The sequence below is a fragment of the Glycine soja genome, chromosome 14 (genome assembly GCF_004193775.1).
Source record: "Glycine soja cultivar W05 chromosome 14, ASM419377v2, whole genome shotgun sequence".
Classification (NCBI taxonomy): domain Eukaryota; kingdom Viridiplantae; phylum Streptophyta; class Magnoliopsida; order Fabales; family Fabaceae; genus Glycine; species Glycine soja.
This window is the reverse complement of record NC_041015.1, coordinates 294,254-432,011: the sequence shown is the minus strand read 5'-3', so window position 1 is coordinate 432,011 and position 137,758 is coordinate 294,254. Positions and strand designations below refer to the sequence as shown.

The 137,758-nt window shown below is 32.9% G+C and overlaps 23 protein-coding genes, 3 long non-coding RNA genes and 2 pseudogenes across 37 annotated transcripts; 12 read left to right on the top strand and 16 right to left on the bottom strand.

The window, feature by feature from the left end:
- LOC114383747 overlaps positions 1–309 on the top strand; it is a 3,412-nt pseudogene extending 3,103 nt beyond the window's left edge.
- A 1,068-nt stretch (positions 310–1,377) lies between these two features.
- On the top strand, positions 1,378–4,137 carry LOC114382962 (transmembrane emp24 domain-containing protein p24beta2-like). The gene is made up of 5 exons (XM_028342513.1): positions 1,378–1,535; positions 1,611–1,820; positions 2,938–3,124; positions 3,260–3,367; positions 3,800–4,137. The coding sequence occupies exons 2-5, from the start codon at positions 1,611–1,613 to the stop codon at positions 3,931–3,933; spliced, it is 639 nt and encodes a 212-aa protein (XP_028198314.1). The 5' UTR covers positions 1,378–1,535; the 3' UTR covers positions 3,934–4,137.
- A 1,029-nt stretch (positions 4,138–5,166) lies between these two features.
- LOC114383520 lies at positions 5,167–5,855 on the bottom strand. Its single transcript, XR_003660527.1, has 3 exons — positions 5,664–5,855; positions 5,470–5,595; positions 5,167–5,392 (listed from the first exon to the last, which is right to left on the bottom strand). It is a non-coding gene; the product is annotated as an uncharacterized LOC114383520 (long non-coding RNA).
- A 2,868-nt stretch (positions 5,856–8,723) lies between these two features.
- LOC114384521 lies at positions 8,724–9,189 on the bottom strand. Its single transcript, XM_028344215.1, has one exon. The coding sequence runs from the start codon at positions 9,138–9,140 to the stop codon at positions 8,943–8,945; it is 198 nt and encodes a 65-aa protein (XP_028200016.1). The 5' UTR covers positions 9,141–9,189; the 3' UTR covers positions 8,724–8,942.
- Positions 9,190–10,693: 1,504 nt separating this feature from the next.
- On the bottom strand, positions 10,694–14,859 carry LOC114383279 (mitochondrial import inner membrane translocase subunit TIM10-like). 4 transcript variants are annotated; one of them, XM_028342909.1, is made up of 7 exons: positions 14,737–14,859; positions 14,606–14,657; positions 13,579–13,637; positions 13,360–13,453; positions 13,178–13,216; positions 11,438–11,507; positions 10,694–11,075 (listed from the first exon to the last, which is right to left on the bottom strand). In XM_028342909.1, exons 4-7 carry the CDS (start codon positions 13,419–13,421, stop codon positions 11,025–11,027), a joined length of 222 nt encoding a protein of 73 aa, XP_028198710.1. In that variant the 5' UTR covers positions 13,422–13,453; positions 13,579–13,637; positions 14,606–14,657; positions 14,737–14,859; the 3' UTR covers positions 10,694–11,024. The 4 variants fall into 4 exon arrangements, with proteins under 4 accessions (XP_028198710.1, XP_028198708.1, XP_028198707.1 ...); XM_028342907.1 differs by having other exon boundaries at positions 13,360–13,412; positions 14,610–14,657; positions 14,737–14,857; XM_028342906.1 differs by having other exon boundaries at positions 13,360–13,412; positions 14,737–14,856.
- Positions 14,860–16,223: 1,364 nt separating this feature from the next.
- LOC114385080 (acetyl-CoA acetyltransferase, cytosolic 1-like) lies at positions 16,224–20,451 on the bottom strand. The gene is made up of 13 exons (XM_028345048.1): positions 20,325–20,451; positions 19,859–19,923; positions 19,622–19,720; positions 19,366–19,539; positions 19,167–19,272; positions 18,947–19,085; positions 18,717–18,860; positions 18,334–18,419; positions 17,864–17,963; positions 17,607–17,717; positions 17,479–17,520; positions 17,161–17,247; positions 16,224–16,705 (listed from the first exon to the last, which is right to left on the bottom strand). The coding sequence occupies exons 2-13, from the start codon at positions 19,902–19,904 to the stop codon at positions 16,616–16,618; spliced, it is 1,224 nt and encodes a 407-aa protein (XP_028200849.1). The 5' UTR covers positions 19,905–19,923; positions 20,325–20,451; the 3' UTR covers positions 16,224–16,615.
- Positions 20,452–27,044: 6,593 nt separating this feature from the next.
- On the bottom strand, positions 27,045–34,442 carry LOC114383446 (protein ACTIVITY OF BC1 COMPLEX KINASE 7, chloroplastic-like). 2 transcript variants are annotated; one of them, XM_028343124.1, is made up of 18 exons: positions 34,244–34,442; positions 32,936–33,510; positions 32,673–32,816; positions 32,204–32,329; positions 31,125–31,212; positions 30,769–30,862; positions 30,529–30,622; positions 30,370–30,424; positions 30,084–30,175; positions 29,695–29,865; positions 29,296–29,352; positions 29,128–29,211; positions 28,862–28,946; positions 28,416–28,477; positions 28,252–28,326; positions 27,997–28,101; positions 27,423–27,564; positions 27,045–27,328 (listed from the first exon to the last, which is right to left on the bottom strand). In XM_028343124.1, exons 2-18 carry the CDS (start codon positions 33,476–33,478, stop codon positions 27,255–27,257), a joined length of 2,091 nt encoding a protein of 696 aa, XP_028198925.1. In that variant the 5' UTR covers positions 33,479–33,510; positions 34,244–34,442; the 3' UTR covers positions 27,045–27,254. The 2 variants fall into 2 exon arrangements, with proteins under 2 accessions (XP_028198925.1, XP_028198926.1); XM_028343125.1 differs by lacking the exon at positions 34,244–34,442 and having other exon boundaries at positions 32,928–33,092.
- Positions 34,443–36,351: 1,909 nt separating this feature from the next.
- LOC114385052 lies at positions 36,352–39,291 on the top strand (annotated as a pseudogene).
- Positions 39,244–43,896, top strand: LOC114385051 (nudix hydrolase 2-like). 2 transcript variants are annotated; one of them, XM_028344990.1, is made up of 9 exons: positions 39,244–39,347; positions 40,875–41,005; positions 41,075–41,140; positions 41,231–41,368; positions 41,470–41,547; positions 41,668–41,718; positions 42,472–42,506; positions 42,651–42,759; positions 43,100–43,882. In XM_028344990.1, exons 2-9 carry the CDS (start codon positions 40,946–40,948, stop codon positions 43,310–43,312), a joined length of 750 nt encoding a protein of 249 aa, XP_028200791.1. In that variant the 5' UTR covers positions 39,244–39,347; positions 40,875–40,945; the 3' UTR covers positions 43,313–43,882. The 2 variants fall into 2 exon arrangements, with proteins under 2 accessions (XP_028200791.1, XP_028200790.1); XM_028344989.1 differs by lacking the exon at positions 39,244–39,347 and having other exon boundaries at positions 40,534–41,005; positions 43,100–43,896.
- Positions 43,897–45,446: 1,550 nt separating this feature from the next.
- LOC114385050 (fasciclin-like arabinogalactan protein 2) lies at positions 45,447–47,121 on the bottom strand. The gene has a single exon (XM_028344988.1). It carries the CDS (start codon positions 47,057–47,059, stop codon positions 45,728–45,730), a length of 1,332 nt encoding a protein of 443 aa, XP_028200789.1. The 5' UTR covers positions 47,060–47,121; the 3' UTR covers positions 45,447–45,727.
- A 9,356-nt stretch (positions 47,122–56,477) lies between these two features.
- LOC114385145 (SNF1-related protein kinase regulatory subunit beta-2-like) lies at positions 56,478–59,829 on the top strand. 3 transcript variants are annotated; one of them, XM_028345137.1, is made up of 6 exons: positions 56,478–56,684; positions 56,864–57,066; positions 57,153–57,215; positions 57,691–57,863; positions 57,952–58,114; positions 59,202–59,829. In XM_028345137.1, exons 1-6 carry the CDS (start codon positions 56,681–56,683, stop codon positions 59,529–59,531), a joined length of 936 nt encoding a protein of 311 aa, XP_028200938.1. In that variant the 5' UTR covers positions 56,478–56,680; the 3' UTR covers positions 59,532–59,829. The 3 variants fall into 3 exon arrangements, with proteins under 3 accessions (XP_028200938.1, XP_028200939.1, XP_028200940.1); XM_028345138.1 differs by having other exon boundaries at positions 56,484–56,657; positions 56,746–57,066; XM_028345139.1 differs by lacking the exon at positions 57,153–57,215 and having other exon boundaries at positions 56,499–56,684.
- Positions 59,830–60,637: 808 nt separating this feature from the next.
- LOC114385146 lies at positions 60,638–61,532 on the bottom strand. The gene is made up of 3 exons (XM_028345140.1): positions 61,358–61,532; positions 61,168–61,237; positions 60,638–61,077 (listed from the first exon to the last, which is right to left on the bottom strand). The coding sequence occupies exons 1-3, from the start codon at positions 61,521–61,523 to the stop codon at positions 60,933–60,935; spliced, it is 381 nt and encodes a 126-aa protein (XP_028200941.1). The 5' UTR covers positions 61,524–61,532; the 3' UTR covers positions 60,638–60,932.
- Positions 61,533–62,623: 1,091 nt separating this feature from the next.
- Positions 62,624–66,217, top strand: LOC114383355 (putative pentatricopeptide repeat-containing protein At5g09950). Its single transcript, XM_028343014.1, has one exon. It carries the CDS (start codon positions 62,747–62,749, stop codon positions 65,846–65,848), a length of 3,102 nt encoding a protein of 1,033 aa, XP_028198815.1. The 5' UTR covers positions 62,624–62,746; the 3' UTR covers positions 65,849–66,217.
- A 2,922-nt stretch (positions 66,218–69,139) lies between these two features.
- On the bottom strand, positions 69,140–70,071 carry LOC114383508 (X-linked retinitis pigmentosa GTPase regulator-interacting protein 1-like). Its single transcript, XM_028343191.1, has one exon. It carries the CDS (start codon positions 70,010–70,012, stop codon positions 69,347–69,349), a length of 666 nt encoding a protein of 221 aa, XP_028198992.1. The 5' UTR covers positions 70,013–70,071; the 3' UTR covers positions 69,140–69,346.
- A 1,747-nt stretch (positions 70,072–71,818) lies between these two features.
- On the bottom strand, positions 71,819–75,197 carry LOC114385444 (E3 ubiquitin-protein ligase ORTHRUS 2-like). Its single transcript, XM_028345525.1, has 8 exons — positions 74,655–75,197; positions 73,910–74,568; positions 73,700–73,799; positions 73,522–73,583; positions 73,345–73,447; positions 73,016–73,154; positions 72,648–72,865; positions 71,819–72,278 (listed from the first exon to the last, which is right to left on the bottom strand). The coding sequence occupies exons 1-8, from the start codon at positions 75,048–75,050 to the stop codon at positions 72,081–72,083; spliced, it is 1,875 nt and encodes a 624-aa protein (XP_028201326.1). The 5' UTR covers positions 75,051–75,197; the 3' UTR covers positions 71,819–72,080.
- A 915-nt stretch (positions 75,198–76,112) lies between these two features.
- LOC114383332 lies at positions 76,113–83,773 on the bottom strand. Of its 2 annotated transcripts, none has more exons than XM_028342982.1 (21): positions 83,568–83,773; positions 82,669–83,429; positions 82,508–82,573; positions 82,172–82,315; positions 81,965–82,086; positions 81,615–81,779; positions 81,294–81,399; positions 80,839–80,944; positions 80,639–80,749; positions 80,043–80,206; positions 79,794–79,911; positions 79,065–79,289; positions 78,740–78,948; positions 78,225–78,392; positions 78,008–78,113; positions 77,787–77,924; positions 77,457–77,615; positions 77,098–77,304; positions 76,774–76,968; positions 76,615–76,686; positions 76,113–76,521 (listed from the first exon to the last, which is right to left on the bottom strand). In XM_028342982.1, the coding sequence occupies exons 1-21, from the start codon at positions 83,613–83,615 to the stop codon at positions 76,363–76,365; spliced, it is 3,549 nt and encodes a 1,182-aa protein (XP_028198783.1). In that variant the 5' UTR covers positions 83,616–83,773; the 3' UTR covers positions 76,113–76,362. The 2 variants fall into 2 exon arrangements, with proteins under 2 accessions (XP_028198783.1, XP_028198784.1); XM_028342983.1 differs by having other exon boundaries at positions 82,172–82,312.
- A 3,101-nt stretch (positions 83,774–86,874) lies between these two features.
- Positions 86,875–90,496, bottom strand: LOC114385053 (transmembrane 9 superfamily member 12-like). The gene is made up of 2 exons (XM_028344992.1): positions 89,654–90,496; positions 86,875–89,290 (listed from the first exon to the last, which is right to left on the bottom strand). Exon 2 carries the CDS (start codon positions 89,232–89,234, stop codon positions 87,249–87,251), a length of 1,986 nt encoding a protein of 661 aa, XP_028200793.1. The 5' UTR covers positions 89,235–89,290; positions 89,654–90,496; the 3' UTR covers positions 86,875–87,248.
- Positions 90,497–91,396: 900 nt separating this feature from the next.
- On the bottom strand, positions 91,397–93,042 carry LOC114384735 (chlorophyll a-b binding protein 8, chloroplastic-like). Its single transcript, XM_028344491.1, has 3 exons — positions 92,732–93,042; positions 92,573–92,634; positions 91,397–92,249 (listed from the first exon to the last, which is right to left on the bottom strand). Exons 1-3 carry the CDS (start codon positions 92,882–92,884, stop codon positions 91,634–91,636), a joined length of 831 nt encoding a protein of 276 aa, XP_028200292.1. The 5' UTR covers positions 92,885–93,042; the 3' UTR covers positions 91,397–91,633.
- Positions 93,043–94,356: 1,314 nt separating this feature from the next.
- On the top strand, positions 94,357–95,097 carry LOC114385493. The gene is made up of 2 exons (XR_003660882.1): positions 94,357–94,461; positions 94,556–95,097. It is a non-coding gene; the product is annotated as an uncharacterized LOC114385493 (long non-coding RNA).
- A 110-nt stretch (positions 95,098–95,207) lies between these two features.
- On the bottom strand, positions 95,208–98,488 carry LOC114385492 (N-alpha-acetyltransferase 50-like). The gene is made up of 4 exons (XM_028345600.1): positions 98,345–98,488; positions 98,060–98,214; positions 95,861–95,986; positions 95,208–95,604 (listed from the first exon to the last, which is right to left on the bottom strand). The coding sequence occupies exons 2-4, from the start codon at positions 98,211–98,213 to the stop codon at positions 95,390–95,392; spliced, it is 495 nt and encodes a 164-aa protein (XP_028201401.1). The 5' UTR covers position 98,214; positions 98,345–98,488; the 3' UTR covers positions 95,208–95,389.
- Positions 98,489–100,486: 1,998 nt separating this feature from the next.
- On the top strand, positions 100,487–104,325 carry LOC114384760 (oxygen-dependent coproporphyrinogen-III oxidase, chloroplastic). The gene is made up of 8 exons (XM_028344538.1): positions 100,487–101,101; positions 101,195–101,270; positions 101,766–101,860; positions 102,218–102,301; positions 103,277–103,364; positions 103,457–103,581; positions 103,676–103,774; positions 103,881–104,325. Exons 1-8 carry the CDS (start codon positions 100,580–100,582, stop codon positions 103,947–103,949), a joined length of 1,158 nt encoding a protein of 385 aa, XP_028200339.1. The 5' UTR covers positions 100,487–100,579; the 3' UTR covers positions 103,950–104,325.
- Positions 104,326–104,441: 116 nt separating this feature from the next.
- Positions 104,442–106,452, bottom strand: LOC114384759 (ATPase WRNIP1). The gene has a single exon (XM_028344537.1). The coding sequence runs from the start codon at positions 106,279–106,281 to the stop codon at positions 104,674–104,676; it is 1,608 nt and encodes a 535-aa protein (XP_028200338.1). The 5' UTR covers positions 106,282–106,452; the 3' UTR covers positions 104,442–104,673.
- A 717-nt stretch (positions 106,453–107,169) lies between these two features.
- Positions 107,170–110,003, top strand: LOC114384758 (pentatricopeptide repeat-containing protein At3g22150, chloroplastic-like). Its single transcript, XM_028344535.1, has one exon. It carries the CDS (start codon positions 107,270–107,272, stop codon positions 109,670–109,672), a length of 2,403 nt encoding a protein of 800 aa, XP_028200336.1. The 5' UTR covers positions 107,170–107,269; the 3' UTR covers positions 109,673–110,003.
- A 607-nt stretch (positions 110,004–110,610) lies between these two features.
- LOC114384761 (choline-phosphate cytidylyltransferase 2-like) lies at positions 110,611–114,356 on the top strand. The gene is made up of 8 exons (XM_028344539.1): positions 110,611–110,941; positions 111,079–111,192; positions 111,272–111,367; positions 111,462–111,504; positions 111,597–111,752; positions 111,908–111,988; positions 113,480–113,590; positions 113,699–114,356. The coding sequence occupies exons 1-8, from the start codon at positions 110,805–110,807 to the stop codon at positions 113,915–113,917; spliced, it is 957 nt and encodes a 318-aa protein (XP_028200340.1). The 5' UTR covers positions 110,611–110,804; the 3' UTR covers positions 113,918–114,356.
- Positions 114,357–116,376: 2,020 nt separating this feature from the next.
- Positions 116,377–117,341, bottom strand: LOC114383054 (VQ motif-containing protein 22-like). The gene has a single exon (XM_028342645.1). It carries the CDS (start codon positions 117,241–117,243, stop codon positions 116,758–116,760), a length of 486 nt encoding a protein of 161 aa, XP_028198446.1. The 5' UTR covers positions 117,244–117,341; the 3' UTR covers positions 116,377–116,757.
- A 2,215-nt stretch (positions 117,342–119,556) lies between these two features.
- Positions 119,557–126,512, top strand: LOC114383195. 4 transcript variants are annotated; one of them, XM_028342813.1, is made up of 8 exons: positions 119,557–119,805; positions 120,183–120,653; positions 120,781–120,952; positions 121,490–121,787; positions 122,769–122,841; positions 123,778–123,868; positions 125,839–125,918; positions 126,023–126,512. In XM_028342813.1, exons 1-8 carry the CDS (start codon positions 119,689–119,691, stop codon positions 126,275–126,277), a joined length of 1,557 nt encoding a protein of 518 aa, XP_028198614.1. In that variant the 5' UTR covers positions 119,557–119,688; the 3' UTR covers positions 126,278–126,512. The 4 variants fall into 4 exon arrangements, with proteins under 4 accessions (XP_028198614.1, XP_028198613.1, XP_028198615.1 ...); XM_028342812.1 differs by having other exon boundaries at positions 122,751–122,841; XM_028342814.1 differs by having other exon boundaries at positions 119,557–119,864; positions 122,751–122,841.
- Positions 126,513–128,426: 1,914 nt separating this feature from the next.
- On the top strand, positions 128,427–130,469 carry LOC114383165. Its single transcript, XR_003660415.1, has 2 exons — positions 128,427–128,966; positions 130,114–130,469. It is a non-coding gene; the product is annotated as an uncharacterized LOC114383165 (long non-coding RNA).
- An 884-nt stretch (positions 130,470–131,353) lies between these two features.
- On the bottom strand, positions 131,354–134,295 carry LOC114385408 (UDP-glycosyltransferase 82A1). Its single transcript, XM_028345476.1, has 2 exons — positions 133,706–134,295; positions 131,354–132,566 (listed from the first exon to the last, which is right to left on the bottom strand). Exons 1-2 carry the CDS (start codon positions 134,187–134,189, stop codon positions 131,668–131,670), a joined length of 1,383 nt encoding a protein of 460 aa, XP_028201277.1. The 5' UTR covers positions 134,190–134,295; the 3' UTR covers positions 131,354–131,667.
- Between the last annotated feature and the right edge of the window lie 3,463 nt (positions 134,296–137,758).

Here is a 137,758-nt window from a genome sequence, read left to right as displayed (position 1 = left end):
GCTGCAAGGTGTGAGTTTCAAATGGATGTTATCATGTTGTGTCATAGCCCAAATGGAAAAGAGAAAACAGAGAAAGAGTACAAGGCCTTGGCTAAAGGAGCTGGATTCCATGGTTTCCGAATAGCATCTTGTGTTCTCAACACACATGTTATGGAATTTCTTAAAAAGGCTTAAGTTCTTATCTTCTGCTACTTGTATTTTATTTTTGAGACTAATTTGTTGGCTACAGAGGTATCCTGCTATATATCCTTGTTTTTTTTTTTTACAATGACAAATTAATAATTGTAATGATGAAAAAGTTTCTGCAAATTTAGCGACAATTTTTTTAAAGCAAATTATGCACAGTCATAATAATACAATGATAATTATAATTTATAAAATATTAATAGGCATGTACTTGAAAAGAATATCGAATTCATGTTATTACCTCAAAAGAAATTGTGAACAGAAGTATCTAACAGTAATGGTCTAACCCATTATAGGTTCAATTCGTTTACATCACAAGTTCAAAAAATTAATATTTATAATTAAAATATCACAAATCTTATTTTCGTAATTAATATTAATAGTCTAAATTACATGTAATTTTGAAAGAATTTCTATGGTGTCCTAATAATCTGGAAATTGTTAATTTTTAACCAATTAAATTACATGTCATTTTTTTGTTAATTATTTTTTATTTTAAATTAGTCCTTGATTATTAACTTTTAAAATTCAAAATTTTTTAAATTAGAAAATATGATTAAAGATAATTTTAAAACTTTGAACCTTAAAATATTTTTAGTTACTTTCAACACTTTTTATAAAAAATCTTTTGCGTTTAGGATTTAAATTTTTTTTATTATTGTTTCTTATGCGTACTTTTTATAAAAAAGTGTTCCTTAAAAATAATTATTTATTATATTAAAAATATAAAATCGTGAATATTTTTAAAATAATTACAACTTTATTTATATGCATAATATTTTTGAACTAGTAGTGCCTTAACCATAATCGTTAACATATCATGATTCTTTTACTTTTTGCGTAAATAAAAAATGAATTTTGGATAACAATATGAGAAAGTTATACACCACTACATTCAAATATATTTTTTTTCCGCGTTTACAGAGATAAAAATTATTATTATTTACCGTAAAAATTATTATTATTAGTATTTGATTAAAAAATATCTGATATGAATCAAATTACTATACGAGAAGAGATTCTGAACTCAGTCTACGTGTGTTTAGTTTAGTTTGCACTTGGCACACGAAGACGAGGAGAGTTATTTGTTGTTTTTGAAACATGTCCTACGTGTGAAATTGTTATTGGATCGATGACTTACACCGTCCAATCAAAAACCGTCACATGAGAAAAGCGGAAGGTAGGGCAACGACGCCGTTTCCAGTTTCAGCAAAACACTTTTAAAGTCTAAACCAAACACACATTGAGATTAAAAACCACAACTGCCTGTGCCGTGTGGTGTTGTGTTTTTTTTTTTTGTTTCATCTCCATCTTTTTCTTCAAATTTCCCAGAAGAGAAACTCACAAAGGTATCTATCTATCTTTTGATTTTGTGGATCCGTGTTTTTGAGACGAGTGTGTGAATTTGATCGATTGTTTTGCAGATGAGGTTATCATTGAGGCATGCTTTGGTGTTTGCGTTAATTGGGGCGTTGTGGAACTTGCAGAGGGCAGAGGGTATCCGATTTGTGATAGACAGAGACGAGTGTTTCTCCCATGACGTAAAGTACGAGGGTGACACTGTTCATGTCTCTTTCGTTGTTATTAAGGCTGATTCTCCCTGGCATTACGGCGACGAAGGTGTCGATCTCGTGGTATGTTCTTTTTCACTCCATCTCATTCTATGTTAACGCTTTTATTTTCAGCTTCATCACTTTCAAGGGGTATTACAATTACTCAACGTTTCTTTCTCGTGCACTTATTAGGGCTATTCATATTATCATATATATTATTGACAGGAAGTTTGGGGAAGGGAATAGAACCATAGGTACATGAATACAAAGAGAACCAACAATAATTGCTTTCTCTTACGCCTGCCTGTTGGCTATTGGTTTAGGGTTTAAAATTGGAACAAACCCTCAATTTCATCTTTGAAATATTATCCTTTCTCCTAAATAAACCCTAATGTAAAAAACCTATATAAGTAACTTCTCATGTATTTGAAATCATGCTAATTAGTCCCCCAAATATTAAAAGGCCCTTCAAATTGGTCTGAGTTTTACTAAAATGCATCACCTTTGAGACTAATTAAATTGATGAATATTCAATACTTGAGGGATTATTTATATAGTTTTTTATTATTCCAGAGACTACTCTCATAATAGACAGGATAATACTTGAGGGACAAAATTAATAGTTTATTCTTTTATATTGTGTAGCTCTCTGGGCCGAAGAAGCTTTCTGTGCTATTCTTCACTATAACCATGAAACTGTTATTTGTTTCTAGATCTTGGGATCCGTTGTTAAGCTTAAAGCCTTAAACCCCATTCTGGAAATTTTAATTCATTGACCATGAAGCAAAAAGTATGTTTGCCAAACACCTAATGAAGCCAAGGTTAGGAGATAACTGCACTGTGCAAAACAGTTCAAAGTTTTTATAGCAAAAATGAATGCTTGTCAAACACCTAATGAAGCAAAAAGTTTTATCAATGGTTGGGAGATAACTTCATTGTTCAAAACAGTAGTTCTTTAATTTAGAGAAGGATGAGTAGTCATAGAGATGTTGTGCATTATATGTAGCAATTTACATGTATCACCTTTTACATTTACAATTATACATAAACGGTCCACATTTAGATATTTATATTTTTGTTCTACTTACACAATTGTTAGGAATACCCTTTTCTTTGAAATGCTCTTTTCTTTCTTTTTCCTTAATACCTGCCCAATCATATGTTGGAATCTCATTACACCACAATGTAAGAATTTCAGGTAAAGGGACCTTCTGGCGAGCAAATACAAGATTTTCGGGACAAGACCAGTGAGAAGTTCGATTTTGTGGCTCACAAATCCGGGGTCCATAAATTCTGCTTCACCAACAAGTCTCCTTATCATGAAACTGTTGATTTTGATGTACATGTTGGTCACTTCTCTTACTTTGAGCAACATGCAAAAGATGGTAATGCCTCTTCTATGAGGTCCACTTGTATTTGCTGCTTTTTTTCTTTTAAATGTAAAACACTGCTCTTTTAAGTTACATGGAAGTCTAAAAAATGAGAGAACTTTCATTGAAACTTTTTGTGACTGTCTGCAGAGCATTTCACCCCTTTGCTGGAGCAGATTGGGAAGTTGGAGGAAGCTCTATACAACATTCAGTTTGAACAGCATTGGTTAGAGGCTCAGACTGACCGCCAAGCAATAGGTATTATTTAAGGTTTACTTTGCTGTTTATCGCACAATTTACATATTTCTGTGCATAAAATCTTTTATACCTATCAATTATACATATTACTCGTGTTAAAGATAAAAACCCAAGTTTATGTATGCCATCTTGTTTTCTATTCTTGATACCATTTAATATGAACAAATGTCCCAACATGTGATCATCCTAATTTATTCAGATACCATACCTAAAGAGACCACCCTGTTGAGAACATTGCTCCCTATCTCTTTGACAATGTTCACTGTTCACTGTTGAGAACATTGATTATGGTGAAATTTTCATTTTCTGATTTTCGAACAGAAAAACAAATACACTAAGCATCTTAGTTGATAAAAGCTACAAACTTGTTTCTTCTATTAACACTTCTTGACTGCGGATGCAATATCATGTTCACTTATGTCTGGAATGCAGTGAACGATGCAATGAGCAGAAGAGCAGTACACAAGGCAATTTTTGAATCAGCAGCACTGATTGGGGCTAGTGCGCTGCAAGTCTACCTTCTGCAGCGATTGTTTGAACGAAAGTTGGGTACCTCGAGAGTTTAGAGCTACGAAAGGTTCTGCGAATCTGTAACAGTACAAATGAGAATGTTATTTTAAACTTTTTTCCGTTGTCATCACATGGATATTTATATAACTAGTTGTTCAATCCTACTCATAATACGTGTGGAAATATGTTATTTAATGTTGATTATAGTTGATTTCTTTTTCCGGTAAACTAAAATATGACAGGCAATTTCTACGCTCCCACCATGTCCTTTTCATCTTTTTTTCTTTCACTTTATTTCTGTCATTTTTTTATCGGTAAATGCTATTTGATAGAATGTTAGTTTTGATAGCAGAAGAAATGGATCTTTCTCCTTATTTTCCTATCTTGTAAGTGTCCAATCTACCTTCCCTTCATTCTATTACAGCTGCATAAGCTGTTACGGCTCTTGAGAAATTCATTATGTATTTTGTGAGCAAGATCTCCGATTATTAAATTTAAGTTGCAGTGGTAACCTACATTCTCGAGTTGTGCCATATTTAACAGGAATCTCTAACTCTATCAGCAGCTTTCTTTACCAAAAACGTGATTTTTTTTTAAAATACCGAAATGTGTAACTTTCTTTAGAAAAAATTATGTAAATAGGTAAATCATGTTATAAAACATAACTTTGAATAAATAAGTCATGTTTTAAACACGACTTTGTATAATTTTTAAAATTTAATTTACTGAAATCGTGTTTTAATTCATGACTTTAGCTTAATAACACGACTTATTCATTTTTATAATTTATACCCATTTCAGTAATTTAAAAAAATTGCTACTGTTGATAAAAAAAATACCTCTATCAGCATTTAAGAACTTATTATCGCTTAAATATAAACAAGATAAAAAATAGGATTGACGATTGGCTCATAACAAAGCTTAGGTATAGATGGTAACAGGAAAAATTCACGATGGGCAATGCACCGGTAAAAGAATAATTTACCTCGACAAAGGTATGTAAGGGTGCATTAACCCTTAAATTTGAATCAAAGTATTAAGTAAATTAAATTTCAAATTTTCAATTAGGGATAGATACATCTCCATTTTCTCACTTTACAGTTTACACACTTGAATATCAAATCCTTAAAATTAAGAATAAACTCTTTGGCCCAGGAGAGTGACTGGCATCTCCTTAGTAACATCTGCAATTATGATTTTGTTTTTCCGTGTGACTCGAGCGAGGGTCGAGAGAGATGAATTAGTATAAAACAGTTAATCCAACAAGAAATATATAAAATAGTACGCAGGTCGATTGAATAAATAAGTATATAGTTTATACACAAATATCAAACTCTACTGTAAAGAATACAGAGAGAAGTATATGATGCAATAAATACTGATGATTCCTAATAAAGCCCAAGAACGTACAATATATATATATATAGCTTTAATGAAGCTAGGTAGCTCCAGAAATCCGGAATAGGTAATTGATGATGATTCTGCAGATGTGTTTATGCAGCAAAACCATTTTTTCTGCAATGATGGATTTGAATAAAACGTAACTAAGGGGCGGGATTGAGCATGAAGCAAGAAGAAGGTAATTAACTTACATAATGGGACTTGGTTATTATGATGATCCATTAGCACCGCTCCTTCTCTCATTCCTTAGCTGTTGATGGATTATTCACATCCCAATCCCTAAACTTAGATAATGCTCTACCTCTACCCCTGGTCTCCTGCATGCACGCATTAATGTTAATTTAAAACACAAAGCCAAATTTTAATTAATTGCATGCGTACGTACGTACGAATACGTTCCGCCATGGTAGCTGCAAGATCGAGGAATTGAATAATGTGCCTTTGACTTTCCTTAACTTATAGATTCTTCTAATATATATATTATGTAATGATGTTGGTGAATTGATCCTTCTCCTTTTCCTTGAGGCCGAGGCCAAGGAGGAAGATCGAAGAACACAGACAAACAGATCGGGCCAATGCCTATCAAATTTGTGGGACATACACTTTACACGTTAACCACGCTCAGCCATCAAACTCTTCCTCTTTTTTCATGCTTTCTTTACGCCTGATTTTATTATGAGTGAACAAAATATTAAATAAATAAAAATATTTATTGTATCACAAGATAAATATAAATATAAAGAGTTTAATTTCTATATACTATCAAATCCAATATTATGATAAAACTATTTTCTCGTATAAAAGTACAATATTAAACCTTTTAGTCTTAGTTGTTTGAAATTAATTTTAAGATCGATTTATGTTAACAAAATCTTAATTTAGATTTATTGTTCCTTATTAAAGTTAAATAAAGGGTATATTAATTAATAATTATTTTTTAATAACTATTAATTATAAGGAGAATATGTTCATAAAGTTGATTTTACATGTTAACAAAACAAAAGGTTAATTTTTTGTTTTTTATTTTTTTAAAATATAACAATAACAACAAAGTCTTATTCCATTAAGTGAGATTGATTACATTGATCACACTATACCATTCGATGTGATTAAAAATTAAGGTTTTAAAAATATTATTAAGTTTTAAGTCTCCCTTGATGAGTTTTGTCAATGTATTTTTCGGTCTCCCTCTTCCATTTGTTTCCTGACTAAAAATCATGTCATTTGCTATTTTAATTAACGTCTCTTGTGACCTTCTTTATACATGCTCAATTCACCTTAACTGATTTCATGTCATTTTTTTTTCAATGAATGTTATATTAATATTCTCTCTTATAATATCATTTTGTATTTTATATTATCTTGTATGATCACACATCTATCTTAACATTTTTATTTTTGTAACTCTCACTTTTCTCTCATGTTATCTCTTTAAAATCCTACATTCACCATTATATAGTATAGTTGAACGTATAGTTATATGATAAAACTTATCTTTGAGCTTGGGAGGCACTTTACGATCATAAATAATCTCCAATACTTTTTTCATTTAAGTCATCTCTAATATCTTATGTCTGGCATCTTCACTAATTTCTCCATCTTGTATGATTGATTTTAGATATCTAAACTTAGAGACATGTGGTACGATATTTTTCCCTAATTTAACTTTCATCCAAAAGCTTCTTATCTCTTGCTAACATTGCATAGTATGCATACTGCCTTACTTCTACTTAAACGAAAACACTTTATTTTTAAAGTCTATCTCTACCGTTGAATACTATATCATTGATTCCTCAATCAATACTATATCATCCGCAAAAGACATGCAATTAAGAATAATCTTATGCATGTCCTTAATAAGCACATCCATGACTAGGTTGAACAAGTGATGACTTAAAGTTGAACATTGATATAATCCTATCCCAATAAAAGAATCCTTAGTTTCACCTTTTGGAGTTCTCACACTAGTGGTTACCTTTCATAAATGTCTTATATAACTCAAATATAGAAACAAACAGTTAATAGAGTATATTTAATGCTTTTTTTTATAAATATCTTTATAACACTTATTAACAATATTCTTTTTCAAATATTTTTTTTGGGTTATTCCAAACTGCAAATGAAAGTCAATTAAAACTGTGGGTTTAGATTTTATCTTAGAACATCTACGATACATTATTACTTAGCTTAAATTTATAAGTTGTACAGGGTCATATAAATTTAAGAACTCTACACAATCTTCAATTGTTTTTTTTAGCACAGTCTTCAGTTGGTTGCTAAAGTATGTGTTTAATTTTATTTCTCTTTTTTTTTGGCTGATTTTTTTACAGTACCTTTTTATTGATAAATTTCAGTTAAGGAACTTTGCTTACAATAATGCTTTTACAAAAAAGCCACGTCAAATGCTTTAACAATAATTAAAAAGGTCTTATTTTAAAGCAACTCACATAAAAACGTTGTAGAGTCTTAGTAAACACAGTTTTTGGAGTTGACATCTCTATATCACATTTTTAGTGTACATATTTTAAGAGTAATGATTCAATAACACTTTCCTTCTCTAAACATTAAGTTAATTCACATTTTTTGTTTCTCTTCCTACTATATCATATATCACCTATTAAATATTTTTTTTATCAACCAATTTTAATATATTAGTTTTATTAGAAATATAAGTTAAAATCATTTGAACTTTCGACCTCTTCTCATTTCATCTTTTCTTATCCATTGGGTCAATGTTATATATTCTATCACCTATCATATTTATACCTATTATTTATATACTCTTTCTCATTTTTTTATTTTAACTTTTAGGAAAATTAATTTCAACCGTTAAAGTTGATTATAACAGGTACGTAAATTAATTTTAACAGATTTTAGACATGTCAAATTTTTTAGTGTTAGTTAATGAAATAAGTATGAAAACACTGAAAATTGACTACTAACCATAACGTGTAAATGGGTTAAGAATTTATCCCTCTCGCTTTTTGGGTACAGATAGAGAAATATCTTTCTCTATTTAACACTTTAAAATTTATTTTATTTTCTTTTAAAATCCCTATAATGTGACCACTTGATGATTGTTTATACAAAAAACCTACTCTCAAGGCCGTTCGGTTGTTAGTGTGAAAAAGTACTTCGAGGCAATATAGTGTCATAATAATGAACGCTCGTAAGTTTGCCCATCATTGAGTTTTCTTTTTTGTATTTTTTAATTAAAATTAAAATTTTAACTTAGTAATCAAATATAAATCGATGTAAACTTTATTTTTATTAAAAAGTAATATAAAAAATACTTAAATATAACATCTAATTTGATTTTTTTTTCCTGTAAAAAAAGAACTTTAGCGAGAATTTCTCTGGTTTTAAAATTCCCAACATCGTAAAGACTAATGACTGATTGATTGTATAACCAAAGGCCAGTGACACTATGGAATGCTCGGCTCTATAAACACAACTTTAGCAAAATTGAATTGAGACAATAAAAAAGAATAAAAGTTGATTGAACTTTCAACCTCGAAACAAGGGGTAGTAAATAACAGACAAAAAGTAAATAGAGGTTAATCTTATTGGAGTGAATAATTACACCAAACGAAACCCAATATATATGACGTATATGTATTTGTGCAACACAACAGCGAAGCGAAGCTGAGTAGATAATTTGAGATCAAACATTATCAGTGTTGTCTGGCTTGGAGTGGGGATGTGAAGCACATGCAGTTGGGGGTGGAGCTGGCATCCCATAAACTTGTGGGTTGGTTTGAACCTCTCTCCTTCCTCTGGCTCTTCCAAAGAAGTAACATCCAAAACCAAGAACTAAGCAGAAGATTATGAAAGGAAGAGAAATCACCACAACCATCCCCATCTTCTAGTTTTTTAGTGAATGAAATGGTTTGGTAGCGTTGGGAAAGTGTGAGAGTATTTATATAAGTATTGGATTCTCTAACGTTCAAGTTTCTAACGGCCACTTTTCTGTCCCCACCCACATTACCTCACTTCACTTTTGCCTCTGGCTAGCTTGGAATTATTCCTTTTATTCTAGTATTTAATTTGAGGGCGAGCCCTGGTACAGTGGTAAAGTTGTGCCTTGGTGACTTGTTGGTCATGGGTTTGAATCCGAAAACAGCCTCTTTGCATATGCAAGGGTAAGGGTAAGGCTGGATACATTATCCCTCCTCACGAAGTTTTATTCTAGTATTTAATTTCTTGTTTTTTAACAATTTCCTTTTCCATTTTCTCATGCATATTGCATGTGCACGGTATCGACTTAGCTGCCACTCTCATTAAAGTTTTTACTATTATTAATTAATTGACTAAAATAATTTTTCATAGAAAAGACTAGTTTTTAATTTTCATTTATATATATATTCAAAATTCTTTTTAACACTTTCTCAGAGAAGGGCAAAACCCATGTATTTGTAATGCTATTGTTTAACATATTTTATAAAAACTAAAATAGAACTTTGGCATCTCATTTTAATTTTCTAAGTTTAAGAATTATCACTTTGGTCTCCTAATTTATGTGACCTAAGTCAACCCCCATTTATTAGATCTATCTCTGAGAAATGTAGAAGTTCATAGACAGGAAGTAGCAAAAGGTTCTGGAACGTCTCCATGTGTCAGTGATAAAATCTGTAACTATTTTTTTGAGAAGGAATTAAATCTAAGTAAATTAGATTCTTATTCATTTATTTTTATTAATCTTTTATAACTATGAAAATAATGCACTTAGATTCATATGGAATGATGACATATGTAACTTTTAAAAATCAAACCGAGTTTTCTCTAAAAGTATTAATCCCAATGCATACTTTTATGAATGTCATAATTTAAGGAAGTTTGATCCCATTTGAAAGAGAGAATGATTGTATGGTTGAACACGATATTAATGAACTTGTGTTTTAATGTTCAAAATTGAACGGATTTATTTTATGAAAGTTGTGTTGCAATACCCTCTCTATTTTCGTCACTCCCGTAATTGCTATTTGTTGTACACAAAGTAAAAATACAAGCAAATACTCAGGCGTGCTTTTATTTTTCACTAAGAAAAAATAATTTCTATCACATTTTAATATAATACTCTTCAACATGTGTCTTAAGACACTTGATGTCAGAGCAGAACCATAGCAACGAGTTTTTTTTTTTTTTAAGACAATGAGGTATTAATATATTGATTTGAATTTGTGGTATATATTTGATGATAATCAAGAAAGTGGGGGAGGAATAATTGTAGGCAAGTATACTGTTTGAAAACGGAAAGCAAGGAAACATTATAGTTTCTAACTGCATGACGTCGAACGGGGGAAAAGAACAATGCGGTTGCAAGAGGATAAAGTTCGAATAAATTTGATAGAAAGGCACTGTGGTGAAGTACGGTAGAGCTAAAAAGTCATAAATTAGAAACAAAGAATGACCTTATTTATCTAAAATTAATTTTATTGTTCACCATTGGTTACCTCAAAAGCTCATCAATCCCAAAAATAATTATTGATTAAATTTTACTTACTTTTCGGTCAAACTCCAAATTTATTAGGATATTTTCTCCTGATAAACCTGAGGTTTAGACAAAAAAAAAAACTCATCAATCCCTTTCTAAACAAAGCAGATTGACCACAAAAATAAAGACCTCGCAAAGTATTAAAATTTATGCTTCCTTGGGAAGGAAGGAAGCCAGTGAAGCAACAACTAATAATATCGTAGACATAGCTCACAGATTGCTAACCGCAAAAGCAAATACAATACACTTGGATTACATTGGAGGCCTCCCAGAACCAAGCAGCTGACCAACTAGATTAGTCACCTAGCAAAAAAAAAAAAAGAAATCTGCTTAGACAATATGACAATCACTATTTGCAGTTTCCCATTATTTCAAAAGCAAAAACCATGTTGAAGTCAGGACTTCTGTAATCCACATATACTTAATTTGCCTTGGCTTTCATAAAATTATCAAGACACCACTTAAAGTCTAAACAGGAATTTTCGAAGGGAGCACACATTTAACCAAGTACTAAAACCCAACTAAGATTCATCCTAAAACATCTCTCTGAGAAACTATCTTAAAGCATAATATTGAGTTTGATGAGAGAAAAATAAGGATAACTAATAGACAACTCGAATAAGTTCTAGTGATAGATCCAAAAGTAAACTTAAGCAACATCTTACATGCCAGTATTTTGAAACACAGCGGTCAATGCAACTATTTTCACCCATATTTAGCTCAGACTCCTTGTACCTGAGAAGAAAAATTGATAAACAGATATTATCATAACATTCACATTGAGCCATCATCAAAATAATGCAACAGCAGATAACTCAGAAATAAGAAACTCATTTCCAAATTGGCCTCTTGGAAGCACAGGTGTCTATCGTTGGGGGGTAGGATAACTCTGATCAACTTGGTGTTGACAGCATTGCCCATCTACCTGCTGTCTTTTTTCAGAATCCCCAAAAAAGTAGTCCACAAGATTGTTTCTATTCAGAGGAACTTTCTTTGGGGTGGTGATAATGTTACTTCCAAGATACCTTGGGTCAAATGGGACGATGTTTGCCTCCCTAAGTGCAGAGGGGGGTTAGGTATTAAAGATTTGAACAAGTTTAATGTTGCCTTGCTTGGCAAATGGGGCTGGAACTTGGCGAATAATCAGCATGAGCTTTGGGCTAGAATCTTGTTGTCCAAATATGGAGGGTGGCAATCCTTACTTCATGGCAGAAATAGTGCTCACATCTCCCCTTGGTGGAGGGACTTAAAGTCTGTATTCCAGCAGCAGCATCATAATATTCTAACCACTAACTTGAGGTGGAAGGTGGGTAATGGGGCTAAGGTTAAGTTCTGGTTGGACAAGTGGAGGGGGGATGACCTTACCCTCAAAGACAAGTATCCAGCTCTGTTTCAAATTAGTCTCCACCAAGATGCTACTATCAATCTTATGGGCCAAGTTGCTGATAACAGGTGGGATTGGAGATTCCAATGGAGGAGAAATCTCTTTGACCATGAGATCGATAGTATGGCAGTTTTCATGGAGGATATTGCTGATGTTCACATCCATCCATCTTCAATGGACAGTCTTATTTGGAGGGCTGATAACACTGGGTCTTATTCCACAAAGTCTGCTTATAATCTCTTGATGGCTGATTCTACCAATCTAGCTGAAGACACTGTTTTAAGGAGTATGTGGAATCTGAAAATTCCTCCAAGAGCAAGTGCATTCTCTTGGAGGCTCTTTAAAAACAGATTGCCTACCAAGGTCAACCTAAGAAGGAGGCAGGTGGCTCTATCATCTTATAGATGCCCTTTATGCGATGAAGAGGAGGAAACAGTAGATCATATCATGTTTTCATGCACATCAACCAGGAGCCTTTGGTGGGAGGTTTTGAGTTGGGTTAGTAGAGTGGGCCCTTTCCCCACTGACCCTAAAAGTCATTTTATACAATTCTCGCATTGGAACAGCAAAAGACATCTAGACAAGAGATGGGAAGTGCTTTGGATAGCTCTATCCATGACTATTTGGAAGCATAGAAACTCAGTGGTTTTCAAAAACCACATTTTCAGCCCCGAAAAAGTCATGGATGAAGCTTTATTCCACACTTGGTCATGGCTAAAATGCATGGACAAAGACTTCCACACACATTTCAACCAATGGTCTACTAACTTGAAGGAGGAGCTGTCTTAGGGGGCTTTTTCTTTTTCTTTTTGTCGGATGGGTTAGGCAAATTTGCCTTGTACATTTTATCCTTCATCCAGTACACCTAGTACTGATTATTATATAATACTATATATTTTTGCTGTGCAAAAAAAAAAAAAAAAGAAACTCATTTCCAAATTGACACGACTGGATGACATTTGAGGGGCATCAAACATGACACTTTCTCAGGCAGATTATGCAATCAGAAGAGTTTCCCTACCTATTGTCAACACACTTCTTGAAACAGGTCTGGGTCATCCTGAATGGTAGAAACAACAAAAGGTTAGCAAAATGAATTATTATGGCACCAACAAATCTCATAAAAAAATGCAGTCAGATTGTACATTATACTTGTTTACAACAGCAAACAATATCAAGGCAAGCAAGAGCACGGAAACCTACTTGTTGAATAATTCAACCCTATATTCCATCTCCTTTTCAGCCATTCCAAATATCTGCTCCATGACCACATGAATTATTGAAACACATCCAAAAACTAAATAATCAAATAACACCCAAAAAAGCAAATTTAAACTTGAAACCACATTGGGGTATCAAATTAACCACATCAACCACCAGATCAGTTTTACCAAAGTTGGAGGAAGAGAAATGAATGCCTACCTGTTCTTTATCAAAGGCAGCGGGCGAGATGTTGGAAGCCATTGTACCCTGAAAATTTCCTAAAAAATAAAATGAATTCAGATCACAGAAATTTTATGAATATTCAGAACTAAAAAGAGGTTTGCGTGTAACTTAATAGTATTAGGTTAGTAAACAACAATGTTTGTGGGTGTGCAATATCAAATTCTTTAAATGAATTTGTATACTATTCGATATTTCTATATATCAGTCTTCTTTCATTATCTTAGATTCTTGATTATTTTGTACAAAAATAATTATTGATTAGGAGATGGGATGTGTTGAGGTTATTGACGTTGTAACATGACACAATTGGACTATAAGACAACGTTAGTAAGATGATAGGCTATTAGAATTGGATTAGTGCTGAAGGGTTGAGATAATTCGGATAAGATGAAGAGCATCACCATGTAGATTTTCATTATTTTCTAATAGATTAAACCAAATAAGAGAACACGGACAACTAAACATGTAGAATTTCTTAATAACCTCCAAAAATATCACTTCGAACAAAATGATTGAGAAGCAAATGAGTCATAGCAGTAATTTATTGCTTGTGTCATTCACCATTTCACCTAACTTTTTCTTTGTATCTCCCATGCTTCTCACTTGAACACGAGATTCCACCTATGAAGTCCCAAATTTTCCCATTATGTGAAATTTAGGCCAATAGAAACAATGTGAACTGAATAGGTTTTCAAAAAAGGCCATTTACTAAAGTTCAGGTCGGTATACCAATATATCCCACAACCCAAAATAGAGGCTAAAATCCCCAACTGACTTGAAATTGACTTGGGGAAACCATTCAACTCCATTCTCATAGACACAATCTTCTCAAACTTAAATGCTTGAAATCTTAACAAGTTTTTAAGTACATGCAGAGGTAGTAAAACTGCAAGAGAGAGCTTAGAAAGGGTGAACATCACAAAATCAGCAGCACGATGATCGAAAACTATAGAACAGAACAAAGATTTTGTTGTAACAGACAAACATTAAAACTAAAACTCACTAACGATTCGGTCTTCAATCCCAAAAAAGTTTACGATTTGAAGAAAGCGGAGCTGAGGAAAGAAGGAAAAGAATGAGGTTAGGAAGCAAAATAAAATCAAAAGCAAACGAACATGAGAAAGAGAACCGTACAATGGGCCGAGTGGAAGTGATGAATCTCTATTCACAACAGAGCGAGCGCGAAAAAGTAAGAAGCTGAAGCAAGCTAGGCTAGGGTTCATAAATGAAATTTCATAAATAGGCCAGCTAGTATTATGCATACAAATATAATTTCCATAAAACTTTATTCAATAAAAAATTCAAAAGTCAAAGAAGTGTGGAAGAATGAAGTGAGGACATAGTAGAAAATAGCTCCATTTTTTATGAGAATGTAAGATGGACCTTTCAATTTCCAAAACAAAAAAAAAAATATCTACCTTTCACCATGAAAATAAGATGACAAGTATAAATAATCTATATTCCATAAATCAATAATTTTTTATTTTTTATAAAACTTGTATTAAACATGAAAATACAATGTTCTCGGTCACTTTCTCCAGAATCTTTTTCGATATCATAAAACAAATACAACTTTTAAAATAAAACTTATTCTCATGTAAAATAGTTTTAAAAAAGTATAAGTTAATTTGCATTTGTTTATCATTCTAAAAAATATTTTTTTAAGAAATAATTGATTTTACGAAAAACTGTTCAAACTAACTTCTGATTTTAGTCATATTTTTTTAGTTTCCAATTATTTTAAAAAATTGAAACAAAATCGTGCAAAACGGAAAAAAAAATATTTCATCAAAGAAACTATAGCAATCGGCCTAATATTTAAAATTTTAAATTCTCTTACAAATTAAATTTTCTATTTAAAATTTCTCACCTAAATATTCATTCTTTACACAAAAACTAGTGTAATAAAAAGTACAGAAATTAAGCAGGTATTGAGTTTAACATTTATGATTCTTTTATATTATTATGATTATGAGTTTTAATTTTACGATTTTATATATTTATACATTTGGTTGGATAAACATCTTTTATTCCTCCTTCGTGTTAGTTATAAAAAATTCAAGACAAATTCGTTGTTCACTTAACCACTAATATTCCAAACAAAAAATCTTTTACCAAATGGAGTAGAAAGTATGCGCTAACATTTCTCTTTTATATAATATAAGTAACTGGAAGAAAAATAAAGGCAATAAGAATAAGTAGAATAGATACTATCTAAACCTAGCATTAATTATCAAGATCTCATTAATTTGAATAGAATTAGACTTAGATTATTTAAGTAAAATTTCAAATTTAAGTTTTATGTATCAAAAATAATATAATTGAGAGAAAAAATTCTAATAAAAATAACTAGTTTGATTTTTTAATAGATATTTATTATTGATAAAACTGATGAATATTTTATATCATTAACAATGATAACGCAAAATCTTAATGTAAACGGTACAATTTAAATTTCTCAAAGTAATCTTAGGAAAAAAAAAATATCTCGGAATGCTTAGTCAATCCTCTTGAGTGTTGTGAATCTTTTTAACCAATCCCCAAGAAGGAGAAAACACTTTGACTTGCTTAGCGTGCCAGAATATTCAGAATAAAATGTTAGATCTAAATTAGCAAACGCAAGACCAACTACAACTTCCTTATTTCCACTCTTTTTGGCAATTTCAGTTCTGGAACACATTTTGCAAACCACGGGAATCTGTAATCTTGTGCTTGGAATAAGAGGTTTTATAATGATTCATTCCAAACCAAAGTACGCCAATAACATTTCAGAGAAAACTAAAATTTGGATAATATTGTTTCATGTTCTACTTTGATGCCAAGAAAATTTCACTTTCACAAGATGCGACTTAAACCTAACAACTATGTAGCTAAATTTCGCTCTCTTTCGGTCTTGTCCTTGTAATAAATTTGAAACTTGCATGTTCGCTTGCTAAAGAGGGAGGCAAGATCTTTTGAGCTTTGCATCAAACGCTGGCTCTTAAAAGGACATCTACTGAACATGAAATAGGTCTTACTGAAGCTCAACAACAAGGGCAGATGCACCACCTCCTCCATTGCAAATGCCACCAACTCCGTACTTCCCATTCTTCTGCTTCAGTACCTGCAGGTGATGACTTTTAGATTAACTGAATCGAAAAAGAACGCATTCAATATTGTGGAAAGATCCATACATAATCAGAATCATAAACAACAACAACAAACCCTTATCCCAACAACAACTTATAGTCAGAATTATAAGTTACTCGATGATCACTTTAAAAATCTTATTATTTTGTGTTGTAATACCATTCATATAAGATCAAATGATCAAGATTTGTTCATTTCACTCTCACAATAAACTACTCTCAATGTAATTTATTAAAAAAAAGTGGACAAAATAATAAAATTATTACATTATCTTTTTGAATAATTGAACATAACGAATTTAAATAATTAAGCAAAGAAATCAAGAGATGAGCACTATGATAGACTTTTTTCTACAAAACACAAGGCAATCTGTCAACATGCATTCTACTATATATTATAAAAAATCAAAGTTATGAACTGAGCACATACCCCCAAAAGTGTCACCAGAATGCGAGCACCACTGCAACCAAGAGGATGACCCAGTGCAACAGCTCCACCATGTACGTTTACTTTTTCCTGCAAAATAATAGTTACTTGAGAAAAAGAAATAAATGGAAGGGTACATCCATTAATGGTCACAATGAAGTTAAATTATGGATTATAGACAAATTTTAACATGTTCTGCACTGTGCAAAGAGGGGCTCTGGACTTACAACAGCATGCACTTCAAGACAGTCAATTGGAAATAGTTTATTATACATGCACTGAAGGATTACAACTTTTGCAGTGACAAGAGGAAAAACTAACCGAGTTAAGTCCAAGAAGTTTCTGATTTGCGAGAGCCACAACCTACAGACAGCAATATGAAGAATTAAAATTCACCGCATCATGAGTTGAAAAATGACTACAATTGAAACTTTGACATGTAATCCTACCGCAAAGGCTTCATTAATTTCATAAAAATCAATTTGTGAAGTCTCCAACCCCGCCTTGGCAATAGCTTTGGGAATGGCAAGGGATGGAGCCGTTGTAAATAACTCTGGTTCCTGCACAGCTCAACCTCATATGAGTATGAAATTATACTAATAACATATCAAACACTAGAAATAATGTGAATGCCAAAATGGTTTTTCTATTTCTTATTTTCTATAGTCGGAAGATGTAGTTCGTATTTAAAATATATTTTATGTACCTGAGCAGCATCAGCATATCCAGTGATTTTTGCAATAACTTGAAGCCCAAGCTTCAGTGCCTTCTCTCCACTCACCAAAACTAGTGCAGCAGCACCATCACTGTTAGCAAGAGCATTTTCATTTTATTAAAAACCAGGGCTAATCACTAATGTCAAACTATGTCAATTAATAGCATTTGAGAGTTTAAAACCCACATATTGGAGACGAATATATTGAAAAATCTATTTTATATAAGAATAAGATGAACAAATTTGGACCATACAACCATACATGGATAGTCAATATTGAAAGTTTTTTAAGGTCACATGACCAATTAAAAAAGTCATTTGACTCACTATATATATATATATATATATATATATATATATATATATATATATAGTATTTTATAACAAAATAATCGACAAGGGCATCCAAATACAAATCGTTATGTAGGAAAAAGTTTAACAAATTTCGAAAATATATTAACCTTATGCTGGAAGCATTGCCAGCTGTAACAGAACCTCCAGTCTCCTTGAAACTTGGCCGAAGTTTGCGTAACTTGGCAGCATCAAACTGGCATAGGAAAAGGAAAATATAACAATATATTTATTTGTATTCAACTGAAAGTAAGACAAAAATAATGACTATAGTAACAATAATTGCAGCTAGAAGTAACATACATATAAATGTTGTTTATGTGAAGAGAAAAAAATTATAAATTCCAATCCTAACTCTTGATTAATTATCACCTTATAGTCTTCTGAAAAATTTGAAGACTCATGAATTATTGGGTAAACATGTGTTTTCGTAGGCTCACCATATTTATACAAGAACAAGTATTACCATGGTTCAAGTTATTTATATGGTTACCTTTCCTAGGCCTTCATCCTTATCAACAACTGTTGATGGTCTTCCTCTTCCACCAGAGACTTCAACTGGAGCAATTTCCCATGAAAAGGCACCACTTTCTTGGGCAGCAATTCCACGTTCAAAACTCTGAATTGCATAGTTATCCTGAGGGGAAAACAGAGACATCAACAAAAAATTGATTACAATGGTCCTGCCGAAACCTTTCTGAACAGAAATTAATCCTAAAATACCTGGTCGTCTCTTGTTAATGCATGGTTATCTGCACATAGCTCAGCACACACTCCCATGCCAACATCCTTATAGACATCCCACAAACCATCTTTCAACATCCCATCAACAAGTGAATCATGTCCAAGGCGTGATCCTTTCCTGAACTTTTAGTATTGAATCAGTTTATTTCAACACAAGAACTAATCTTAAGGAGAGTGTCGAATTAAAGGCAATATTGACCTTGCTTCAGCCAGGTACTTGGGTACATTAGACATGCTTTCCATACCACCAGCCACAACAACATCATTTGTGCCTAATTGAATACTCTGTGCAGCAAGCATTGCAGCTGCAATAACCAGAACAAGGTTAATATCCTTTTTCTATATTTTTAAATAAAAATACAAAGAAACAAATAGAATTGTTTTTATTATAAACACACCTTTCATTCCTGATGCACAAACTTTGTTAACGGTAGTGCAGATAACTGAATTGGATATTCCTGCTCCAAGAGCAGCTTGTCTTGCAGGAGCTTGCCCCAAATTAGCACTAAGAACATTCCCAAAAAATACTTCTTCCACAAGGGATGGATCAACATTGGCCCTTTTAAGAGCAGCTGCAGATGAACGAAAAATATGTAAACACAAATAAGTTTCAAATGGAATGTAATTAGCACTGACATAGGCTTCCATAGTTACCTTCAATAGCTATAGAGCCTAGCTTGGTGGCAGATAGAGATGACAGAGTACCAAGAAATCCACCCATTGGTGTACGTGCAACACCAACGATGCAAACATCTATAGAAATCAAAACATATGAAGTCAACTAACCAAATGAAGGGTTATAAAGAATAAAACATTAGAAGGTGTTAAATGAACCAAAGAAAGGGTGTATAAAAACTCTATATATATAAGCCAAAATGTTTGATGAAAGACCTCTTGGCTTGATTGAATCTGAAGATGCTGCTGCTACTGGAGCCATTGATAGATGAAAATGGAATCTGTAATCCAAAACATTAAATACGGACACATTTAGGTAAAATTATCGAGCTAACATGCAAAATCTTTGAGAACTAATTCCATGTACGATGGATTATGTGAAACATTAGAAATTGACCTCTTAATATTTAATCATTCAGAAATTTAAAAAGAAAAGAAGCAGCGCGAGATTGTAAGACTGTTCCTCCTTGGTGGTTTACATATAATATAATTAAGAAAATCATATAATTTCGCATGGTGCCTTAATATTTTTTCCATAAAGAAGCAAAGAAGATGCAATGAGCGCAGAATAGAAAAGTGAGGATAAGATAAATAGAGAAATAGGAACAGATAAGCAAATATGATATTGATGTGGTCGTAAGCGAAACGCGGATCTGATAAAGTGTTGAGCAAAGAAGCTTACGAGGCGAAAAAGAGAGAGAGAAGGAGAAGGGGATCGTCGAAAACGAAAGTGAAGAAATGTTCGACTGATCTGAGTGGTTATATAAGGTCAGGTGGGACGAGCCACGAGTTACACGCACCGTTTAATGAATCCGGGCAAGCCAAAACCATTTACAATTACTCTTATTTTCCCAACTTTTTTTTTTCTTTTACATTCATTTTCATTTTGTATTTAAGACTTACATCTTATACGTTAAAATGTATATTGTTATTGACCGTGTTAACTTTTGAAAGAAATTTCAAAAAAAAGCCTTGCATTTAATTCTAACCATTTTCCTCTTTTTCGTCCTTCACCGCCGCCATCCTCCACAACAACCATTGCCCTTCCCTCCACACCCTCTCCACAACCGCACAAAAACTAGGGGATTTTTAGTCTAGGGTGAAAAGAAAGAAAGAGTATAATTGTAATAAGCCTTAAACACAAAGTGTCCAAGTGTAATTTACTCATAATGAAGAAGTTACACAATTCTTTTTTGAAAAAGTTACACAAAATTAACGGTTTTATTTTTGAAAAGTTAGAATATCTTATGAGGATGGTGTAAAGGAATTTTATAATTAGATATGATAAAAGGCATCTTTAATTAGTTTAAAATAAAACTCTTGATTTCTAGAGTAAATAGTTGATGGATTGGTTGAGGAGTTTTTGTCAAAGTGTTTGTAAAGTCGATTTAGATTGACTTTTGAATAAAAGTCATCTTATACAAATTTGGTTGGATCATGTTTTTTCTTAATCAATGGTTTGGATTGGATTATAATTGATGTTAGCACAACTAAATTGATCTAAACAAAAATGATACTCTTTAATATACATATTTTATTATGTGTTCCACATATAATTTTTATACATTTTAACATGGTTTTTTTTAGGGTTTCACGCTATGTTTATTATACATTTTTCATGTATCAAACCAACGTAACAAAATTATATATTATTTCATTCTCTTAACTTTTATTTTGAATATATATGTTTTTGTTTCCTTGTGGAAAGAAAAAAAATTATGTTGTAAGATGATTAATCAATTGATTGACATACATTTTATGTTTGTTTTAAAAATAATAATGTTCAATATTTAGTAGTAAAATGTGAATATCCAATCCAATCCAAATCATATTTTATTGGATTGAATCAAATCTTTTTAAGATATTAATCTAAATCGAATCGAATGATAGGTTAAAAGTATATTTTTTTTCAATTTTTTTCTTCTTTTTGGAGTAGTATGCAAGTTTTTTTTTTATTAGATTGGATGTGAATACCCTGGTTTTTATAATGTTATTATCTAATAATAAATCAACATGTATAATTTGTTGACTTCAATAATTATTTTACTTACCATAATATCATGTTTTTTATTTATTGATGGTGTAGAAATTTTTAAACTCTTAATATATATAAATTAAATTATAATTTTTATACGTGCATTAATTACTAGTGTAAAAAATTACATTATTATCACCAGTAAAAAAAAATAATGACTTTTAAAGTAATTATGATAAAAATCAATTAATTTATTGTATATGATAATTTATGAATAGATAAACAATATAAAAACCCTTTTCACTGACTTTTCATAGTTATTTACTTCAATTTGTTTCTTTTTCTTCTTTTTTTTTTTTTACATTTTTTTGACTTAGGCGACTGTGTAAATTTAAGGTCGATCAATTGCGTTATGATGTTACCAAAAAAGCCAACAAATTGTTAGATGGCATGCTGATTAGGGTATGTAGAAAAGCTTTGCTACGATAGATATAATTCATTTTGATTTTTTTAAAGAAATATTTTTTAATTTCCGGTTAAAATATATCTTCATGCACATGAAAAAGGTCAATTACAATAGTGTCTTCGTAAAAATAAATTGATAATTAGTTTAAGGTAATTTTACTTACAACAGTGATCACTAATTGGTCACATTTTAGGTACTGTGGGGAGCAACGGCAAACTGGTTTGGTATGGGGTAGTTGAACAGAGATGATAACTTTTAAATTTGGAATGGGGTGCATGCGATGCACACTAATTGTTTTTTATTTTTCATATAAAGCCACACGTGCAGTCCTTCAACCACCTACCAATCAACTAAACAACGTGCATACATATAAACTGTAGGCCGCTTTTAATATATATAAATATATATATATAATAATAATAATAAAATTATATCTCTATAATAATTATTATACTATTTTTATAATTTAATATAAAACATAATTTTTATTGATTCAACTGTTTGAATATATGTATATATTATTAAGATTATTTTTATTAAATTTTATCAAAATTAAATAATAACAATAAAATAATCAAATTATCCATATTTATGTGTTTTGAAATATTTATATTACATCGACTTTAGTCTATATAAAAAAGGTAATAAATGATTTTGAATTAATATGAAAATTTACATATAATTTATGTGATATAAATTTTCAACCCAACAATGAGTTTTAAGAAAATATTATTCAATTGAAAGTTATAGAATTATGTAATAATTGTCAAAGTTACACCAATATAATTTATTTTTTCTTCGTATATATAAATTGTAGGCCTAAAATTAGTTTTTTCTGCCTGGTTTAAAGTATCATTTAGCTCGTTAGTCTCAAGTTAAAAATACATGTTACTCTTGAAAGGTTGTGTTTGGGAAAAAGAAAATATAGTCTAAGAGTATTAAGTGTTAAATATAATATGTTTGTCTTCTAAGTCTAATATAGATTATATGGTAATCTCTTATTTGAATCGAATTGTTTGACATCTGAGTCAATAGAACTTCAACAGGTAAACTCAATAAGAATCTAATAATATAAAGTTTTTCAATATCAAGTGTTATGACATGAAAAACCTAAATATATATCAAAAGTATCATAAGGATGTATAGTCTCATAGTCTCTAAGTGTATACGTACAAAAAAAAAAAAAAAAAACTAAGATCAAACCAGTCATCAAATAGAATCTTATCGAGAGAACCGAAGACATACAATACCTAACATAACAAATTTGTAATTGGAATGAATAAAAAATTAAGTCACATGAGATTCATTGGAAGTTTTGAAATTGTAATAACTTTCGGTGTTTGATTTGTATCGGTGGATAGTGTTAGCTTGATCGAGCATAAGAGGTAGATGACTTATTTGACATTTATAATCATAACCCCTGTATAATTTGTTTATAGACAGTATTAACGAGGTAATTCAAAATGATCCGTCAAGTAACAAATAACCATTACCCAATCAATTGCTTATCAAGTATAGCTATTAAAGAGACTTGAAATACACGATGTAAAGCAATTTACCTACACGCATTGTTCTTTTTTGTGTGTTTGATAAGGTTTTGGGGAAAATTATAGGCTTTTTTTATTAGTTTATACAAGCTACTTTGACCAAATAAATCAATTAATTTATAAACTCTTAGCTTATAGCTTATTTTTAAATAATTAGTTGATGTTCTAGCAAGAACAACGTCTTGGCTTACCAATTTGTTTGGTAGCTATGAAATAGAGGAAAAATAGGAAAAAGGGAAGGATAATAAAGAATAAATGAGAAATGTGAGTTGTTTAATAGGATGGAAATAAGAGAGAAGATAAATAAAAAAGTGTGAAATTCGAAATCAACATTAAGCTACCTAAAATGTATGATAATCAATTGTCATGAAAATAATTGATTGAAAATACTAAGAACGATTTTTTGCATTTTTTTCTTATTTTATTTTACATATATTTTTTTAATTTCACTTAAATAAGACAGTCACATTTCATTTTATTTCTCACATATTTCAATTCACTCTATTTCCTAATTTCATCCCCTTTATGTTTCGTCTATTGACCCACCTCCCTTAAAACCCTTTAAATATACGAGAAAAAAAAACAATATTATTAAGGAAAATGAATAAAAACATAAGGTGTTGAATTGATGTTTCCTCAATTTCATTTTTATTGTAGATCATATCTTTGGTTGTACACAAAAAGTGTTGAATTGATGTTAATATCTTAATTTTTTCCTTTAGTTTTATTAATTTTTTAGTTTGTAAACTTTTTAAGATTTTCTTTACTTTTATATTTTTGAATTTTCCTGTTATATCATTTTTTAGTCTGCTTTACAATAAATACATATTAGATGTAAATGTATAAATTAGGTAAGAAGTTAGGGAATAATTGACAAACTAATAATCAATGTCATCTTGAAACTTAAAAGTGAAAAATAAATACCAGATAGGAAAAAGAATTCTAAAAATTTAATAATTAAAAGGAAACAAATGGAATGTTGATTAAACTTTATTTAAAACTACAAATTAAAAATAAACTCAATAAATAAATAGCGAAACCCACAAAATTTATAATTTTTTTGATTAAATTTAATAAAAAATAGAAACTGTACTGCAATTATTATTAGAAAAAAATATTATATACTTTCCGTTAAATGTTGTCAAGGTCTATATTTTGATATTGATAAATTTGATCTTTAGTTTTTTGTTAATTTTAACAAAAATGTAAGTTTAATCTTTTAATTTTTAAAAAATATGGTGAATTTTTAGATATTGAAAAATAAATTTATATTTCTTAAAAAATGAGAATTAAATTAATCAATATAAAATATATGAACCTTTAATACCTTTGATTGAAAATATGACGACTAAAAATATATATTTTCCTAAATTACTAAACGGTACCGTATTGAATCCACAAGCCTAGGAACCAACGTCTCGGGACCCACAGCCAATGCACGTTGCTTCACTGACCCACACGGTCACACCCACCTTTACAAATGAGCCAACACTAGAATTAAATTATTAAACGATAAAGTTTATTGTCTTTTTCAACTTTGGGTGAAAAATGTATAGGAAAGAGAAACAGATTTTTTTTTACATAATTATTTACATATTATCCATATAAATTATTTAGATAGAACTATTAATACTAAAATTCAAAAATTTAATTATTCTTAAATTTAATTCCTATAAAATAATTTAATTATTTTCTTATTAAATTAAATACTTTTCTCAAGAAAATAATTTTTAGTAATCATGTTAAATTTCTAACTTTTTTTTTTTACTTTTGGTCCCTATAGTTGTCTTTTAATTTTTATAGTTTAAAATATTTTAATTTGATTCTTACAATTATATTTTTAAATCCATTTTAGTTTTGATCATTTTTGTCAAAGTAGCATAATAGCACCCAATTTTATAAAATCACAAGTTATTTAAATTTTTTTACCACCATGATATATTGATACAAAATATTCATCACAACAAATATTCTTCAAAAATTATGAATACACATAAATTAAATATTTTATTTCAATATTAGTTACTTCATATACAACATGATTTAAATAGTACTGCTGCATTAAATAACTAGAGAAAAAACAAAAAATTAACTACCATTAAAAGTGTACCGTATTGAATCCTCGAGCCTACGAACCAACGGCTCAGGACCCACAGCCAATGCGCGTTATTTCACTCACCTTCCTAACTACCTTTACAAATGAGCCTGTACAAAAATTAAATTATAAGTTTAATTATTGTTAATGAGCGTAAAGTTTTTATATTCTCAACTAGTAAAAATATTTTTTTATATAATTATTTCGATAATTATTATAAAAAAATAATAAATTCATGATCCATATTCATTTATGATTAAATAATAATATAAAAATCTTTGGTATATATATATATATATATATATATATATATTATTTATTCTTAAATTATTACTGATAAAGGAGAATCAGACTTTAAGATGGGGATATGTTTTATTCTTCAAAAATATCTATTGATAATATAAAGATCATTCAGAAAATATAAAATCTGAAATTCTAGATTTTAATTACTTTTAATTTAGCCTTATATTAACTCAGAGTATGAATTAATACTCAAAATCCACCTGCAGTTCTGAAGACAATTATGAAACCAATTGTTTATATTCAAGATAGATCGTTTACTTACATAAAATTTAAATATATTTTTAAGTAAATTTTAAAATTATCTTTCATAAATAATACTTGTGATCTTTTATATAAAAATAATATTTTAATCGAAAATAATAAAAGTTTAGTGATAAATTTTAACAAATGGAAAAAGGAATGTTATTTTGCGACTACGTATAACTTTCCTATGAGAAATAAAGAAGCAAACAGTAATAGAAGTTGCTAAAGTCAATAAATAATAAATAATTGATACATCAGTCATTTAAATGTTATTTTTGCAACCACATATCAGTTTCTTAAGGAGAAATAATGAAGCAAACATGAATAGGAGTTGCTTAAGTCAATAAATAATTGTTTCATCAGTCATAGTTTCATCAGTCACTTTCTTAATGAGAAATCAAGAAGCAAATAGGAAGAAGAGTTGATTAGGTCAATAAGTAATTGATACATCATACATCAGTCATTAATAATTAACTAAATCCATTAATTCATGATTAGTTAATGAAAATAAAAACTATATATTTAACATGTTTAGTTTTTTTTTGGTGGATGCACGTTTTGGTTATTTTTTGTTTTTTTTCCTATACTTAATTTTTTATTCTTGCTCTGAGGGTTAACCCATTTAATTGCAGGCTACGAGAGATAGAGTTCGTTTAATCGTAGATATATTACGGTTCAAGACAAGCTTTACCACTCTATGATCTTTATCACGGGGTGTTCTCTGTCTAAAACTAGCCATTGAATAAGGAAAGGCTCACGGGCCAACAGTTTGCTTTCTCACTTAGAAAACTGTGATTTTCTCTTTGTCTTGAAGTCATAAAATGCCTTGTAGTGTCATCATCAAATCATGTTTCTGTAAAATTCGTGAAATTTGCTATGCTTGTGTAATTTAAAAAATTGAACATTTACAAATTACAAGTAAGAAAATGAAGATGAGGATAACTTTACATAAGTTTGAAAGAATCGAATTTGTTGGTAACCATTTATATCATTTTCTCAAACTTATCAAGCATTTTTACCCTTTGCATGGATCTGACAAATAGTGTCATAAAAATACCTGCACATTGAAATGCTATATCTATCAGCCTTGAGAATAAATTTGAACATGATTGGACAATAACTTGAGAAAAAGCTTTATAATATTTTGTCACCTGCACCAATGAAAGATCCATTCGCAATAGTTATGTTGCCTTGGCTGCTCATAGTGATACCAAGATTTAGCAGAGTTCCTCCTAATACGGTATACATAGTTGCCATTTGTAAACCCGTTGCTTTCCGAGCAGCTCTTTCAGACTATCAAATCAAGTTAAATAATTTCAAATTTACAAAACAAAAGTTCCAGAATAACGACCTCCTAATTACAAAGTTGTTCCCATTGGGAAAATGCTTAGAAATACTTGGTCACACATAGGCAGAGCTTACACCAAGTGAAGAAAAACAAAGATTCAACTATTCACTTGGTCTTTGTAATTAACTTCATTTTAAGTTATAGTCCTTATATGAAACAAATTGTAAGTTTTAATCATAAAAAAAGTTACATTTTTATTGCAAACACTAGAGTCTAGAGAAGTTTTTGAGACGATATAAAACTGTTATAGAAACTTTTTGGCGATAATAAACTACTACAATAAACAGGAGAGAGACTAAAATTTACATTTTTTTCATAAGAATTAAAATTAAAAATGGGGTCAACTATAAGAATAAAGAAAAAAAAAAAAAACTGACCTCAAGCACTCGGACCCGAAGTTTTAGATCCCCTGCCTCAAGTTGCTTTGTAAACTCTTCTATTCTTTGAACTCTGTATGGCATTGACATGGTATAGGTTGTAGCCTAAAAGTATTACACGAGCGAGCGTTATCAAATATCAATTCAAGTGGATGCACATTAGTTGCACAATGCTATAGATAAATGCTTCACATCAAATGAGATTTTTCTATTATAAGGAAACGTTATCCAGAACAAAGGTAAAAGGTGCGGTACATCATCTGCTTGCTTTCTTATCTCCTCCACAAGCTGTGGTGCAGTGCGCTGCTTTTGCCTTATCTCTAAAAGCTCCTGTAACGTAGTAAAGTGTATGTGTATGAGCATGCATTTTAATGCAATATGGGAACAATATTTGTTCATGGACAATCTGAACTTTGAACCTGTGCGTAGGGTGCAGCAATCTTAGAAAAGGAGAAATTTGGATTCAGTGTGTAACCTATGCCTGTCAGAAAAAAAAGAAATACAAATAGATGATGAAGACATACAAAGAACTAACTAACATATATATCCTTTTGCTCTTTTTAACTTATTTCAATAAATTTCAAAGTGATACATATTTTGATCAACTTCACATTTAAGCTTATAAATATATAAGTTCATAAGAATTTATCGGATAAGTATTTAATTTGGTTGTTTACCTAAATGTGTCTTAAATCAGTTAAATTTTTCCCTAGAAAGGACGGGGTGGTTACCATCTTATAATGCATATACTAATGTAAAATTAATAGTAAACATTAGGGCATGCTAATTTTTTTTTTTTTGTAAGAATGACCACTAAAGAGAGAAAGATAGAGAGGGACAGTAAGAGAAATGAGAAGATGCAAACCTTCAAGTGTTGAAAACGCCCTGAGAACAAAGGCAAAGGTGGATGGAAAACGGAATGGTTGGTCTTGTGCTATTGCAAATAAATCCTGCCACAGAAAGCCCTCAATAGTCAATAATAAAGTCTGGACTAGATTCTCCAGATAGTTTGGAATAATTCTCCACCTTCAGCTTATCCTTTAGTTCCATTGAAACAAACACCCAAAATATTATGAAAAAATTTAAAAGCAGCTATGAATCCATTGATCCAATATATCAATGTTAACAAACCTCCCCAATTGCAGAAAGGGTCTGCTCCTGATCTGGTGCCTGGCTTAGCAAATGGTCCAGGAAAAACTGCACAGATCTCCTCACCTGGAAAATAAATTTATCATTTATGAAGTCAAGTGTCTAGACACAAATCAGAATATTTGAAAAGCAGGTAGTTGACATTCTTACTGATGACAAGTCCCCAGTAGGTTGGAGGGCTCCGAGATCTATAAGGCGTTGCATAACCTGCACCGTTGTTTATTATATGGTTGTATGTTTAAAATAGTGTGAAAGAGGGACACTAAAGTTGATCAATTCAAGTTATGAGCAACGTCAAATTCTTTTTTGCTGACGATAATTACTGGTTAGCTGGATTGAATTTTACAATAGTAATTGTACTTGAAGCAAAAGCCATTTTATGTCATCGTGCTTGTTTGAGTTAATTGTGGCAAACTAACAAAGTTACCATGAAATTAAAAAATGGGTGTTGATTAAACACTAGCTTATCATGATATCAGATATTTATTTCTTATTAGTAAAAGACAATGTTATGAATTTAAATAATCCAAGAGTAGTACAAATCCAGACCTTTTTGGAATCCTTTTCATATATGGCATAGAAAAGTTCAAGCAGTCTCTCCCGGGTAAAAGATTTGATCTGTCCCATCATGCCAAAGTCATAATAAATAATTGCTTCGTCCACATCAATAGCAAGATTTCCAGGATGAGGATCGGCATGAAAGAAACCTGTTTTCAATATCTGTAAGACAAAAAAATAATGATAATTTATTAACTCAACCTTTTTAGCTACAAGAGTGATACCAACACCTATCTTCAAGTGACAATTCATTCCTCTTCTTTTTTGGTTTTAATATAGGTAGAGACATTTTTCTTATTCTGAGTAACCAAAATGAAAACCATATTCAACATCAGATATTACTATTAGATCGTGATTAGCAGAGAACCAAGGTGGTGCACCTGAATCAGGTACGCCTCCGTAGCACGTGATGAGATACGCAATCGATCATAACCACGCGAAGTTAATGTATCCACCTGGTCTATTTTGATGCCTGTCCAAGGAATAAAATCAGAGATAGGAGCAGTGAGAAAAATACGTTCTCTAGCATAATGTCATATACAATATATCACTTTAAAGAAAGAATTATTAGCTCCCATAAATACAATATGTTATCTCTCATAATACCATAATGTCATAGACAATTAAAAGGAGAAACAAGGTACATGCATTAGTTAAGATGAAAACCTGGTACATACTCCATGGTCAACACCTTTAAAGCAGTATAATCCCAATATACCAGCTACAACGAAAGAAATGGACATGTGATCAAAATTCAATATTTTTACTAGACATTAAAAATTTACAGTTTATAATCGGATGTTTGTGTTGCCGTAAGAAACATACAGGTATCCGAACCCACTTTATGTTTCTAAAATCTCGGCGGAATCTGTCAGCATTCTTTCCTTCATTTATATAATCAATTTCTTGATACAAAATACTGCAAAATAGCATGAGCAACACAATAAAAATTAAGGCATTGGAAATAAAGTAATGAAGAGAAGGTGAAAAGCAATCAGCATAATTTAACATATGCTTTACTTCATGAAATATCGATAACAATGCACTTCAATGCTTATTACTTACGTTTTACATTCTTCATATATTCCAATCCAATCTCTAAGTGGACCACCAAAAGTTTCACTTCTCTGAAAATACTCTGCAATCAACTTTAAGTTTTCTGGACATAACAAACAAGCAAACTTGTAATAGTTACAAAGCAAACAATAAAATAGTAATCCTTAAACCCTAAACAAAAGAATTCACTAAAAAAGTAATCCTTAAACTCTATGCTGTTTATGCATAAATAAGTCTTGGTACCAAAGGGCAAATTTGCACCTAACAGTCTAGGCTTTTGGATTCATTGATAATTGGCTGTTGACAACATCCTCTTAATCAAAATCCCTAGGTTTTGTCAATGGCATAAAGTAACCACAACTTACTCAAATCAATGTCGAAAAGCTTCTTCAGACCAGGCCTTTGAACTTTGATGACTACTTTTTCCCCATTATGCAGAATAGCACGATGAACCTACAGACAGTCTCCTCCAAAATTGATGTTACTATACTAAGAACAACATTAATAAGCTATTATCATGGTCTACAAGATGGGAGAAACGTTCTAGTTTGTTCTAATAATGGACTGAGCCACATGCTGCATCTCACTTCATGTTACATTAATCAAATTTGACCAATTCGAATAAAGCTACAAGTATTTAACAACAGGAAAAGATTCAGTGTATGAAAATATAAGGCCAAATTAGATTGATCCTTTTTTCTGCCTACATAAAGTCAGTTTACATTTTGACCCATGCATAATAATGTCAGTGAAGTAATTGGCAAACGCTTGCACGCAGGGGTTAAAATGTGAGTTTTTTTAAGGTAAGGATCAAAATGAAAAGTATCAAGTATGAGACCAAATTTTTAATTGGGCAAAATATCTTGGGTTCAAGTAAAATTTGAAAAGTATAATTTTGTTCTTATTAATTTTTTAAAATTAATTTGATCCATGTGAAAATAAAATATATTTTTATTTGTCCTTGATGGTAATTTTGTTAGATTTTTTAGATAATTTTTTATGTGACTAATAAACTTAATTATTTTATCTCTCTATCTTTTCAAATACACTCAACACTTTAAAATTTTTCATCTTTATCCATAATTCCACATGATAGTATGAGAAAATTGTTCATGAAGTGACGAAAAATTACAATTTTTTAAAGTGTTTAGTTGTCAGAATTTGTTTAATTTATTTTGAGGTTTAATAACCACAAATTATTTAATTTATTTCCAATCAAATTATATGTGTAAGTTTATTAGCTACGGTCAAATTTAATGGAATTATTACTTAAAACTAGTAAAATATATTTTTATTTTTACATGAATGAAATTAATATAAAAAAATTATGAGAGTGAAATTAATATTTACCAAATTTTTACAAGAAGGGCAAACATACTTTATCCTTTTTTAATTTAGCCAAAATAATAAATATAATGTAATGAGCAGGGCTATATTCAAACACCTGACCGAGACTAGCAGCAGCAATTGGCCGATCTTCAAACTCCTCAAATAATATGTTAATGGGAGCTCCCAATTCACTCTCGATGAATTTTCTTGCTTTCTTAGGAGAGAAGGCAGGAACCATGTCCTGTATAATGTTGTATTAAGAAATAAGAATTACTTTCTGGTCTTTGAATATAGGGAAAAAAACCCTCATGTATGTTGATTAAAAATACAAGCAAATCTTAATTCATTTTATTTAACGAAGTTATTTTCAGAATAAGTTTTATTTAATTAAGATTTTATTTTCAATATTTTTTTTATATCGAGTTTTAATAAAGAATAGTCTAAGAGAATATTTGAATTTTTGAATGAGATAAGTAGAATAGATGACAACATTAAGCACCTTTCTTTTCTTTTTTTTTAACAAAAAAGGGGGAATCTCTACAAATCTACAATGGTGAGGAGAAAAAGGAAATCTTGAGAGATACCTGTAATTTTGCGAGCTCATCCACAAATTCACGTGGAAATAGATCTGACCTTGTTGATGATAACTGACCAAGTTTAATGAAAGTTGGACCAAGCTGCAATACACACTTCCTTAACCACGAGGCAGTTTTCCGCCTTCTGCTTTTCTAAATAAAAATATTAAAAAATTTAAGGTCAGCAAAAAGAAGCATGACCAATTTAAATAAAAACACTTGTAATTTATTTCCACCAGCTAAAAATAAATAAATGCAAGTCACCATGGAACCTGCTTTGCCTCTGTGAAACCTCCGAAATATGTCCATTTTGCATTGTCCAACATAATCCGAATGCGTAAAGAAGCCACAAAAGACCAAACATCAATAGACCTCTGCCAGGAACTGTAATTTTCATTGGCCCAACTGAAACCTTCATCTGTGGCTAAAACCTTTAGCTCTTCCAATGACCTTCTAGATTTCACTGTCTTGTTCAAGCCTGTGATACCATTTTTTCTCACTACCTTTGAAGTTGCTGAACCATTCAACACCTTATTCTCTAACATTCTCTTTCTTTTCACTAACTCATTTGTCCCTACCATTCTAACAGCTTTACCATTTGTTCCATACTTCGAGGCAGGCATTTCTGTCTGCCGCATTTTCACCAGTAACCTATGAAATTGATTGTTCCCTGCTGATAATGGATCACATGTTCTGGTCCTTTCATTCTTTGACAATTTGTTAACCGAAATTGAGCCTGAAAAACTGAGATTTTCCAGTGTTCTTCTTTGAGTTGCCAACTTCGTATAGTGACAATAACAACCCTGCATTGCCATTGTTTCTGTCGTCTAATATGAGATGAAGTCACCTTAAAAAGAAACACAAGGATAAACGGTAAGAAAAAGAGATAGCACATGCCGAACCCCAACAAGGTCAGATATTTGTGCACTTGATTTTTTTTTTTTTTATGGGCAAATGTTAATTTGTCAATTTGTTTTTGGGCAGAAGGAATAGAAGTTGAAGTACGAGATGTTTGAAATTAGCCCACGTGCAGATTCAGCACATTATTATGTTAAGGTGAAACCAATTAGATTAAAGTGTTTAAAAAGAAAACAGATGGAGAAGAAAAAGAAAGCGGGTCATTCAAAACTCTGATGCCTAAAATGGAACCAGCAGCAAGATGAGCCTCATCATATACTACAGTTGAACTTGTTGAAGCATGATTTTGATGGTTTCTAAGAAAGAAAAATGTTGCTAATGGGGAATATGCATCATGACAAATTAAGCAATCAAGCAAAAAATTGATGGATTCTATTACAGAGAACTTGTCACATATTATATCAGACATAAAAAAAGCAAAATCAAACAAAAGATACTGCCAACCGAACTTAGTGTTTGATATCAGCTATTTCATTAAATGAATATGGAATGACCAGAAGCAATTAGTAATCGTATTAAACACGAGAGACAACAGCAATATTGTATAAACTCAATATAGTAATTTACATACAGCAACAAATATTCATTTGGTCTTGAACAAATTAGTTGAGCAACTTGCATGAAACTTGAACAGATTTAGCATGGAATCAAAATTATTGTACCTGTTGCCTCTTTAAATTGAGCGAATACAGATTCAGCAAACCTTGGCAGTTACTAGCATACTTACACTGAGATTTTTTTTATCATTTGCTTGGTACCAACAACCAGAAGGAAAAAATGTTGGTATATTATACATACGCGGGCAAAGGCAAAATAAGAATGAAAGAGGTACAAGGATGTTGTTGCTTCTAAGTTTTAAATGAAACAGTGCAAGTAACTGACTTTTGCTTCAGTTTCGGTGTTAACGACAAAAAACGGAAAGAGGCCACAACACGGTGCGTGTAAGGCTCTACTATCTCTTATAGTCTTTCACCGTTTGCCATTGGCTCCTTCTTGTCTAAGCCACAAATGTCATGAATGATAAACCTTCAATTTATTCTTCTAACTGTTAACCTAACTATTATTCTTTCCAAATTCAAAAATACTATCAAATTAGTCTTTTAAATATTAAAATGTTATCATATGAATCTTTTATTTGTCTCACTCCTAGAATAATTATTTATTATTTTCCCACGGTACAAAACTTCATTTTTGTGAAATCTTTTTCTTTCCGCTTTCTTCTTTTTCATATCAACAACATGAAGGTATGGTATATTTTGTTAAATAATTATCATAAATGTGAAAGTATTTTTGTATAAATGCTTTACTTCATGTAAATATAAATATATCTATATATTATAGAACGCAAGCATTACTTAAAAAAAAGTCCATTTCAACAATGATAGATACAATTTTTTTTAAGTTTTCAATATCACTTAAATAAAAAAAACATTTATAAAAGTCTAAAAATCAATACTTAAAACGTGTATGATAAAATATGTTTATCTTGATTTTTTTTTCCTTTTAGAATTTTATCTTGTAAATAAGAAATCTATATTATCAGCAATTTATTTTCAAAGACATGGCCCCACGAACGCATTCCTTATTCAAAGATCCAATGTACCATCAGCATCACGATTTCTCAATTACCAAGCAATGTAGTCACTCACGTATTGATGCATTCCAACAGAACATTACGAAGCTACTGGGGAAAAAAAGAAAAATTTCCATTGCAGATTACGTACACTCACCATATCCCTCACTCAATTTCTAATAATTCATAATCATATATATAATCTTTTAAATCTAACTTTAACTAACATCACCCAAGGCTCAAGCTCAACCGCGGAAATTGATAGCTAAATAAAATTAAAAGAAGAAAGTTAAAAGCATTCTCTATGACATACTTTTTGTGAGTGACTCAAATTTTTTAAAATTATTAATTTTAGTGAATCTCATTTAAATCGAGAAAGAAAATTGATGATAAGCATAATCCATCTTAATAGATGAAATTTCAGTTAATAAAAAGAAAGTAACAAAAAAAAAAGTGACACTATAATTTCTCAAATTGAAAATCACCAAATTCCATGGTAAATTTTAAAGTTAGGCAAGATGAACAAGGCTAGGTGCCACTTTGATAAACGGTTGCCAACCTCAATGAATTCTTAGCCGTGGATTTTATTTAGGTGTGGTGTTTAATCATTTAAGGACTCACGTTAGGCACATGCGAAACAGTGTACAAATCTCGTGAAAATAAGTAATTTATATTGTATTGGCAAGATAATTTAATTTTAACCTTTTAGCAAGCGAAGGACCTGATTTTGAGTCATTTGGATCATTTTTACAAACTTTTTTTTAAAAAAATTGGGTTTATTGTAAAATTGATTATTAAAATGCAGTTAAATCTTTGTAATTGATATTTCGTACTGAATGTCATTTTCCATCTAATTTTAACCTTTATCAAGTGAAGATCTGATTGAGTGATTTGGATCACTTTTACAAATTTTTTTAAAATGGCATATTCTAAAATTAAATTATTAATATGGGTCTATCTTAACATTGATTTAAAATGATGTCATCCTAAATTTTACATAGACAAAAAAAAGAAATAAAAAAATCGGAAAATTTAACACCTATTTGGATGGAAGGAGTATTTTTTTTTTATGGATTTCCCTCTCACGCTGCTATGTCTTCAGCTTCTAACCTCTCTTCTCATGCATTGTCTGCTTCAAAGTTCAAAGCCACTGGCACTGAAGCAATCGTGATTTAACATTTTAGTTAAAAGTAAACCTAATTTTTGTTTCCCTCCTCCACTCCACCGCCCACCTTCGTTCCGACTATCTTTCACTTTCTAATTTCACCAATTCAGGTTCATAACAATTTCAGTTTTCCATCTTCTATCTATGCCATTAATATGCTAGCTAAATGGTTCTTTTATTTTTATGCCTTTCTTTATACCCCTGTGATTGCGAATGCTTGTTGTTATTACTCATCAGAGTTAGGAATGCCATTTCGGTCTTCAAATGCTTTGTAAATATTATCATGATTGGTTTCAGGTATTTTGATTTCAAATTGAAGTTTAGAAGAAAAATCAGGTCCTGTAATTGTAAATTCTCTCTTCTCTATTATGAGTGCTTGTGATATGGCATGCTAGTGCTCCTTGAAATTCAGGTCCCTTGCTGTTGGATCTATTTGGTAATTCCAGATTTGGGGCCTGCTTTTTTAATTTAAGGTCTGAGACCAATTATTTATGTTTTGTCTAGTGATCCTAATTCTTTGGGTAGAAAGTAGCTGTTAGAACACTTGACTGTAAGTTTATTTTTTTAATCTCCTGTATATAGAAAGGGACTGTGTTCGAGAAATCAGTGGAAGAAATAAATAATGATGGCAAGCATTTGAGATATCTGAGTTTGGATTGGTTTCCTTATTTTCTAGTTAATGACTTTCTGTTGTGTAGTAACTCGTAGGCAGGTTGGGAAAATCACTCTATTAGAGTATATGGTTCCAAATGGAGGGAAGCATACTACTAAGGTGTACATAAGTACTAAGAATTTTCAATTGAGAAGGGATTTAACTTTATTACTAAGACCCTCATGCAAGCATAACATGGATAATCAGAAAGTATATACTTACTAGTTAGACTGTAGCAGGGTGGTACACTGCTATCCTGGTTTAACAACACTTAACTGTTTCCGCTTTGTACTTTTTAGTTGTGAAATTTCTCAAAAAGAAAAAAATCTTGCTTTTGCAGGAATGGTGGGTTTATCTCTTGGAGAAAAACATTTCATTCAAGGTGGCATTGGTCAAGATCTTCGTTGTGATGGTAGAAAGAGATTTACATATAAACCAATCTCTGTTGAAACTGAAGTTATTCCCCAGGTGATGCTTTAATCAGTTGACATTTGGCAGGGTATTCTGATTATTAAACCCTGGCAGACATTATTTTCTTATTTTTTGCTTTAAATAGTTTTAATTTGTGCATTATACAAACTAACTGCTTGGCAGACAAATGGTTCGGCAAGAGTCAGAATGGGTGCTACAGATGTAATTGCCAGTGCTAAGGTTGGTTAAATTGGATTCATCTCTTATTTCTTGACTTGTAATATCATTTTATTTATTACTATAAACAATTCCTTTAAATCTAATGAGTTATTTTACTAAACATGATATATTGATTGCACAATTGCAGGCTGTACTTGGAAAGCCAAGCTTGTTGCAACCTGACAAATGAAAAGTCTCTATATATATTGATTGCAGTTCAACTGCAGAGCCAGCTTTTGAGGTTGCATATTCTATTGCTTTTCCTCCTTCATGTTTTTCAACTTTACATACCATGAACATTGATAACAAAACAAATAAGTTAATCCTTAAAAGCTTTAACTGAAGTTAGAAGGTGCATTGGATTAATAAGCTTTACATTTTCATCAGTAATAGTGTTTTCCATTATTATGTTATTTATCATTTTTGTTCTGTAAATACCTTCTAATGTTTCAAAATTACTATTTTATTTGGTGCTCTATTTCTCTGTCTTGTATATAGGGTAGAGGGGGTGATGAGTTGGCTGCAGAACTGTCAAATGCTCTTCAACGTTGTCTCTTGGGTGGTAAAAGTGGAGCAGGTCTATTTTCCCCTAGAGTGAAGATTATGCTTACTACCATATGCTTTCCTTCCATGTTCTTGCCTCTTTTTAATATAGCTGTTGAGCTCTTATTTTTTTCCCTCAGGTGCTAGAATTGGCCTCTCCTCGCTTATTGTCGTTGAAGGAAAAATTTGTTGGGATCTTTACATTGATGGGCTTCTTGTTAATTCAGATGGAAATTTGTTGGATGCTCTAATAGAATAATATACTATAAAAAGCTAGAAAAGATGATAATGATGGATTCCTGGCTAAAATAATTAGCGTTTCAGAGATCATGCTTTTTTGTTGATGTCAATTTTCAATGTTGTTTACTTTTCAAGTTTTCTTTTTCATTTAACCTGAGTTTAGCTATTGATGTTACATACATGCCATTTGGACTCTTTGAAATATGTAATCTATGACTTCAAGGAAATGGTTAGAAGTTATTCATACTTTCATTAAGCTAAAATTAAAAATATCCTTTTACTAGCTGTTTTCTTTAATCTTTATAATAAGATTATCCTCCCAAACGAATCTGCAATCAGTTTCGTGGAGGTTTTCCACATGGATTTCCTTAATACCATGATGTTGAGAAACCGAGAAACCTATTTCCAGAATTAACTGGAAAACCCCAATGCAGCTAATAACTGTTGTTCTTTTAGGCTGCTTTGAGCAATACGGGTATTCCAAGAGTCCAAGTTGCTGCTGGAACATCAAATGATGAGCAACCAGAAGTTGACGTAAGCAACGAGGAGTTTCTGCAGTTTGACACATCTGGAGTCCCTGTCATAGTTACACTGACTAAGGTAACATGCATGTGCTATCTTCTCAGATTTGACCATATTTGTGATAATTTCATTTTCATACCATTTCTGCTTTCTAGGTTGGGACTTGGGAGGCACTATATTGTGGATGCAACATCAGAGGAGGAATCACAAATAAGCTCTGCTGTTTCTCTGTTAATAGGCAAGGGCACATATGTGGTATAACCAAACGAGGAGGTGTAGGGCTGGATCCAAGCACCATTCTTCAATTATTTTGTAACTCGGCTAAACTATGGTAAATTTGTGTCGGAAATTGTTGTCTTCTGAGCTATGTGGTCCTGACTTATCATTCTATTAGTATTAGATACAAAATACTGCAAAGCAGCTCGAGCAACACAAAAACACGTAAGTTTACAATTTACAATTTTTCTTTAATAGCAAAATATTAGTCTATTGGATACAAAAACTAAGTTTTATCAAGAGGAATCCCAGCATCACATTTTTATATATTACTTTTAACCTTATTATTATTAGTTAAAAGTTAAGTAATTTTTAATTAAATTGAGGTTTAAGATTCACTAAATTAAATAGAGAATAAGTCACTTTGTTTAATAGGCCGTATGAATTTTAATTACGTTAAATTATTCTATAGGCTATTTAACAATTTTTAATTAGGTTCTAATTTATTTTTGTCAATTGGATCTTTGAAATTGTATTTATTTTTTAATTGAATTTTTTTGGCTAATCGCTTTTAACTTTTTTTTTTAAGTCTTACTACCAAGTATTCAATTGAAACTAATAAACAGAAAGACGTTGTTTTGAAAATTATTTTGAAAATAAATTGCTGCTAACATTAAATAATGTATCTTTTTCTAAATTTTTCTAACTTTAACTCCTTAATTACTAGTAAAATACTTGTTAATATTTTTTTTCTCTTTGTATTATATTAGGGTTTTTCATAATTATCTATAGCATCTACTAATTATATTAAAATGAACTGTTAGTATTTTCATAACTTCACAAATACACCTATTTATAATATCACAAGTCTAATCTTTGATTCTTCAATGAATAAATTAAATTACACGAAACACCCCTAAGATTTTGTAAAGTTACACAAATCCTCTTATTTATTTAATCCTTATACTAACCCGTTAATTATTTTAAAAAGTTTACGTTGACGTCTACGTATACGTTTACTTAGATTCTTTTCATTGTTTGAAAAATATTACACCTTGTTCCTATACATAAGAAAATTGAGATTATTATAAATGTTAAAAAAATATATAAAAATTGTATAATTTCACAAAATCTCAAAAATAATTAATGCAATTTACTTTTTTTAATTTGAGGGTTAACTATAGGAAAACCCTTTATTGTAAAACCCCTCAAATTTGAATACATAATTCATTTTAATATTATATGTTTGTATATTTTCTCTTTAAAAGAATTTAGAGTAGACTAAATTATGCGTCCAAATGTTGTCAGCTATGTTGGAAGAAATATATATATATATATATATATATATATATATATATATATATATATATATATATATATATATATATATATAAAATTAAAAATTCCTCATCACTTCCTTTGAATTTCAAGAAAAGAAACCTTTGAAATGTTCATGGGAAAATGCGACGATGATTTCTCTGTCTCCGAATTAGAAATGTTGAATGGAAAAGTAAAGGATCAAGAAAAGAAAACCACCAACATTTCAAGCTCTCACGCAACAACGCCGATGAAATAAAATTTCCTCATCACTTCCTTTGAATTTCAGTTTACATACCTTTCTTCCTTCCTTCCATTCTCCAAAATTATATATATATCGTTTGTTCCTATCATCTCATCCCCTCATTGTCTGCAAATATATATTTTAAGTTTTAGGTCACAATTAATAATTAGTATATTACAACCAAATGGAAGGTGAAAGGATTGAATTGCTCAGTGGAGTTGAGGATCATCATGGAGGAGTCGTTGTAGACGTCCAAGACCCTATGGATTCTACGCTCTTCTCTTCTATATTGCAAGCTTCAATCTACAAGTGGAGCCAACAGGTACATTACATGTTCAATTCAACAGTAATTGAACCTTTTTTACAATTCCAAACGTGTTTTAATTTGCAGGGCAAGAAGGGGGTCTGGATCAAGTTGCCCATACAACATTCAAATCTTGTTGATCCTGCAGTCAAGGTAAACATACATTTTATTATTATTTATTTGCCTAATCCTAACTCTTAATTAAGAAGCCATTTTGTTACAAATTTTGTGCTCCTTTTTCAGGCTGGATTTAGGTACCACCATGCTGAGCCAGATTACTTGATGCTTGTACGTTGGATTCCAGATACTCCTGATACCCTTCCTGCAAATGCTTCACATCGAGTCGGTGTTGGTGCTTTTGTCATCAACAACAACAAAGAGGTAGTCTTTTCTTTATTTCTTTTTTCAATTTGAAGTCCAAGCTTTGCAGCCTGCAAAATACAAGGAGGAAACCTTTGAAATGATCTTGCTTCATTTGACAGGTGCTTGTGGTTCAGGAGACAGGTGGCAAATTCAGAGGTACAGGTGTATGGAAGATGCCAACAGGAGCTGTTAATGAAGTATATCAAAATTATTACTTCTTTTTTTTTTTTTTTGACAGAAAGTATGTCAAAATTATTATTGACCAAATTATTGAACTTCTAAAATTATCTTTTGATATGTTTTAAATCCATTTGCAGGGTGAGGATCTCTGTGAAGCTGCAATTAGAGAAGTCAAAGAAGAGACAGGGGTAAGCAAGCAAAACATAATATATAGTTTAGAGTAAATTACATTCCACTTGAAATTTGCCAAAATAATAGCAAACCCCGAACTCAACTATAATTTACTATCCACTTTATATTTTTCTCTGTCACTAATTATTTAGTTAACACTGTTATGTATTTTTTTTAAGAAAAATAAAATATCAGTAAGATTTATATACAACATTTTTTAAAATTTTATTATTTTCCTTACAAAACTTAATTTTTAAATGTAAAAATAAAATAATTTAATGAATATAATAAAAACTGGCATTCATGTGTATTTAATATTTGATCAGTTATCATGCTTTAGTAAATATCTGATATACCATTAAGGTCCTTCTTTTTTTTTTTTTATCATGTCCCCTTGCTCTTTTGCTTATAATCAAAGACACTTATTCCAATTTCACCCCAAAAATAAAGGCCTGTGCTTCTCTATTTTGTCAATTTTCTTTTTTGAATTTTCTTAATTTTTCTCAATTTATTCATTACAAACCTTAACCTTGTCTAAAATCTTGAAATTTCATAATTACACTATTTTTTTTATGCATGTGACAATATAAATATTTAAAATTAAATAATATTACTTAGCAAATTTTAATTCAAATTATTCAAATAATATCGACCAAGTTTTGGGTTTGCTGTTTTGACAAACTAGGTTGTAATTTCTTCTATAGCTTATGTATTACATGTTTTTTGGGTTGTTTCAAAGTCTAATCCCATTACTTCTATTATTTTTTCAGATAGAGACAAAGTTTGTTGAAGTTTTAGCATTCAGGTAATACGTGGTGTGAATGCGTTTTTTTTCACAAATAACCAACATACTGCTATGCATATAATTTACACTATTTTTCTCTCTGAAATCTGAATTAATATTGAATGTGGCCTTCACGTTCACCGACCTTTATTTCTTTTGTATTAGGCAAAGCCATAAGTCGTTCTTCGAGAAATCAGATTTGTTCTTTGTTTGCATGTTGCAACCTCAATCGTTTGACATTCAGAATCAGGCTTCAGAAATTGAGGCAGCGAAGGTATATATTCTAATGTCAATTGAAAATCTCACTAATTTTCAGATAGTGTCATTCTAAGGATGCATCTGTGTTTTCATTTTCAGTTGACATGTCTTTAATTATAACTCAAGAAATACCATATTATTTTCACCTTTCACTCTGTTAATTATTAATTACTCCTAAAATGAAAATAAATAACAAACCAAACACACCCTAAAATGTTGCTTAAGTTCATCCTTCATTTTAAATCTCTCCAAGTCAATGAAGGCTACATGATGCTGATAATCTATCCTGACATTAGTACCAGGAAACTTTGTAATTTTAGTAATTTTTTAACTGGTGTCTCGTTTTTTTCATTCAGTGGATGCCAGTTGAAGATTATGCTGCCCAGCCTTTTGTGCAAGATAATGAGCTCTTTGACTTTATTAGAAAAATATGCTTTTCAAAGCTGGATGGGAACTACAACGGTTTTTCTAACGTGCTTACTTGTACATCTTCTGGCAAAAAAACCTATCTGTATTTTAACAACCGGGATGCCAGCCTTTCGTTAGCTTCCAAAGAGGATCAAGCTTGACATGTATATGCTTGCAAGTTGCCAAGTTGCCGTTACATATACTTGTAAACTTTGTGGAACAACATTTGTGGACAGCAAACTCTAGTAGACACCTAGATCCTAGATAGATAAAAAGAGAGAAGACAGATAAGTATATATAATAATACTATGTGATAAAAAGAGAAAAAGAGAGTGAAATAATAGTTGTTAATAAAAATTTTGGTATATAGAGGTGTTTATATACCATTACTTAAACTTTATTTGTTAATAGTACTTACTTCAAGGTGTATACGTAACTTTATTGGGGATGATGTCATACGAACACTAAGAAAGTTGTTTTTGAAATTGGGACCTCTATCTAATATTGGATCAGAAATTTTTGAGGTGGAAAATAAGTGTAGGCTAGTAGAATAAGATTCTAAAAAGAACAGGAACTTTTGTTAGTACGAGGATGTTTTTCTTGTGTTTTGTACGGTTTCATCTGAAAGTCTCAGGTTCAGAAGAGATGGACTAGGATTCTCAGCATTTAAAATGTAACTGTAGGTCATGCAGTAACATCCGTGCAGTGGTGCAGTTCAATCTTTCACAATCTATTCTTTTTCAATTATGTTTTTCTATCAAAATTTTATTTAAGTAGAAATATATATTAATGATTGAGAATTGAGATTCATGCAGTTGGAAAAGAAAAAACTGCAGGGGATCTTAATCCCGGTTTTATAGCACTGATTTGACAGCTGCAGACACCCGACTGAGTTACTTTAAAATGGTTCGGTTCCGAGACTTGTAAAATGTAGGCACATTGCAGTGTTGGTCTCTTTTATATATATATATACTATATAAGTGAAACTATAGTTCAAAGTTCCCATTGGCAATTCTTGCCAACGTTTTCTTTCTCATATCTGCAATATTTCCGGCTATACAGCTCAATCCTGATTTTGCTTATAGAAAATTGTAATTTTGAGGGTGAAAAGAATTCTTGGCAACGAGGATGTATTAACCCTCTGCAGCACATTGAATTTTGCTCCCTTTGTTCACTGCAAAAATTATGTAACGAACAAGTCAAATTCTTTGCTTGTTGTGAATTGACCACTAGATACTAGGAATAGGAATGGCAATGGGCACGGGTAGTGTCTAACTGCTACATGCTCCGCGAGTTAGAAAATCCGTCCGTGCCCGTTCCGCGAATTCAACTACTTGTGGGATTTTGGCGGTGATGTTCTTGTACATTTATACCATCCATCTTTTATCCATTGCAAATTTTATCTTCGGATATCTATGAATATGGATTTTTTTGTCATCTCTACTTGATAAAGCTGAACAAAAAGTAGCTTGTAAAGCAGCTACAGATCTCCTATACAGAACCGATTAGGACTCGAGCCAAAGGTTACATTCAATTCAATACGTGGATACTGAGTTTCGAAAAGTTTTCAATCCAATTTATTCTTATAAACTTCTAAAATACTCACTAGTATAAAGTTTCTTCCAATCTTTAGCTGTCACTGCTGATTATGTTCTGTTCTTTGCAGATTGTATAATCCTTGTCTATGCAATTACTTTGATGACTCACTTAATGCCAGCTGCAAAGTTAATGGGAGATCCTTCATCCTTCTCACCCCCCAACACGCATAAATATTTTTTTGTCAACTTTTCGAAACTCGTTCTATTTTGTCATATTCTCTGTAGAAGAAGCTTTAAATTTTAACAATAGTGGATCAAAACCAATTTGATATAAATATGTAATGGGCTTGGCCTAAGTGTACAATATTTAGCTTGATTAATAATACTGATTAGACTCATATAGAGATTTGATCAGGACCATACATCATGTACTGGTTTAGGATTTGCAATTGCGTTGTGATTATCAAAACTAAAAAATAAAAAAGTGAGGACAACTTGAGCAGCTACCGCAATAATTGCTGTTTAGAAAGCCATCAAAATTATGATATCATATTGCGACTACAATTTTTAAACCTTGATTTTTCAATTTCTTTGATCAGTAGTTTTGGAAAACAATATCTCCTTGGGATTAAAATGCTCTGCCACTGCATAAGGTACAAGTTTGATCGATGGGTGGGCCATATTTTTAAAATTCTATCATGCAGTTAGAGGAAAATGCTGTTAAACATATAAATAAAGAAAACATGAGAGGCGAATATTGACATAAAAAACTAATGAGTTGAAAAGTGTTTATATGCACACATCCCATAGCTGGCAGGTAGCACAAACCGGATCTACCCACACTGAAAAAAAAAGGCCAATAAAATAATTCGGAAAACAGACAAACAATAAATACAAAACCTATAATAATAAAAAGTACACATGGCCTCCTACATGTCGGTGGCAGCGTTTTATTTCCTTGACATATATTAAAGAAAGAAAAGAATCTTAATTGAAACAAGTGTATAGTAGCGACACTCCATAATCCATGTGGGTGTTTCATAGAGCCAAAAAAGCCATAATTAAACTGAAGAAGACCATGAAGAATCTCACGTGCAATCCGCTTACTCCATTGCTGTCTTCATCCGCAGCCTTCTGATCTTCCGAATCAGCGTCGTCGTCGGATGGTCCGTCCGCCGGTGCATCCGCCGCATGGCTGTTGTTCTTGTTCTTGTTCTTCTTCTTGGCGGGCTTTGGCGACTGGGCAGGTGCATCCGCCGCGTCGCTGGCCTTGAAGAGCTCTCTGGGCATCAATACCCTGTTTATCTTATATGCCACGAATGGATCCTGATCTATCAATGTCCCCACTATGCTGGCTGTGTTGACTTTGGTCTTGAGGCTGACGTCTTCCCCTTCACTCTGCACCGTGAAGTCGTACTTGTTGGCTCCCTCTGTGGCCAGAGTGTTCATTATTCCGTTGCTGGACTTGAGCATCTGCAGTGACTCGTACACGGGAGTCGCGTGGTACAACAGAAGTGAAACCTTCTGAGCTTCGGTCAGGTTCTTGTACTTTGGCGCGAAACCGTTGACGGCGCTGTCGGTGGGGCAGAAAACCGTTAAGCCGCCGTCAACGTTTTCCTTGAAAGATGGAAGGGCCTTGGAGCCTCTTAGAAGGTCCGCGAAGGCCTTGCAGCCTTGTTTGGACATAATGGAGATCAGGTCGATGGCGGAGGGGGCGGCGGTGGGTGCCTCGGCGTCGGCGGAGCTAATGGCGGCGCTGATTTGGAGGACGGAGATGTAGTAGGGCATTTCCTTGACGGATTTGACGTAGAAGGAGTGGAGGGAGCCGTCGTTGTCTTCGGCGGCGAAGCCGACCTTGCCGGCCTTGAGGTTGGTGATGTTGACGTAGCCGGCGGTGCCGGAGGCGGAGCCGGTGGCCTGGAACATGGAGGAGACGAGGGTGGTGCTGTTGTTGATCTGGTGGAGCTTTTTGGCGCCGAAGTAGTCGACGAGGATGTGGAGGGAGAGGACGTTTTTGATGGTGGGGAGGGAGAGGTGCTTGTCGAGGAGGGAGGACATGGCGGCATTGTCGAGGGCCAGGACGGTGATGGTCTGGCGGCGGTTGATCTCTTCGGCCAGGTGGGTGACGGAGAGGTAGTGGTTGAAGGTGGAGAAGCCGGGGTGTGCGGCCAGCATGCGGGTGATGTTGTGGGCGGGGACGGTGGCGACGGCGGAGGAGGCTAAGAAGAGGAAGAGGAAGAGAGAGAAGAGGAGGCTCTTCATTTTGTTTTGGAGAATGGACAAGTGTGCTCTGTGTTCTGTCTTGTGTCTTGTGGGTTTATGAATCAATGCCAGCTTTCGATTGGCTTCCAGATGGACCCCATCCTCCATTATTTCCACACTTCTCTCTAAGAGATCAATTTTACTAATTGCCCCCACACTTTTTTAATCTTCTTTAATATTTACTATAATACGTGTTTCACTTTTTGGTAAGGATCAGACCATATTTCATAAGAATAAGAATGTGACTTTAAATTATGGTAAGTAGTATCAATATGAGATTTCTTTTGTTAATAAACAACCATTTCTATAAATATTTCTTTTTAAATGTAATTGAGAGAAAACATTTCATTAAAATTAATCATCAACCAATACTTCGACAAAATGAAATATGAAGATTAGAAAGAATCATGGATACAGAAAGTTTTTGAAGAGTGGAATAAAAATAGTATTTTTTTTAAAGAAAAAATATTACTCTTGTAATAAATTATACAATTAAGAGAGAAATATGAAATATAATTAAGAAAGAGGAATATGAGATAGTATTAAAGGGCAAAGTGGCACCATCTTCACTTGAGCAATTGGGCATCTGCATCCCACCGACGCTCTTAGGCCCCGCTCCCCAATAATGTAATGTACGTGTCAGTTTCATTATATTTTTTTTCCTTTTCCTTTTCGTTTCTCTTTTCAGTACAGTTGCCAATATTTGTTTGTCTTAAATAAAATTTTAATTTAAATATTTATAATTTAGTTTTTTTTTTGTTTTTTTTTATGTTCTTACAAGTTATGTTTATTTATTTTTTATCCTTAAAATTTGTTAGATAGTATTTTTTCATTATTTAAAATATTATCTAAAATGTTTTATAAAGAACGTAAAAAATTAAAAAAAAATTGCATGAACTAAAAACTGAAGCATAATTTTATAAGGGACAAAAAAAACTAAAATCTAAATTACAAGAGAAAAAATATTTAAACTTAAAATTGTTAGTAAGAGTTTGGATTGATACACTCACTCTCTGGTACTATTTTCGATCTAAAAGTGTTAGTGTTCAAGGTTAACACATACAGATTAAGGAGTATTTAATAAATCTAAAATATTGAATAAGAAGTGACGACGTCTATAAAAATTTTATAATTTTTATTTGATGATAGAAAAGCGTATTAAAAAAAATGTTACAGAACGTTTGTTAACGATGAGGACAAATATCACACTGTCCTGTACCTTTGGGATTTAATTTGCTGAAAGCATTCTTGACGTTGAAATTTTTTCTCAATAAAAAGAACACCAAATACTATTAATTTACGTCAATCCAAAATGGGCAAAATCAAATTTTATCATCGCACTAGCAAATCTACAATTCTGTTTGCTTATGTTTTTAATAAAATATGGAAAGAAATAGGATAAAATATAGCATAAAGTGAAATGAAATAAAATTATAATGTTATTATTTAATCATTTTTTATTAAAAATAAAATATTTATTACATACTTTCAGATTAGAAAAACCAAAAATTATTAAATAAAAGAAAATATATTTCATGAAATAGTGTTTTCATTGTTCATAATAGAATAAATTTTATGTTGTTTTGTTTAATAAGAGATTATTTGTAGTTTTAGTTTAACGAATAAATTAATGTTAATTTAGCATTAATTTATGCTTCATGACGTGGGGCTTTAATAAAGTTGTTCAAAGATAAGCAGCAAAAACAACTTTTTATAGTAATAAAAAATAATAGTTTTCTTTTGATCCTTCAACGTGGTTATTTTATAATATAGTATGATAATAAATTTTAATTTAATATAACATTTGATTTGTGCCTAGCTGCTGAGTGAAATGTATTTTTTTAGTAAGAATTGGACTGAAATTCTCTCAAAAGGTCATTTCATTTTAAAATATCTCGTATAATACGATACATTTTGGACAATGACAACGGAAAGGATTCAACACGAGTGATTTACACTTGTATTTTTTAAAATAAAGATGCGTATTCTAGTTTATATTTGTAAAGGTAATAATTTTAGTGTCGGTGTTCATTCTCAATAAAAGAATATTATTTTTTGACAAATAAATAAAATAAATATTTAAAAAGTTATATGATTTTTTAAGAAAAATTATATGAAATTAATAAAACAAAAATAATAATAAATATAAAAATATATAAAATATTTTAAATACTAATTATAATATATATGTATATATACTTGCATACTTACTTCGCACTAATCACATGATTAAAAAAATATGAGTAGATACATGAAGTGAATCAGTTATTATATTATTAATGTACTATTAAAAAAAAGTATTATTGTACACATACACTTACTTATGTACAAAAATTCTGTGAAAAAAGTCAGCAAAAAAAATTCTCATATCTAGATTAAAACCTACATTTAATAGGTAAAAATATTATCCAGTATAGATGTCTATTAAATTTAATCATGATCCTTAGATAGGGTACCGGTACTGTAATGCGAGCCAGATATAATTGGGAAAAATGTATCATATGTGCAAGTGCGCAAGAGCCCCTATCTAATGTATATCTTTGTTTTAAATTATGTTTTGCGTAATATTAATGACGACAGTCCTCTGGAGAGAACACGTTGAAATTATTGAAGGTGGCAAAATCATTTATAAAGACCAAAATCTTTTGCCAGTTGGGACAAGTTTGGCTCAATATTCCAATAAACCAGTTCAAGCATTTTTTTTCCTTGTGAAAAGGGCTCCATAATTGTTCGAGACAAATAAATTATGTTTTACATTGGTTGATACATGGTTGTCACCCTCATCCTTGCAATAATTAAGGCCGAGCCACCAAATTTGGAATAAAAAGCATCAAATAGCATTATTGTGGGGCAACCAATACTTGTACTGTTTCAATATTTATCAGTAAGGTTGTTGCTCAATTAAGAATGGAGTAAACAGTGTCTTACTCAGAAGAAAGTTATAAAAGCTACCAAAGGACATTTTATTCGTTTCTTTGTTTTTGGTTTTAGGATAAGTAACCAAAGTTAAAATTAACTGCAACAATGTCAGCCAAAAGATATAAGGTGATGCTCAAGATTTAAGAAAGTTTGAACCGAACAAGCCAGCTACAAAATACATAAGAAACTTGTGTGCTAGACCTAGCTTCTACAATGAAGCAAGTTAAACCAAAGTAGGTTTGATATATAATAGGTATCCCACCAGCATATATTTATGAATCGATGCAATAAGTTGTCTAAGGTAAATCCTACTTAAAAAGACTTATTCACAGATGGTTTCCACGCTATTAGAAAAAAAATCAGGTAATTATGGACCCAAAGGGGGAAAAAATGAATCAGTTATGTTTATAAGATGGCAACTAGAAATACCTCCATTCCCCTCTTTTCCCCTTCAGTTAGTATGCTAATATCAGAAAATATAATGTGGAATTAAAGTACGTTTCAATTTAGGGCAAGGTTCGAAGTTCTGTATGAGAATTCGAGATGAGGACATATGAATATTTGTCACAGCATAGATATGGAGGAGCAAGGCCCAGGTACTGTTTTTTTTTTTGGTCCAAACTAGCCCATGTTTAAAAGGTGCTATTTTGCTACTCTAGATCCATGATTTACTAGGCCCAGTTAATATTAAAGAAGGAGAATCATAAACTGGCTCCAGGCCTCAATGGGTTGGCTACTCAAGTTCAAGCTATTTGGGCTATAAATGAAGATAATGAAAATCCATACCTTTTCAGCAAGGGAAGCAACAAGTTAACGATGCCCCTTGTAAACCATTTGAAAATATAGTCATTTGCGTAAACTCTCTAATTAATTAAAGTTAAATATGTTACTATAAAAAAATTAAATATTTTTTTAATATTTGCAAGTAAAATAAATTAAATTTACTTTCGATCCCTTAAAAACAAATGTTCATGTTAATCTCTCGTTTATACAAATATGTTTGATGTAGTCCTTGTCCTTTATAAAAAAAATTCATTTGCCATTGATCCTTTATTTATAGAAATGAGACCACATGTGACACATTTTTATAAATACTTTATTTTTGGGATTTTAGAATATAACCTTATTCTTTGAAAAAGAAACACAAGAAAGAAAATTCGACTAGTCTATTGTCATGAAGAGGGATGGAAATAGGGAATGTTTTGCCACCAATCATGAATTTCATTTGAAAATTAAAATGTTTAACGGACCATATTATAATGTTGATTACCTGTTTTATTCTAACCACGGAGCTTATAGAACATCCTTGCTTTGAATCCAAAGCTTATGCGTCAGTATCTTTTTTATTTGTAGTATGAAAGCTGGCAATTCGAAGGATTGAGAAAATTCAAAGTTACCAATTAAGTGACGTATGGTGATAATCGAATCGTGCATGTTTCTACAAAATGGATCAAAATTCAAACCTTAACAATCCTTGCTAAGAAGATGATAATTCGTGACCATACATCTAAAATTAATTACATAATAATGTTTTATGCCTATGGTATTATCAAAGTTGGGGAAAAAGTTCAACTTTAAAAAGAGTTATAATGTTAATTTGATACTGAAAAAAATGATTTAAAGATTGAAGGGAAAAGAGTGAAAAAATTCAACTTTATTTATGTGTGATATGTCATGAAATAGATGATAAGAAAGCTAATCATAAAAATTAAAGTTCATCCAATAAATATAGAAACACCAAGTTTCATTCAAAATATTCATAATTATGTCCATTTTGAAATAATCTAAGAACAAACAAAAAAATACATTTATATGAAAAACAAATTAAATATGATAAAATTAATTATTATAATTAAAAATTAGTTAGCGATCACGCATAATCATTTTAAAAAGTCGTATATATATATTTCTTTTAATCATTAAAATTGAAATATGACTCGATAATCTATATTTATAATTCTTATTTTGTATAGTAAGAAGAGTTTTGTTTGATATATTTGTATGCGTGTAAAAGTTTAATGTATATTCCATTTTTGGAATGTATAAGTGAGAGAGAGAAATGATTGACGTGACAAATAATATGATTAAAAATAAATAAAGAAATATAAAAATGAGATAAAAAATACGATGAAAGAAAAGTTAGATGTAAAAAAACGCTGAATATCTTTTGTTTTGTTGGGGGAGCATAGTCTCGTTTAGATTTATTTTTATTTTTATTTGTAAATGGAGGGAAAATAGATGTTTGTGCTGTTGTGAGCAGATTTCATTTTCGGGAGGATGTCTCTATGTTTTGCCTTTTTGAAAGAGGAGAGGTAGAGCAAATTTTTGGCTTGGTTTATGGCACTTCTTGTGCTAAAACTGAGACATGATTATAATTAAAAAAATTGTTGGCTTTAAAATAAATCTCTCTCTATATATATATAATAACCTATATATGATCTGGTTTAATTTGTATTGTAGTTGAGATGTGAATCCCTAAATACATTGTAAATTGCCAAATTTTCAATCACTCTGTTAGCATTCAACTAAGACCCATTATTAAAAGAATTTTATAACAAACTTACAGATTTGATTTTTTAAAAATATTTTACAGAATGGTTATATTAGATTTTAATTTGAATTTATAAATATTTGGATGTTAATTCATTGTTATTAATCTTGAATTAGTTGTTCACGTGTTTATAAAAAATTCTCTTATGATCAGATAAGAGAGTATTCTCATATGATTCATATTATATTTATATTTATACATGGGACTAATCACTGTTTTAATCTCTAGTTTTGGGTGCGTAACTTTTTTTTCCTTAAAATTTAAAAATGTTTTTTTTAATTCTTGAATTTTGAAAAAATTATTTTTTTAATCTCTGGCATAATAAATTAATATTTTGTGGCAGTTTTTAAGTACTTTGTGATAAATTTTTTGATACTTTGTGATAATTTTTAAATGTAAATTCAAGTAACTAAAAAATAAAAATTAATTTAAGACAACTAAAAATCATTACAAACTGTTAATTTATTTATGTTAGGGACTAAAAAAATACAATTTTTAAAATTTAAGGATTAAAAAATCATTTTTAAATTTCAAAGACTAAAAAAATTACATATCTCAAATTTTAAAACTAAAATAGTAATTAAACCATATATATATAAAAAACTATTCAGCCAACAACTTACTTTTTTTGGGTTTTTCTCCCTTACTGAATATGTGTCACAAGGCCAATTAATAACCTTCATAATAAAATATGATTCTTCTATTTTATTGAGAGAAATAAATAGTATTATGAGTAAAGACTAACAAGTATTTATACCTTTTAAGCTTGACGCTTGATAAAAAGAATAATAGATTTTCAGATAAAATTATTAAAAGAACTATTTGACCTAATAACGAATGTTTACACTTTTTAAACTCGTTGTCTGAGATACTGTAAATTATATATTAAGATGATGAAGATAAAGATTTGGTCGTAGTCACAAATAGATTCTTTGATGGACCTAACTCTAATAGATAATCAAGTAAGCCTTAAGTAATACAATACTTAGACTCATTCGTATTTGTTGTTAAGTCAACCATGACAATTAGTTTACACATTTACATGATTAAGGCACAATAAGCACATCTTTCCTTTCACACATGAAAATGAAACAAATACATGCCACCCCTAAAAAAGGCAAGAATTATTACAAGATGACTTGATCATGACAAGTCATGCATAGTAGACCTTATTGAATTTCTTCAATTCTTAGCTGACTTTATAATTCCTCAATGAGTGTGTTCTTTAACATGAACATAAGTATAATTTTTCATTAATCTCTTTGACAATTCATTTGATGAAACATTTAAGAGCAACAAATATATTCATTCTTTAATACAAGTCATGTTAACGTTGATTAATATATTGAACAATATACAAGTGATAAGAATTCATATATTTAATGTCTTTAAGACTTTGAGTTGAATATGGTATCTGACTTATTTATGTGATTGATTTATGATTTAATGGGGAGATCTCCTCGTATCATTTCATATTTTATCACAAACAATATTATAGTGGATGGTGCAACAACATGATTGATTGATTGAGTGTTTTTTCAATTTTTGAGACTCTTTTATTTTCCTAGTCATAGAAAATTGGCTTATTTTTCCATTTTCTTTCTATCCTAAATTTACTCAATCAAACATAAAAACCTTGTTTATATTAAATTTTTTATAGGTGAGAAATTTCATGAAAATAACGAAGATTGAGAAAGGATTTTTATAACTTCCAATGCACAAATTTGACGAAATTCCCAATTTTATTAAAATGAATGTTCAAATATTAATTCACTCGTAGTTTTGTTGCACGATTAATTATTCACTGGTTGGTGACGTACATGTGGGAATGGAGGAATATCTAGTTGATTTTTTATAGCTTTATGAAGGAAATGAGGTATGAATAAAACCACAGAGCATATGATTGTCCATCATGCATCAAACAACTACCAAAACTTTGCTAGCATATAGTAATTACTATGAAGTAACAAATTTTACAAACCTTTTCACCTATTTTAAAAAAATTCTTTACATTTGAAGATAATGATCCTTGTTAGATTATTTTGTAATGTTTAGTTGATACCTAGCAAGGAACTGTGAAACTATTAAAATATGCTACCATCTGTTTTACTTTGAGCTTGTTATCATTGATTGGATGCTTAAAAGAAGATGCCCACTTCCTCCATAATTTGCTCTCACGAGCTTTAGTGGATTAAGACATGCTCAACTAGTACCTATTATGCTGACTCCTTTTGGAAATATAAAACAAACCACATGGGAAGGTAGATACTTCGGGGACTTGGACATAGAGAGGCCTTGGTAAAGTTGGGTGGAATTGATGAAGGGCACGCAGGAGCTACTTGTATAACTTCAAAAGGCCTAAAAAGAATCTATTGATGCTTTCACTTAGCTTTTCACATGGTTGTTTGAACTTTGGAATCTTGGGATGCTATTGTTGCATCTTAAATTCGCAAAAGCAGCTGTATGATGGAAAAGACCCGTAAGTATCTACTTTTTGTCCCGGGAGAATTTATTTGGGTTTGGTACCCTTTCACTAAGCATATATACTTTATAGGATGCATCAATGTTAATGACCCTATAGGAGATCGAATAGGAGAAGGGTAGAAAATGAAAGCCCTTGGTTAATTTTCATTATTATTATACATTAGAAAATGCCCCTTGAAAGTGAGTTTTTGCTTAAAACGAATAAGAGTGAAATAATCCTTAATTTAATAATCCATCGTGATTTTGACGTACGTATTAAATAATCTTAAAAATAAATATAACTAATTTTACTTATTCACTTCACATACATGATTTTCCCCTTATAGGTTATAGCCAATAGGTCTACATCTATTTGAGGATTCAAGCGACTATAAAATAATTATTTGGTACAGCTATGAAATTGTAGACGGAAAAAAATGGTTCAAGGGGCCAATTTCCAATTAAGTGTATTGTAACATCCCTGCAAAAAGAGTGCTCTAACACAAAGCCATGATGGCGCAATTTCTTGTTCGTTTCAAGGGAGCAGACGCATTATAAAAAGATAAAACCGTCGTTGGATTCGATAACAAGAGCCTAGTCCTAGTCAATTGTAATACAAGAAAGCCCTCTTTATTCATTGTTTATCTGATACCATGTACTATATGATATAAAATAGCTGATTACTCATTACTTGTAACTAAAAATAATAATAATAATCACAACATACAAACATGAATATGAAATACAGTGGTTGGCTCACAGGTATCGATCCCTTTCTCTATATCATTTGCAACAAAAAATAATTTATTCCTCACAGGGAATATGTATATTACACTAAATTGACAATAGGGTTGAAATAGAAATTATTGATTTAGTAATTAGTATTATATTTTCATAAACTATTGATTTAGTGTCATATTGTTTTCTAGTATATCGTTAAATTGGCCCATCAAACTTCAACCAAGAGGACGGAGCAGGCTTTTATTTTTCTATTCATGTGATGGGTTGTCGATGTGCAGTGCTCTTGTTATTGGCAAAAGAAGTGCACTAGTATTGAAATGTTTAAACTTCATTATGCAAGACAAGAAGTTGCAAACAAAATAGAAAAAAAGACAAAGCTAACATGTCAAATCCAATCCAACAACTCATGCTTTCCTGTATAGACCGGAAGCACAACACAATGGATGCTATTTTATGATTTTCTTTTTTCTTTATTTTTTTAGAAGATGCCATTTTATGAGTTTAGTTGTTGAATAATAATAGTAACAAGTAGCAAGTTAGAACCTTTTCCTTTCACTTTTCTACGAGCTTTTGACTTCAATACCATTAGGCTGAAAACAAGTTCGTTTAGCTGGTGTAATCCATTATGGTACCGAACCAATATTCCGTAGTGTTTGATTGCTTTGCTTTACAAACAGAAATTTAATTAATTTAATTTAATGGACCAGCACAAGGACAAGAAACTGTGCAAAAAGTATTTACTGTTTCATTAGACATTGTTTGGTTGTTCCTGATAGCAGGGGAACATTCTCCTTTAAACCAGACTCATAATAATTAGTCCACAGCGGAATCTTCCAAATTCATTGGAGAATAAAACCCTGTATACTTGCTTGTTCAGTTGCTTTAAGGCAGGGAAAAGTGGTATCCTCAGAGAGAGAAAGAGAGTGAGAGGCTCATCAAATATTAAAATAAAGCAAAAAAAAAAACTAATTTTTTTTTGCTATAACAACAATGCCACTCAACCTAGAGTCATTTCCTGGTTTGCTTTCAAGGGTTTGTTCTATTTATGCACTGAAATGGGTATGCCAGATTGCTTTCTGATTCTTTCTTCTCTATCTAATGGATTCGTGCTGTCTCGCAGCTGAGCATGGATATCTACTCTACTCTCTTTCTGTTCTGACTGCTGAAGTTTTTGTATGGTATTTTGTTCTGAGGATAGTAGTGATTGCGATCAAAATCTGGGTTTCTTCCACTTTCAGTTATGGGTAGTAACAGCAGAGGAAAGGATGGTGAAGGCACTTCTGGAGTTAAAAAGGATGAGTACGAACAAGACATCAAATTTCTGCCACCTGAAGTGCTTTATGGCAATACTAATGGATTCACTGATCCATTGGTGGTTCAGTTACCTCCACATGGCCCTGGACCATATGAGCCACCACCTCCTTTGCTCATACAACCCCAGGTCAGAGTTAGATGATCCTTTGTTAATTTCTTTTATTGAAAAAAATAAATAGGATAGGTGGTGTTTAATGTTATAGTTTTATACAGTATATCCATGAGGGGAAAGAAAGAAATTTGATCAAAGCAATAAGAAATAAGCTTCCTATCAAGGTGGGATGCTTCTCAACCTTCTCTAGACTGCTTTTACCGTTTAACAGTGATTTGTGGAATTGGAATGGTACAAGTAAAGTCAGATTTTAGGTTATGGTACAAAGATCAGAGTAATCTTTCAAGTTTTAGAATTTTAAGGTGGATTTAATATTTTGAATACTAATTTTGTTTATCATTCATATGGGAAACTCTGCTGGTGGTCTTATAGGGAACTGTTATGAGATGTATTGGCCGAAGAAATTTATAATGAGACTTAATACATGCATGCTATTGCAACATTAGTTCACTCCCAGGTAATATATATAAAAATTTAAGCAATTACAATAAGGATTTAATGCTTTTAATCTGATGAAGAATTTACAAGTTAAGAGTTAGTGTCATTGAATGAAGCTAGTTTGACAATAAATATCTTGAGGGGCACAACACAATGAACGTTTACGATGAAACATCAAATTTAAAATGCCTGTTTTTCAAGGTCCCTGTGGCTGCCATGCAAATGCAAAGACCAGCAGCGGTAGCGCAATCCCTGCCACAAAATGGATATGTAGAATCTGTGATTCATGAAAGGCTGAAAAGTGTGAGGATAACATGGAACCATGCAGCCACGGATGTTGCTATTGCAGGATCATGGGATAACTGGAAGACCACGTAACATCTACACACTTTTAAATTCCAACTATAGTTCTTGCTTTTACTTCATCTTATGAAATGATGAACTTTTACCTTGTCCTGTCAGGGAGCCCCTGATGAGAGTAGATCAAAATTTTGTCATTGTTAAAACACTCCCGATAGGTATCTATCATTACCGTTTCATTGTAGATGGCTACTTGACACATGCTCCAGAGTTCCCATCGGCTTCTGATGATTCAGGTTATGGCTACAATATATTGGATTTGCAGGTAATTAATTTCATGGTTTACTTTATTAGTTTATTTTTCAGGAAATGCTGATGATCATGTTGATTACATCTTCACCAGTGTTTTCTTTTACTATAAACTTTAACACGATCATCAATTCAGTTGACAGTTTGGCTTTATTTTGACAATATTTATTCAGCAGTACTTACTAAATTCATTTAGACACACGTTGAATAATTTTTTTGTCAAAATTTGTTGTCTGATGAGGAAACTCATCATGCCTGAGTGGAAGGTCTCATAATAAACTAGAATAGACTATAGAGCTGCATGCTTGGCACAGAAGTAGAATTTCATATGGCATGGTAGATAGAAAATTTCTACGTTACTGTCCCAACCTTGTTTGCTAATTGGTCGGTGCTTACGGGAAGATTGAGGAATATACGTGTCCTTTCTAATTTACCTAATGGTAGTTCTGGCTGAACAAAAAAATAAAAAAACTAATGGTAGTTCTAAATTCTGACTCTGACTTCACTTACTATGTGATGCAAGTTGTACTGGTGAGTTTCAGAATACAGATATTCAATTATTGAAACGAAACCTGTCCTGCTGATTAGCTGAGTATATTTTTCAAATAAACAATATATAACGACTCACGAGTTGAATTGAAGTGTGATCTAGTTAGTAGAAAGAGTTAGTCTCACATAATATAGATGTTTCGTTATAAGAAACCAGAAAGTGTTTTAATCTTGAAAGTTGAAACAAATTAACCTAAAGCCGCAAGATGGTTATGTTTATTTGATGATGATAATATACCTTGTCGTTAATTTCCTCATAAATGATCCCCTACTGAAGCGTAACTACTGCAGCGGTGGTTGTTCTGAGATCATATGAGCAGGATGAACTAGAATAAGTTTGCAAGTTCATAGTGTTGGATTGTAACTGTTCTTAGTTTAGATTGATTTCAACAGTCTTCTATCCATTGCTAGAAAATTTTGTTTACACACAAGTGTATTGAATGAGTTAACATCCCAAAAATATGGTCATAACTTACAATCCCTTCAACTCGTGCAATTCATCTATATATACAAAGATAGCCTCACCTAGCTTCTTGTTTAAACCATTTTTACAGGATTATATCCCAGAAATAGTTGCAAACTTCTCCGATTTTGAAGATCCTCCATCATCACCATCGAGTTATGATAACACATACTTAAATGAAGAGGAGTTCAGCAAGCCCCCGCCAGAATTACCACCTCAACTACCAGTGGCAATAAGACATGAGGCTTCTTCATCCGCAAGTGGTAGTCGTTTTGTCCCTAGGCCCACGCATTTGGAACTGAATCATCTATACATCCACAAAACTGATAGGGGTCAATTTGTGGCACTACGATCAACTTACAAGTTTCAACACAAATATATTACTACGGAACTGTACAAGTCCTTACGCAGGGAAAGATGATGAAGCATTAAGATTTTTGTCTGCTATTGAACTTGCCTCGTCTAAGCTGCCCTTATGAGAACACTTGTTAAGGTCATTAAGTTAATGTGTAGAAAATTGATTGGAATAGGTAAATGAAAAATTGCTTTCCATGTAAAAAACTTAAGGGAATGTTATTTTATTCTGGCAGTCCGCAGTCAATATATACAATACATTTCATACTAGTGTTTTTTTTATAAGCAGCATACTCGTAGTAGTTGACTAGTTGTCCTTCTTTCAAGGTATTACAATTTGAAATTGGATATGCTAGCTTATTGCACATGCTGTGATGAAGATCCAGTGGTTACTCTAGCATATAATGGCTGACACTAATGAACTATGACTTTCTTCCCCTATTCTCTGTTGTGCTCTCAGATGATGCCATCAGCTTCTGAAACCGACCAATTGCCAAATGGCAAATGCCCAGGTTTTATCATGGGTAGTTTCGATGGTTGAACTTGAACATACATTAAGAGCCATTTAAATGCTTTAAAATAAGGGACAGATATATAAAAGTGAAATGGCAATTCCTCCCCTGGCGATAGCTAAATTCGACACCTAAATGTTCATACTATGCATAGCACTACTGTTATCTGAGTACACTTGTTTCCACCACTTTCTACTTCTGATAAATGAGACTAACCTTTTTTTCATATTGGTTAAAATTCCACAGACCATTACATTTCTTTACTTTTACTCGCAATAATTTGTATCTATAGAAGTTACAGATTGCTCAGTGTCGAAGGTCATATTCAATTTTTTGAGTACAACTGTTGCACTATACATCATTAAGTCTGAATATTGCAAGTAACCTAATATGATAAAGATGTCAACCATATTTTCTCCTAAATATGAAAAAACTGCAGTTCTATAGTATACCAATGATCTAAACCTCTTTGCCTTTTCTTTTTCCTGTTTTATAAACAAGGAGCAGAAAGAAATAAAAATCTCGGACTACAAAATTCCTTTGTTAATTTTCCATGTAACAGTCAACCATCTCAACTTAGCAGTTTCGGTGTTCGGTCATTAAAATAACTATTATGCATCGATCAACAACGTGTGCTATTCTTGAAACAACAAGCAGCGAATCCAACAGGGTAAGAAAAATATCTTATTTGTTCTTGATTCTTCTCCTTTTGTTTTCAATCTGAAAACGTACAAGGGTTATCAAACTGCCACTCTGAAGTAGCTTTTTCAATCCGACTTTCATAGTGGTAGGACTGAACTCTAGTTCATTACAACGAGCCATAATATAATGTCCATACATATATGTGAAAAAGAAACAAGTTCTCTACTGAAGTTTGAGAATGAGAAGTAAAGTGCTTAAAATTCGTGAATTAACATGTGAAGATCGAGGAGTAGAGTAGACAACGAAGTGCTGTCTCATCGAACAGGTACCTTAATCCAACCATTTGCAAAAGCAATTGCCAAGATTACAAAAGGAGTTGACATACCAAATATGATAATGTAAGGAAGAGGGGTCTTCATGGGATTCTCTCCTTCCCTTTCTCCTGCTGTCTGCCAATACCTGCGCACATTCAATAGAAAGGCTTTGGGAAACATACGAGGTGACCAGAAAATTAAGGAAATGGAAAAAATAAAACTTATGAATTGTTACTGTTGTGGTTCTTCCTCTCTGGTTATGAATTTCTTCTTTCCTCCTTTCTTGGCTTGTTCATCTCCACCACCTAATAGAATCAGATCCACATTCCTAAGTTTATCATCTCAACCTCATTTAATTCACAAGGATGGGATAATAGTTATATAGAACTGAAGCAAAGGGAAGTGAGTGATTGCATGTATGTTACCTAATTTAGCATGAACTTTGACACCGGTAACATTAGTTCTGGGGGAGTATAAACCTAGAGAAAATGATGGTGATTTTGGCAGAAATGAAGTTTTGAAGGAAAAGGGAGAAGATAGAGTGAGTTTGGCAGCCATGTTGATGTTTTTGTGCTGCAAATGCAATGTCATCACATATGTTCCCTTCTCTTGGCTTGGATTTTGTTGTGTTGTGGATCCTACCCTTATCTAGCCAGCTAATGACCTGGCGTCCATGCAGCCACTTCTTTATTGTAATTTACCTTTTCTTTCTATTAGTATTTTAGATTGTAAATTGCACAATTTAAATATTTATTTTTTATATTTAAAATTTATAATAAATAAATACTTTGCATACATAAATTATAATTTAAATTTTCATAAATAATAACAAGGTTTTTTTAATTCTTAACAATTTTTTTTACAAAAATTATTGTCATTCAATTCAAAGATAAAAATAGAATATGGTAATTTAAAAGAAAAAACGTATATCATGCCAACAACGACAAAAAAAAGTGGTTAAAAATTATCGAGTATACAGGTTTAGAAGTTTTATTAGAAAATAGATTTTTTTAAAAAGTTATCATCAAAGTTAGATTAAACATTAAAAATAAACTCATATCATATTTTTAAACTTAGTTTATTTATTTATCATCCAATATAGTGATTTATTTTTTTATATATTATAATTTACTTTATATAGTATTTTTTATTCTATTAGTTTATTTTAGTCCATATAAAAAGAAGTTAGATTTATATAAAATTATAATATCAAATTAGTATCTTTTCATTCATAATATCAAATAGGTTTTGAATTTTTTGAATAGGTAAGATTTATTTAAATATCCAAAGTTGAATTTTGTTGTTTATAATGATTTTTTATTTTAATCCTTGAATTTATTAGAAAAAAATAAGATTTTGATTTCAATTAATATGAAACTCTATTAAGAGATAAATAAAATTTGAACAAAAATTATTTTGTCAACAATCAAACTTAAATATTATTGAAGATTCAATTTTAATTTTATCATAATAATTCTATTTATCTTGAACATAAGGATACCTATAGTAATTTAGAGGAGTTAAATTTTTTTATTTTTATTGATAAATCTTAACAATTAATATGTTAAGTTCTATCTTTAACATAAGATACATATTGGAGGAGTTACAAATTTTTTAATTTTTATTGATAAATTTTAACAATTAGTATGTTAAGTTAGCCCATAACCTCTTTTATCACTATAACCCTTGTGCCCCTCCCAATTACAAATTTTTTGAGTTTTCAGTGACAGCAATTTTCTTTTACTCCACTTTCATGTAAACAAGCATCCTGCGATTAAACGGTTAAATGATTCCTAGTTAGAGTTGCGAAAAGCATGATACTCTGCTACAGGCGATTGTTACACAATGCAAGTCATGCTCGTTCTACCCAGTTAGCTTTGTCAGAGCAGTTGCTACATCACTGCAACTCATCTCACCACCACCTCCATTTTCCACCTTTGAATTTGGACTATAATCGATACAGAGATTCTTGCACCGTGGAAGATGCCCATCAGCTTCATCTGCAGATCTACAAAACTGGGCTTACCAGTGATGTTTTCTGGTGTAATACTCTTGTCAACATATTTGTCAGAGCTGGCAATCTGGTTTCCGCACAGAAACTGTTTGATGAAATGCCCCAAAAGAACCTCGTTTCTTGGTCTTGTTTGGTTTCTGGGTATGCACAAAATGGCATGCCTGATGAGGCATGTATGTTATTCAGAGGGATCATTTCAGCTGGTCTCTTACCAAACCACTATGCTATTGGTAGTGCTCTTCGAGCATGCCAGGAGCTTGGTCCAAATATGCTTAAACTCGGGATGGAGATTCATGGCTTAATTTCCAAATCTCCGTATGCTTCAGACATGGTGTTGTCTAATGTGCTCATGTCCATGTATTCACATTGCTCAGCTTCCATTGATGATGCCCGTCGTGTTTTTGAAGAAATAAAAATGAAAACTTCTGCATCCTGGAATTCTATCATTTCGGTCTATTGTCGTAGGGGAGATGCAATTTCTGCTTTTAAGCTATTTTCAAGCATGCAAAGGGAAGCTACAGAACTTAACTGCAGGCCTAATGAATATACCTTCTGTAGCTTAGTAACTGTTGCATGCTCTCTGGTTGACTGTGGACTGACTTTGCTTGAGCAGATGCTGGCCAGGATTGAAAAATCTAGCTTTGTAAAAGATTTGTATGTTGGTAGTGCATTGGTCAGCGGGTTTGCAAGGTATGGTTTAATAGATTCTGCTAAAATGATATTTGAGCAGATGGATGATCGTAATGCAGTGACTATGAATGGGTTAATGGTTGGACTGGCAAGGCAGCACCAGGGTGAAGAAGCAGCTAAGATATTCAAGGAAATGAAAGATTTAGTTGAAATAAATGCATCATCTTATGCAGTTCTTTTAAGTGCTTTTACTGAATTTTCAAATTTAAAGGAAGGGAAGAGAAAGGGTCAAGAGGTTCATGCTTATCTGATTCGCAATGCCTTGGTTGATGTCTGGATTTTGATTGGAAATGCTCTCGTCAATTTGTATGCAAAATGCAATGCCATTGATAATGCTCGGTCAATTTTTCAACTCATGCCCAGTAAAGATACTGTTTCATGGAACTCTATAATCTCTGGCCTTGACCACAATGAGCGATTTGAGGAAGCAGTTGCATGTTTCCACACAATGAGGAGAAATGGAATGGTGCCATCAAAATTCTCAGTTATTAGTACTTTGAGTTCATGTGCTAGTTTGGGTTGGATCATGTTAGGACAACAGATACACGGTGAAGGGATAAAATGCGGGCTTGATTTGGACGTTTCAGTTTCAAATGCTCTTCTAACATTATATGCTGAAACTGATTGTATGGAGGAATATCAGAAAGTTTTCTTTCTAATGCCAGAGTATGATCAAGTTTCTTGGAATTCTTTTATTGGTGCACTAGCAACTTCAGAGGCGTCAGTTTTACAGGCTATAAAATATTTCCTGGAGATGATGCAAGCTGGATGGAAACCCAACAGAGTAACATTTATAAATATTTTATCTGCAGTTTCTTCTCTTTCTCTTCTTGAACTGGGCCGTCAAATTCATGCTTTAATCTTAAAGCACTCTGTCGCTGATGACAATGCTATTGAGAATACACTTCTAGCTTTCTATGGAAAGTGTGAGCAGATGGAGGACTGTGAAATTATCTTTTCTAGAATGTCTGAGCGAAGAGATGAAGTCAGTTGGAATGCCATGATTTCTGGATATATACACAATGGCATCCTGCATAAGGCCATGGGTTTGGTATGGCTTATGATGCAAAAGGGCCAAAGATTGGATGATTTCACGCTTGCTACTGTTCTTAGTGCCTGTGCTTCAGTTGCAACATTAGAACGTGGTATGGAAGTACATGCATGTGCCATAAGAGCTTGTTTAGAAGCTGAAGTTGTTGTTGGTAGTGCACTAGTTGACATGTATGCAAAATGTGGAAAGATAGATTATGCATCAAGATTCTTTGAATTGATGCCTGTGAGGAACATATATTCTTGGAATTCAATGATTTCTGGTTATGCACGCCATGGACATGGAGGAAAAGCTCTAAAGCTTTTTACACAAATGAAACAGCATGGCCAATTGCCAGATCATGTCACCTTTGTTGGGGTCCTATCAGCTTGTAGTCATGTAGGTTTAGTTGATGAAGGATTTGAGCATTTCAAATCAATGGGTGAAGTATATGAACTAGCTCCTCGAATAGAGCACTTCTCTTGTATGGTAGACCTCCTTGGGCGGGCAGGTGATGTTAAGAAGCTGGAGGAATTCATCAAAACAATGCCAATGAATCCTAATGCCCTTATTTGGAGAACAATTTTAGGAGCATGTTGTCGAGCTAATAGCCGAAATACAGAGCTAGGGCGTAGGGCTGCCAAGATGCTTATTGAGTTAGAGCCGCTGAACGCAGTGAACTATGTGCTTCTTTCAAACATGCATGCTGCTGGTGGGAAGTGGGAAGATGTGGAAGAGGCTAGGTTGGCAATGAGGAATGCAGAAGTTAAGAAGGAAGCTGGGTGTAGTTGGGTCACCATGAAGGATGGAGTTCATGTGTTTGTGGCTGGAGATCAAACACACCCAGAAAAAGAAAAAATCTATGACAAACTCAAGGAGATAATGAACAAAATGAGGGACCTGGGATATGTGCCTGAAACCAAATATGCACTCTATGATCTTGAGCTTGAAAACAAAGAAGAGCTTCTCAGCTATCATAGTGAGAAACTAGCGATTGCTTTTGTTCTCACTCGCCAATCTGAGCTACCTATTAGGATAATTAAGAACCTTCGGGTTTGTGGTGACTGTCACACTGCTTTCAAATACATATCAAATATTGTTAATCGACAGATAATTTTACGAGATTCAAATAGATTTCACCATTTTGATGGTGGCATATGTTCTTGTCAGGATTATTGGTGACTGATGCTAAAAATTATGGAAGTATTGCCTATGATTCCTCTCTACTTTGGCTACGAGGAAATTTGGTTGTAACATTTTCAAGTGTAAGAGATATTAATTGTTAAATAGTGAAAAAAAAAAAGAGAAGGAATAAGTATGGAGAGAAAAAATGGGACATGGAGATAGAAGAGAAGCCATATATGTCTGGAAGCGCCACTAAGATGTATATAGGATTAGATGCCATTTTTGGGAACTCTGTCTTAACTTATGAAATTAGTCAGTTATCCAAACTATAAAACAGATTGGACATTGTTGCCACGCTCCCAAGTGTCCCAACTATCCTTTTTATCATTAATTTTTTTTTCTTAATGGGAAAAAAGTTTGGTTAGGTACATTGCTTTAACGCATTGTGTTGTTTTTCCGACCTGAATTCAATTGAGTTCATTTTTATACATGTCTCGTTGACGTAACCTTAACGAAGTCCTCATTAAAAAGTTAAAAAAAAAAAAAAAACTTTAGCAAAGTCCTAAAAGGCATATATAAAAAGTGTGTTCATGTACGTGTCTAAGCAGTTTTTTTAGCAATGTTTTGAAAATTAGTTCAAGAAGGTGCAAACCGGCCGGGTTCATGCTCAAATTGGTGACCCGCTGATCTAGATCAGGTCACACATCTTTGGATTTTCTTTTTTTCAAATTTATGAAAAAGTTCATTTTATTCTTTTTTTATTTTTTATCTTATAAATATTTCCAAAGAAGTTTATACAAACAGACAGAGACTCAGATATATAAGGTGGCAATGTGTTTTGATCCTATATCTTGAATTATTTTAAGCTGTCAAATTATATACTAAAACTAGGAAAAATTAGAACAAACAAAGTTCTAAAATATAACTAAAGGAACTTATATCCACTTCTATTTATTAATAATTAATTATATGACATATTTTGAGTCACCAAATTATTGTTTTGAAGTATTAATTGATTTTGTTAATAAGTAAATATTAGAAGAAGATCTAATTAGTCATTTTAGTAAGATTTTTTTTTGAATTACTTCTTTATTTACAAGATTTTAATTCGAAATCTTGAATAAAATAGAACAACTAACATATTAATTGAATAATATGATATGACTTTTAGATAATGCTTTAATAATATTTACGTATAAGAGAAAAGATAAATACAATAGATTTTAAATTAACTTATTTACTTAATTTTTCTGTTAAAAACTGTGTCATCTAACTTATTTAAAAACTAAGATGCATAAATTAATTGGTTTTCATTTATAAATAAAAAATTGATTTATTGTACACTTTTTTTTTTCTTTTGTAAGTTCTTAATGAGAATTTTATTAATATTAGTTCATGGTTATATTAGAGAGAGAAAGACATAATTTTTTTCATGAAGAACCATCATAATTATTAATAAGATGTATATTTAATAAAAAAAATGATGAGAAGAGGATAGTTGTTGGATGTTACTCCGTGTGTTGAATAAGTTGAGGTTGAGAGTGATGGTGTGCTTAGTTGTTGGATGTTACTCCGTGTGTTGTTATCAACGAAGACAAATGTTTATGTAGGCCCACATTCTTAAAGTTTGTGGAAAATTAGCTGTCTGTTTCCGTTTATTATGATGATTTGGTTGGCTTTCTCAGAAATTAAGACTTGACTCAGGTCAAGTAAACAATTGCATGGTACATTGGATGTCTATTTCCTTAGTTTCACAACAGCCGTTGTCAAATTAGTGTGACAACTTGATAATTTCAATTCAACAAAGGAAGCTATGTGCCACCGTACTCAATTTCAAACATCCTTTTGTAAATACATTATTTCCTTGCACATAAATGCTGTAAATATCCTCTCCAAGCCAAGTTGCAATCAATTTTAACTCATAAAAATTTTATTAGAATAAGTATATTGTAAGCATTCTTCTTTCTATCTATCACACATTAAAATCTGCCACTTTAAATAAGCATGACTGAGAATTAGATCTCTGCGGTTTGAAAAGTTGCACCCAATGCAGTTACTAATGTCATCATTCATGTACTATTTTCTCTCCTGTATGCGAGGTTTTCAAATATTAAAGATAATTTGCTAAATGAAGGGATGAGATCCAATACACTTTCTTAACAAAACTGTAGATGATCCTAATCCGAATAACGTGTCAGCAATAATACGCCGTGCACTCTATTATTTTTCTTTCTAGATATAATATAAAAAAAGGTAAACAAAAGTAATAAGGATTAGCTTGATTGTATGTTTGAATTGCAAGAGATAGTGAAAGGTTAAAAGATATTTGACAATTTTTTTTAGATTTAAATGTATTTTTATGTTTAATAAATATTTGATTTTTTTTGTTTCCTAATAAAATTTATTTTGGGTTGAGTCTTTAATAAAATAATATTTTTATTTTTCATCCTTCATATTTTGTTTTCATTCTTAATAAATTAATAAATTAATAAATTTTATTTTAGTTTCAACTAATAACAAATGAAAAAAAATATATAAAAAAAACATAATTCTTATTTTGTACTTTATCATGGATTAAAAATAAATATTAATGACTAAAAATAAAATTATTAATTTATTAAGGATTCAACGTAAAATAAAAACTTATTAAAAAATAAGCAAAAAATTGAATATTTATTAAAAATAAAAAATATATTAAGTCATTTTGTGTATGTATTGGTTTATATACTATCCGTGTTTTCTTTTTCCTGATCCTGACCCGCCTTTAGAAAGGGAACTTTTCCACAAATTCAAAATTATTTTTACATTGCTCAAATTTCCACTCAGGAGCTTATGAAAGCCCAAAAGCAAATGTTTCACAGACCGAATACAAAACACTTTATTTTTATAAAAAAGCGCATTCAAGATAGAGCTGATGATTTTGACTGGGGTAACGCTCACTAAAGTGCACTCTTTAATCTATGATACGATTGAGATATCATGGATAGGGTGGATACCTGTAAAAAAAACATAGTCTTGATGCTCAAATCAGTAACGATGATATATAATAAAGTTTATCTACTGTAGTGACATTGGTTGAATTTTATTATAAGGGTGTGAGATGGACGGAATTCTCTCACAAGAAGCTAAACAAAACAAGTAGAGTTGAAGTATCATATTTTTAAACTCAAATAGCCATTTTAGCAGCATCCTTCTTTACGACGTTATGTTAGACGTTGCTTATTTTCGGGTTAAATGAAAATTAAATTTAACAGAATCATATTATATTGGATACAAGTTGAATGTGTAAACCTAAAATGTTTATAATTGAAAGAGATGCTAAAGTTAATTACTGTAGTAAACAAGATGTGCGTTTAATAAAATATTGAGCTTGATGTTTCCATTGGAACAGAGAACAGAACATGGAACATAGTCTGACAGAACCATTTAGGGCAGGATTTAATTCCTACAAGCAAAAATCTGGGTGGCAAAAAAACTCGGAAACTAAGACACCCTGTTAGTTAAAATAAGTTCAAAAGAAAGGGAGATACATGATGTTCTAAGATCCACGACTACTTAATTAACAGCCACCGGCAATTTCTGATTATCAAAATAAAAACTGTCGACAGCTCTTAGCTCCAAGTTATTGGAAGAGAACGTTGCTTTCATCCTTTTAATAAAATCTTCACATTTCTTATTTAACTCTTCAGTGTCATGCTTATCTTCATCAATGATCACAAGGACATTTCCCTCTTCTTCTTCTTCTTCTTTTTCTTCTTCTTCTTCTTCTTCTTCTTCTTCTTCTTCTTCTTCTTCTTCTTTTTCTTCTTCTTTTTCTTCTTCTTCTTGGGTATCTGATAGCACATTGTCTTGTTCTACTCTCACCAAAATCTTTTCTTCTTTATGTGGGGATTCAGTTTCCTCACCAGCAATTGGTGCTGCAACTGCAATGTCTGGTTCCTTGGATTCTAACTGGCTACTTTTCTCTTCTATGTGAACAGCTACAGCAGCACGTTCAGTTGTTGGTGGTGAAGAGGCATTGATTGGAGCAGAGTTGATGGCTATTAAAACAAGAAGGAGGCCATTGCAGAGAAGGAACATGTAGCTTTTTTCAACCATGTAGCTGAAGAATTGCATGAGGGATGGCTTCAAGGATTGAAGGAGTAAAGGAAATGATAAGAACAAAACACAGAGCAGAGATAAACAAAGCAGAAACTTGATTGATACTAGTATCTTCTTCATTCTCTTGGAATTTAACTTTGATGACAAGTGCTCTCTATTTACGTATGGACAGTATGGTGAAAGGAGATATAAATAGGGGATGTCCTCCTCAGCGTGTGTTAGAAGTTACACAGAAAAAGCTTATGCCAGAATCTTCTTTACAATTTACATCTTATTACTCAATTACTGTTAACATCTTTCTTTTTTTTACTTCGTCAATAGACATCTCAAAAGAGTGTTATTTTGTTTTTTCAAATTATCCATGGAAGTGGAACAGTATTAACTAAGAGAGCAAAAAAGGATCTTAACAGTTCAATCTTATATATTAACAATAAATACTAAGTTATCATTTTTCTCAATTCATGTTATTTAATATTTTTATTTGAAAAAATTGAAGACAATATAAAAAGATTTATAATATTCATACTTATTGTTTAATAAACTGAGTTAAACTTTTCTAATAAATAATTTTTACCTATCAAACAGAGAAATCAATCTGTAGTTACTGACAGGTGCCGTAAAAAAAATCCTAAAATGAAAAGAAAACAAAATTATCTCATTCTTGATTTGTTATTTATTAAAAAAAATCATTTTTGCATTATAATAAATAACGAAGACTTTTGAGAGACGACCTGAAGTCAGTCAACTAATAGTTTTAATCATATGTAACTACAAATAAAATACAAAACGTGTCCGAGTATCAGACCACATGAGAAGGGCGGCAAGTAAACTGTTGCAATTCCCTACTAATTCGAGCGAATAATTAAATATATCATTTTGCAAAATTTGACAAATGATCCTAACCCATAACATATCTACGTAACTATTTCATTTATTTAATTTACTTGTTCGATAGTGGTGTGGGTTCGCATATACTACTGTTTTAAAATTTGGAAGTTGAAATTTCAGCGCTGATGAGCATATAAAATTGGTAAGAAAATTCTTTGTAACTACTAATGTATTGTAATAATAATTAAACTTAAAGGTCTACTTTCCTCGAATTTTCATTTTCAGTCTTCTAGATTTACCTTTTCGACTCTCTTTGTAACTTGCTGACCTACGAGATTCTTGATTCTCTAAAGTTGAAAGATAATGATCTTTTAGTTTACAAAACACATAAGTTCATCTACTTTAGATTTTCATTCTCTCACATTCACTTCATTTCATTTAAAGATTCTCATCATAATATGCTCTTAAGCTTTTAAATTTTAACAATTTATAACTGAATATCATAAATCAAATTCAAACATACATATATATATATATATATATATATGCAACTTAATATTCCTAACAATGCAACTTCCTATCTCTTTCAATCTATCAATAATTTAAATTATATCATAACAATACACATGCTAAATCGGAAAAAAAAAGTTATGTATTCTAATAATCTAATGGGTAAAATGTTGTGAAAAAAAGAATCCTATAATATTGGATAAAAAGGTGAGTTAGAGGATAACAAAGCTTACCTCCAGATTTAGTTACCTAATTCCTTAAACCTCACCTTGCTCAAATCTTCAAAATTTCCTCGAGCTACATTTACAAGTTGATGCAAGATATTTAGACAAACATACTTGTGAGCCAATTATAGCAGATTTAAGTTGAATCAAAAGCTAAATTCACAAGTTGATGTCCCACAAAGGATGGAAACTTCACCTCAGAATTTACCTCATGCATACTTTTGTGTACCTACAATGCGTTGTAGTATGAAGTTTTTTAATCCTATCATTATATCATTTTTATCACTTGACTTTTCATTTAATTTTACACCAGAAGTCAACATTAAATTTAAACTTGTTTAATAGTAGTAGTTAAAATAACATCTTCAATAAAAGCACATAATGCATTAAGATATCCATTCCAGTGTAAAATGCACTCATTCTCTCCTTCTAGAGACATGAAACCCACAAATAAAGGAGATACCAATTTTCTATCACATGAACCTCTAAAAAATATATTTAAATCCATACAAGTCAATATCCAGCAATCTATGCTAGCACTTAAAAAAATTGCATCAGCAGTCCGTCCCTTGCTATTCAATGAAAATCCATAATCCAAACGACCAAAATAACTTCGCAGTCATCCTTCACTCCTTCCTTCGCTTGTGTGGCTGATTCAGCTCATTGTCCTTAATTTCCTCCAAGACTTTATCAGTAGAATCACTGGGTTTAGAAACCTCTGTTGGATCATGCAGATTTTCATCATTTTTATCACTTAACTCTTCAGAATTTTCTTCAGCCTGGCGTTGTAATGATTCTATAACAGCCAGCATTTCTCTATTAACCTGTACAAAAAAGGCCAGAAAATTGTAGAACAAAACTTACAAATAAAATGCCAATTTGAATACAATGAATGAAAAATCACGGAATGTATTTCATTAGTACCATAATATTTGCAACAAATATTCAAGCCTTATAAAAAGCATAGACACTCAAGCTCATTATAAAGTGAACTGAAGCCGTCAAAGCATTAATATATTTCTACCATTCTACTTTATACAAGATGAACCCTTTTACTCTTTGAATTTCATATTTTCAAAAAATAGGCATAAGCATTTCATTGTAAACTAGGAATATAATTAAAACAAATCCAAATAAGGGTTGGAAGCATACTTGGAGCAAATATAAAACCTAATAATGGCATTCTGTAGTACCTGTGGATTCTGGAGAAAGTCAGCAATGTCATTTGAACAAGATGGGCATTTCATAACATTTTTCTGTGCTCGTAAAGTGCGTCCACCTCCACATGCCCTATTTCTGATGAAACTTTGGCCAGAAAAGGCACCCTCCAAACAGGCTTTGCAGAAGTTGTGAGCACAAGGTGTAGTGAGAGGGGAAGCCATAACCTTGCGACAAATTTGACAACCAAACTCTGAACAAATAGGAAGTCAGTGGCAAAATTGAATAGATTTTACAATTTCAATTAACTACAATGGGATTTTAAAAAACAATAAGGCAAAGTAACAAAATTTATAAGTTGTCTATACAGGGTAAATTATGGGAACATGTATACACAGCATACCTTTCAAAAGCCTTTCTTTCACGGACACATTTTCTGCTTTCCGTTTAACTCTGATTGTTGTTCCATTTTCAGATTTAATGTCCACTGGTTTCTTGCTTTCGGGTGGAGGCTTCTTCCACAACCAGCACCCCTTCTCCGGCTATATTTCACCAAAAGTACTGAGTGAGACACATCAAAGTATAGACTATAGACCATCAATAGTGGAACAACATGTACCACGAAAAGGATTTCCAAAACTCTTTAGTACAATAATTATGATTGTCTCACTATTTAATCCTACCAGACACAAATTAACCTATCAACAGCAAAAGAACTAGAACAACACCTACATCATAATCCCATGATGGATCACCCTTTCTTTCAGTTACATCAACTGCACCCTTCAACTCATCAATTTTAGGTAGTGGGCGTGGGCGATCTCCAATTTCATCACTGCACATCAACAAAATAAAGTCAATAACACATAAGCACACAAACAAACAGCTGCAAAGAAAGAACCAACCAACCTTGTCCACGGTGCTGGCTCATTGTCACATCTCACAAACAAATACCTGCAAACCTTGCAACCCTATCACAGAACAAAGCTTCTCCATGAATCAAAAAACTTGGAGAAAACTATCAAGCAAAAATACATTTACAGGCCTCATTCAATAAACACAATGCCTATCATTAGAAGTATCTTACTTGTATTCCATTTTTACGCCAGCATTTCTCTATTCTGTAAACTCCATCATAACGCACTCCAGATTCCGGTGCATAAGAAGAACGTTTTTCCTTGTGCGACCTGAACAAAACAAAAGGTATTTCGGCACAAAATAAACTTTTTGATACTCAGACAAATGCATTTAGTTGGTAATCGAATGAAAATATTAGGAAAGAGAGAGATGAGGTGACCTTACAACGCGAACGGGATAACCCTTCCTACAGCTTACTCTCAAGGCCTCATTCATGTTTTCAAACTTTTGGTCAAAGGATTGTAGCTTGTTGGTGCGTTTGTTGCCACTGAGATCTCTGCCACCACTGCCAGTGTAGAGGAACCACTCACCATGGTCCTCGTCATCCTCGTAGCCACCAGAAAGGGCAACAGACTGGGAACCATAAGCACTCTGTCCAGCAATGCCGGCGACATGAGGCAAATGGGCACCCCACTGCCGACACTCCATCCGGTCCTCCCACGTGTCCCCGACCAGAACACCACGGTTCCGGGTGGGGTCGTTTTCAGCCGGGATAGGCCCAAAATGGTCGGGAGGAACAGTCACGAAAATCTTACCACTGCAAGCATTTGCCTTTCCAGTCTTCTTGGCTCGCTCTGTGGTGAATGCGGTATCAGGACGGTCCTGATTGCGTACAAAATGATAGACCTTGGGTGGGCCCGAAGAACCTTCCGACTTGGCTGCCTTCGCCAATCGGATGGCCATGGCCAACTGAGAATTGATTCTCGGCTGGCTCGCCATCTTGGTCGGGATTTGAGCACGGCAATTGGCGCAAGTGCGCTTTCCCTGTCCGATCCACTTCTCGAAACATCTCAAACAGAAGTTGTGCCCACAAGGCGTCTGAAAGATAAATTGAGGAAACTAACTGACTCGCTACACAAAAATTAATAATAGATGAAAAAAGAACAAAGAAACAAGAAACAAACCGTGACGGGTCTATCGGGTAGTTGCATGCATATGGAGCAGTTTAAGCTTCCATCAAAAATGTCTTTGGCTTTGGTTTTGTCCTTTGAGGGGTGGGCAGAGCCAGCGAGGAGTTGTTGGCGTTTTATGGCCTTCTGTTGGTCAGTGAGAGAGGTGTCGGCCTGAATGGCGTGAATGGCGGAGACAAGGTGAGCGGTGGGAGCGACGGGGTGATGGCAGAAGGTGTCAGAACAGTCGGGGCAGTCCCAATGGGAGTCAGAGAGGGAGAGAGGGGGCGAAGGGAGACACGGAAGGTGCCAGGGAGTGGCACACGTTCCACAGGAGAGGGTTTGGGAGGGACTGGGTTTGAGTTTGCAGAGCATGCAGACGCCATCGGAGTCGCACGGAAGCTGCGCCATTTTCCACTGCCAACAATTTCGGGTGCTTTTTTCCTTTATAGGGAAAAGTATCCAAATTTCTGATTTTCCGGAGCGAGGGAATCAGCCTTTTGAATATTTTCTTTTCCCTCCCTCCATTTCGCCATTTCCCCCTCGCGCCCTTTCGCTTCTCAGTTCCAGCCCATACTTTCCCATGGATAATAAATATACGTTACCTCTCAAAAAACTAATCATTGATTCATTAAAATAACAAGATACGTTTGTACTATTAAAAAAGTATCATTACTTTTTTTATAATAAATTAATCATTAATTCATTAATAGTGGTTCTCATTATAATAATCAGTCAAAATAAAAGGATTGTTGTATCTCCATTTTTAGTGTGTTTGTTGGGATAACATAATCAATTAATATATTATATTGGTAAATACATGTTATTTATGTATAATTGATCAAACTATTTATAGTACATACTTAAATATTATTATATTTAATAAATGTATTTATGAAATATTGAAATGGTAATATTATTATGTTCTTTAATTTTTTTCTTCTTATTAGGATATATATATATACTTTAATTTTAAGGATTTTTTTTTATATTTTAAAGTAAGATGTGTGGTGAAGAGAAAAATAAAAAAAATGGATAAATATATGAAGTAAATATAAAAAATATGTGTAGAAAGTGAAAATTATTTTGTAATTGTAAAAAAAAAAAAATTCAAATCATGTTTCATTTGATAGTGTTTATGAGTTTGTTATCATTTTTTAAATATTTATATCCAAAATTAATAAATATACAATGGTGTTTGTCTTTTTGCTAGCATTTGATATATAAAAAATTTCTAGGACAATGAAAAAAATATTATTTACATTTTTGGAAGAAAAAAATTAAGAACAATATTATGTTAAATTCATTGTAAGAACACCTTAACTTATATGTATTAAAATTCAGTTTTTTTAACACATGTTTTAATGATTTACATAAATTTATTTTATAAACTTAAGAAGAAAAATCATCTTAAACACCTTAAAAAATTTAATAAAATTATTTTATAACATTGTGCAAAAAACACTCTTTAGATTGATAGGAAATAAACAAGAAGAATAATAGAGCCCCTCTATCACGTTATTCAACCTCTGAAGTCTGAACAAGAGTCACATTATTACATTTACATGCAAAAGAATAAAATGAATCCCCCTCCCCCCAAAAGAAAAACGTTACCACGTTTATATTTGACTTGACGATCATGTACAGTGGAATGGACATTTCAAGCACAGCAAGGAAATTTGGCATATATATATATATATATATATATATATATAAAGCTAAATCATATATAGAAGTAATTAGATGTATCGGTTGCATTTGCCGTGTCTTTACAAAGAATAGATCGAGCTTCAATCACTGAGCGAGGAGGCTCAATATCCTTCTCTTGCAACGCATTTCCTCGTAATCGTTGCATTTGGGAAGCAAAGGTATCATCCAATATCTACAAAGTGAAACAATCAACGTCAACGGTACAATATTACGATCAACATCATCAGAAAAAGGCTGCATACGTAATCTAGTAATATTGACTTACCCCCAGAGCATATGAAGAGCCGTTGTACCATATCCTGTTTTCTTTCCTCCCTTCGAGAAATTTCAAAATAATCTATCACAAAATCAATGAAAATAAATGAGATCAGAGAAAAAAAATATACGAACCAATAATATAGGAGTTTTTAGAATAGTTGGTTACCTGTCCCATCCTATCCCATAATCCACGACATATTGCTATAAAAATCTGGCTGGTAAAGACCTCATGCAGATTGGAGATGAAGTCAGTAAGTTGTGAATTCAGCAACTGCATTCTTTCACGCACTTCTGCTTCTCCATCTGTTTCTGTTGTTTCCTCAAGGATCTTTTTCAGCCTTGTGTTCCGATTAGCTTTTGTCTGAACAATTCAATTGTATCAAATGTAAATAAATATTTGAGGCTTCTAAACCAAAAACTTTATGGTCACTATTGTTATCCATTTTACGATAACATAGAACGTAGAAAACTGGAGTTTGAATGATCTTACACTGTTGACAAGATTCCCTATTATTGCTTGCAAATAAGTTTTGTATTTGGTTCTCAAGAGAACAGTGATTCCATTCATTTGCTCCCCAAACAGTGTCTTCTTATCTCCAATGACAGGTAGGCAGGATGCCCATGAATTTAGGATGTCTTCCACTCTACAATGAAGGACATCAAGAATCCTCTTGAGGGTATTCAAGAATATTCCCAACTGTGGATAAAACAAAAATGTTAGTAAGAAACCAAAATCCTGCATGTTTTCTATTATGCCTCAAAATTTTGAGTGAGCTTAAAATTTTGAGTACTTAAATTAAGCTGGATTTTAGAATCTGGACCTAATGCAAAAGCATACAAAGAACTTACTTGATTAGGAACCAAATGAACAGTAGCTGATTGTCTTCTTGCTATCTTTTGAACTTGCAAGTGAAGTCTCTTTTGTATGCTATCTTTCAAAGGAGTTAGTATGTCGCTGTATTGTTTTTCGAGGGATTTCACAATTGCCCTTTCAATGTTTGCAACAGCCTTACAGAAAGGAAAGGGTAAGAAAAATGCAAAGTCAAATCAAGGTATTTACCATATGTTTTATACAGTGGAGATGGAACTGTTTATATATATGAGAGGAGAGAGACACTACAGAAAAAGATATCTTGAATGCTGATGGTTTAACAGAAATATCTCTAGTTTAGAACTTACATTTTCCAAATAAAGTGAGTATTGAGGCCATCTGTTGATTACAACTTCATACTGGGTAAGGTTGTCTTTGATTTTCTCGTACATTTCCTCAGCAAATGGGGAGGTGGAGTGGTTTGTGGTTACTCCAGCCCATGGCACCTGTCATTATTAGGGAGGTCAAGTCATTTATAGACTGAAGTGCTTTGTTGTATATAAAGCAGCTTAAATAAAATAACTACTACCTTTTCTGCTTTACATAAATCAAGCAAACTAAGTTGCATATCCTGTATCCACACCATGATATAATTGTGGAACAAATTTCTGGAGTCTACGCCTCCCTGCACAAGACTGGAACATGAAGAGTATTGAGAGTCAGAAATGATATTTTATTGTTGAGGAATCTTATGTCTTTTTTATATTGCATTTTGCATTAGCATGGGAGAAGTTTCTTTCACAAACCTTATATTCCATGATTCCAAATCCCGTTCAAAATCTGCCGCTGCAACTAGAAGCTCATTTACATGTGCCTGTGGACTCGATGGTGGCAATGCAGAAAGGAAAGCTCTCAGTCTCTTACACAGCTCTGTGCTGTAAACTGCTGCTGTGATGTTTGTCAGGTCAATTGAACTGAAAATTGGAAAATAGAACTCAGAAAATCTATGATGAACCAGAATTAAAATGTACAGAGAAAAATAACAAGAGAATTTGAGTAATGATATCATTGGATGTATGGGCACAGATGTTGATAATGAAAAACTCTGACTCAAACAAGAGAAAATAACATTCTGTTAAGCCAATTGAAAGTTGCAGAATGTTTAAATTAAATAAAGACCAATTGCATCTCCCATGTAGGGGATGTAAAAAAGATAAATATAATCCCCTCATTATAATTATGTGTGAGAATTGAATTGCAAATTGTATGCACTGTTAACTGTATTGTCAACTTGCTAAAGAGAGCTGTTATAGCCAACTACCTTGGAAATATATGCTGACCATGGATCGTATGCTGGTTGTGGATCTTTATGTCTGCTTGAATTTCATTTCTTATTGAAACACAAAGATTCTTCATCTTCAGGTATGCTGTTGAGATGGTAATGGTATCCATTAGGTAACCTTCAGAGGTGCTTGACACAAATTCATCAGTCTCCATCATGTGTTTTCTACACCTTTTTCTTGCTGCAGTCTGTTGACAGTAGCCTTATCATTTAGACTCCAAATAAATACACTTCAAACATCCATGGTTGACACTATGTTGAACAAGAGCATTAGTTATCAGTAACCGTGCAAATTTGGAATTACCTGAAGATAGTTTCTTAGAATAGTTTGAGCATCTAGAGATAGAATATCATGAAGACTTGTGAAGACTCGAACAGCAGGATCCAAAGCTGGTGCAGCAGCATCAAATGCTGGACCAAAATGATCTGTTAAACCTGTTGGTGAGTTTTCATCTAGCGATTTGTAATTCTCGAAAACTGTCGCTAGAAGACTTTCAATTTGAGTTTCACAGTCTGAAAGTATACTTCTCTGTCAGGACAAACAAACAGAGAAAACTGTTACACCACCATCCATTTCCAAAATCATGAATTACAAAGTTTGGTTAGATAGAGACAGCATTAGATATGAAGGAATAACAGATTTGTAATTCTCAAAAAAGACTTTCAATTTGAGTTTCACAGTCTGAAAGTATACTTCTCTGTGAGAACAAGCAAACAGAAAAAACTGTTACACCAACATCCATTTCCATAAGCATGAATTACAAAGTTTGGTTAGATAGAGACAGCATTAGATATGAAGAAATAACAGATTTCTCAAGGTACTTAGACAACAGAAATACAAGCAATTGCTCATACTCGGAGAACTTTTACTCTAGATATGTATGACAAGTATTAAGGTGGTCTGAACTCTAAACTAATGTCATTGACATAGCATATTAAAATAATGAGAAGCTGGAACAACATAAGATTAAGCAATCCAAAGTACAAGATATGGTAAGTTACTGCAATGGAAAGAGAGCAATATATGACTTACCTCCTGCCTGGTCAGACTCCTCTCACTTCTGGCCTTTATGAGGGGTTCTAGCAACTCTCTCCCAAGCTCTAGGCAGTCCTTGGTTGGAGTTGCCACATTCATCACATGTAATAGATATCTACAAGAAAACCACCACAGGTAAATGAAGAAAAATGAAGAAATTAAAAAAAAATCATGTAACATAAAGAATATCAGAAAACTGTTTCTTTTTTCCATATTTTTGGGGGCACCCAAATGACATTCAAATACCTCAGCTTGGCATATGAATTAGAAACTCCATAGTAGTCCGCAAATGCATCTAACAACCATTTCCAAGGCCCATTTAACCGCAAGTTTCGGGAGTGGAAATGTTGTGCACGCATGGCACCCTCCAATAATAAATCATAAGCTTGAGTTTCCACAACAGCCGCACTCTGCAGAAATGTACAAACCGGGCAAATGAAAACGTGAATCTATGCTCAGAACAGCATAGCCAGAAATGATGATATTGGTGTTTAATGGCCAAAAGTTTTGAACTAAGATAAAACAATATTAAATCATGATGAGCCTTTTCAATAAATAAATTAAAGATCCTTCGTCCGATCAAATTAGAATAGTTTTCTTTTTAATACCAACAAATGATTAAACACAGTGATAAGTATGATCCTCTCCATGGTTAATCTCAGAAAGAATCTAGTTCTTGAGAACAATTTTCGATATATTCCATCTAAGATGTATCCTACACTGTTACTTCTTTGGATTAATCCTGAGATGTCAACTAGGAAGATGATCTTACATCAACTAACTTGAATATTTCTATTTGATAAAACAAGATTTATTGAACTATATTTTGCTAGAGACAGAACCTTTATGTGATTGTTCTCATCGCTTGTCATTGTACTGCCAATAGAGAGCTGGATCTTGCCAACACATTCACGTTCATCATGATATACTGGCCACCACCGAATTCTGTCACTCTGCACATTCAAGATAATTCATTATGTGAATGTGGAAGGTGCAAGAGAGAGAATAATATCCATGGACGATGAAAGGGTAGAGCTCATACAGGATTATCACCGAGGGATGAAATTGGAATCCTGGTTTCACCATGGACTACCTTTTTTGAATCTTGGACTTCTACAATTAAAGCGTCCCCTTGGCTCAATGGGAAACTGAAAGTAGGTGAGAGTTCAAAATCTTTATGATTATTATGCGTATTTCAACAATTGAAGAAATCAAGACAACATGTGATTGTAGTTGTCTTAAAGCATGTACAATGTAAATCACCATCTTATGCACTAGGCTGTGTACTGGAAGAAACTTAGAACACAAAGCAGTGTATGATATCAACTGTTAAGATTGGTTTTTTATCAATTGTCTACTACTATAAATATCCTGCTAAAATGCATTTGGAAAACCTTCACTGACTATCATGTTTCGCTATTTTCTAAGAGCCTAACAGCTGGTCAATTAGAAACACTTTCCCCAATTAAAACATAAAAGTAAAAAAATGAAACTTACAAATCATGGTAATCTCCACTTCCAGGGCGCAAAAGAATTGCAGAACATGGCTCTGATTCATTTTCTTCCATCGTACTCTTAAGTTGGATCGAACAATGTAGTGGCTCTACAAGAATAAAACAGATACCTTAATTCATTCATTAAAACGATTGGTGTTTATGAAAGGAAAAAAATCTATATTCAAAAAGCCTATTTCATTAGGTGGAGGGATAAAGTATGACTACTAAATCCTGATAATATGTAACTGTTTCAGTCTAATACAAGTCTCATTATCAAGATCAAAAAGTTTTCTAAACTATAAAATGAAAGAGTTGCTGAAACCTTCAGATGCCAATGAGAAGGAGGCCGCCTTCATAGAATTAATGCCATTTTTCACGAGAGATGAAACATGCCGGACGTACTCCACCCCAGTTTGCATGTAGATTGATCCTCGCTGTGACTTTGTGATGTTAAGTTTTTGTCTTGGTATAATGCGAAGTTTCTTCACTACAATTTTCATATAGGAATGTCAGATTATACAAAGTTGTTTGAAGGAGATCCAACGTTATAAGCATAGTTACATTAGGAAGTTCTAAAATATGTCCATAAGAAAATGTCATTCCATACATCCATGTACAATTATAATCATATTACATTTAAAGGATAAAAATCTATTGAGATTGTAAGATTACCTTCCACTCTTATTTTCCCTACAACTTTCTTAATCTTCAGGGGAACTGTTTGTTCCAAATTCCTGGTATTTCTGCCTTCAGTTGGCTTGACACCTCGAGGTTGCAACAAGAACTCATGCAATCTGTGGAAATAGAGAAATAAGAGAAATGAGGAGAACAATAAATGAAGCCAAAAGAAATGTGTTGGTAAAACAAAATGGAACCCACCCAAAAGCACTTCGGAGAGCTAGGCACTCATCTTTTAAAAACTCTGGGGCCTCAGTGCAGCCTTTTGCCCATGCTTGTAGGCATAAACGTATGCAGGCATCATAAGTGATAAGGGTTTGCCAGGCGTATTGACTATTGCAACTGCTGAAATAACATAACATGCCATAAAAGGAAGTGAGCATATAAATGTGAATTTCAAGAGAACTATATTAATTAAATTTTGCTATAATTAGCACAGTATTAATGTTGATTCAAACTATACTAAATATTTCGTTAAGGTTGACAGCTAATTTGATAATTGCTAAATAGAAAGAAAAAGTTGAAGATAGACAGCACCTAGTGTTGTAATATTGTAAATGAGGGGTCTGTCTTTCTCTGTCTTCTGTAAAAGTCTTGTCCAGTCTGCAGAGTTGAATTTAATATTAAAAGGAAGGACACTAGAGCTGGTTAGGAATTGGAAGGAGAATTGCAAACAGACAAACTAAAAAATACAGCACCTTTGAGCAAGCTCAGCGACAGTGGGTTTAGCAACCGTCTCGGGCTTGGGTTTTTGTTCAATGGAAGTCTCACTTTTTGTGCCATCATAATCCAGAGATTCCCTTGAAGGCCAAGATCCAGGAGGGTCAGTTGGTTCGTTCCTTAGGGAGCATTCTGAATCCCTCTCCAGTGGAAAATCAGAATCAATGATGGGAGGGGCACTTGGAGTACCCAATCCAACGGTGTCATCATCAGGGCAATTCACATTGCGAAGGTGAACTTGCTTTTGAAGCTGAACAGGAGCAGCGGCAGCTGGAGTGAGGTTCCTTTGAAGACATTTATTGAAACCCATTTCTCCATCTGTGAACCTTCTGACAGTGTTGGGAACCTGAATGGTTAGGTTTTGATTGGCCAAACCAGTCTTGAGAATTCCTCTGCGGCCTTTGCATCCAAACAATTGTTCCTCGTCATAATTGTGTGGTATTGGCGAGTCCGAGAAATCAAGGTTGTTGGGAGCAGAGATTTCGTCATCGGAGAAATTGGCATCCTCCGTGCTTTCGTAACTGTCATCGTGATCGGCAAAGGCGAGGTTGCGCGGTTGTAATAAAGCCGAATGGAACTTCAACGGAGGGAGAACGGGAGAATTAAGAGTGTTGGCACTGCTCAAGAGAGGAGATCGTGGGAATCGATTGCTGCTGCAGCTGATTTTCTCGGCCAGAGGAGAGCGTACCTGAGGAAGAGGAGGCTCTTGGACATCAACATCAGGTGGTGCTTTTGATCCCTGTATTGTACATAGAAATTGGTCACTGAAGGAATGGAATCCCTAATAAAGAATCAAACAAAAGAAAGAAAGAAAGATGGAAAAAGAAACAAACAGTTAGCATTAGATTAGACAAAAAGAAGAAAGAAGAAAGGAAACCTGCTTGATCCATTGGATTGCGCTCTCGTCGAGTCCTTCGGTGAACATCTTCGAGAGAGTCAGAGAGAGAGAGAGAGAGAGAGAGAGAGAGAGAGAGAGAGAGAGAAGCAAAAGCAAAGGAAAGGAAAGCAGAGGAGCCTACAGCACTGACTCACAGTGTACAACTAATACATGATGAAGTACCCTTGCCAACGGCTAGTTTTGATTTTTCAAACCTTCTCTTGCATGCGTCACAAACAATTCTTTCTTCCTCTTTTTATATCACACACAAATATAATACAATATACATCTGGAATGTGATTTTCCACATATCAGATATGATTTTAGAAATTCATATTAATTATAATTTCCGCATCCCGTGTATGATTCCTTACCTTTCACAGATTTCTATACATTTATGTTTACTGATTTTAAGTTTTCATTATTGATAACTACATGTAATAATAACAAAGAAAACAATCATGTTTCTTTTTTCTTTTTTATTTTTTATTTACGGGAACATGAAACCTGTCATTAGTAGTACTATTCCATGTCTTTTTTTTCTTTTCTTTTCTATCAATAATACATTGTTCTACCCATACAAATAAAAAATGTATACTTTCAGGAATTTATCACAACACGTTGGGGTGGGGGGGAAGGTTTATTATGTCTTGCTTATTAAAATTAAAATAATGAAATATGCGTGTTATACAAATACTTAAGTCGGTCAAAGATTATAAAAATATAAAAGTATTTTTTTATATAGTAGTATTACTACAATACTACTACGAGACAATAACTTGCGTTCTATATATCTCTTAATTTATACGGTTATATTTAATACATCATATTGATAAAATTAAAGAAGTTATTCTTATCTTTAAATGGTTTAAGAATAATGTGTCTTAAATCATTCAAAAATATGAGTTCAAGCTAAAACGTTTAAATACATATTTTTATATTTATAAAATTTTGTTAACAACCAATTTAAATAATTTATCAAATCAAAACGTTATATTTAGAAACCAACAACGCTTACGAATTATGTATGAAATACTCTACAAGTTTTGATCTCTGGCATTATTCCACAAAATGACCCCCTTAACTGGATTCTGGCAGCCACTTTGATGAGTGGCTGCTGTTGCTGTTGGACCCTCTGGAGAGTCCCTTAATGCAAAGGGATTCTTTGAGTTGAAGCCCAAGGAAGGTCTTGCCCTCGTAAATGGGCACCTATTATGGAACACATTCTAACAAAGGTGATACTAGTATCAGCAGCAGGAGAGGATAGATTCCTTTTGTGATGAGATTGACAGACAAAATGAGCCAATTGTCCTCTCCACAATAACTATCTACTGAAAACAAATTTAGCATGTGTTTGGTTTCATCATGCGCGTTTATCTTGACGTCCATTGTTAATCAGACGTGAAAAGAAACATGCACATATCTCTCTCAGACTTAAGATAAAGACACAAACATTACAACAAGACTCACCTTATCCTATACTTGCGTACTATCTCCCTCAACTGTTATCGTTGCACAAATCATCCACCCTTCAGCTACTATGTTCACACACCCACTGCATTATTTTATCCTATGTTTTAGAATTTTTTTCCCCCTCCTTTCTATTGAAACTCGCTCACGGCAGTTATCGCCGATTTATTTATTCAAAAATGATTTCTACTTCATGAACGTGCATAACATAACTTCAAATTGACTCTTTCACATTCACAATTATCTCTTTCCCATTTACAATGATCCCTGTATCTCTTTTTCAGGCAGAATTTCATTTTTCTCTTCCATTCTCTGAAATAAACAGTGCTTTTTAAAATAGGTCATGTACGCATAAATGAGTATGCCTTTTCACTTTGGTTTATTTGCATTTGTCTTTTCCTTTTCATGCTTTTTCATGTTTTTACTTTCTATTGCCATGCTCATTTTAGTTTTATTTTGGATGCTATTTCGGAGGAGGCTTCACTGATTAATTTATTGACTCAATTGATTTATGTTTAAAATAATTTTCAAATGATGACAAGGACTTTTTTAATACAACTGAGACGTTTTAAATTAAATTTTAAAATTTATCATTTTCTTTATTAGCAAAAAATGCAATAATGAAAAAAAAAATACAGACACATAAGTGTGACAAAACCATTTCATTCACCTATTTCTTTCTCCTCCTTTTCAAGGTTAATAAATGGGAGAGAAAGAGAAGAAATAATGCATTCTACTTTTCCTTTCAATTCTTAATGGTGTATTATCAAATAGCTTTTGTTGATATACGAGAACAATAATAGTTGTATCTTTTTTCTTCTTTGATACATATCAGTTATTTTTACTTTATCTAAATTGTTATTTTACTTTTTAGATTGTATACACGTTAATTTTTAGGATATCTAATTTTGTGTTTCAAATGATATATAAAGCAATAAATTTGTATTTATATCATTTCATATCAATATAACTTACTAAATTCTTCAGTAAAAGAAATTATAATTTTAACTTATTAAATTGCTAAATGATATAATTTTTTTAAAAGCATAAGTGTTGAACTTTGGTAAAAATAATAAATTAAATTCAGAAGAAGTAATTTTAGTTAAAAACATATGTAAAAATTTAAATTGTTTTAATTAAATTTAATTTTAATAATTACTTTTAAATGTAAAACTAAGATTTACTATGCCGCACACCCATCTCTATCGGCACTTTACAAATATTACTTAAAATTTTGATGTCAAAGGTTAGTTATAACAGAAAACAACATCTTCTTATCTTATATTTTAAGGAATTTTTTATTCTTTTCATCTAGATTATGAGTTCATTTTTCTACTTAGACAGATAGAAAAAATAATTTGAGTGATAAGTTTTTAACAAGGGAAGAGAGAAAATGGAAAGGAATAAGATAAATGTGAGTAAGTGGTACCAATAAAGAAACAATGATTTTAAAGAGAGAAAATGAAAATAAAAAATAAAAAATAAGGATGTCACTTAATTCTAGTCACAACACACACAATGTGAGTGAAAATAGCACGGCGAGAAAATAACAATGAGTTTTCTTTTTTCTAAGAAAGAATGTTGAAATCAGAGATTGATTGCATTTATATAGCTAAACCTTCTCCACTAGTTAAAAAAATGTTGTACCTTCTCATAATAGAGGTACCGCTGTACAAATATTATAATTTATATTTTTTTATATTGTATGACAAAATCAATTTAAATAAAAAAATGCGATAAAGTAATAGAAATACGGACACACAGGTGTGACAACGCCTGTGTTTCCCCTAGTAGTACTAATAATAATATATATTACCAAGCACAGTGGATGGATACCTTGACGAAACCTAGAAGTATCCATTTAATTTTTCTTGATATTTGAATGAATAAGGAATAAGACAGTTTGTGCAATTACAACTTCCTCAAGCAACTTGACCAAACTAAATCACATGAAACAGAATGATACCAAACACTAGTTGAATGAGTAAACTTACGGGAGAGACAGGTAGAAAGGGGAACAAACTGTAGTTCGCATAGCAACATAAAATTGAGTGGCAACTATTTACTGCAATCAGCAAGGCATCTATTTCACCACTCAACATGCTGCAAATCAAGCTACAAAAAGAATTAAGCAAAAGTTACACTATTTAAGAAAAATTCCTCTTCCAGCATGCCTTTTGCTTTAGCTGGTGAGAGATAGCAAAGCAAACTTCAATCTATCTTTACTGATGAGAACAAGTAGTGCACAAAGTAAAATGACATAAGGAAGCCAACGGTTCCAGTTGACAACATGATTGCAATTGCCATGAGCAGGGAATAGCCGAGATAAAGTATAGCTGAGACAGGTCCACTCAAACTCTGCAGGTCGAAAACCAAGTAGTTAATGGAGTACAGGAAGACATAAAGAGCAACAGAGCCTGAAGCAAAGAATGACTTCCACCACCACTGCCAATCTTCCACACAAAGATGCATATATGTGAGGACCACTGACACTTCAGCACAAACAATAACCAGCAATAGAAGAACAACCAACAAGAAACCAAATACATAATAGAACCTCCCAAGCCAGATACTGGAAAGGATAAAGAAAAGCTCAATGAAAAGGGTTCCAAATGGAAGAGTTCCTGCACCAAGAACAAGAAGCCATGACGGATATTTACGTGCAGGAATCTCCCTAGGAATCTGGTTAGTTCGCACAGGATATTCAATTTGCTGAGCTTTTGTCCCCATAAATCCTCCGATGAGGGTAAGTGGAACTGATATGCAGAACCAGAGGAAGAGCAACTCAAAATACAGGGAAATGGGAATAGCACCAGTACTTTTGCTGCCCCAGAGAAGAAAATTCAGTCCTGTTAGAATAATAAAAGCAATTCCAGGAAAAAAGCATGCAGATAACCAGGAAATGGATCTCCACCCTTCCGAGGTTCCCTTAATGGTCCTCCATAGACGTACACTAACATATCCAGCAGCAATTCCTAGGAAAAGATATAAAATTATCATCCCGGTAAGCAGCATACCCCTGGAAGCTGGTGACATGAAACCCAGGGCTGCAAAAACAATAGTCACAGCAGCCATTCCAAGAATCTGAACCCCATCCCCAACCATCACACAGAGAAGCTTCGAACCATCAGGCTCTCTAAATACATCACCCACAACAAGCTTCCATCCAGAAAGCTCCTCATTCATCTGAGCTTGTGCCTCTTTGTCCAACTCCTCATACCGAGTCAAGTCCCTTCTTACAGTTCTCAAGAAAATGACAAAGACAATACCGGCTAGGAAAAAGATCACCATCAATGAATTTAGGATGGAGAACCAATGCACCCGGGAGCCCTCCATCTTTAAGTAAGCATCCCAACGCGATGGCCATCTTATATCACTTTTCACGAACTCAACTTCATATGTAAATGATATCCTCTCTTGCTCTTTAATCGGTTGGTACTTGTCTAGCTCAGATGGACAGTTTGTCGAGTAGATATTGTCATACATGTGGAGTTTTGTCATGACTTCAGGGTCGCGCTTAACACTGCAAGGGGTAACCTGAAAGCCAACAATTTCATATCCGGATACCTTCTTCTTGTCAGCTTCAGAAATAACACCCATACCTTCCTCCCCAGTCCCAATGATTTCAACACCATTTCCTTCATATTCATGAACCAAGACCGTGAATTTGAGATGGTTAATGATGTAATCTGCACTACCATCAGGTGGTGTGTAGCCAACAGGGAACCCCGTCCACTGGATCTTAATCCCATTTTGATTGGCAAACCTCATAACAGGCAAATTGTCAAGGATCATATTTACTTGATACAGATCACGAGTTCTTTGTTTCAGTAGCTTTACCTCATTCTCATTCAAGGCGGTCGTAGTACAGAGGTAGATTGACTGATTAACATTCATGTGGAAAAGGTAGGGAGAGTTATGAATCTGATCTCCCCTGAGGAGCTCTCCAAGATTCTCAGCGCTTTTCTTTATTTTACCAAGGGGCTTGCAGTAAGGGAGACTGTAGTAGCTGTAGGGAAGCTCGGTCTCAATAGAAGTTAATGAATTAACCTTGGCATATATCGGATCTCCATTTGAGTAAGTATGCATGTAGCTTCCCGGAAGATAAAATGCATTGCTAATTTGTACAAACGCATTGATAATGACGAAAAGGCAAACCCAGTAGATCACTGGTTTTCTCCAAGTTGGCACCCCCATTTTACACCAAATGTCAAAAAATAAACCTAACTCTGATGATGCATTCAACACGAAATCTACAATGGAATAAACATTTCAACATGAGAGGCCAGAGATTTTCAAAGAAAAAAAACAGCAAAATGCAAGCACATAATTATAAATAATAATAATCATATCAACATATTGAAATCAGATCCAATAGTTTTGAAGCAGAAGAGGAAAAAAAAAAGGCAATGCAGGTCCGCTTTAAAACCGAGAATCAGATCACAAGAGTAAAGTAAAGCAGCAAACAAGTCCAGTGAGAAAGCTAACAAGTAACAAAACGAGAAGCAAAAACACGAGGAATGCAAAATTAATCGATGAAGGAGCAAAATATTGCAAAGGGAAAAGGAAGAGAACTGGTTAGAGAGGAAAGGAAAGAAAAGAAAGGGAGAGGTTACCATGAATTTTGGCGAGACAGATCTCAAAGCTCAACACAACGTAGCAGATGCAGATGGAGATAGTAAGGAAATAAAATAACAACGTAAGAGAAAAAGATTCGCACTCGTTCGCCAAAATGAAAATGATACTTGTTTTCTGTACGGTATGGCCCACTCAAGCCCACCTTCGCCTCAATACTCTGTTTTTAGTTATTTGTTGGGCCCTCTAGTGAATCTCCCGGCCTGCATTTCATTTTTTGGCTCTTAGGCAAATCCGGGCTTTTGCTTCCTGAACCTCACATAATCATATTATTCTCAAAGACATGTTTGCTTGGCATTTAGTAATTGTAGAACAATATTAGAATGTAAAAGTAAAACAACAATATTAGAATGTAATGAAAATAGATAGTTATTGTAGAAAATAACTTTTATTCCCTTGAGAATATTATATATCCATCCTCCTCTTGGTCTTGGGAATAGAATTTGCTTGAAATGAAGATATAACATTCCCTAAGAACACAATGTTGGAATTTTAGGGGATCCTTATAAAATATCAATAACCACCAAGAACACATTACATTATGATCAGGAAGAGTTTTAGGAATACTTGGATCATTGATCAACAAATGCAAGCGAAATCTGAATCCATAGGTAACCAGTGACTTCATGATTCTTCCTCAGCCAGAACCTCTTTATTGGTTAATAGGACCTATGGGAAGAAGAGAAACTATATCTGACGGCTTGGGGACCATAGTCTTTTTATAGTGTATTAACCTACTAGGGTTCTCATTATCCCCTAATGGACCAACACAACACTGAAATCTGCTTGTTTAAGTCCATATCATTTGATTTGATTGTCTAACGGACTCACTTAATTTGATCATATAAAATAAAATTCACTAATAATAAATAGTTAATATAATTGTCTTATAATATTAGTCCACGTTTGGAATAGAAAATTCGAACATATAATATACATGTTATAAATTGTGATAACCTTTTAACAAACATTGATTTACCTGAGAAGAACATGACGTGAAATAAACATCCCTTAAGATAATTTTTAACTGATTGGTATAGTAAAAAAAAAATACATTAAACCTTAGTAAAATTATACCAAATATCAACTTTCATTTAATTCTTTTTGAAATTAAACCAATTGGTTGGTCCTTGTTCTTCCAGCAGTTTTTGTCTTCTTATGCATATAATCTCTCCCGAAAAACTCTGACCACGCAAAATACGCATCAAAATGAGATTAAGAATATTTTCGAAGTTATAGAAGAAAATAATATATTTTTGTATCGTGATTTGGTTCGAGTGACAAAAAAACTTAATTTCTCTTAAACAAATTAAGTTACATGTTTAAATTTTATGCATGGAATAAAAAAACAACACTAGAAGAGCGTTTAGCCTTTTTTTTCTTCCTCGTGGTCAATGAGTTTTGTCTACTAAAATAAATTTATTTAATTCAGACTCAAAATAGTAAAGAATGAAAACGATTTTCAAATGCCTAATTGTGGAGCAAAATTAAAATATTGTGACTTGATTGCTGTTTAAATTTCAGGTTGCCGTCAAACAAATGTTGGGAGTTAAGCTATTGCCTTAAAAGCTGCACATTTGTGTATAGGATTCATTCCAGTTTAACTACATTCTCTCAAGATCCAATCTTAACTGGATTAATTATTTAAAGATGATTTTTTTTTTTTAAATTCTCTCACAACATATACAGTTTATAAAATTGTAACATTATTCAGACTTGTGCAATTCAAATAAATAAAAACTTGGGTACGGTTAATCTAACGAGCAAAAAGATAAAGATGTCGAATGTTTCTAGTTGTTTTACATGTCAATTCTTACAGCGGCACACCAAGGAACAAAATGTCCAGATGATGGTAGAGTCCCAAAGAGCAAAGAGAGGATATAGAAAGGTGGTTGAGCTTTGGTAACTGCGAAGCGAACAAGAACCAAGACCAAGAGGGTAAAGAATATGATATAATACATTTAGTGGAACTTGAGACTGGTCAAGATGTTGTTGTGCACGGGGTCAGCCAAATGATCTAGGAGGTTTTGGTATGGGCCAACACCTGTGACAAGAGCTTGAACAAAGTAACCCAAGATTGCCAACATAGCCAACCTTCCATTCTTCACTTCCTTGAGCTTCAAATCCTTCAAGGACTTCTCATCCTTACCAAAGCCAAGTGGGTTGAAGAAAGGTCCTCCTGGGTAAGCTGGCTCACCAGAACCTCCAAGACCCTTCTCTAGTCCTAGGAAGTATTGTTTGCCCATAGAGCCTGGTTTGGCCCAGTCTTGGAATCTTCTGTGCTCTGCAAATCCCATCAGTGCCATCTCAAACACGAACAGTGTGTAGGAGTCTGCCCAGTAGTTGTAGGTTCCTGCAGGTGGGAACACACCGGTTCTGAACCATGGGAGTGCTGTCTCCTGAGGGATCAGACCAGCCTTGCCTAGAATTTCAGGTGCTATTGCACCAACTGCACCCAACATTGCATAACGACCATTGATTATCTCACCATATGCTAGCCATTTCGGCTCAATGAACCCTCCTGTTCCTTCAGGGTCCGAAAGTCCCAGAGGGTCAAATCCATAGTCACCCGGAAGGCTGCAATGCACATGATGCCAGATAAAGTCAATTTCAGCACCAGCATAGTAACTAATTATTTACTTCTCTTCTAAATTGCATAGATACACTAGTGTTATTCGAACAAGGTTCCCAGGAACGGAATAAAATGAATTAAGTTTCTTTCATAAGTTTATTGGAGAAATTAAGCGAAAGAGCTACTATAAATTAACTTAATTATGTTTTAACTCATGAAATAAACTTCATTTTACCTTTTTATTCTTCAAGTGCTCATGAGAAGTTTATATATCCAGACATGATCATATCGTTATGTTAAGCTATTGATGAACTAGGATGAAATTTACCTGCCATCCAAGTAGGAAAGACTTTGCTTTGATGCAAACCACAAAGGTCTGTCTGATCCTTGCTGAACACCAAAAGAAAGAAAGTTTTTTTTTAAAAAAAAAAAGTGAAAGTGTAGATGAAAACATAAAAACACATCAAGTGAGAGAGGAATTACAGACCTTGACAGGGGGAGTAGCAGCTGCCTTAACAAGAAAGGAGGCTTTTCTGGAGAAGCCAAATGGAGATTGGAGTGATCTTGGTCCAAGACTTTGTCTTGTAGCCTCGGCTGAGAAGGTAAGAGATGATGATGATACAAGAGCTTGTGCAGCCATGCTCTTAATTTACAACTCCTTTGTTGCCTCTGAATGAATGATATGTATTGCTCCCACTAATAAGCCAAAGGGTGGAAGATATGAGGAAGACTTAGGCACTACTTTGGCCCGCTAGCTAGCACGACCAGTATCCAACTCCTGGTGGATATTGAAGAGTGAGGATGAGATTATGATCTAGTTCTCCAACCAGCTTTATACACGTAATATCATGAATCCGATAAGGGTTGGGATATTCTTTCCTTCCCACTTCCATTACGTTATCATCATGCAATCTCACCCCGCCTCCTGTGGATAATATCTTCCCTTGTGTAATTTTCTTTACTCTCAACTCTATATCCACGTGGAATTTTTTAAACATAAGTCTTTCTTCCATCAAATTATTTGTGCGTAGCCAACAATTCAGAAAATAAATAAAAGACCTTGGATCCCTGTGTAACGTTAAAATGTCAAAATAATTATTTCCATTGAAAATTATTTTAAGATATTGTGTTCATGTAATAAATTATATAATAAGTTATACGATACTCTTTTTTTCTTTTTCTATCTCTTTGCACCTCATCATTCATTTTATCTTACATTTCTCTTCTCTTCACTCTTATTTATATGAAATTATGAATTGTTATCTATGTTTGTCGTGGTAGAGATGTTTAAAATTGAATCAAATCATTTTAAACTAGCAAACCGATTAAAAAAAACTAAAAATCAATAAAACAAAGAAATCGCATATTTTATTGCAATTAGGTTTATTTTTTATACCTATTGTAAATCACGCATTATACTTTAGTTATTTTTTGATACCTCCAAATAAAATTTCACTATCGTAACCTAAGTCATGGCTCAATTTTGATAATAAAATATGTAATTTCATGTGTTGAGTATTTTTTTAGTTATGTATTTTTGTGACTAAAAATAATGGTAGAAAAAAGAGACACTCTATGAATAATTAACTATGAATGGTTTATAATGCATTTTTTTAAGAATAGGTTTGTAATGTAATTATAATCACCTGTGACTTTTTTTTGCTTCATTTACTATAATTATGTAAATGTCATTTTTAAGGGTTGATCATGACTCAATTATTACACTCTACATTGGAACAATTTATTTTGTTAATTATCAAATTAAAATAATTTTGAAAGTCTTGTGAAAATAAATTTTAAGAATAAAAAAATATTGGATTGATATGATTCAAATTTATTATTAGTTACATTCACATGATAAAAAAATATTGGATTGATTTTTTTAAGAATCCCAAAAATTTTATGTTTAATTTGAATAAGTTTTCATTTAAAAATCAAACAAAGATGTATCGCAAACACCCCGATAAATATAATTTCTTAATATTATTATTATTTTAACCTCAAATAGAGGATGAAACAAAATAAGTAAAGTGATAAATACTAAAAAAAAAAGAGAGAGAAAAGTATGCTTGGTATACGAAAAAGAAGACAAAAGATTCAGTTAAGTCGAAAGTTAAACCTCATGTAATGTTTGGTTTGCTAATATTTATAACTTGGGGGATAAGTTGCTCACAAAGTTTCATATTTAGACGAAGGCTAGTTAAACTCCTTCTGATGGTTAGATTTAATGGATGGTTAAAAAAAGATTTATTTTTCTTCTGTTTCCCTTTGTTGAAAGTTTATCCTTTTCTTTTTTCTCTTTTCGCGGCAGGCCGGTGGCGAGGTTCCCTTCGCGCTTAGAGTGCGGCGGCGACCACAAAGTCCTTCACAGGTCTCCTAGGATGCGATTCTTCAAATCTGATGATCTGATCCTTCGCATAACTGATGTTCAAAGCGAACGGGAAGGGAAGTTATTGCTTGCAGTGGCAACGCCATGAGGTGTGGCGTAGAGAACAACCTCTGGTTACCAGCGAGAAGAGGGATGGAATAAAAGACAAACAAAAAAAGAAAGAAGAAAATCTAACGGCTAAGAAATCCTTTCCCACTATGCGTAAGAAGCTTAGCCTTCGTCTTTTATGCAACCCAAATTGTGCGAAGAGGGCACATGCCTCAGCAGTCGGTACAATGCAAAGCCTAGAAAGGGCCCTCTCGTATCCTATATTATAATTAATATTTTGTTAACTAGCCATTTGCTGGCCCCAAAAATCATGCAAGTCTTATTCAGAACGCACAAGCTAGCTTTAGTTTTGAAATACAGGATGCAACTTAAAGTAAATTGGGTTTACAATATCTTGATGTGGTTTTTTTTATTTACTCTATGCGCCTCCATTTTAGATAATCGTTTCTAGAGATTCTTGTACCGATTTCGTAGTTTAATACTACTTTGATGGAAATGATAAGACTGGGGAAGATGCGAGCAAACGGGTAAAATAGCATAATAGTACCTTAGCAAGAGATCTCCAAGTGCTGCTTTTTTTTTTAGCTAACTTTATGGTAAAGTCTAGCATTGGACATAAAAAACTTTAGTGTAATACATCCATGGCAAAAACCATAAAACAATGCAACAATCTCTGATCACTTCCCCTCAAAATAACTGGCTGAAATGTTATTTCTTCGTTGTGCTTGCCGTATACCTCGTGAGAACATAGCAGTCTGGCGGTGTAATGTTTGTATAATAGTTCTGGATTGTTTCTGTAATTTCAAACCCAAATTTCTTGTAGAAGTTTATGGCATCTTCATTGTTTGTCTGCACATGCAAGTAAACCTCAGAAATGTTTTGCTTGGAGCAAAGATCAAGAACATGATTCAATAACTTTGTTCCTGCATAAACCACAAGATTCACATCACAACACTTGCATAGTTTATAAAATAACAAGCTTAAAAGGAAGTGATAAATTTTGAAACAGTGATTGTTGCCAGATTTAAATTAACATGTTCCCAATATGAAGCTTGCACCTTATGACAAACCATTAATATGCATTTGTGGTACTGAGACAGGTATCCACACCAAGGTCATTAAAAAAATGATCAATTAAACTTTCAATCACCAGGGAAAGATATTCAGTTTCTTTCTTACCAATACCAAGTCCACGGTAAGGTGCCAAAACACCTAACGTCATGATGTAAACCCGAACTTGCCCCCCACCTTCCTTCTTCTCCAGCCGGCATGCAATTGCTCCAACACAAATATCACTATAGTAAGCTGAAAGGCAAAGTACTCAACGGTGTCAGACACATTCTATAGGTCCCTTGTATACCCATCCCTTCTTTCTGTATCATCCATATATCAAGCAAACTGAAAGCACAGAGATATCAAACAAGCTGGTTCAACTAAAGAAATGTTATATGCTTGCATGCTAACTCTAAGTCCAAATGCTTTCAAAAAGCACGTGATTAAGTATTGAAGGCATCTTGTGCTGTATTCCAATAAAGATAACTCTGTACATTTTTCTAGGCATGGATAAATTTATCAAAATCAAAGAGGGAGTGCATATTCTCCTTAAATAAAGCAGAAAAAGAAGGGGGGAAATCAATTCAAGAGCTCTCGAAACCATCAGCATATCCAATGTTGTCAAAATCAAGATCCTAGCTAAGACCGGGAAGGGAGTAGAAGGTTATATAACCTAGGAATGTAACATGAATCATAAGATCCTACTAAAAATGCAAAATTATACTTACACGTGCGTACACAAAAAATAACATAGATAGCAAAAATAACACCTAAATCACAATATTTAGATAAACTAAAATTGAAAATTCACAATCATAAGGTTACGTACAAATCATAAAAAGTGACATAACATATGTGATCCTCAATAGCAATCTTAAACATAAAGCACAGGCAGAAAAATAGAAGCTTGAAGGCAGTGAGGCACAAAGCTTGAACCCCCTGAAGGCAAAATCTTTGAAGGCATAAACAGGGGTGTTAGTGCTGGAAGTAGAACACAGATTATTGTTAATGGGAGGCAGAACACAGAAAGCAGAGAGACCAGAGATATATTAGAAAATGTGATTAGGCTTTATAGAGTGAGAGCATGCAAGGGAATCAGAAGGCGATCCTCTGATCTTACTCGCAATTTTGACAACAGAGTATAAAAAAAACTAATGTACCCTGGTGCCAAAGGCTCCTCGCAATGCGAAAGTATGGGGGAGGGTTATTGTATTTGTATGCAACCTTACCCTTGCATATGCAAAGAGGCCGTTTCCCATGACTAACCCGTCACTAAGGCACGGCTTTACAGTTGCATCATGGCTCGCCCTCAACAACAACACTGAGTACATCTATCAAAAAGAAAAACCAATAGGACTATGCTATATGTTCACATGTTTGTCAAAACTCTGAAAAGGAGTTTTATTTCCCCATTTTTAAGGGAAGGGAGTGGGTATGTTTGAATCCAAAAAGTTAGAAAGGCTTTCATATCCTTTATATGCATTTTGTTTTATCAAAGGGTATGTTTGATAAAACAAAATGCACGAAGGATATTGCAAAAGGTAGGAAATATGAATTCTGAATTGAACAAGAAATTCGGGTCAATTAAAAAAATAAACCAAGTGCAAATTGAATTAAACAAATAAAAAAAAAAGTAAGAACCAAAATTTAAAGGGTTTTGCTATGAATGACTGGAGTGAATCCGTAGATTAGTTTTTAGCCAATAGATATATTATTTTTTAAGATTAAAAAAAAATCATTGTCCAAAGATTAGTAATGTAAGCAATGACTAATTGCAACACCCAAATTCAAAACATCAGATAAAAAAAATATTAATAATGGATTATAAGACCTAATATCCTTCAGTGGAATTAGAATCTTGAGCTTTAATATGTGAAGGAAGCTAAACTGCTAAAGGCAACTTGTGCAGGAACTGAAGTGCAGTAAGCTTAAGAAAACCTCTAAGGGAAAATAGAAGCCAAGACATAGACATTGTCACACATATGCTTCTGCTTCAGCATCGAATAAAAGGAAAAATCTACCAAATATATCTTTTGGCAACCAACTTTTTGTTCATGTGATCATTCCCCAATCATGGGAAGCTTTTTGGAGGCAAATAAGTAACTAGTATTGGAACAAAAATTAGTTCGTTCATTGTTTTATTTATTTATTTCAAATGGATCCCAAGTGATTTGACTCCCCAGCAAAACCCTGACATCAGGCATAAACCCAGTAGAGTAGCTCGTTAAGCAAGGAGAAAGAAATATGTAACAACTAGGAAGAATAAAGATTGTGAATGAAATTAATGTGAAAAAAAGGAAGTGAGAAAGAAACATAGAGTAGAACCTAGTTTGGTAAATTCACCGGAAGCGAGTGCATCGACATAGTATTTGTCATTGTAACGAACGGGGAAAAGAGCGAGATTGAGCTTTTTGAGCTGCATAAGGTTCTTGTCCCTCACCCCATCAAGTGAGATGGAGACTCCACGCCCAGCTCCCATTCTACAAAAAACAAAAATGTTAGCAAAAGCAGAGAAGGTGGCATGGCATGGGAGAGTAATGGATATGGAAATGAATCTTCGCCCAATCTCAAAATCCCCAAAGTAAATTCAAATTGACGAACTACACATACCTAGAAAGCAGAGAGAGATGCCTCAGCCTCACCTCGGAAACGTTTGAATCTGCGAGTGAAGAGTGCGTGGCGGTGGACGAGAGCGAAAAACCTAGACCCGGGGTTCTTTTGACATTTTACAATTTCATTTTTCCTTTTCCGACCTTTTTTAGAGTACTGTTTTAACATTAAAAATCTTTTATTAGCAAAAGAATATATATATATATATTATAAAAAGCTTCTGAAGTCAAAGTCCTTACATTTACCTACCCTTGATAAATAAGTACATTACAGAAGTGAAATAAAGAAAAATAAAAGTGAAATTAAGTGAAAAACATGTATTATTAGGAATAAAAAAACAAGTCAAAAGTTTTTTCTCCTCTTATCTGCGGGAGTGTTTATTAACTGGGTCAAGTTTCACTAAATTCATGACTCAATCCAAACTAAATTTTAGATATTAAATTTGTATACCTTTCTTTAACCCAATTCAAATTAAGACATCAAAAAAATTAATTTAAATTGGATTAATGGCATGAAAGTTTAAATTTATTTTAAATTTTAATGTAATTTAAAAAAATATAAAAATAAACAATCATGCATATTATACAATTTTAGGTACCTATTCTATTACATCTCAACACTTGAAAATTCAACCAAACACAAGATAATTCCAACATTATTGTTAAATTATTGAATCGATTTGTAACATTATGTGTGACATGAACTTTCATCTAATCCTCAAAAATTTGTTTAATATTACACAATACATACTTAAATAATGTTCATAGTTGTTATCACTAGTAATAATATTCTTTAATTTAAATATATAATTATTATTTTATATTAATCAACGAGCCAACAAATGAAGTTTACATTTTTTAAAACTAAAAATTGATGATGTATTTTATGCATGAACAAATTAGGTTAAGTTTGACCTAAACAATCAAGAAAATCCAACCCAAATATTTGGCTAAGTCAAGTTTGCAACCATCACTTAGTTTGAGCGATAAGAATAGTGAAAATAAAAAATATTTTTAAAATTAAATTATTGATTATTTTTAAATTAAAAACATGAAATAATGTTTATCTTATTTCATTTCAGTTTAGGGGTTTTTTTTTAGTACAAGAAAAATAAAATATCTTTTATTTTTCTTCTCAAACAATATTAATTTGATATTTATATTTTGTTCCCTTTTCATATTTGTGTGGATTCAATTTCTAAAGAAACAAACAAAAGAGACTTAAATCTATTGAGAGAATGACACTACACTTTTAGAGGACATTTGCTAGTTTCTTTTTATGCCAAAAAAACCATGGTTCTTGAAAATTATGAATTTTATTGTTAAAAAATTAGAAATTCTGAAAATGATAATTGTTAGAAATGATTAAAATATGTTTGATTGATTAAAAAAAATTATTCAGGTTTGATAAGGAAAAAAAGGATTTGCATACATGATTTTGATAGAAAATTTTTAAAGATACGAGCTAGTGTGATCAGCGTGAATAATAAATGTTTCAGTATTTAAGGTAACTCATAATAAAATTATTGTTATCTTTTTTACTGCAAGAGGATAATCTCATTTCATTAATGATAATAGCATTTTTTTAAGAAAAACGAGGCAAATTTATTCAATCAGAGGAGAAAGATTCAAAACATGAAAAGTTATTAGATTCTAAACATTTTCCAAAATGGAGAAAGTTAGGCCAGCTAAGGTATCAGCTATCCCATTACGATCTCTCCTTACCATTACCATGAGACACTTTTATAATCGTGTAACTGCACACAAACATCTAAAATAAAATAATCATATTTGGATTTTACTATTTATTGGTCTGACCGCAGGCATCTTCTACTATATTGGACCCAAAACTAATATCCGCGTCCTTTGGTGGTAAATAAAATGTAGTGTATTTAATTTTAGTATTAGGAAGTAGTATTGAACAGTGAACTCGTGTATTCTGCATAAATGGAGAAGACGTTGATTGGATTTCCATGTTATCTGTGGGCGTAACCATTTGCCATTGGATGGCGCTGCTAGAATTTGTACTGGTGCCACCAGTTTCCTCTCCCTTTTGTCCCAGATAAATACCAAGTGGCAAAAATTAAATTAAAATAATATATATATATATTTTTTATCAGTAAATTAAATAGTGAATTAATTAATTTTAAACTGCAAGCGTTGGGAGAAAGGAAGGAAGACCTTATCATTTCCGAATTTCATTTTCAGAAGCCTCTTTGGGAATCAAATCCGAAGCATGATGCATTGTGCGAGCATTGTCTCGGCTCCGTCCTACGCGTTCCCTTTTCGCTCTGGCTCCGCTTCCACTACTCCAACTGCGATCTCGCTCACTAAGCGCAGTTGGAAGCCACCTCCGAGCATGGCAAAAGGCCCAGTCAGAGCCACCGTTTCTATAGAGAAAGAGACCCCGGAGGCCAATCGTCCCGAAACGTTTCTCAGAGGAGTGGACGAGGCCCAGTCTTCCACTTCGGTTCGGGCCCGCTTCGAGAAGATGATAAGGGAGGCCCAGGACACCGTGTGCAGTGCCCTCGAGGCCGCTGATGGTGGGGCCCAGTTCAAGGAGGACGTTTGGTCCAGGCCCGGTGGCGGCGGTGGCATTAGCAGGGTCCTTCAAGACGGTGCCGTTTGGGAGAAGGCTGGGGTTAATGTCTCTGTTGTTTACGGTGTCATGCCACCTGACGCATATCGTGCTGCCAAGGGTGTTCCTACCGATCAAAAACCTGGTCCTGTGCCTTTCTTCGCTGCTGGAATCAGCTCCGTTAGTATCTCTCTACCACCTCTACTCAATTTTTTTTTTATTTCCTTTTTTTTTTTGGACTAGTTAATTTGCCCCCATTGTCTTTCTGTTCAGGTTTTACACCCAAAGAACCCGTTTGCCCCTACCCTACATTTCAACTATCGCTATTTTGAAACCGATGCTCCTAAAGGTAAATTGCATTCTGATTTGCTCATTTCCAAGCTCCTCTTTATATCATTTTAGCAGTATTTTTTGTCATATTACTTCAACACATGTGATGTGATTAACAATTTCTTTTTATACTGCTTCTTTCATGCCTGTCTTTTTGCTTCCTGTTGTTTGGGCTTTGTGTGTGTGCTTGGGACTGTTTAATCTTTAATTACTGTATAGAAGCTAATATGATCTGATATCTGCTCCGTCTTTTTCAAGCTTGGTTACCTCAGGTTCAACTTTGTAGGTTTTTGTTTTTTTTTTTCAAATTACTATTTGTTATCAGTTGCTTATGTATAAATCACAACTATATATATAAATAAAAACAAAAAAAAACACAAAACTATATGTACATGTTCGTCTCAAAATCTTAAAACAAATATTAAACCAAAGAGATGTTAACATAAGAGCATAAAGTTGTTGAACCCTTTTTTAAATGTGCTGCTATTGATAGTCAAGCTGTTGCTTTCTGCAGATGCTCCTGGAGCACCTAGACAATGGTGGTTTGGTGGGGGAACTGACTTGACACCAGCTTACATTTTTGAGGAGGATGTTAAGCACTTCCATTCAGTATGTCCTTAGCACAAATATTGGTTTCTGACATTTTTATGGTTTAGAATCAATAATGGTTTTTTTACTTGGTAAAAGATGAAAGAAAAAATAATTTCCTTTGTTCTAAAATGTCATCACACCTTGATGATATTGGTCCTTTTTGAGAGTGCCTTTAATATATTTTTGTAGTTTTAGGTGGGTTTTCTTGAGTTGAATTTATGTAGCTTGGTTCACTTAAAATTGGAGGCATTGGAATGTTAAGCACAGAATTTGTTTCTCTTTATATTTCTAGGAACGGTTTTGGCAAATGCTTAAGGATTCTGCAATCAAGGTCACTTAAAATCTCTCTAACTTTAAATCTTGCTGCTTATGTAGATTCAAAAACAAGCCTGTGACAAGTTTGAACCTACTTTTTACCCCCGATTCAAGAAATGGTGTGATGATTACTTTTATATCAAGGTATAATTCTTAATCCTTTTTCACACAATAAAGCTTTAATACTGTATTTTTGAGCAGTCTTAGGATCTGTTTGATAAAAGTAAAGGTTAACAGTGATGAGTGAGTATTAAGCATTCCATGTCCAGTTCATGTACCTTTAATAGAAGTTTACTCATGAATTTGGCTTTCTGTTATATTTAATTTTGATGAATTTAATATATGATGAATTGGAGGCTCTCATAATTAATAAGCAAGAAACAAATGGTGGTAAATGGATAACAGCAATGACTGTCGGTAATAATGAAATGATGGGAATGGGAAGAAGATATGTGATGCAGGGGAAGCAAGATGATGACTATGCAGTTATGATCATGGTGGTAGTAGTGGTAATCATGGCGATGATGCTGGCGACAGTGACATTGGACAGTGTTGTGGTGGTGGAACAAAGGAGTTGCACACTGTGAGATGAAGGTGAAAAGGGAAATTTTATCTATGTAATCTTATTTGTTCAGAATCTTACTCTTCCCTTCGGATAATTTTTGAATTAATGAATAAGATATGATGAACAAATAGGAATACAAGAAGTTTATCATATCTAATTGACTCACCAAACAATAGATTAAAATAGGATATGATAGCTTACCCTATCTTATCGTCTTTATGCCAACTACTTAGTGTCCTTAACACATAAGAAACATTTGATACTTTCTTCATCTTATAAATAGGAGGATTACTAGGAAGATGTTGTCGGAAGGTTTAAAATTGTTTATCTGTTTTCAGTCTCTTGTTTGTCAATTGTCATAGACAGTGCTCCCATTTGAGTATACTGGAGTTGAGTCAATATAACATGTAACTTGATGGGCCATGGAGGCCATCTTTTATGTTTAAGGGGTTAGAGTGGATTCATTATACATATTTTTTAAATTGAAGTTGAGTGCATGGGAATATGCTGTTGTTGGTTGTTTTTCCTTATCTTCCTCTTATTTCTACATTCAGCATCGAGGTGAAAGGAGAGGGCTTGGAGGAATATTTTTTGATGATCTTAATGACTATGATCAGGAGATGCTCCTTTCCTTTGCTACTGGTAATTACTTGCATTTATAAATCTGATGGTTCTAACTGGAAAGACATATAATTCTCTCTATCTCATGCTGCCCAAACAATGGTTGCTTGCAGAATGTGCAAATTCTGTTATTCCTGCTTATTTACCTATCATAGAGAAAAGGAAGGATTTGCCCTTCAATGATCATCAGAAAGCATGGCAACAATTGCGAAGGGGACGATATGTTGAATTCAATTTGGTACACCTTTTAACCCAACTCTAGACTTAAAATGTATTGCTCTACTCTTTCAAATCAGATTTGTATTTGTACTATATAACATTTTTGGCCACAGGTATATGATAGGGGTACAACATTTGGACTGAAAACTGGAGGGAGAATAGAGAGTATACTTGTTTCTCTCCCACTGACTGCTCGGTGGGAATACGATCATGTACGATTTTGGAATCTTCTTTATTTTAAACAAGTTAGATGTTAGATGACTTAAATTTTCCATTTATGAAATTGCTACTGAAACGGTGGTGACCTTTTGTATGCAGAAACCGGAAGAAGGAAGCGAAGAATGGAAACTCTTGGACGCATGCATCAACCCCAAGGAATGGATCTAATTCATCAGTTGACCCCCCAATTTGTCAGCTTTTTAATTTAATAATAAGGGAGCTTGTTTCTTTTTTCGGTGTATATCAAGTGCTTGTTATGATGAGTCAGAATGTTAGCTTGTTGTACTAGGTGGATTGTAAATCACGTATTTTGCTAGAGTCATCCGCGTAAAGCGTGAAAATGCAGAAAATTACAAATGTCTAGGCTGCGTCTGTAGTATACCTACTGCCAACCATTGTTCTTTCTACAAGTAACTCCTCAATCCCATGTAAGAAAACAAAAGGCAGCTTCTTTAATGCCAGTATTGCACAACACCTCAGACTAGTAAATTGGTAATTCTGTTGAAGGTGATATAATACTTTTGACTGAAAAATCTTTGAGCAATTGCTATATGTAAGATCCTATAATTTGCCACATATATCCACTTTTAATGAACTCATCGAACAATTATTAAATTAAACATAAAGTGATAGGTATGGCCTATGGTGAAGAATAAAATAGAATTCAAAGTAAATTAGTGAAAATGAGATTTAATCAGGTAAAATTTACATCATGCATTGCACTAGCATTTAGCATTCCCCCACCCCCACCATTGCCAATATATTTATTAGCAATGGTGGAAAAATATACAAAGAAGCACACATCGTTTGCAGTATGCACCCTTCTCCTTACTACCCCCAAAACCAAAAGGCAAAAAAAAAAAAAAAAAAGCACATAATAACTCCGTCTCTGTCACTCAGGCCAATCGAGGAACTTGTGACCCAGAAGTGATGGTGGTAAGTAAGTTTGTGTTGCGGTGGGATTGTCGGGAGTGTAGATGTATCCCTTCCCATATCCAATGTCCTTCATTAATTTGGTTGGAGCATTCCTCAAATGGAGAGGCACACCCTCATTGTGTCCAGCCGATTCCCTCACTGCCTTCTGAGCGGCTCCTATGGCTCGATAAACAGCAACAGACTTAGGTGCCAAGGCCAAGTAAGCAACACACTGAGCAAGAATGACATTGCATTCTGGCATTCCTATGAAGTGGCATGCTTGGTAGCATGAGACGGCCTGATTCAGAGCCAACGGATCAGCCAAACCAACATCCTCACTTGCAAACCGTATGAGTCTGCGTGCAATGTAAAGAGGCTCTTCACCCCCCTCTAACATTCTTGCCAACCAATAAATAGCTGCATTTGCATCACTTCCCCTCATAGACTTGTGCAACGCACTGATTACATTATAGTGCTCTTCCCCAGCTTTATCATAAGCAACATGCTTGCACTGAAGTGCCTCCTTTGCATCAGCAACACTAACAACAACAGCAGCAGCAGCAGCAACATCATCCTTGCATTCCTCGTTCGTGTGAAGATCCAATTCCATCCCTTGTTGTAGCCTTGCAGCTGCGGTAACAGCTGCAATCTCCAAGGCATTCAAGGCCACCCGAGCATCCCCATCACAGTTGTTGCTTATAAAATCAACAACTTCCTCGCTCACATCAACATGAACCCCCACGCTCTGCATCAACCCTTTGTCAGTGTGAGTGACAGCGCGGTTCAGAAGCAAGGCAAGGTGATGGGGTTGGAGAGGGTTAAGAGTGAGTACGCGGCAACGAGACAAGAGAGGGGTGATCAAATGGAAAGAAGGGTTTTCGGTGGTGGCCCCAAGGAAGACAATGCTGCCATCTTCAATGACGGGTAAGAAAGAGTCCTGTTGGGACTTGTTGAACCTGTGAACCTCGTCCACGAAGAGAACGGTGGTTTGGTTGGATTTGAGTCTGAGTTTTCTGGCCTCGTCGACGGCGTCCCTGACGTCTTTGACGCCGCTGGTGACGGCAGATAAGGAGACGAAGCGGTAAGAGTTAGTAGAAGGGGTGGAGTTGACGATGGCTTTGGCGATAGTGGTCTTGCCGGTGCCGGGTGGGCCCCACAGGAGGATGGAGGGGAGGCGGTTGCGTTGGATTGCGGAGCGAAGAAGGGAGTTGGGGGCGAGGAGATGCTCCTGACCGACGACGTCGTCAAGGGTTCTGGGACGCAACCGCTCGTACAAGGGTTCGTGAATGTGGGTGTTGGCGTGTTTCTTGTCTGCGATCTTAAAGAAGAAAGAGGGCCAGTGTTGTGGTTGTGCTGGAGAAGGAGAAGGAGAAGGAGAAGGTTTGGGGCGTTTGGAGGGTTCGTCATGTTCTTGTGATTGGGAATGGAAGAAGCGATCGAGCTTGGGCTGGAATGTGGAAGAGTTGGGCTTGTGAGAGAGAATCCATTCGGTGGCTTTCACGGTGGATTTGCCGCCGGTGGCAGCCAAGGCTTGGGCGGCTAACTCGTCCGGGAAGCCCATACTGAGGAGTTGTTGCATCTCCATCTTGATGCAAATGCAATCTTCTCTTCTTTCTTTTTTTATTTTTTTATTCTCACACTCGCACACCCTTTTCTCCGGAAGCCCATACTGAGGAATTGTATATATTTTCTCGGGGGGAGGATTTTTTTTGTGTTACAAATCAATCAAAGGAGAATGGAAATAATTAAAATTTTAAGTTTAATTGTTCTTTCAATTTTAATATTTTAGTTTAGGTATTTTTTTTACATGTTTAGGTATGGTTTTAATTATTATTTTTACCTTTTTAAGTGTTTAGACTAAGTTTTTTATTCTTTTTTTTTTTACTTATACTTTCGTCAAACTCAAATATAAACAAAATTAATGGATTTTTAGTTAATTAATAATACATTCAATTCTATATATATAAAATAAATATTTAATTTATCAAAATCAATGAAAATAGATAAATTAATTTTAATTAATAATATCATAAATTTAAATTTTATTTTAAATGTGCTTATAGAACTAATTATTCAACATTACTAATAATTTAAGAAATAATGTTAATAGTTTGATAAATGCATTTAGTTTCATACAAAAATAATAATATCTCAATATTATATTTCACAATAAATCAAGACTAAGATATTAATTATTAATACATTTGAAAACAATCATACGTTTCATTCTATACTTATTAGGATAAAAAATATTTTGATTTGTTTTCATGTAAAGGATTGAAATTAGCATCAAGTAATTTTATTAATTATATTTACAAATTATTTTTTAAGTATTCTTTTAATTTGATATTAAGAATAAAAAATAATATTAAAAGATATGTGGTAACAACTATCATGGTAATGATTTTTAATTGGACAATGTTTTACATTGAGAACTTATTTATTTAGATTTAATTATCCAGTTTATTCCTGTTTGAGTGGTTGTAAACATTGTATTTTGATCCTATAATTAGAATTGATGAAGTAGTAATGTGAGTGTGAGAAGAATAGGATAGTGTTAGTGTGTGTTTGGGATGAGGGTGATGGCTTCTTCTACGGTTGTTCCCGTTCCTCCTGTTCCAGTTGAGGGCGGAAAGCCAAGCCGCGGCATTAGCATTCGGTCTCGCCTAAGCAAACTGTGCCAAGAGGGGCAACCTCACTTGGCACGCCATCTTCTGGACACTCTTCCACGCGCCTCCACCGCGGTGTGGAACACCGTCATCATCGGCTTCATCTGCAACCACATGCCTTTGGAAGCCCTCCAGCTCTACGCTGAAATGAAGTCCACCCCCTGCACCCCTTCCGATTGCTACACCTTCTCTTCCACCCTCAAGGCCTGCTCCCTAACCCAAAACCTCATGACCGGTAAGGCCCTTCATTCCCATCTTCTTCGCTCCCAATCCAACTCTCGAATCGTCTACAACTCCCTCTTGAACATGTACTCCTCCTGCTTGCCCCCTCAATCCCAACACGACTACGTCCTCAAAGTTTTCGCCGTTATGCGCAAACGTAACGTCGTCGCTTGGAACACCTTGATTTCATGGTTCGTCAAAACCCACCGACACCTTCACGCCCTTCGCGCCTTCGCAACCCTCATTAAAACTTCCATTACTCCATCTCCCGTTACTTTCGTCAATGTCTTCCCCGCTGTCCCTGATCCTAAAACCGCTCTTATGTTTTATGCCTTGCTTCTTAAATTTGGTGCCGACTATGTCAATGACGTCTTTGCTGTTAGCTCCGCAATCGTTTTGTTTTCTGATCTTGGTTGCTTAGACCATGCTAGGATGGTTTTTGACCGTTGTTCCAACAAAAATACAGAGGTTTGGAACACCATGATTGGTGGTTATGTTCAAAATAACTGTCCTCTTCAAGGGGTTGATGTTTTCGTTCGTGCCCTGGAGTCAGAGGAGGCCGTGTGCGATGAGGTCACTTTTCTGTCCGTTATCTCTGCTGTTTCCCAGCTGCAGCAAATTAAATTGGCTCATCAGCTACATGCATTTGTTCTAAAAAATTTGGCAGCTACTCCAGTTATTGTTGTCAATGCTATCATGGTTATGTACTCCAGATGCAATTTTGTTGATACTTCCTTTAAGGTTTTTGATAACATGTCTCAAAGGGATGCTGTTTCGTGGAATACTATAATTTCTTCCTTCGTACAGAATGGTTTGGATGAGGAAGCACTCATGCTTGTGTGCGAGATGCAGAAGCAGAAGTTTCCGATCGATTCCGTCACCATGACGGCCCTTCTTTCTGCGGCTTCTAACATGAGGAGCTCTTACATTGGACGGCAAACCCATGCATACCTAATTCGCCACGGGATACAGTTTGAGGGTATGGAGAGTTATCTGATTGATATGTATGCGAAATCCAGGTTGATTAGGACTTCTGAGTTGTTATTTCAGCAGAATTGCCCAAGTGATAGAGATCTGGCCACATGGAATGCTATGATTGCTGGTTATACACAGAACGAGCTCAGTGACAAAGCCATTCTCATTCTTAGAGAGGCATTAGTTCACAAGGTAATTCCAAATGCAGTGACCTTAGCGTCCATTCTCCCAGCCTGTAGTTCAATGGGAAGTACGACCTTTGCTAGGCAACTTCACGGATTTGCCATACGTCATTTCTTGGATGAAAATGTTTTTGTGGGAACTGCTTTAGTGGACACGTATTCCAAATCGGGCGCAATCAGTTATGCCGAAAATGTTTTTATCAGAACACCAGAGAGGAATTCTGTTACATACACCACAATGATAATGAGCTATGGTCAGCATGGAATGGGTAAGGAAGCTCTTGCCTTGTATGATTCCATGCTGAGATGTGGGATTAAGCCTGATGCAGTTACTTTTGTTGCCATCTTGTCTGCTTGCAGTTATAGTGGTTTGGTTGAAGAAGGTCTTCACATATTTGAGTATATGGACGAATTACATAAAATTAAGCCCTCAATTGAACATTATTGTTGTGTTGCAGACATGTTAGGGAGGGTTGGGAGGGTGGTCGAAGCCTATGAGTTTGTCCAGAGATTGGGTGAGGATGGTAATGCAATAGAAATCTGGGGATCTATTCTTGGGGCCTGCAGAAATCATGGGTACTTTGAATTGGGAAAATTTATTGCTGAAAAGTTGCTTAATATGGAAACAGAAAAAAGGATTGCTGGATATCATGTTTTGATCTCAAATATCTATGCAGAGGAAGGAGAGTGGGAAAAAGTTGATAGAGTGAGAAATCAGATGAAGGAAAAAGGTTTGCAAAAGGAAATGGGATGTAGTTGGGTTGAGATTGCTGGGCATGTGAACTTCTTTGTATCCAGAGACGAGAAGCACCCCCAAAGTGGTGAGATATATTATATCTTGGACAAATTGACTATGGGCATGAAGGATGCTGGTTATAAGCCACGCAACAATTCCAATTTAAATAGGATTTTGGAATCTAGTGACTGAAATGAATGCGTTATGACAAATATTATCAAAGTCAGATGTTGGTTGCTCTGCAGTGGGCAGCTTTCAAAAAATTGAGTTTGGTTCTTTGATACACAGCAGTCACAGGATTGATTATAACCAATGATAGTTTCACGACCAGCATAAGTTCATCCAGTGTACACATACATGACTAGAACTGCTATTGGCAATTCATTTGAAACACTTATTTCAGTGATGAACAACTCATTCAATTCATGTACAGTTGAATAGTGACACACGTTTCATCCTACCTTTTACTCCTGCTACAAGAAATGGTGTGATGATTACTGTTATATTGAGGTATAATTCTCCAGCTCAGCCTTTTTTACATAATTTGGCTGTAGTCTTGAACTCTTGGGGCTTGTTTGATAAAACTGAAACCGAACAATTAAGAGCAAAAGTGTTTTGTGTGATAGTGGAGATGTTATCTCATTAAGAAGTCTATGAAATCCAAATGAAAAAATTAAAACTTTTTTCTTTTTTAAAAAAAGGAATTTTCGAACAAATATATTTATTAATTCAAATGGTTCAAATATGAATATAAATAAATGAGAAATGTTTCAAATAACCATTTAAACATATAATATTATCATTCAAATATCTCAAATTCATAAATATCATTCAAAAGAGTTAAAATAAAATTCAATTGTTCAAACAATAGTCATAATTTAACAACATTAAAATCTTAAGAATAAAATTAAAAAATATTAAATTTTAGTTAAAATGAGTTAAGTGAATCAATCCAATTGCAACCCACTGAATTACGGGTTAAGTGAGCCGGATTACAATTTCATGGGCATCCCAACAATTTTTTAATTTTCCATCCGGTTGACTCACCAGATTCGGCCCATATTGATTCATAAAAAAAAAAACTTGAAGAACGAAGTCTTTAAACAGTTGAAGGAACAAAATCATGAAAATGAAAAGGCATTGAAGACTAAAAACCATTTTTTTAAGAGAAAAACATAGTATACTCTGAAACAATCATGTAGTACTCTTCGTCTTCGTTTTAAGAAAAAGAACATTTTGGAGGAAAAGCGCATACGACGTTTGCGAGCGAAATTGCGATTTATTTATTACCAAAGAGAAGAAAAAAAGAGAAAAGAAGAGGCGAATGGCAGATCAGAGCGAGCATTCGAAAACGGCGTCGCCTCCGGAGGACCAGGACCGTCCCGTTCGAGTGTACGCGGATGGCATCTACGATCTCTTCCACTTTGGCCACGCTCGCTCCCTCGAGCAAGCCAAGAAATCGTATTCATCAATCATTTCCCAATCCTTTGCTTTGCCTCCGAGATCTGATAATAGATTTCATTTATATCAATCCATTTATTAATAGAAGGCATTTCTTCAAGGTTCCATTCACATACACTCTTACTTTGGTATTTTAGGTTTCCGAATACATACTTGCTTGTTGGGTGTTGCAACGATGAAGTCACCCACAAATACAAAGGCAAAACTGTTATGACAGAGGCCGAACGATACGAATCCCTGCGCCACTGCAAGTATGGTATTTTTTTTTTTTGTTGCTTCAACCATTTGAATTTGAATTTGAGTTTGAGTTTGATTTCATTTTGAGATCAGATGGGTGGATGAAGTTATTCCTGATGCCCCTTGGGTTATCAATCAAGAGTTTCTTGACAAGCACTACATTGACTATGTGGCTCATGACTCTCTTCCGTAAGATTAATCTCTCAACATCAACATCTGAATCTAGTAACTTCATTGCATAATATAATAATCTTTTTTGCACTTGTCAACCCATTGTCCACAGTTATGCTGATGCCAGTGGTGCTGCCAATGATGTTTATGAATTTGTATGTATGACAAAACTTTCTTTTTTATTTTTTTAATTTCGTTGTTACTTTCTCCTTTCACTTATACTATGTGCTGTGAATTTTTTATGTAGGTTAAATCTGTTGGGAGGTTTAAGGAAACAAAACGGACCGAAGGAATATCCACGTCCGATGTTATAATGAGGATTGTCAAAGATTATAACCAATATGTGCTGCGGAACTTGGATCGTGGGTACTCAAGAAACGAGCTTGGCGTGAGCTATGTGAAGGCATGATTTGGCATAGATCTCTTTGATGTATTCTACTTTAAAATTTAACATGATACCTCTTTCAGCAAATTGTTTGTTCTTATATTGACGTCACTCTTTGTTCCTTTGGTGAATGCTCTTGTCCCTTGTGGTTGTCATTACTTTGTCATAAATAGGAAAAGCGACTGAGGGTGAATAGAAGGTTGAAAACATTACAAGAGAAAGTGAAGGAACATCAAGAAAAAGTTGGCGAAAAGGTATGTATTGCTATAACATATAATTTAGGTTATCAAGTCGAATTAATACTTTTGTTAGGCAACATCATGTGAATTAAATGGGATGGAAGGGCTGTAGGATGAAAATCACATGTAGATTATAACTTTGTAATGTAATGACTGTTGAAGTAGGAGCTAAGAATGTCAGGTAAAGTGCTTTGAAAAATTCATAGTTAAGTACAATTGTCATTCAATCTGTTATGGGATGTTGGACATCTGCTACTGGTTTTTGGATTCAACGGTTTATTGTCACAATTTTGTCTAAGTATTGCATTTGTGGATCTCGGAGTCTTTTTCAAGGACAAAAACGTGATTAAGGAGTAAAATCAACAAAAAAACCAACCCAATCTGAATTGACATACGGCTATGTTGTTTTAATTGTTATTTTGAACCATGCAGTCTGTTTTAATTCAGAATCATGGAGTCCTAACATTATCAAATCAATTGAATATACCTTCTCAAAAATTGCATTCCTCATATTGTGATAAATTTCATTATATAGGTCTTTGTGTTTCATATCCTCTGTATGTTTTTATATTTAATTATTTAATTAAATGTCGTGACTTCGTGGATCTTCTTGCTGTCTGATTACTACTGTAATTACAGAAGAAGGATTGGGGGGGGGGGGGGAGAACTTTGCAGATTGAATTTATAATTTATCTTAAATTTACATATCTATATATTTTTTTCAATATAGTTTTAACTTATCATTGTAATTTTAGTGCAACAAACCTGGATGAATGAAAAAATATTGCTTTTAATTTCTCCCTGTTTTTTTTGTCAAACCTTCACTGTCGGGCATCACAGATCACGGTTTCACTGGTAATTAGTGGTTGTATGATTTATTGCCGTGAAACTGATATCAGTCAGTTACTAGTTTGCTTTGGCATAATTCTCTATTGTCAGCTATACATCTGATTGCAAATATTGCTTGTTTCAGTTTTTTTCCTTGACTTTATTAGGCTCATATTAATATTTGGCCAACATTAAAATTCTTTGCCTACAAGGAAAAGATACTAGAGAGTGAAAAAAACTATGGACTGGCTTTACTGTAGTTGTCTTGTAAAAGAAAAATAGAGAATTGATACTATTTTTGCATCTCTCTCTTTCTCTTTCTCTGAGTCTGTCTCTAAGAATAGTTTTTAAAAGCAGTATTAGGAAGCAGCTTTCTTAAATTATTGATTTTGCTAATGTATATCCGGGTGTGAGGGAGATGTTGTATTAAATTGAAAGTGTTGAAACTAATCTACGGTTTTTGCTTTGTATATAGCTGTATAGATGAGGCTATGGTTTAAAACCTATGCTTTTTACATAATAAGGCAATACTTGTAGTCCTGTGGACATAAGTGTTCTCTTTTCAACTTTTATGTACGCTTAATACTTAACAGTATCATACATTAAAAATTATCTCGGTTGTTTTTAATTGAATTATCAATTATGGTAAAGATACATATCTTTGTGTGGTTTATCCAGATCCAAATTGTTGCAAAGACTGCTGGCATGCATCGGAATGAGTGGGTGGAAAATGCTGATCGTTGGGTAGCTGGTTTTCTGGAAATGTTTGAAGAAGGTTGCCACAAGATGGTGAGCTAATTTATGTGAAAAAGCTATGCAACTCTTCTAATGTATGTAAACTTCTTGTTAACTTCTCATTTTGTTTTTTTTATTGTTACCACTTGGATCTACCAACAGGGAACAGCAATTAGGGATCGAATTCAAGAGAGGTTAAGAGGTCAGCAGTCAAGAGATGGCACACTTCGTCTACAAAATGGCAAGGATGATAAGGATGACGATGATGAGGAGTATTATTATGATGAGGAGGATGATAGTGATGAAGAATATTTTGAAGAATATTATGATGATGATGAGCTTAATCCTCAAAATAATGGAAAAGATGAGAAAAAAGAATAGGTATACTTCGGTGGAATTGTTGGGTTCTCGGCAGAATGTCAATAGCAACTGTCCATGCGATATCTGCAATATTATATGCATTATGTTGGATAGTGGATTTGAAGTTGCACAAGGGAACTTTCATTTTGCTAGTGTGGTCAAAATTTTACGTGTTGAATGCTGGTATACGAGTGTTTGTGCATATGGTTAATTTTAGATGGGAAAAGTACCATATCCTTTTTATTCACTTAATTTTGGGTTCTACATTCTATTTCAGCGTTGCTAGCTCAGGGAAGGAAAATCACAAATTCCTCGTACAATCTAACGTGAATTTTCACGTCCCATTGAAGTCATCAACTCTATCTTTTGCATCTTGTAGGCATCATACATGAATTGGATATGTCTGTAGACTTAAGTTTGGATCATGTGATTTTATAAAATTGATTTTAAGTTAATGTAAGTTCAGTCGTATAATTTTTGTTTGCATATATTAGAAAATTGATTTTGACATGTAATGTTTAAAATAACACAGCTCAAGATGGTGTTCATACAAAAAATTACTTTTAATTGTTTTCCTGAAACTTGAATTTGAAAATTGGAATTATGTTTCCAACATTATTGAAAATCACCATGAGGAGTGCTAGCGACATTTTTTTGGGATACTTTATGTGATTGGTTATAATTTATTAAAAATTATTAATTTTCAATAAATTCAAGAAAAATAAACATTAATTGAGAAGTAAAATTTACTAAAATTAATAATTTTTAATAAATTAACACACACCGAATGAAATAGTGTCCAAATACCGTTTTTCAATTTTATTATATACTTTTTTATTATCTCTTTTGCATGAAAGTTAATATAAATTTGTATTATATATAAATAAAATTCCTTATCTCTGTGACCTTTGGTAACGAAAAAATGTGGAAGCAGGAAGCAGCTCTCTCTTTATATTAGTAAAATCTCCGTAGTGTAGAAAAAATAAGAGTCTATTTGAAACTAAGTAGTTGTTAACAAGTGTGTTTGGACCTAGTATTTAAAAGGAAAATGTCAAGAGTGTCATTAGTACTTCTCTTATACTGAACATAGTTGTCAACTAAAAAATATCAAAATATAGGTCCAAACACACTTGTTAACAACTACTTAGTTTCAAATAGACTCTTATTTTTTCTACACTACGGAGATTTTACTAATATAAAGAGAGAGCTGCTTCCTGCTTCCACATTTTTTCGTTACCAAAGGTCACAGAGATAAGGAATTTTATTTATATATAATACAAATTTATATTAACTTTCATGCAAAAGAGATAATAAAAAAGTATATAATAAAATTGAAAAACGGTATTTGGACACTATTTCATTCGGTGTGTGTTTAATTTTACTTTAAAAATTGATTTTGAGTCCATAATTAATTTCAGATAATTTTTCATATATTTAATTTAGCGTTGAAAAAAAAATTTATAATTGATTTTGGATCCAAACTTGATTGAGTATATGTTTGATCCATGTCCATAAGTTTATGCGGATCAAGTTCAACGACATGTTGAAGCAAACAGGTATTGAGTTTAATTAAGTTTGAATAATTTTTACATTGAATAAAAAAATTTATATTAAGTTTTACTTTTAATTTGATTTCATAATATAAGTTTATGCAGATCAAGTTCAACGACATGTTGAAGCAAACAGGTATTGAGTTTAATTAAGTTTGAATAATTTTTACATTGAATAAAAAAATTTATATTAAGTTTTACTTTTAATTTGATTTCATAATAAAAACATTTAAACATAAATCAATTTCATCAAAATCAATTTGAACAATTTTTATCAAAGAATTCATTTAATATATCTTATTAACACTCATTATTTCTCTTTTTATCGTATCATATCTATATTTTTATTTTTTTTTATCACTTTCTTATCTAATAGTTTCTTTGGTGTTGAATAATCATTTTTTTAAGGCTAAATGACCAATCTTATTTCCTTTTTCAATTTGATAATTTATCTTTTAAAAAGTTCAATTTGATCCTCTATCTTTTTTAAAAAATTATTTGGTCCTTTATCTTTTTTTTGATTTAATTTATCTTTTATCTTTTTTTTTTTCCAATTCAATCCTTTAATCTATTTAAGATTGATTTCGTTAATCATTTAAAAATAATTTTTTTTTTCAATTTTCTTCCTTTTTTTCTTCACATCATTTTTAACAAAAAAGTTCATTTAAATTGAACTAAAAAATAAGATAAACGATCAACTACACTTTTTAAAAGATACGAAATTAAAGTAAACTAAGAAAATAAAGAAATAATCAAATTTAACTTAATAAAGAATAAACAGTCAAATTAAATTAAAAAAATAAGATAAAACATCAAATTTATTTTACATTTTCTGAATAAAATAAGTAATTTGATAAAAAAAAATGAAATTATTATAAAATTTATTGTGTGAATAACCGTTGTTACAGAGAGAGATATACAAAGAAGGAAGCAAGTCAACACACGTAAAAGTATTGGCATAGCCTAACCGAGTGACCATATCCAAAATAATTAAACTATAATCGGGCTAGGACTCTCTAAAGAGAAGGGTCCCAATCAAGATTAAGATAAAAAACAAATACACAAATTTAAATAGAAAAGGAAAGCCAACGACGACACAGCATAATGAAAAAAAGAACATAGCTGGATTCGATTTGAAGCAAGGAAGGGCAAAAAATAAGATAGAGCTGAAAGTGTGGTGCAGGTGCAGGTGGAAATATATATAGTTCCATTTCACATAGGGTTGGTCAACAAGTTAGCACCTAATTATCTGCTGAATTTATGTATGGAAGAAACTTAAAAGCTCCTTCCTATTGGAGAGACAAACAAGATTCAAGAAGAAGTTGTTGGGAAGAAACGCCCGCCATGGTCCACCAAAACCTCATCAGCTCGATCATTATTTGGAGCTGTTGCTGTTGGGTTGCTCAGTCTCTGAAAAAAACCCTTGTCTCCACCATCTCTGTATGCTAAGTGGTTTTGTTGGTGATAAAGGGACTGAGAAGGGGCCAACATGAGGCCATTTGGGTTGACAGGGACTGGGCTCCCAAACATATCAGGCGCAGAAGGAGCTCCAGTGAACTGTTGCACCATGGCCCGGAAATTGCTGGTGTCCGTGTTCAGCAGAGTGGTGGGAGTTCTCCTTGAGGCCCGTGAACGCCGTCTAATGGGCTTTGAGACTCCGCCTTCTGGGCTTAGCTTGGCCGGCGCGGCGGTGGTTGTCACGGTTGTGGCGTCGGAAACGGAAGAGGGGAATTGGTTTTGTTGATAGAAATGGAGCCAGTGATCATTAGGAATAGGGCCAGACATGGTAGCAGTCATGGAGGAAGAAAAATGTGCATTGGTGGCCTATTTATGCTGCTTCCAATTTTCTTCCTTCTTCACTGTGCTCGCCTTGGTCCTTGTCAATATTAAGTCATAGTTACAAGGGACCACGTCTTCATGTGTCAGACAATAATAATATATAAATTACTAGAAGAAAAAAACCCTTAATTAACCTCCTAAACTTTTTTCAATTTTTCAAGATGGTTTGGTGAGTTTACAGGAAACAAGATCGGATGGTTTTAGTAGTATATCAAAAGGACTTCATGGAGATAGAAATCATTCACAAAAGTCATCATAAATAATATTCTTCATAATTTGGTTTTTAATGGAAATCAATAATATCATGTGATTCATCTAGTGAATTTTACTTAAATGAGAAAAAAAATGTTGTTATTGTATATTTGTATTCTGAACTTTAATTTTATTTTTGTAAATTTTATCTTCTCTGTAAATTAATAATTATTCTAAACTTTAACTTTATATGTTTTACATATAGACTTTATCTATTTAATAGAAAAATAAATTTTGGCACCGCATATATTTTAAGAAAATAATTAATTACACAAATTATTATGATTAAATGACTTGTTTTTACTAAGATAGTGCTATTATATATGAGATGAGATATAATATAGGTGTGTATCATTTAAATATTTACGGGAGATACTAATAAATGAAAAATATTGATATGGTAAAATAGCATAAGAAATTAGAAGAGAATTATGTTAATAAATTAGAGAAAGGCCATGTAAGTTAAGAAAGAATAGAGATATTAAATATAGTTGAAGACAATAGTAATTTTGATGAATGGTAATTGATTTAGAATGTTGGAGTAGAGGGTTGAGGGAAGGGGGGATGTATGAGGAATGTGTGGTGAGTCTTAGAGGTTGCATCGAGGAAGCAGCAAATATAACACCAAGACGCCGACTTTGGGATGAAATATTGAATGAGTTTAAATTTGTTGTATGGATGATGTCTGCGACTTATTATGTGGGTTGTGGCTGACTTGGACTCTTCCTTCAATTGACTGGACTTCAAATTCTACAAACATGAAACTCCCCACTACCTTCCTCAACTTCCCTTCCACGCTAAATACCAAAATATATAACTTTATTCTACCACCTGCTTACCACCTTCCTTTAATTGCGTTTATTATTATATTCCTCAATCATTTTGTTCAAAACCTTGCTCGCCAAATCGTGGTTAAAATGCCTACAATTCTGCATTTTAGCTTAAACACAAGTTATCCATTTAACTATAGTCTATATCTAAGGCTAAAACTTTACGCACCACTAATTATTTCTTCTTGTTCCCCCATTCCATTTTGGAATATAATTTTACATTTCAGATTGTGCTTTTTAAAATGCAATGAGACATGAAACAATAATTGAAGGTGTATAACAACCTAATTAGCCACATAATTTATGAGCTTGTAGACCAATGTTCTATAACTTGTAAAAATAACTTTGTTAATCTATTAAATTAAAAATAAGTTTAATTATTTTAAAGTACCTGAAAATTCACCTAATTAGCCCCATGCTTATGTGAACTTATCTAAATTAACCCATTTCTGTACAATTTGAAAGAAAACAAGAGTTTAGTTTTAAGAAATAACAATTATAGAAGATAAAAAATATAAGTTAACCTTTATTATTATAAAAAAAATTACTAAATTACAATCTCAATCCTTTTTTTTTGTTAGTATATGAATTTGAACACACATTCTTTTTCTCTTTTTCTTTTCTCAACCATCAAATCACTCTTATAATTTTAAATTAATCTTAATTATAATCTTAAATAAAAAAGTCACACCACTATGCTGGCTCATCACCTCTTTTATAAGTTTGATATGGAAATAACAATTGACCTACATTGAAGGTGTTTTCATATGGCATAACTTTAATATTTTGAAATTACATAAAATACAATTTTGTTAATATCCGTTTAATTTTAAGTATTTAAAAATTAAAAGTAATATTTTTTTATTAAAAATATTTATTACATTAAAATATAAAGATATATAAATATTTTATTTTAAAAAAGAGTTTTCACATTTAGTAGGTCAAATCCAGTTTCTCACATTTTTTATATATTTATGTTTTTTTTTTTAAATTTATGATTGAAACAATATAAAAAAGAGGGAAAAAATTGCAAATAATTGAGAGGCTGAGGACTCCAAGAAAAGTGTGTGTGAGCGAAGTGCAGAGGAAGGAAAGAGGAAAAACGTAGAATGGAGAATCGTGGGAGAGGTGGAAGGATCATAAAGTTGGCATGTCACGAGTTGCAGTTGGCGGGCATTAATCGTGAGATAACTATTCCAAAAAAGCGAATAATCTTTCGATTTTGGTTAATTAAATAATTAATTATCTGAATCAAAGGAACCCTAACCTTCGTTCGGATCAGTATCATCATTGTCACCCCACTTTTCCTTCTATTATTATAATGCTAATCATAATTAAATCAAAATCAAAATATAATATAATACATTATGGCGTTTGGGCATTTGATGCCGTGAGTGTAACTGTTTTGCCAAAGCGTTTCCTTGGATGGAAAATAGAGGTGAGAGTGCCGATGCTGAGCTTCAACTTGACGCTGATTTTGTGCCGGTTCCTGCCCAGGTTACTCTAAATATTTTCTTCAGAAATGAAACCCTGGGTTTGTTTTTATCTGAATAATCGTAATGTGACTACTAAATTAATTCTGTGCTTTCTTTTCATTCAAGATCTTTTTTTTTTTTTTCTTTGTGTGGGTCTGGGTGTGGCGGTGCCAATAATCTGTATTTTTTAACCAATTGATTAGAATTAGATTACTAATGTTTTAGTATTTAGATTAACTGGATAGACTAAAGTAATTATTAATTATCACACCATGCCATCATAAAAGGAATACAAACATGTCCAGCTCTGAATTTTTACTTTGATGGCATGGCATTGTAGACATGTACTGGAAATGAAAAGAGTAACAAGGCCTCCCGGATTCCTCAGTCTAGACGACCTAATTTATCCTCACTGCAAATACCAGCATGGTCACTAGATATTGCATTATCTACTTTTGCAAAGACTGATGGTCCTTCGGTTTCACGATCAAGTCCTGGTTCCACAAGAGGACTTCCCCCAAGGCCAAATTCAGCCAAAGTCAGGTCTTCAATGAGAGGTTTACTTCCTCAGAGGAGCTTCAAGATAAATGCCTGTTCCCAGGATATTGAAAGGACAGGTCTCATAGTTCCCAACACTCCCCCATCAGATGCTCCTTTGGACAAACCTTCCACTTCAACTTCTCTGTCTCTTAATAATAGGGTTATCTCCCCATCAACAAAAGTTTCACATTCATTACCAGTTACTCCATTTGCAACTTCAAGTGCAGAGAATGAACATGGAAGACATCTAGGGCGTGATTCTGATTTAAGTGTATGTTTCCAGTATTCATTCTAATTTCAAGACCAAAACAACTACTTTTACACTGTACTTATTATTCACATTTTGTAAGTGAAAAATGGCACATGTTGCTTAATATATGCCTTTTCTTTTTGAACAGACAATGGAAGTTCATCAGCATATGACACGATCATTTTCAGTCCCAGTTGATGGCAAAGCCACTAATTTAAGGGTTACAGATTCTAGGGGCTTGATTCGTGTAATTTCAGCAAAACGACATCTTGAAACTGTTGGTGGAAAGTCAACTGATGGTGCTTTCGTTCCAGAGATTGGTAATTCCTCAAAATATATGGAATTTACAAAATTTTCTTCTAAATGTCCCTTTTAAACTTCTTGAACTTGATCAACAATGTGCATAATTTGAAGTGTTCTGTCATTTTGACAAGCAACATGTATTTGATATTGAGTTGAGCACTAAACCATAAATTAAATGAAATTAGCAACAATAATATAGAAGAAAGAGAATAGAGGTTTCCTAGAGATATAATCTAAGGAAAACCCTTTCATTTCATTGCACTGGACTCTCCAAATTAAATAAAGAAATGATAATACTGAATGAAGTTTATATTGATGTTAACTTCTAATTTTGATCTTAGGGTTTTAGTTTATGGTTTGTCTTTTTCTGAGTTAGGATTACTTGGTATTTAAATAGAAACAGGTTAAATAGGGACTAGAATTTTTCATAGAATACATTAATTTTTTAATCAGTATACTATTCTCATTGGTTTGTATTGTCTTGTTAACTGTATGCTTAAATCCCTCCTCCTCCCCCTCCTTTGTGTCTTTTCACTCCGTTCTTTCCTTTCCAGCCATTGAAGATGCTACTGAGGATATTCCAGAGGAACAAGCAGTTTGCAGGATTTGTTTGGTGGAGCTTGGGGAAGGAGGGAATACACTTAAGATGGAATGCAGTTGTAAAGGTGATCTTGCACTTGCTCACCAAGAATGTGCAGTAAAGTGGTTTAGTATTAAGGGAAACAGGACCTGTGATGTCTGCAAGCTGGATGTCCAGAACCTCCCAGTAACACTGTTGAAAATTTATAATCCTCTAACTCCTGCTAGGCAGGCATCAAATGTGCCACAACAGTCAGAAATAGTTTATTACAGGTATGTTTAATTACTTCACCGTGTTAGTCATCTGTGTTCAATTAGACCTAAAGTGTTATCTATGATATGATATTAGGGAAACTAGGGTGGTTATAAAACTATATAAAGTAGTAGATCTTAACTATTTTGGGTTGTTAAGTTTAAAAAGCTTCAGCTTCAGTTTATTTGCACATATGGATAGGTGACAATGTGGCAGTAAGATGTGCTCTTGGTATTGTTTGGCATCCTTTTTGTTCCTTTTAAGGAAAAGAAAGAATATAAGGAAAGGATTACAAAGAATAGATTTCCTTCTTTCACTTTACCAAAGAAAATAACAGAGCTGTCCAATCCCTTTTTATATCTGTCCAAGAAACCCCCTTGGAAGAATCCATGTGCTGAGCTCCAATAAGATGCCATCAGAACAATAATGTTCTATATCAAGTTGAAGGATATTTACCTTGAATAACCAAGCATCTCTTCTCCATCCTAAGACCCAAATGACAGTGTACAAGACACCCGTAAAACTATACCCTCTGCTTCTGCCAAATTTTTTTAATTAATCTCAAGAAACTGCTCCTGGCTATTGGGAAAAATCCAAGGCCCATCAAACACACTGAAAAGCCTACTCCATATGCTATTGGCTGATGGGCTGTCTAATAAACATATGCAATTGATTCTGATTTTGAACAACATATACATCTGCTTTTTTTTTTTTTTTGGATAAACAAAGTATCATTTAAGAAAAAAAGACATGTAAAAACCTAGAGGATAATAAATAAATCCTGAAAAACTAAACTAAAAATGAAAGGGAATAAAGAGAAAAACTAAGAACATGATACATGTAATGTAACACATCACAATCTCTTTGTAGATCTACCAAAGATACCCCTCCTAAAAAGACATAAACATCACCCTTCTTATGTCTACAAAACCTATGATAAATCATCAGCCAATCACTACTTTTCTAATTGTAATGTATTCTAGCTATTTCATGCATAACAGGATCTGGCAGGATGTACCAGTACTTATCTTGGTCAGCATGCTTGCGTACTTTTGTTTTCTAGAGCAACTACTGGTATGCTTTTCTTTGTATCTGTGCTGAAGTTTATGGTAACTGGCTAACTGCTGCTTGCATCAAGTTATGATTTTGGGCTTATTGCATCCAATTGTCACAGTGCCATCTACATGAGAAACTTGCCTCTGAAAGATTATTTTGACCAATCTGTAGTTGTTAGTAGGTAATTCTGAAAGTATAACCTCATCTACTGGGAGTTTAGCAATTTTCTCAGTTTACAGATGAAGGAAAGTTTTCTTTATTTAGGGCATAAGAACAGGGAACACATACTTAGGACCCATTTGTTTAAACTTATTTTTTTAATAAAATAAGCAGTCTTATGCTTTTTTTTTTTTGCGTGTGTTTGTCTAAATTGCTTTTTCTTAAAAAAAAAAGTAATAGTTTTCTGTTTTTTTTAAGAAGCAAATCCTATCTGTATCCTAAAAAGGCTAAAAATCACTTGTTTTAAGTTTAATTAGTGCTGAAGGAGTGGGAAAAGTGCTTTATAATTTAGGCAGCTTGTAGGTCCAAATTTAAACAAATGGCTTTCTTTGTATTTTATTATTTTGTTCAATTTACTCATTAATTGTTTCATGGAATACATTTTTGTACCTGTGTTCTAGGGAATAAAGGGAGATACTATTTCTTTGCCTATTTAGTACTAGAAGGCCATGTTTACTAATACTGTTTATATGAGAGCCCTTGGATAATGCTGTATATGCTTCATTTATTTTTTCTAGTTTTGTTTTCCTTTGTTAACAATTAACTGTTTTGTGTAAAACATTTTTTTTTATTGATCAATGTTAGTTGTTAGTTTTTTAGTTTTTGTTGGTGGGAGGGATTTGAACCCACAACCTCTCCCTCCGCCCTTCTCCCTTTAACCACCAAGCCAACTTTATAACTACTGTTTTGTGTGAAATATAAGTGTGTCTGACACAATGGTTTCTAGTTTACCAGGTTTCAGATTTGGGACCTCGTGCTCTTGCCATTTCATTACCATTCTCCTGTGTTTTAGGTCTCCTTTCATCTATGATTGCATCAACCATGGGTAAAGCTGTTTTCTTCTCTCTTCCTTAACATTTGCACTTTTGGTTTCATTTTTGTTCTAGTTTTTATTTTTATTACAAGGTATAAAAGTGAACTGTATTCATGTATAATTGTCAAATTTATAGTAAGTTAGAGAGATGTTAGCAATATGCTCTTTATACTCCTTTGAAGACACTTCCTTCTATTGGATGATATTCATGTAGGCTTCATCTCCTATTTAATGAGTCCCATTTATTATTTACTAAGACTCAGGTGAATTTTAATCCGTGGTACAAAGTGTGTTGGAAAGAATTATGGGGAAGTGTGTTGCTAGAATTCATCAAGTAGGTTATTATGCACTTGCAAGCTATGGTTACAGATAAGGATAGCGGTAAAAATAATCATGAAGTATTAAAATGGAATACATACAATGGAAATTGACAAACATTGGACTAACAAGTAACAATACATTGTAATTGACAAATATTGGACTAATAAGTAGGCTCTTATAAAATCTAAATCAAATGTTTTGGCCTCCATTGGCATGGAATTATTTTTTAATATGTCTCTCCTCGCTAGACCTGTAAACGTCATTCCGTATGTACATTTTTCCTACCACCAAAAGAATTGAGATAAGTTACAAGGTCTGTACACCTCATTTCTCTATTTAGAATTACTCTCATTATGACTGTAATTACTAAGTGTCTAACTCTAGTTTATCAAGGAAGAATAAGCATTCCTGTACCCCAAGAAAAAGGAAGAATAAGCATTTTTCAAGTATTTCTTGCTTATTTATTTGAGTTTTTCATTTTCTTTTTTTGAATATAAACTATATTTTAAGTAAAAGATGTTTATATAATAATTATGTATGCTTTGTTTTTAAAAAACTGTTTTACTGCTTTTTTTCATAGGTTGAAAATAGCCGCTTATGAAAAATGCCCCCCAAAAAATTTATACTGCAGAATCATTTTTGTAAGCTTTGACAAACTGGGAGGATCCAGAACACAGAAGCTTTCCCTTTAACATCTGACGTTTTGACTTCCATTTGCTTTTATAACCGGCCAGGGTTCTATAATAATAGTTTTTAAGCTAAAGGAGAAGCCAACATTGTTAAAATAATTTTAATTTAAAGAGCAGTAGGAGCTTCAGTGACAAAAATATCAAATGGAAGATAGTCCAATTAAAAGGAGTGGATGAAGACCTAAGAAAACTTAAGGAGAAAACTTTATAAAGGTTCTAGCTCTAAATGGTGCTGATCCATATCCTCCTCTTCCTCCTCCCTCCTCCCTGAGTTTTCTTCTGTTAAGTCCTGTGAAAAAAAGCATTGATGTTGTTGTCCTACTGTGAGTGGATGGCTACAGTTCAAAGTTCTCTTTAGTTAATGCATGGTTGTTACCCCTGTACTGGATCTTGATATGTGTATTTAAATGTAAATCTTGGACTTTGATTTTGAACCAGATTATGTGTGGGTTTTGGCAAATTGGGGGATACAGTTAAGTCAGGTGAGTGAAAAGAAACAAAGTCTGTTTGGGTTTTGGCAAATGGAGTATACGGTTAAGTCTGGTGAGTTCAAAGGAACAATTTTTATCAGCTGCAACATCTGATTTGGTGTGTAATATCTGATTTAAAACGCATAAAGTGGTAAAACAAGTTGACATTGTCCTATTGTTTCTGACATGAGAATTCATTAGAACAAGACCCATACTCTGTAATTTTCCTGTTCATTTTAAGTTTAGTGAGTTCAAAGAAACAATTTCTATCAGCCGCAACATCTGATTTGGTATGTAATGTCTGATTTAAAACAAATAAATGGTAAAAGAAGTTGAGATTATCCTAATGATTCTGACACGAGAATTGATTAGAACAAGGCCCATACTCTGTAATTTTCCTGTTCATTAGATCCTCTGGAGTTGCTATAATCTTATGCTGTAGACTACATGATACCGGGTTATTAATTTCTGATTAACATGAGTGATGTTGTTGTGGTGGCAGTGAGCAGGAGTTTCGTATGGGCTTATGCTTGCTTCCAGTTTGCAACTCTTATCCTGTTAGCTCATGTATTTTATACTATTGTAAGATGATATAGTTCCTATCCTGACTTCATGAAGATACTTGGCACTCGGTGAGAGCGAAAATATATATATTTTTGACATTTACCTTTGTTTCACTTTTGTAGCTCAATTTTAATGCAATTCTCTCCATTCTCCTTTCTACGTTCACTGGATTTGGGATTGCCATCAGTATGAATTCTCTCGTTATGGAATTCATCGGATGGAGAACTAGCAGGCAGGTTCAATCCTCCTTTGTAAATGTTAACTGGACAGAGCAGCAGCATCGTGAGCATGTACAAGAACAGGGACAGGAAGATGGAGGACAACATCAGCGACAAAGACAACAAGAGCATCATCTGCCGCAGCATGGCAACAGTTGATACAACTGATTCAGGGCAGTCTTCCTCAGTTATGAAGACTTTTGTTCTTTTTCTTTCTTTTTTTACTAACTTTTTACACTAAAAACATGAGGATTTCCACTTGAAAGTGTGAATCATGATATTTGTTAACATAGTTAAACGTTACTTTTGTATGTTATACTCTTTCCTTTCACTGACAAGCAATCCCATCGACTAATTCAACCCCATCAATGAAAACATCCTCAAGTTACTACCAGCGATTTGTCAGAGTGCATGATTAAAAAGGAAAAGTTGTTACAGTTTAAGGAATAATACTCTTTTAAATTGCAATTCAAGAAAACACGAGTGAAGTCCAAATTAAAGCACAGACTATGATCTAGTGCTTGATGACATTAGAAAAAAAAAATCCCGTTTTTGAATGTACTGGTCCTCTTATTAAGCAAGAGGGAGGGAAAACAGTTCAGCATAGCAGGGTGAGCTCATCAGAGGTATAAACATATGTTGCCTCTTTTGATCAATAAGTTGTGATGTTGGCCGCTTAAGATTAGTTCAGAATCTCTGTCAAAAAAGATTAGTTCAGAATTAGGGGTCGGCCTCTAGGAAATGGTTTTAACTGAAAAGACAATGCTTACACCATGTGCTTGCTTTGAAGAATATGAAGTAGGCAAATCAGGTTTGGAATTGGAGGTAAGTATGAAAGGTGTGAACACCATTTCCACCACTGCAGTGTTAGTTAGGAAATTTATCATCGATAAAGGATTACACTTGGGGTGAATGCATTATGCATGTGCCTGTGCATACGTGATTGATGCTCTTTTTAATCACGTATGGAACTTGTGAAAAAAATAAAATTGCACTGGATAATGTAGTATCCACGTCCATCTCAGAGGGATTGGGTGTTTAGTCCTTATCTTTTACTCTTTACTCTTCCTTCTTCATTTTTATCTCATCTTATTTTTTACCATTCATTTTTTTAATTACTATTTACCCTTTTCTACTTGTTTTTTACATAATTACATGAAAAATGCCAACATTCTTTTCAAAATAAATCACTGTACAGTCGTCAATTGGTTAAAATTCACTTTGCTACATATTCTTATGTCCCATTGGCTCAAAAAAATCTTGGCATATTAGGTCTATGAACTGAAGCACATGATTTCTTAGATATATCTTGCTCTTTCTGGGTAGAACAACCGCACACGTTTTCATAAAATAAAATAAATAAAAACATCTCACACGTGGCATGTGACACATGAGAACAATCTAAGTGTGTAGTACTCTTAGATCCGGTTAGATTTTAAGAAATTAGGTTTCTAGTTCAAATTTATACAACCGAAAATAGACTTTCAACTTTTCTTATTATACGAGAAATGTGAGATAAATAATGTGATAAAAATTTTTTGGAGGAAAAGAGTTGTAAAAGATATTGTAGAAAAAAGAAATACAAATATTATAACTCTCAAATTGCCTTCTTTTTTTAAAATTTCAATTTAAAGGCTATCTTTCAAAAAAATAGTTAAGAAGTTAGTTGAAAACTAATCACAGTCAATTTGCTGGTCATTTTCATCTTGCTGATGCAATAGTCAATTTTCAAAGAATAATTGGAAGTTTTGTGCGGAAAAACTAATTAAGGACCCTATTAGTGTTGATTGAATTATTAAATATATGCCCGAAGTAATTGAAATAATATTTAACATATTTAACTAAGGTCCTCAGCGAATAGCTTATAATAATCCGTGCTGATATGAGATAGTGATGAGTTAGCAGAGTGCATAGAAGTTACTAGAGGAAAATGACCAACAGAGAGATAGATAAAAGGATTTGGTTGAAGAAAGGAAAATAGGCAGCTGATTGAAAGGGTATTATATATATAAATTCATGCAACAAATGCATGTCTTTTTCAAATGAATTGTATCACGTGAATGAAAGAAATTAGAGGGAGCACGTAGTATAAGAGATGCATAATGCAATAAGAGTGGTTACACAGAGAAAGTAAAACCAACTCAAGTCGACCAAGTGACCAAATTTCCAATTTGGGTAATTTTGTACTTTAGAAGAGCAAACAATCGTAGCTGTCAACTTATAGCAGGCACATGAAAATACAGATTGAGTTAGTAATTGCATTGATTGATGCTGAATGCCGCGGGTACGCAACTGATAAGAGCTATAGCTTGCTATAACCATAATGAATAGTTTTGGGCATGTGTAACTCATTTCCCACATTCCCAAAGAGATTTTTCAAGTTTAACTTCCTAGCTATGTTTGTATATAACACCCTTCAAATCTGTGTCTCTTCCCGTAATCAACTCCCTGTGTTTTTTAACTGAGTTCTCCAATATTTTCAAATTAATTTGCAGGATTTGAAAATTGCCATATCTTTGTTACCCATTACAAAATAGTTCCATTTTTCATTTTTCAAATTAATGCATGAAGAGAAACTGCTATCTGGATCTTCGTCTTCAGTCTTCGTCACCTTCCCATCGTTCAATGCAAGCAATCTGGACTCTTTCTTTTCAATATTTGCCTTATGACTCCCTTCATTTGTATATCTCAGGAATTAAGCAAGTGGAATTCTTCTTACGTTATTTGCTAATTCTCCCTCCTTTTCTGCAAGATTTTTTGCAGGAATGGAACGTTGAACATACACAATAACCTTGTAGCTATTCTTCATAATGGACGCCAATGCATTTTTGACACAACAGAACTTCAGGTATATACGTTATAGTATCTTCCAATCTTCTATCTTTCCATTTTAACTCCTTTTTAAACCATTTTTTTTTATTGCATTCCAAGAAGTGCAGACTCGGTGAATGTTTCCTTTAACTTATTTTAAATGAATAATTTGCTTATTCTTATTCTTATTAAAAACTGAGTAATTATTTATTCAATTTTAAGCGTTACCAAACAAGACTGTACTTGATAGCATAATAAAACTTTGCATTATTCTCTTCATGCAATTTTATTTATCTTTTAAAAGGTTATTTTATAAGATCTAATAAAATTATTAAATAAATTTGATTATAAGTAAAAAAAATGTTTATTTCACTATATTGTTTTATTGAAATAATTAAAATAATATATCTTCTATCATTTATTACTAAAAAAGTAATTTTTTAAAAATAAATAATTTATAATTAAGCAACGGATGAATTAGTTAATGAATGGAATTTTTTTAAGCAATTCATAAAACTGAAAGAAGGATTAATAAATATAATGCCTTTTTCTCGGTAAAAAAATATAAATTTTTTAATTGTAATCTTGTATCCCTTGAACATTAGTTAAGAATTAAAAATAATTTATTATTTTTTATTAAATTGTCCTAATTAAACAATAAGTTTATTTAACTGAGTTGTCCTTTCTTGAAATACTTTTATTTCCCCTTATTGATACCGGTAAATTTAGAAAAAAAATAATACGTCAATTTTGAAGGTATGAAAGAATTTCTTGAAACATTAAATAGATGAAATAAAAGAAGGGATTATGCCTTATCTTTTTCTCCAAAACTGGAAATCAGCATTTAGCTCACAAAATGGGAGAAGCAAGCTTGTGAGTTTAAAAGAAATTAATAAGATAAAATAATTACAGAATTTTGATTTTGATGGAAGGAAATAATTATTAAAATTGGATGGAATCAAATTAGATGAACGTTTGTAGAACGGAATGACTAATAGAAAATAGACTATGCTAATATAAAATACAATCATTTAATTATAATTTATGATGCAAGATAAATTTATTGACTTTTATAAAATTATCTATAGCTAAAAAATCATATCAATGGTGATGATTTTTTGTGATTGGATGATCATACATCACCTTTAAACTCAGGATTGAATACTATAAAAATATATATGCAGGCAAGAATGATAATATGGTTAGCAAGTAAAGAAATGGAGGAAAACACTACAGGCTTGCATTCTGAAGCCCTATTGATACATGTCTCGCGAGGCCTTTCCATAAAGAAATCACTTGAGAATTTCCTCCAGAGGAGAAGAAAGAAAAGGTCTCTTGTAACCCAAAATGACATGACAAAAATATGAATTAATTAAATCCTCGTTCCCTTCTGGGGGCAGGAAAAGTCTAGATCTGCTGGTCAGAGTGGTCTGCTACATTTCTTGAATGAAGAAGGGCTGATCGCCAACCCACCATCACCACAGCTTTGTTAATTGTTACTGAAACATATATAATAATTCACATTTGAGTGCTTTGTTAATTCATGATGTGCATTTTATTTTAAGATTAACTCTTAGTGTCTCATTTGTTGGTTATTGTGTATTTCTAATTCATTCCACTGCAAAAGTAAACTCCAGCCCAATACACAGGAATGAGTGGATTAGTAGTTGTTATATTTCTTTTAGTGGCATAATATGGATTTGCAAATGCTGAAGACTTTAATGAATCGGTTATAATATATGTATTTGTTATGAGTTATGACATGAATGTAATGAGTGTATATATGTACGCACATGATAGATGATAGATGATATATATATATATATATATATATATATGAAAATTAATGTAACATATATAATTCTGTTGACTTGAGGAGTCAAAAAAATTAAGTATTTTAGTTCCGTTTCATTTATATCTGAATTTACATATTAAATTTGAATTGAGTTGTGATGAAAGTGGAAGAAATTTTCTCTCATTTTAAACATTTACCATCCTCACTTTTGCCTCAAAAGTTCCATAGAAATCATGTTTCAATTTGTAGGCTTGATAAACAAATAATAAATAAATATATAAAAAATGAGGTTATAAGTTATAACTGTAAATGAATATTTAAAATAAAATAAATTGTATACATAACCACACCGCAGACTCTCCTCACTTTTTGCATCTCTCTCTCAATCTGTAGTATTTTTTAATACATGAATCCAAGGTTTTAAAAAAGGTCTGCAACCACAATTTCAGAATTAATTATGTCTAAGATGTCCAAGAACGTATGTAATTAAAACTTAAATACTACTACTACTTAAATATATCCCTCTATTTTAAATGTATAATGAAATATAAACAATTACTTAAGATAACTGAAGAAATAAGCATGAGACAGAGCGCAAGAACAAAACCATGTACACAAGAGCAACCAAGTATAGCAAATTTAAAATTTTGTAATAAATTACCAAAGAAACATACTAGCAGAGACAAACTGCAATTTCTTACGGGATCGGACAGGCAGAGAGATTTAAGAATGATCACTGATAAAAATACACTTGAAAAGAGAAAATTATTATAATAACTCATAAAAATATGCGTAGATTCTAGTGAGTTAACTAGACATGGCGATCACAGAGCCTAAAGACAAGGTGGAGTGTCGATTATTCTTCTGATTTTTACAATGCCTTAACATAGAGAAATAATTTTTTGGGTGAGGGTCTTCAGAAAGACCTGCATGGAGTAATAATTCATGTAGTTGCTGTAGAGCTTGCCTTCTTGAGATCTTGGAGGAAGGTTTTCAACATGAGAGCCCCCGTCTTATTATTGGTACCCATGATTCTTTGATTCAATATCCTTAACCGGGTATCCATTTCCTTATCTTGTATGACCCTTACAAGTCCTTCTTCAACATCCTTTGGTTCAAGGCCATTGAGTTTTAAACCTACCCTCCAAACCTGAACAACATAGGCACAGTTGACAGACTGGTCCCCTGCCACCGGGTAGCAAAGCAATTTCTTTTGGAACTGTAAAGCCTCCAATATGGAATTCCAGCCGCAGTGTGTGATATAACAAGCCACAGAGTTATGCTGCAAAATCTGATTCTGTGGTGCCCAAGAAACCATCATGCCTCTGCCTTGCTTCACAACCCTTTCCATAAACCCAAGTGGTAAGCCATGACGCCAAGTGGACCTCAATACCCAAATGAAAGGCCTCCCTGAAGCCTCGAGTGCCAGTGCTAAATTTTTCAACTTTGCTTCCCCAATGGGACTCACCCAACTTCCGAATGAGATGTATACAACTGACTTGGCCTTCTGCTTTTCTAGCCACTTCAAGCAGCTCATATCTTCTTCCCAAAAGCTCACACTTTTTCTCAACTCATCATTCCTACAATTACAAATAGGGCCTATTGGCAACACTCGTCGACAAGCTGTAAACTTCTTGTTGTTTGCCAATTCGAGTTTGCTTTCATCGGGAAAGGAATTCACCAGGAGCCATTTCAGAGCACTTGATCTCTCCAAAGTTCTTTTCCAAAATTTAAATCTTGCTTTCCTTGCAGCGTCTGTTCCCACAAGCCATGGCAGATCCTCAGTTGAAATCACCGGCAGCTCAGGTTCAAGGCTAAATTTTCCCTCGTGTTGTGGAAGTCCTGCCAACACAGGGCAACAACATCATCAGCTATTGCTGTGTATAAACATAGATAATCTAATTTCATAAATCATAAATTCTTTACATTACTCTATGTACTGTAGTCCTTATTAATTAATTAGCTAAACAAATAGGCACTTTAAATTAACATTAGATTTGACTACATACAAATTCTCTAGTATCTGACATTATTTCGTATGCTGTTGATGTCATTAATATCAACACGCGCGCGTCAGTTGAACTTTAGGAACTTCTTATCATAAATAATTGGAAAAAATGTCGAGTGTAGATCACGTTTTGGACGGAAAGGAAGTGGTGGATAAAAGAGATAAAAAGAAGTACACAAATTATATATATAATAATAACTGCTCATGGTGTTGGTTCATTTATTATAATTAAGGTTTCATTATATAATAAAGATTTATATTAAACATCACTGCAGATTACTAAAGTGTAGTAAAACTGTAATTCAGATTACAGATCAAAACTAGTTTTAACATCTATAAGACATTGCATGTGAATTTTATCCTAACAAAAAATGACGGAGAAAAGAAAACGAAGAAAAAAAAAAAAAAAAGAGGTTAGCATAGTAGTAGTTATAAAATACTTTAAAGTTTGCAGTTTCACTGTAACCAAAGAAGATAGCTATCAGCATTGATTATGGGTTGCCCATCTCCATAAAGGCATTCATATAGTATGTCAGATGGGTTATTACTAACACTAAACTAAAGTACTAACAGTCAAATCGGTGAAATTATTATGGCAATAAATGTACGGCTGACATAGGCTAAAGTGCTGAAGACAAATATTTGTTTGTTTTTCCCAAAGAATAATCATCATTAGTGCACGAGTAGTATGTATTTGAAAGAAAAATGCTGACAAGTATTCTAATAAACTAGTTAACAAATTAAAAGTAAAAATTTAGTTATTGAGAGGCATAAAATTAGATTTTTTACACACTAAAAATTGTCAATAATTCTGGTTATAAAGATCCTTCAAAAGAAAGCCAGTAATACAGGACGAAATTATTAGTAAAAAATAAAAGTGAGATTTGATGAATAAGAAGACAAGAGTGTTAAAAAAAAGAATATATTTATTTATAGACAAGCATGGGTAGGAGAAAAAGAGAGAAAGTGGAACCAGAGTTTGAAATGAGGCGAGTTTGGAGAAAGTGAGGTATGGCAGAAATGAAGAGGTATGTGGCGAACATGGCGGGCCAAAAGCCAGCACAAGGGATGGCAAGCCTATCGGATACTTGTATGGCCCAAGATGCCAATAAGTCAACCACCAAGCAGGCCACGTGACCTCCCTCTGCGGCCAGGCTATGGAGCAGTGCTTCCAAGTGAGTTGTGATGCTGCTGTTCTCCATGGCCGATTCTATGGCGAAGAAATCTTCTGGTGGGTTGCTTCCTTCTTCTTCTTCATGATCTGGCAGAGCCACCCACTTTATCATCTCATTCTCATCATTTTTCTGAAGCTCTGCTATCTGCCTGTGAATAAATTTGGGGATCACAATCACAGCCTCGAACCCCTGCCTCACAAATTCCCAGCCTAGCTTTTGCATGGGACTAACGTGTCCCTGTGCCGGATACGGAACCATCACCATTATTTCCTTCTTCTTCATTTCCTTTTCTTACAACCACTCACTGCCCCTTCCTTCTAAGCAACACCAAATATATACTCTGCACCAAATTCGCATGTGCCTCGATAATATTTCTTTTACATGCTACCATATAATAGCTAACTTTAATAATTCAAATAAATGACTAAGATTAAAATTATACTTATTCCCTCACTGTCTCCATCTGTATATACGTAAGTAACGCGTAAGCTGGTGGTTATGGAGTTGACGCGATGATACTCAAGTTAGTATGAATTTTACCAAACTAATTATATATATTAAATGTATTTACCACTTTTCCTGATACATTAACATTGCTAGTATTTGTACAAGTTAACTTGGGTTGGATTCTCTCTCGGATTAGAAATTCAAAGCCTCTTAAAGGTAAGAATCTTGAAATAACTTTTTTTTTTTTTGTATTGAAGTGTAATCTAATATATATTTACGAATTTTATCTTAAACACACGCATCTAAAATTTTAGGGTGAAATATTCTAAAGTGAGATGACTCAGTTGTGTAAATTAGACCATGTGTCCACTCCATAAGATATCCTTTCCCGCCACATAAATACGTATCATATATATTAAATAAAATTTATGCACTAGGATGTAACATTGATGCAATATGTGGTGGGCTCGAATTTAAAAATTAAAAGTATCAAAGCAAGTGTCATACTTTTTAATTGGGGGAGAGGGAGGAGGGCTTCGTTTGTCATATCTTCCGTTATTTTAAACACGAACATTTTAGTACGCCATGTTTAGTCACGGGCAAAAATATTCTCAAACATTAAATCTACTCTCCAAAAAATAATTAAATTCGTGGAAGTAATGCGCTGATATTTGTTCTCTTAGATACCAATGTAATTCATGTGCACAAAGAATTAGCTTCGTCCTTTTTCTTTATTTTTACAAAATACTCCTTAACGTGAATTATTCAAGCTTTAAATTTCTCACGTAATTAATCATAGATTCTTAGAGCATCTTTAATGCTAAAATTTATTAATTTTTTTTAAACTTTTTTTAAGTCTCATGTGTCACAAAATATAATTCGTTTTTCTTTTTTTCTCAAGTGATCGATTTTATTTTGAATTCTTGAGACATATATATTTTGTGGATCTCAAACTTTACTTAAATATATTTTATGGACGGGCCATAAAGAGAGATATTAAAAAGTTATATTTTTTCAAACACATAATTCTTAAGAATTCTTCTCTTATAATCCAACTTTTATGAATAACTTGAAAATGTGTCTAATAGTAGATATAATTAAGAGGAATTCTTAAACTGAAGAATTGGTGTTAAAAATATTTTTACAACTATTAAATAATATCACGATGGATTGTGTGCGTAAATTAAACAATTAGCAAACATTTGCCTCCAATTAGTATGCATCGCGCTGATTGGTGGCGTCTATAACGAGGAAACAACTAGATAACATCTGTTAGGCATCAATCCAATTTGCAACCATTAGAAATCTCTACTCTTCAATTTATAGTCTATACACGTCCGAGTAACAGTTGGCTTCTTTTATTTTTTCCAGGATATTTAAAAGACTGATGATATTATACACTAGTATTATCAATAAAAATAAATATAAATAAATGTTACAAATACACTCTCTATCATTATTATTTGTACACCTCTTTTTTTACTTGAAACATTTTATTGAAATAACAAAATTTTGTGGGTTCACATTGATAGTCTCTCTTCTGATTTATAATTTTCAATAAATTTTAATTAATTAAACAACATGTTTAAAAGAATATAATAAAAAATATATTCTTAACACTCCTAAAAAATATATTATATATGAGAAAATAAATTATATAGTACTAATGTAAGATAATTTTATATTATTAATTATTCAATCACAAATTATTATATATGAATGATTTTATTACATTTAAAATAATTAACATAAAAAATATACAAACAATAATTTTTTTTATTAGTTCACTATGCAAAACTATTTTATAGTAGATAATATTACCTATCATATTTACATTTATTTCCTTTTTCTTTCTCTAAATATCATCTACATCTAGTATTAGTTGTCTATAGATTATTTTCCTATTTAAAACTTTTCAGCTTAAAAAATTATTTTCAAAGAAATGGGTATGGTGAGTGTGTGTACATATACATGAGATCACATCTAATCTTTATAAATTTTTTACTTCGAATATGAATATCATAGAAAATATTTAACATAACTGTATGTTAATATTCAAAATCGAGATCATTAATTTGAAATAATTTATATTAGTTTATCCATGTGGTTGAGGGTAATCAAGTAATGTAAGTAACAATATATATATATATATATATATATATATATATATATATATATATATATATATATCTTAGTTGCATTTTTTCTTTAACTATTAAATTATGTATAATTTTGGTTTTAACAAATATTTTTAGTTAATGAACTATATATTTTTATTTAAATTTTCAAAATTTTAGTTTCTTGTTAATTTTTATTTAAAACACTCAAAATATTAGTTTTTTAATAAAAAATTTATAAATTGGATTGATACAATTGTTTTCTTCTCAAAACTTATCATCCAATATATCATTTTCACCTAAAATGAAAAAAAAATTAAAGTTAAAAATTAAAGTTTTCTTTCATTAAATCTTGATCTCACATCTAATATTTAAAAAAAAAAGTAATTCAAGCTTTTACTAATTTTTTTTATATAATCTTTTAAAATTATTTTATATTCCAATTTGTAGTAAATCTCTAAATATTCAGATATAGAATAATAATTTGAGAGTTTGAAGTTTTTTTAACTATATTATTAGTACAAATTATTTACTAGTTTTGTTGATAATGGATTTCTGTTGGAAAATTGACTAATTACCTTTAACGGGATTCTTCCCTACTAACCATATTTTTTACATCCACAAAACTTGAATTCAAAAATTTTTCTTAAGAAAATCGAGAATTCAGTATTATTCGGACTAACAACTTTTAATTGAGAGTTTGAAGTTAAAAATAAATTAAAGTAAGAGCCAAATTTAATTAATTTTAAAATATAAAGACTTAATTAGTTCAAAAAATTGAGGAAATACATAATTCAAATTAAAGGGTTTAAAAGTATAAGTCTAAATAAATAGTTTTTGAATGGTTACATACTTGCATGTACTACTGGAGGGTTCGAGAGATCCATGTGTATATATTTCTCTGGAGTTCTCCTGGACCCGAATTCACCACTAGGTTCAAGCACAGTTGGACCTGGGTCTGGCATTTGATTAAATGTGGATTGACCTTATTTCAAGAATCCAACTTTTAAATGAAAAGATCAGATATTCCATCGTTGAGTGGAAATAGAATTTAGCTCTTATCACATTATCGTAACCAGGTCGAATATTTCCCCGTTGAATTTAGTCTTAAGCTAACTTTGTGTAACATCAAGCTCGACAGCACTATTTTTCTCTCTTTTATTGGTAACCCATCCCTCAACATAGTCCAGATTGGATCAAGTCCAGTCACTAGTTTGGCAACAAATATACCACGTAACGTAAAGATAGTGCGTATGCGCCCATGTGCGCCTTCAAATAAAGGCAATA

Coding starts and splice junctions, on each gene's coding strand:
- LOC114382962 (XM_028342513.1), top strand. CDS start 1,611: ATGAGGTTATCATTGAGGCATGCTTTGGTGTTTGCGTTAATTGGGGCG. Junction 3,125..3,259: donor TGAGCAACATGCAAAAGATG/GTAATGCCTCTT, acceptor GACTGTCTGCAG/AGCATTTCACCCCTTTGCTG. Junction 3,368..3,799: donor GACTGACCGCCAAGCAATAG/GTATTATTTAAG, acceptor TCTGGAATGCAG/TGAACGATGCAATGAGCAGA.
- LOC114384521 (XM_028344215.1), bottom strand. CDS start 9,140: ATGGGGATGGTTGTGGTGATTTCTCTTCCTTTCATAATCTTCTGCTTA.
- LOC114383279 (XM_028342907.1), bottom strand. CDS start 13,620: ATGGCTTCCAACATCTCGCCCGCTGCCTTTGATAAAGAACAG. Junction 13,217..13,359: donor AGGGTTGAATTATTCAACAA/GTAGGTTTCCGT, acceptor TCTACCATTCAG/GATGACCCAGACCTGTTTCA. Junction 11,508..13,177: donor AAGAAGTGTGTTGACAATAG/GTAGGGAAACTC, acceptor TTTTCTTCTCAG/GTACAAGGAGTCTGAGCTAA.
- LOC114385080 (XM_028345048.1), bottom strand. CDS start 19,904: ATGGCTCCAGTAGCAGCAGCATCTTCAGATTCAATCAAGCCAAGAG. Junction 17,718..17,863: donor GATATGCTGATGCTGCTCAG/GTACATAAAATA, acceptor TGAGCTGTGCAG/GAACCAGAGTTATTTACAAC. Junction 17,248..17,478: donor AACTTCTTGGACTTAACTCG/GTTAGTTTTTCC, acceptor ATTATTTTGCAG/GAAAAAGTAAACGTACATGG.
- LOC114383446 (XM_028343124.1), bottom strand. CDS start 33,478: ATGGCAATGCAGGGTTGTTATTGTCACTATACGAAGTTGGCAACTCAA. Junction 32,330..32,672: donor ATGAGCTCGCAAAATTACAG/GTATCTCTCAAG, acceptor AACATTATACAG/GACATGGTTCCTGCCTTCTC. Junction 29,212..29,295: donor CTACTGGGGACTTGTCATCA/GTAAGAATGTCA, acceptor TTTATTTTCCAG/GTGAGGAGATCTGTGCAGTT.
- LOC114385051 (XM_028344989.1), top strand. CDS start 40,868: ATGGAAGGTGAAAGGATTGAATTGCTCAGTGGAGTTGAGGATCATCAT. Junction 41,369..41,469: donor TCATCAACAACAACAAAGAG/GTAGTCTTTTCT, acceptor TTCATTTGACAG/GTGCTTGTGGTTCAGGAGAC. Junction 41,719..42,471: donor AAGTCAAAGAAGAGACAGGG/GTAAGCAAGCAA, acceptor TTATTTTTTCAG/ATAGAGACAAAGTTTGTTGA.
- LOC114385050 (XM_028344988.1), bottom strand. CDS start 47,059: ATGGAGGATGGGGTCCATCTGGAAGCCAATCGAAAGCTGGCATTGATT.
- LOC114385145 (XM_028345137.1), top strand. Junction 57,216..57,690: donor GAAATAAGCTTCCTATCAAG/GTGGGATGCTTC, acceptor CTGTTTTTCAAG/GTCCCTGTGGCTGCCATGCA. Junction 57,864..57,951: donor TGGGATAACTGGAAGACCAC/GTAACATCTACA, acceptor TTGTCCTGTCAG/GGAGCCCCTGATGAGAGTAG.
- LOC114385146 (XM_028345140.1), bottom strand. CDS start 61,523: ATGACATTGCATTTGCAGCACAAAAACATCAACATGGCTGCCAAACTC. Junction 61,238..61,357: donor CAAAGTTCATGCTAAATTAG/GTAACATACATG, acceptor TGATTCTATTAG/GTGGTGGAGATGAACAAGCC. Junction 61,078..61,167: donor AGAGAGGAAGAACCACAACA/GTAACAATTCAT, acceptor GAATGTGCGCAG/GTATTGGCAGACAGCAGGAG.
- LOC114383355 (XM_028343014.1), top strand. CDS start 62,747: ATGATACTCTGCTACAGGCGATTGTTACACAATGCAAGTCATGCTCGT.
- LOC114383508 (XM_028343191.1), bottom strand. CDS start 70,012: ATGAAGAAGATACTAGTATCAATCAAGTTTCTGCTTTGTTTATCTCTG.
- LOC114385444 (XM_028345525.1), bottom strand. CDS start 75,050: ATGGCGCAGCTTCCGTGCGACTCCGATGGCGTCTGCATGCTCTGCAAA. Junction 73,448..73,521: donor GAGCCAGCACCGTGGACAAG/GTTGGTTGGTTC, acceptor GTTGATGTGCAG/TGATGAAATTGGAGATCGCC. Junction 72,279..72,647: donor ACTTTCTCCAGAATCCACAG/GTACTACAGAAT, acceptor TTTTTTGTACAG/GTTAATAGAGAAATGCTGGC.
- LOC114383332 (XM_028342982.1), bottom strand. CDS start 83,615: ATGTTCACCGAAGGACTCGACGAGAGCGCAATCCAATGGATCAAGCAG. Junction 80,207..80,638: donor ATGAGAACAATCACATAAAG/GTTCTGTCTCTA, acceptor ACATTTCTGCAG/AGTGCGGCTGTTGTGGAAAC. Junction 77,305..77,456: donor TTCATTTGGTTCCTAATCAA/GTAAGTTCTTTG, acceptor TTTTATCCACAG/TTGGGAATATTCTTGAATAC.
- LOC114385053 (XM_028344992.1), bottom strand. CDS start 89,234: ATGGGGGTGCCAACTTGGAGAAAACCAGTGATCTACTGGGTTTGCCTT.
- LOC114384735 (XM_028344491.1), bottom strand. CDS start 92,884: ATGGCTGCACAAGCTCTTGTATCATCATCATCTCTTACCTTCTCAGCC. Junction 92,635..92,731: donor CTGCTACTCCCCCTGTCAAG/GTCTGTAATTCC, acceptor TTTGGTGTTCAG/CAAGGATCAGACAGACCTTT. Junction 92,250..92,572: donor CTTTCCTACTTGGATGGCAG/GTAAATTTCATC, acceptor TGTGCATTGCAG/CCTTCCGGGTGACTATGGAT.
- LOC114385492 (XM_028345600.1), bottom strand. CDS start 98,213: ATGGGAGCTGGGCGTGGAGTCTCCATCTCACTTGATGGGGTGAGGGAC. Junction 95,987..98,059: donor CGGTGAATTTACCAAACTAG/GTTCTACTCTAT, acceptor TTTGCCTTTCAG/CTTACTATAGTGATATTTGT. Junction 95,605..95,860: donor TTACCGTGGACTTGGTATTG/GTAAGAAAGAAA, acceptor TGGTTTATGCAG/GAACAAAGTTATTGAATCAT.
- LOC114384760 (XM_028344538.1), top strand. CDS start 100,580: ATGATGCATTGTGCGAGCATTGTCTCGGCTCCGTCCTACGCGTTCCCT. Junction 101,102..101,194: donor TCGCTGCTGGAATCAGCTCC/GTTAGTATCTCT, acceptor CTTTCTGTTCAG/GTTTTACACCCAAAGAACCC. Junction 102,302..103,276: donor ATGATTACTTTTATATCAAG/GTATAATTCTTA, acceptor TTCTACATTCAG/CATCGAGGTGAAAGGAGAGG.
- LOC114384759 (XM_028344537.1), bottom strand. CDS start 106,281: ATGGAGATGCAACAACTCCTCAGTATGGGCTTCCCGGACGAGTTAGCC.
- LOC114384758 (XM_028344535.1), top strand. CDS start 107,270: ATGAGGGTGATGGCTTCTTCTACGGTTGTTCCCGTTCCTCCTGTTCCA.
- LOC114384761 (XM_028344539.1), top strand. CDS start 110,805: ATGGCAGATCAGAGCGAGCATTCGAAAACGGCGTCGCCTCCGGAGGAC. Junction 110,942..111,078: donor CTCGAGCAAGCCAAGAAATC/GTATTCATCAAT, acceptor TTGGTATTTTAG/GTTTCCGAATACATACTTGC. Junction 111,753..111,907: donor TTGGCGTGAGCTATGTGAAG/GCATGATTTGGC, acceptor TGTCATAAATAG/GAAAAGCGACTGAGGGTGAA.
- LOC114383054 (XM_028342645.1), bottom strand. CDS start 117,243: ATGACTGCTACCATGTCTGGCCCTATTCCTAATGATCACTGGCTCCAT.
- LOC114383195 (XM_028342812.1), top strand. CDS start 119,689: ATGCTAATCATAATTAAATCAAAATCAAAATATAATATAATACATTAT. Junction 120,953..121,489: donor TGCTTTCGTTCCAGAGATTG/GTAATTCCTCAA, acceptor TTTCCTTTCCAG/CCATTGAAGATGCTACTGAG. Junction 123,869..125,838: donor TATGATTGCATCAACCATGG/GTAAAGCTGTTT, acceptor TTGTGGTGGCAG/TGAGCAGGAGTTTCGTATGG.
- LOC114385408 (XM_028345476.1), bottom strand. CDS start 134,189: ATGAAGAAGAAGGAAATAATGGTGATGGTTCCGTATCCGGCACAGGGA. Junction 132,567..133,705: donor TCGCCTCATTTCAAACTCTG/GTTCCACTTTCT, acceptor CTGTGTTGGCAG/GACTTCCACAACACGAGGGA.